The 144,179-nt window shown below is 41.0% G+C and overlaps 2 protein-coding genes across 3 annotated transcripts in view; both read right to left on the reverse strand.

Annotated features, from left to right (window-relative positions):
• Positions 1 to 49,908: 49,908 nt before the first annotated feature.
• On the reverse strand, positions 49,909 to 114,194 carry ntn2 (netrin 2). Of its 2 annotated transcripts, none has more exons than XM_015963367.3 (7): positions 114,088 to 114,194; positions 95,308 to 96,543; positions 71,609 to 71,797; positions 64,959 to 65,108; positions 63,018 to 63,071; positions 54,016 to 54,090; positions 49,909 to 53,930 (listed from the first exon to the last, which is right to left on the reverse strand). In XM_015963367.3, the coding sequence occupies exons 2-7, from the start codon at positions 96,356 to 96,358 to the stop codon at positions 53,545 to 53,547; spliced, it is 1,905 nt and encodes a 634-aa protein (XP_015818853.1). In that variant the 5' UTR covers positions 96,359 to 96,543; positions 114,088 to 114,194; the 3' UTR covers positions 49,909 to 53,544. The 2 variants fall into 2 exon arrangements, with proteins under 2 accessions (XP_015818853.1, XP_015818852.1); XM_015963366.3 differs by lacking the exon at positions 114,088 to 114,194 and adding an exon at positions 112,237 to 112,563.
• Positions 114,195 to 141,788: 27,594 nt separating this feature from the next.
• Positions 141,789 to 144,179, reverse strand: part of nog2 (noggin 2) — a 2,406-nt gene continuing 15 nt past the window's right edge. Inside the window, exon 1 of the mRNA XM_015963365.3 lies at positions 141,789 to 144,179. This exon is cut by the window's right edge and continues 15 nt beyond it. Within this exon, the coding sequence (XP_015818851.1) occupies positions 142,158 to 142,787 (630 nt within the window). The 5' untranslated portion in view covers positions 142,788 to 144,179 and the 3' untranslated portion in view covers positions 141,789 to 142,157.

The raw sequence follows: 144,179 nt of genomic DNA on the forward strand, positions 1-144,179 counted from the left end.
TAGTTTTTTTAAAACGTGATGTTCTGAGGACAAAAAAAAAACTGGAAGTTCAGTTCGCTCGCGGGAGTTTGTCAGTTTTTGTGAAAAGTTTTATTTAATACACACATATACATCGAAATTTTGTTAATGTTTTTATCATCAAATTAACTAGTGCTCAGTTGCACATATCTTGAACCGCAGAACGCTGTTTCTGTTAATTTCACAGTATTTTTGTGTTGTAATTTTGTCCTTACTGTACGCTGTTGCTCCAGATTCTTTTCTTTAAATGTTATGTTTTAGCTTTGTGTGGATAAGTCAAATTACACTTGAATCTCCTCACATAGCTTCATATATAGTGGAGGACTGCCTAAATTTTGCTGACTAACACAGATCTACCTTGTGATTACCAAAGTTTTTTTTCTCTACTGATTATGCTTCCTGGTGTAGATGTGTAAATGTAGAGTATCTGCGTTCCTATGAGCTGTCGGCCACACCGGGAAGCCTGTCTATGAATCTGCAGTCAGACTTCAATGATCCAACCCCACTCTCTGCACACAAGATTGATGGCATGCTGCTGTTGACCCCCAAGAGGTTCATACAAGTGAGACAGAAGTAAGAACACTGGTGAGTAATTCTCACAATCTGTATTTTTGATGGCACATTCTAAATAACATGACTATATATGTATGTATGTATATATGTATACAGATTTGTCTTTTAAAACTGTCGCTTTGGCACAGAGGTTGTTATTCATGATTGTTAACATTCAAAAAACTTATGAAAGCCCTATGTTTTCTGTATTAAGGTGCTTTTAACTTAAATATCTCTTCATTTCTTTATTACAGTGATGGCGGCTGAAGCCCCACGAAACATGATCCTACTTGCTGTCGAATGTAATTAAATTAAAACTTGACTCCCGTCCGGCCTCTTTTGATGAACTGATTAAGATTTTAAAAGAAAAACTGGAACTTGACTGTGATTTCAATTTGAAATACGAAGATCCAGACTTTGATGGAAGGCTCACTTGCCTTGTTGACATAGAGGAGTTACCACAAAAATCCTGTGTTCATATTTCCCTTACACAGGATTCCCGTTCTGTTGCATCAACTGATACCTTTTCAGATGTGTCATCCCCAGAGCGTCTAAGCAGATGGCCCCCAGGTCCTTTTCAGATTCCCAAATTTCCATTTGACATTGAGCTGACACTTAGAGATGGGAATACTGAATTTGAAAAGAATGAAAGACTTCAGTTGTCAAGAGACCAAAAACATTGTATTTTAGAGAATCTGGCATCTACCATATATACAGTAGGTTCAAGGCTTACCCTAGTGACAAAGAAATAGCAATGGTCTTGTGAGCAAACATGTTTAAAAGAAGCAGGATCTGACAGTGGTTGGAATGGATGGAAAAACAGCATCAAGTTCAAAAAGGAAAATTACAGGACTAAGAAGAGAAGAGCTGGATGTCAGGAGGTCTCCATAAATGCTGGGAAAAGAAGCCAAAGAAACCCAGAGAATGAACCTTCCCATTCAAACATCCAAGCGTGCAGAACTTCCTGCCTAACTTTCCTCAAGGAGAAGACCCCTCTAGTCTGGGCTGTATGAGGCAGGCTGTTGTTGAGGAAGTAAAGAAGACTGAGAGAAACATATGTGTTATTAGCCGGATGATGCAGACAACATTTGCCTTGAGACGACAGACGAGTCATGTCCTGCCCTCCTGTGAAAGAGCTGATGGACCTCTGGCCTGCTCTTCATATGCCAGCTGAGGTAATGTGGATCAGCTCTTTCATCTGGTTTTATCTTTGACCATGCTATTTCACATTGCGTGTAGCGTTGCTGTATTTCATTCATCATAAATTAATAATTGTTTTTATTGTACTGTTCTTTCATTAATGCAGGTGTATGCAGAGTTTCAACGAATCACAAACCAGAACCGTCCTAACACCTTTTATGCGCAGCTAGATCAACACACTCCTCATTTGATGGCCTTATTCATACAGAAAGCTTCCAAAACTGGAAAGACTGCAAATGCTTTGGCTGACATTGTCAAAGCCCATGATGCACAGGTGAATATACAATTTACAGGCAATGTCTTTATGCTATGAGTATTGGAGCCACTGAAGAAAAAAAATAGAATTCTGAGAAAATAAGTCATAAATCTGAGTTTAATCTCAGAGTTCTGACTGGTACCTAAAACAAAAAAAAAAAAAAAAGGAAATTGGGGAAGATTATGAGGGGGGATCAGAATTCTGACTTAAATCTTAAAATTCAGGCTTTTATTTTTTTGTTTGTTTTGATTTGGGTTTTTTTAACAAAAAATTCCTAAATAGTTTTTTGTTTGTTTTGTTTTAGGTTTATGAAAAAAGTCAGAATTCTGACTTAAATCCCAGAATTTTGAAAATATCTGAATCTTTTTCTCAATTCTTTTTTTCTTCTTCAGTGACTCTAATACTCTTAGGCAATAAGGCAGTATTAGGGCCACTGAAGGAAACAATTGAATACTGAGATAAATGTCAGAATTCTGACTTTATTAATTTTATTTATTTTCAGAATTTTTTCTTCTTCAGTGGCCCTAATACCCCTCCGTATTATGTAATGTTAAACAATTCAAGTTAACTTTTGAATTCAGCAGTTTATCATTGGATTTAGATGCAGATAATACTGTCTTGGAAAATTGGTCAGAGCAGTTTGGCATTGAGTTTGATTAGTAAACTTGACAGTATTTACACTCTTAATCTTCTTAGGAATTACATGATGTCCACACAAGGCGTACCACTGTTCTCCATGCCCTTCCTGTCTATCTACGTGAGGAATCCTCTGGATTTTTGAGGACATGTGTGGTAAGTCCCAGTATTGTAAATTTGAACAATTCATTCTATTTATTTATGCATAAGGACAACACAAGGACAACGCACATGAACATTTTGGAAAATGTGCCATTGTTTCAACTACAAACCTTTGACAAGATGTTTAAGCCTGCCACACACGAGAGCAATCAGCTGAGCAAACGGCCTCGAAGGACTGTTTGCTCAGCAGATTGCTCGCTGTGTGCGCCTGATTTTCACTGAGTTTTCTGCCTCACGAGACGTTGAGGTGAATATCTGACCAGTTAGATATTTTCCGCCTCACAGGGGTAAAAACTCGCTGTGTGCGCACTACTGAGCTGCTGGTTGAGCTGAAATATTCTAGTGGCCAACCAAAGCACGTTTTCCACTCACATGACCCCAAGATGTATTCAGATACAGCCCCTTACCCTGTCTGCGTGTCTGAAAAATAAACAAAACGGTACCTTGCGGATCGATGGGCCCACTGTTTCCATTACCCTTTCGGAAGGATTCTGGGTCTTCCAGGTGTGTCTTGGAGTAAATTGGCATAAACTCCTTGCCTGGTCCATCTTTCCAGCTACTGTACCCATATTTTCCTAACCTTGAAATGCCGGTGGCAGCGACGTTTCGTCAACAAAAAAAGGATAGGCATTTCCTCTGTTTCCAGCTCTTGTCTGTTTTGTTTCTTTTCTGACATGCAGACAGGGGGCTGCCATCTTGGGGTCATGTGAGCGGAGAACGTGCTTTGGTTGGCCACTAGAATATTTCAGCTCAACCAGCAGCTCGGTAATGCGCACACGGCAAGTTTTTACCCCTTTGAGGCGGAAAATATCTTAACTGGTCAGATATTCACCTCAGCGTCTCATGAGGCAGAAAACTCAGTGAAAATCAGGCGCACATGGCGAGGTATCTGCTGAGCAAGCGGTCATTCGAGGCTGTTTGCTCAGCAGATGGCACTCGTGTGTGGCAGGCTTGAAGGCACTGAGAAAAATCAACAATCACTGCAAAGAATTCAAGCAGCTTTCATTAGCATAACGCTGGCACACACTGGAGCCATCTCACTTTATTCATAAATGAGAGCACAAAGCAACATAATGAACAGGAGTAGGGCTGGGCGATACGGCCTAAAATCAATATCAACTTATATTGAAGATCTCACCTCGATAACGATAAGTAGGCGATAACTACAGGAATACGTAGCAACAATATTTGTCCACTAGATGGGGCTGTCTCATGTATTACATTGACTAAAATTTTACATGACTCAAGGTGCTACAGCTTCTTAAAGGGACATAAATGTGGCCAACTTACACATCTTTTCATTTTTTTATTATCAAATTTATTGACATGGGAAAAATTATCTGGATGAGAGACAAGAACTTGGATAACGATAAATCTTTGACATGTTGCCCAGCCCTAAACAGGAGTCTATCAGACTGCATTTATTGTTATTTACATGAAAATCTACTGAAATAAAAATGGCCACAGTCAGAGTTTCAGTTCAGATGTGATTAGTGTATGATCTCCCTTTCATTTTTGTAAGGATGATACCAATGAGCCGGACCTCGGATGCAGCAGTTGTCCTCCTGACAACCATCACCGATGATGCCGAGAGTCCAGTTACGTACGACCCAGTGAGAATCTGTTATCCTAGAGCAGTGGTTCCCAAACTTATTTAACCGCGCACCCCCTTCTATGTCCCGACCATGTCCTGGTAATGTTCGGCCTCATCTATGCCTACATTTAGATTATCCGAAGGGACTGACCAACACATTTGAGTCCATGCAGAAAATCTTACTTGGTCTTGATGAGTCTAAACTATCACCCAAGCTGCAGAGTCAAAAATGACCTGATGTTACATGTGTAACTCAAAATCTGAAAGAGTGATGGATTCAGATGGCTCACTCTGTTAGAGCATTGTCCACATCCACAATGTAATTTACTATTTGTCTGCTCTTTAATTGTTGATGTTAAAGTAACACACCACCATTTGGGCAAATATGTTCATTTTCCACTTCTCATTGAGTTAACCCTCCCACTGTCCTAATGGGTAGGACCCCACGAGGAAAGTTGACCATTGAGCAGGGTTGATGGTTCATCCCTTGGGTCCATATGGCAGAGGTGAGGAGTGAGCACCACCTCACCCCTGCCACGTGGACCTCAAGGGATAAACCATCAACCCTGCTCAATGGTCAACTTTCCTCGCGGGGTCACCCATAAAGACAGTGGGAGGAACAGTTGAGTTTTACCTTTTCTCTGTTCGTCCAGCCGTTCTGAGTCTGGCAATTCCATTTGTGTCTTTAGTTTAGCATGAATAATTGAATCGGATTAGCCCATTAGCATCTAATGCTAATAGGCTAATCTGATTCAATACTCAACTGGTTTTATGCCAAATGGCATAAAGTACTCACTGACTTACTTGATAGTGGTTAGTGTAATTCATATTTTGTTAATGTTGAATTGATGTGCATCCTGATGTTGCTTTAAACCAGGGATTCCCAAAGTGTGGTGCGCCAGGGTAACCGCGGGTCCTTAAAAAGTCTTAAAATGTCTTAAATTAGCTTTTCCAAATTTAAGGCCTTAAAAATCCTTAAAAATGACAAATAATCCTTAAATACAGTTTCCAAAGGTCTTAAACCTGTTTAGACCCAATAAACAAGATTATTTTATTTCTATGAAATTTTCATGAATTCCTAGTTAGTCTTCAGCATTTTTTGTGTGTGATATTGGCGTAAGTGGAACCGTACACATTCAGTTGCTTGTGAAAGGGGGCTATTTTTAGATGAGCACATTAGCTGGTTAAACTAGTGGGAGCTTGCGCCATGGGGAAGTGCAAGTTCGATGGTAACTGGGTGGCTAATGCCATGTTCGCAACGCGGTTAGCACCGGTTCCAGGCAATAGCTGGAAAATAAAGCTTAAATTTAATTATAAAAATAGCTTAAATTTGGTCTAAGTGGCCTTAAAAAAGGTCTTAAAAAGTCTTAAATTTGGCTCCCTTAAACCTGCAGATACCCTGTTGCGCGAGCTGCCGCTAGGGGGTGCGCGAGGTGAAAAGTGTAATGGCTGCGGAGCTCAGAGAAGTCTGTCATATGTCACCATTAGCGTAGAAACTCATTTGTGGGTGGGCCAAAGAAAAAGTAAGTGGGCACAATAAATGTAATTGAAAACAAGTATATGTTTGCGCGCGCGCGTGTCCTCCACATGTGCCCTAGCTTCATAATAACAATGCGCCGAGCTTCAGCACTCTGGCCTGCGCACGCCGATATGTTCCGTATTTGATCATTTTTAACGGTGTTGGAGGAATCTGAAGGTGGTGAGTCATTCTGGCAGATTGTAATTAACACCTGTCTCATGCAGGTGTTCTGACATTGTAAACCTCACACACAGAACATTGTGGATGTAACAAAATAACAAGAAATGATTCCCATTCAGGCTATTAACAGCGCGCTGAAGATCTGAAGTTCAGAGTGCGTCTGTCAGAGGTCAGACGCGTTCCGGCTGAACCACGGCTCACGGGTGAACAAGTGAGCACATCTGGGCTGGGCAGAAGTCATTTTACAACATTGGTTTAAATAGCGCGAGACGCGGTGACTTGAGCGGCTGTGCCGCACGCGCGCGCACACACACACACACGCACACAGATGCAATAAGCACGCACGCTGATTTAACTCCGGCGCGCCGTCAGACTGAAGGCAGAAATGAACGCTGCCTCCACCGTGATAAAAACTTTTAAGAGGTTATTTTTCATTCAAGGTCAAATTAAGATCTTAGCTTCTGGGATGAGTCGGGTCCGTTCCAGCCAGTGACTCCGAACCTGACCACAACGCCTGTTACTGCAGCATTTGTTATTCCAGTCCGCGTGGCAGCGGATCGCAGATTCAGCCACACCATAAAACAGCAATAAGTCGGTCTGAGGCAAAAGTGAACATCATGGCTATATCTTGTCCCCTATAGACATGTGATTAATACGCACAAGTAGGTGATCAGTTCAGGTTTACGCAGAGCAGAAGGAAGGAGAGCGCTCTGGCCGCACAGGTTAAACGTTCCTATTTTAAGAAAACCGTTAAATTGCATTCTTTATGTGCTACCTGGGCACTCTAAATATTTATTTAAAATGAAATCAAAGGAAATTGTAATGGTATTGAATGTTTATTAATTACTATTTAAAAAATGAAAGTGATGGGGAATTTTTTTAACCCTGTCTGTTTAGCTTGACATCTGATATATATATACATACATATATATATGTATGGATATATAGAGCCATGCCCCGATGTGGGGGGGGGGGGGGGGGGCGTCGACATGGTCGGGACATAGAAGGGGGTGCGCGGCTAAATAAGTTTGGGAACCACTGCTTTAAACCACCTACTCAAAGAAAGACTACACACTGCTGTTGTCCAGTTTTCAAAAGTGTTCGTTTGTAATTGTTTCTTTCAAATTTTGTTTTATTTTCTGTTTGAGTTGGCTTAATCGGTAACTTTAATTTGATTATAATTTGAAAATTTATTTAATATAAACTCCAAATATTTAAGTTTATTTATGTTCTGATATACTCAAATATCTGAGTTTATAAACTCAGAAAATATGAGGCAACTGATTGCCTTACATTTTTTGAGTTCTTCCTACTTATTCGGGTTTACAGTGTATGAACTGTAAAGATTTTGTTGTGTTAGAGTTCACCTAACAGTTCAAGTGTTCATTTATTTGCTTTGTGTGTTCACAGGGCATGCTCAGTTGAAGTTTCCCTCTCTGCGCGTTCAAGATGTAAGAAAAATAATACGAAAGAAATGCAACAATGAAAACTTCAAAAAGGCATCAACAACCAAGCAAGTGGATCCATAAAATGGACTGATTTTTTTAAAGGCATTTTTTAAAAAGTCTTTCAAAATGGACAGAATTAATGTGTTAAACATGTTCAGAACAGTTTGCGTTCTCATCTTTGATTAATCCTGGTAAACAGGTCTGTTTTTGTTCTGTTCTAATTCTCTCTGTTTAATACATTTAAACAAAATTACTTAGCTACTTTATTAACTTTTTTCTCTGCATAAAGACGAAGTATCAGTAAATAGTGGAAATTAAATGTATTGGTAGTAAGCAAATAGCAGATGTTAAATGTTACTTGCAGTATGTGTTTATAGAGAAAATAGAGATACTTAAATGTACTAAAAGAATATTACGTCAAGTTTACTGTAAAGTGTACTTTCAAAACTGTAAGTATACTCAATTATATAAGAAGTACACTACAAGTAAACATATATTATTACTTTAAGTATAATTTTAAGTATACATTCAAAGAGAAAAGTATACTCAATTATTTCAAAAGTACACTGCAAGTAAACGTATAATGTTAAAGTTTATTTTTAAGTATACTTTCAAGGGCAAAAGTACTCAATTTTATTAGAAGTAAACTTATACTGTTACTTTTAAGTATACTTTCAAGGAGAAAAGTATACTCAATTATATCTGAAGTACTCTATAAGTAAACTTATATTATTACTTAAAGTATATTTTAAGTATACATTCAAGAAGAAAAGTATACTCAATTGTATGAAAGTAAACTTATATTGTTACTTTAAGTATACTTTCAAGGACAAAAGTATACTTAATTATATCAGAAGTACACTCCAAGTACACTTGTGATGTTACTTTAAGTATACTTTCAAAGAGAAAAGTGTACTCAATTATATCAGAAGTACACTACAAATAAACTTAAATTATTACTTTGAAGTATACTTGTAGTATACTTCAAGTATACTTTTAGTGGCCCAATTTAGACCCAAGGAGTATAATTCTAAGTAAACTTTAAGAACAAGTATGCAAATAAACTTATGTACACTTAAGTATACTTGAAATTAGATACTTAAAGTATACTTCTTTTTCGTAAGGGTTTCAGAAACTAAAGTTTTTGCAATGTTATACTAATGTTACTGCAAAGTAATATTAACCTTAAGATAACATTTCAGAAACATTAATCTTCTGTTCCATTATTGTTTTGCTAACCTTAAGATAACGTTCCAGAATCATTATGCTGATGTTCAAGCGTTGTTTTGCTAACCTTAAGATAACGTTCCAAATACATTATACTTGTCATGTTCTGTGTCCCTTTGTTCCCCATCCCCTCCAATTCCCACTCCAGGTTCTCCTTTTGTGTTTCATATCGCCCTCATATGTCCTTTGTCTGCATCTCATTTATGTGTCTCCTGTGTTCCTTTAGTCTTCTCCAGTCACCCCTCTGCAGCCAGTCGTCCCTCTGCAGTGTTTATAGTTTCAGCTTTTCATTTTTATTAGTCTCTTTAATATGTTTTGTCCCACCGGTTTTTGTAGTTCTCCTTCCCTTTAGAATTTTAGTTATATGGTTGCTTTTGTGTTTTTAGGTTCACTCTTAGGTCATGTTAGTTTCTTCCCTGATTAGTCATTGCTTTCACCTGGTCCTCGCCCCACACTCCACACACCTGCAGCTCATCTGCCTCCCATTATGCCCCAGTGTATTTAAGCCCTGTCTTGTCTCTGTGTCTTGTCGGTCCATTGTTGTTTGTTGTAATTCTGTCAAGTTCTTCTCGTGCCTCTAGTGCTTGGATCTAGTCTTCTCGTGCCTCTTGTATTTTTGGATCTCCAGATCTCTATCTGGATTTTTGGACTGTTGGCTCCCAGCCTTTTGGATTACTTTTGTTTTTTGGTTACTCCTAAAATAAAGGATTTCACTTTACATCTTCCCCAGCCTCGTGTCATCCTGGGTTTCAGCATATTTGGGTCCTAAACATCCCCAGATCGTGACAATACTGATGTTCCAGCGTTGTTTTGCTAACCTTAAGATAATGTTCCAGATACATTATGCCGATGTTCCAGCAATGTTTTGCTAACCTTAAGATAACGTTCCAGATACATTATGCCGATGTTCCAGCAATGTTTTGCTAACCTTAAGATAACGTTCCAGATACATTATGCCGATGTTCCAGCAATGTTTTGCTAACCTTAAGATAATGTTCCAGAAACATTATGCTGATGTTCCAGCAATGTTTTGCTAACCTTAAGATAACGTTCCAGATACATTATGCTGATGTTCCAGCAATGTTTTGCTAACCCTAACCCTAACATTCCAGAAACATTATGCCAATGTTCCAGCAATGTTATGCTAACCTTAAGATAACATTCCAGAAACATTATGCTGATATTCCAGCAATGTTTTGCTAACCTTAACATAACGTTGCAGAAACATTTTTCTAGCCTTTAGATAACGTTCTGGTAATGTCAGGCTAACGTTTTAGCAATGTTTTGCTAATGTTGCAACAATGTTGTTCCAAACATTAACAAAATGTTCCGGTAACATTGTAGCAGTATTGCAGCCATGTTATGAAAATATTCCGGGAACGTTATGCTAATAATCAAATAACGTTTCAGTAACCGTTCCAGTAATGTTATGCTAATGTTCTGTTAACATCACGCTAACCGTAAAATAACGTTCAAACACCTTTAAGCAAACATTCCAGCAATGTTTTTGTATCGTTAACACACCATTCCAGTAACGTTAAAAAAACTGGACATTTCTACGTTTTTACAACATTCAAAGTAAACATTCCCATAACGTTCTGTTAACATCATGCTAACCGTAAAATAACATCCAAACAACTTTAAGCAAACATTCCAGCAATGTTTTTGTAACGTTAACACACCATTCCAGTAACATTAAAAAAACTGGACATTTCTACGTTTTTAAAACATTCAAAGTAAACATTCCCATAACGTTCTGTTAACGTCATGCTAACCGTAAAATAACATTCAAACAACTTTAAGCAAACATTCTAGCAATGTTTTTGTAACGTTAACACACCATTCCAGTAACGTTAAAAAAACTGGACATTTCTACGTTTTTACAACATTTAAAGTAAACGTTCCGTTAATGTCATGCTAACCGTAAAATAACATTCAAACAACTTTAAGCAAACATTCCAGCAATGTTTTTGTAACGTTAACACACCGTTCCAGTAACATTAAAAAAACTGGACATTTCTACGTTTTTACAACATTCAAAGTAAACATTCCCATAACGTTCTGTTAATGTCATGCTAACCGTAAAATAACATTCAAACAACTTTAAGCAAACATTCCAGCAATGTTTTTGTAACGTTAACACACCGTTCCAGTAACATTAAAAAAACTGGACATTTCTACGTTTTTACAACATTCAAAATAAACATTCCCATAACGTTCTGTTAACGTCATGCTAACCGTAAAATGACATTCAAACAACTTTAAGCAAACATTCCAGCAATGTTTTTGTAACGTTAACACACCGTTCCAGTAACATTAAAAAAACTGGACATTTCTACGTTTTTACAACATTCAAAATAAACATTCCCATAACGTTCTGTTAACGTCATGCTAACCGTAAAATGACATTCAAACAACTTTAAGCAAACATTCCAGCAATGTTTTTGTAACGTTAACACACCATTCCAGTAACGTTAAAAAAACTGGACATTTCTACGTTTTTAAAACATTCAAAGTAAACATTCCCATAACGTTCTGTTAACGTCATGCTAACCGTAAAATGACATTCAAACAACTTTAAGCAAACATTCCAGCAATGTTTTTGTAACGTTAACACACCGTTCCAGTAACATTAAAAAAACTGGACATTTCTACGTTTTTACAACATTCAAAATAAACATTCCCATAACGTTCTGTTAACGTCATGCTAACCGTAAAATAACATTCAAACAACTTTAAGCAAACATTCCAGCAATGTTTTTGTAACGTTAACACACCGTTCCAGTAACATTAAAAAAACTGGACATTTCTACGTTTTTACAACATTCAAAATAAACATTCCCATAACGTTCTGTTAACGTCATGCTAACCGTAAAATAACATTCAAACAACTTTAAGCAAACATTCCAGCAATGTTTTTGTAACGTTAACACACCATTCCAGTAACGTTAAAAAAACTGGACATTTCTACGTTTTTAAAACTTTCAAAGTAAACATTCCCATAATGTTCTGTTAACGTCATGCTAACCGTAAAATAACATTCAAACAACTTTAAGCAAACATTCCAGCAATGTTTTTGTAACGTTAACACACCGTTCCAGTAACGTTAAAAAAACTGGACATTTCTACGTTTTTACAACATTCAAAATAAACATTCCCATAACGTTCTTACAACAAATTTTTGTTAGCTGGGACGCTGCCACTATAATGTTTTAAAGCAAAATCCAGGGACAATAAGTGAGCTTTGCACATACTGTAAAACTTAATGGATGCACTTGTACCTGGATGGGCTGGTCATTTGTTAAGTCTTTCACATAGGTGCTGGTCCTAATATTAGAATATAATGACAAAGTTGATTTACTGTATTTCAGTAATTCCGTTCAAAAAGTGAAACTTGTATAGTCATTACACACGGACTGATATATTTCAAATGTTCATTCCTATTAATTTTGTTTATAACTGACAACTAATGAAAGTCACAAATTTAGTACATCAGAAAATTAGAATATCAATTAAGACCAAAGCAAAAAAAGTAATTTTAGAAAAGTTGGCCAGCTGAAAAGTACGTATGAACATGAAAATTATGAACATGTACAGCCCTCAATATTTAGTTGGCGCTCCTCTGGTCTGGATTACTGCAGCAATGCGGCGTGGCATGGAGTCCATCAGTCTGTGTCACTGCTCAGGTGTTACGTATGAGAGCCCATGTTGCTCTGATAGTGGCCTTCAGCTCTTCTGAATTGTTGGGTCTGGTGTATTGCATCTCCCTCTCCACATTACTCCATAGATTTTCTGTGGGGGGTTAAGGTCAGGCCACTTTGCTAGCCAATCAAGAACAGGGGTCCTTAAACCAGGTACAGGTGGTTTTGGCACTCTGTGCAGGTGCCAAGTCCTGCAGGAAAAGGAAATCTGCATCTCCATAAAGGTGGTCAGCAGTAGGAAGCATGAACTGCTCTAAAATGTTCTGGTAGGTAGAGGTGTTGACCTTTGATCTCAGAAAACACAATGGATCAACACCAGCAGATAACAATATGCAACTAGGATTGGGACAATATTACATGTAACTTGTACCAAGCTCTGTAACCTGTAACATGTTTTGTAACACGTAACTTCCAATTTGTCGCATGTAATTCTCGTTTTGTAACATGTAACGTTTGGTACGTAACATGAAACATTCATTTTACAACTTGCACATAACAATCAGTGTACAAGTTTCAAATCACAACTCTTAAGACACACATCACAGTCTACAGTTACAAAACTTAAGTCTACAGTTACAAAACTCAAGTCTAAAAGTACAAAACATTTTGTCCCAAATCTAGCTTACTTCCCAAAGAACCAATGACAAGCTTTGTTTGCCCATATTCCTGTCTGAGCTGGGGATTTGCGGGGGGATGGGGTCGGTCCATGGGATTTGAACCTCTTTTATTCTATGGATGAGCTGAAACGGGCAATGCGGTCTAGGAAGAATACCAGCCCGGGAAGGGATGGCCTGGGGTACCTGCTACTCCAACATGCAGGTGACCTCTTTCTGGAGGAGGTCTTGTTCCTGTTCAATTCAGTGTGGGAATCTAGTCGGTTGCCTGCAGAGTGGAAGCATTCGGTAATTGGGCCTTTTCTGAAACCTGGGAAACCTCCTGGGACGCCTGATTCGTATATGCCTATAGCCCTGAAGTCCGTTGTTTGCAAGGTGATGGAGTGTATGGTTGCCTCCCGCTTGGTCTACTTTCTGGAGCATTCAGGATTTTTTACCTGGTGTCAGAGTGGCTTTCGGCGGGGGCGTAATACTATGGACGCAATAGCGCCATTGGATTTGGATGTTTGGAGGGCTTTGGCCAATAAGGAGGTGGTTTTAGCTGTGTTTTAATACATTGAGAAGGCCTATGACATGTTGTGGAAGGGGGGGGGGGGGGGGGGGGGGGGCTCATGATGTCTCTGTTTAATGCTGGGGTATGTGGGCGGATGCTGCGGTGAGTCTATGGTTTTTAAGTGACAGGACCATCCAGGTTTGGGTGGGTTCTGCTCTCTCATTGTCTGTGGGGGTGGAAAATGGTTTCCCGCAAGGTAGTGTGATCAGTCCAGTCCTTTTGAACGTTTTGGTTAATGGGCTGTTTGATTCCTTGAGTGGGGATCTGGGGAGGTCTCTGTTTGCTGACGATGGGGCTTTCTGGAAACGTAGTCGGAATCTTTTATATGTTTTTCGTGGGGTGCAGAGGGGTTTGGATGGTGTGGCCTGGGCGAGGGGTTGGGGTTTTAAGCTGTCTTCCGCTAAATCCAAATTTATGGTTTTTGGCTATCGCATGAAGGTCTCTGGAAGGGGCTTGCTACTGGATGGGTTGGAACTGGAGCAGGGTTCTTCGTATAAGTATCTTGGACTGTGGTTTGATGAGAGTCTCACGTGGGGGGGTGCATGTTCGTAATTTAGTGTGGAGGTGTGAACGTGTGTTGACCGTTATGCGCTGCCTGGCTGGGGCATCTTGGGGGGCGGACAGGAACTCCTTGTTGCTGGTGTAAAGGGGCATGATTAGGTCGGTTTTGGATTTTGGTTATTTCGATTATGGATCGGCAGCACCCACTACCCTGAAGTGCCTGGATGTGTTGCAGGTGGCAGCCTTGCGGGTGTGTTGTGGGGAGTTCAGCTTGACCCCGGTGTCGGCCCTTCTTGTTGAGGTGGATGAGATGCCCTTGTGTTTCCATCGGCTGCAGCTGGGGTTACAGTATCTGCTGAGGGTCAAGGGTATGGGTGAGTCCTCCCTTGCCTTGTTGGGCTGTTTTTGGGAGTTCGAGGGTGGAGGTCGGCGGGCTCGTGGGGGCTTTCCATATCTGCTGAGGAGCCGGGCAGTAGAGCTAGGATTCCTTGAGTGGCCTGTGTGTTCCCACCTGGTCTGGACCGAGGTCCCTCCGTGGCTTTTGCCGGTTCCTGAGGTGGACTGCTCTTTTCTTGAGCGGGGTTGCGTCGATGAAGGGGCATTTGAGGTACATGTGGGGGAATCCTGGGGGAAGTATTTGCAGCTGGACTCTGATGGCTCCAAGGACCCGGAGAGTGGCAGGGTTCTCTGCAGAGTTGGTGGCGATTTGGTGGGCCCTACAGTGGATTGAAGCACGGTTGCCGTCCCACTGTGTCATGTGATTCTGCGGCCGCTCTTTTGGCAATGAAGGGGAAGTGTTCTCGGTCTAGGCCTGACCTGTTGGCGGTGATTTGGATGCAGCTACACAGGTTGTTGGTATTGGGGTGTTTGGTGAGCTTTGTGTGGGTACCTGCTCATGTAGGGGTGGTGGGCAATGAGGAGGCGGACACTGCTGCGAAGGATGCGCTGCGGCATCAGAACGTGGACGTGAGTGTGGGGTTGGGTCTACCGGAGTGCCGCTCTGAGATTGGTCAAGTGGCTCTAAACATGTGGCAGGCCTACTGGGATGCGGGGTCGACTGGGTGGACGTATTACAGGCTGCAGCGTCATGTAGGTGCCCGTGGGCCGGCCCTTGAGTGTGGGAGGAGGGATTCTGTGGTTTTGAAACGCCTGAGGTTGGGACATAGCTGCCTTAGGGGAGGTTTGTTTTTGGTGGGTCGACATTCGGATGGCTGTTGTGCTTGTGGGGAGTGGGAAATGGTTGCTCATGTTCTACTGCACTGTTGTCTCTGCGTGGTTGAGCGGCGGGCCCTGTTTGGTTTCCTGGGGACTGTAGGTGTGACTGTGTTTGGCCTGCGTTCTTTGTTGGGGTTGGAAGATCGACGCGTTGAGGAGCACTTTTGGCTTTTCTTCAAAAGGTTGGCGTGTATGGGAGGTTGTGAATCTTGGGCTATTGGCCATCGTTGCTGGGGCAGCAATACGCCTTGAAGGTGTCTAGCCTAGGGGTTGCATGACTTAATTATTTTTAAAGTCAACCGTCAAGTAATGAAAATCGAGTCAACTTCGACTAGTCATTGATGATGTCACACACCTGAAGCGCACTGAAAGGGGTATGTGTGTGTGTTTTGCTGGAGTTTTTGACAAATAAAATTGCGCCCACATTTTCTACGTTAAAACACATTTCGTTAAACGACGGTAGTTTCTGCATCTTGCTTCAGCCCTCCCCCCTCCCCCTGAGCAGCGGCTGCAAACCCACTGATGCGCCTGCAGCCTCTCAGAGTTCCTGCTGCTCTAAACATTAAAATAATTATTTCATTTTCTGTTCCTCACTTCTGATTACCTTCAATGGCCTGCTTGTTGCAACCACCCGGTACAAAAACGAACTTGTTTTTATTTGACCATTTTTCTGTCCCATCTCAGTTTATTATCTTCCTGTATCTCCTCTCAATCCTAAAGAAAAACTGCTACATGGCTACATGGCATCATATGTATTCACCTCGTGCGTTACGCTTGAACTTTGTCTACTGACCACAAAAACAGCAGAGTGTGCGCCGGCCGTACCGGTGAGGTGCATCACCGGAGGACAAAACAGGTGATGCCCTCCACTCCACGCATCAGGCACAAAGAAAAGACAGGAAAAAATACAAGGAAATGAGCCAACATGAACGATCACATGTTAAATTTATTTTTGAAGTGGCGACACCTAATTTGATAATGTTACTGTGGCCGTGCTCAGGACGCAGATGTCTGGAGCGTGTCAACGATCAGAGCTTTGCATGCACAAGCTGGTTAAGGTTAGGATGGGGGTGAGGGGAAGGTTAAATTGCAAGAGGGTAAAGGTCACAGTTCGGTCAAATGTCCGTTTTACGATGGGCGTATATATACCGACGCTCTGGCACAGTGCATCGCCTCCCAACTCACAGGGGCTCCTCACCTGCTGTATTTTCCGAGGACTGCATCTTGACGGTCATTATCATGTGACAGCGACTAGTCGATGAAAGGCGTAAAAAGTCACTACAGAGCAGTGAAGTCGACTAGTCGACTAGTTGATACAACCCCTAGTCTAGCCTGCCGTAGCTCCCATTTGAAGAAGAAGAAGAAGAAGAGGTGACGACAGGGTCTCCTGATAGTGGGGAAGCACCCAGACGGTCTGTGCCGATGTGGGGTGCAAGAAATGATAAAAGGTTTTGCTGGAATGTCCCGATTACTCAGTCGAGAGGAGCACCCTGTTTGGGTTTTTGGGTTCCGTGGGGGTGGGGGTTTTTAGTCTGCAAACCTTTTTGAGGTTGGAGGATGGACTGTGTGTGGGTGCGCTGCTGGCTTTTTTATGTAAGGCTGGTGTGTATGCAAGGGTGTGAATGTCGTTTAGAGTGAACTGCTGGTTGTTGTGGCAGCAAAATGCCGAATAGGCATCTAGTCTAGAAGAAGAAGAAGAAGAGGTGATGACAGGGGGGATCATAGGCTAGAGAGGATGCTGAGAGAGCTAGTACGGTGATGGGGATGTGCTGGATGCTGCTGTTGTGTTTCATGGACTCTTGATGGTGGTTTGTTGGACAAGGGCCCAGTGTCTCAAGGCGCTGAGACTTGAGACGTTTATGGGGGTTGGAGTGAGTGGAGTGGAGTATGGGGGTCTGAGTTGCGTTCTGGTGCTTTGGTTAAGGGGGTGGTATACAGCGTGTCAAACGGCATTTCTGAGTCTGATGTGTTTGACTCCCTGAGTGGGTCGGCGGTGGTGGCTGATCGGCTTGTGGTTCCACACCGCTGATGATTAGTTTTGATGCAGTGGAGCTACCTACCCGTGCCATGGTGGGCTTTCTCAGCTACTCGGTCAGGGCAGGAACCTCCCTTGAGGTGCTTCAAGTGTCAGGGCTTTGGGTGTTTATTTATTTAGTTTTACAAACGAGTAAGTTTTTGAGGTCACCTCTGTAGGGTTTGGCAAATTGAGTGCTTTAAGAGCTCAATATATATATTACCTCTACTTACGACCAATAAGCTGTGATACTCTATCTAAATATAGAATATCATCTCTGCTTGGTCTTTATTGTGTTTATCAGAAGGATAAAATAAATCTAGGATTTATTTATTTATTAAGGAACTGTACACACTTCGTTTTGATTCAGAAAAGAGTCAGGTTTATAAAAGTAAGAATTAATTTTACCAACAATTAAAACATGACAAGTTAACTAAGCATTTGCTGTGATGATAGAACTAAATTCAATTCAATAAAATTCAATTCAATTTTATTTATATAGCGCCAAATCACGACAAGAGTCATCTCAAGGCACTTCACATAGTAAACATTCCAATCCAGGTCAGTTCATTAAGCCAATCAGAAAAAAATGCTTCCTATATAAGCAACCCAGCAAATTGCATCAAGTCACTGACTAGTGTCAGTGACTTTACAGCGATCCTCATACTAAGCAAGCATTTAGCGACAGTGGAGAGGAAAACTCCCTTTTAACAGGAAGAAACCTCCAGAGAATCCTGGCTCAGTATAAGCAGCCATCCACCACGACTCACAGGCGATCGAGAAGACAGAACACACACACACACACACACACACACACACACACACACACACACACACACACACACACACACACACACACACACACACACACACACACACACACACACACACACACACACACACAATGTGATGTATGAACCTATGTGTCAATGCGATGTTAGTCAGAACTTCCTTACCTAGGAGAGCTGAGTTCTGGATGTAAAAGAATTTGGTTTGCGTTAAGCTATGAAGGTGGTTGTTATCAAAACACATCAGACGCAATCTGTCATGTCTACATACCCACTCGAAGACCCTTGCGATAGATCTGGAATGTCGAAGTCCTCGGACTTCCAGGCACCGAGGTCCGTAGAAGAACTTCGGCACTAGTAAACCGGTCTTAGAGTTGTCTCCAGGTCACAACAGACAGATGGAACCGCGCGTCTGGCGAACTCTTTAAGGAGTCTAAACAACATCAGCTTGTTCTGCAGGAACCGTTTCTGTATCAGCTTTGCAGGTGCAAAAAGGTTCTGACGACGTGTCAAAAGCTTTGATGGGTAAAGACGTGTCGCTTCAGAGGGCCGGTCTGAAACTTTCTCTAGAACTGAGAGATCACCCGAGATGATCCAGTTGTGATGTTCTCATGTTATGATTTGTGTAGCCAACCAAAGGTTGACAAGTTTGAGAAATGTTTCCAAGAAACTCAGAAACAAGCCTTCTTTGATACAGATGCTCTGACTGGGGTAAAAGACTATTTATGTGTCAGAGTTTAACTTAACCTTACTTGTTCTTGTGTGAGTGCAAGTGGTGATGACCTTATCATATTAACATGCTGAAACGTATTTCAATCACTGTAATGATAACCATAACATTCATTTCACACTTCAGTCATTGAGCACAGATTTAGGAAGCATTTCATTATATTATTATTATTATAAGTAGCAATAAACAAACATTTATTTATTGATTATCTAGCTTATAAGTTGCAGAGGAGTTCATATTTGATTTAGGAAATCATTCTTGATTTAGCAACTAATCCGAGCTGGAGTGTTCCTTATATGGAGGCATGAAGACCTGAAAGATTGGACCTTGAGGAGAGAATGTTATTGTTGACATGTCGTTATCTGTGTTCAGAGCTGCAGAGACTGTGAGCTCCAGCTGGTGGGATGAAGGCAGGCCAATTTAAAGGGGACACATGCAGTCTTGTGTCTCCTTTTTGACCAGATGTTGAGTGGTCAAACTGTACCTAAAAACTGACCATTGCTGGAAAAACAAGCCCTGCAGTAACTCATAATATAAAGCAGTATAAAACTGTTGAATTGGTGAAATAGTGTATAAAATAGCCATTTTTGTTCCGTGCTGACACCGAGTTTTCCTATCAACCAGCACAGTGACACATGAAGTTAGTTTTTTTTAAAATAAAACTTTCCAAAAAAAAAAAAAAAGCATAAGAACATCTTCCCCAAAAGTGGTTTTGACATGGTCAAGTCTTCAAGTCATTCTAGTGTTTATATTCACAGACATCCTGCCTTTCAACACCTTTGGTTTGGCTTTAAGATAAATTATTTTCCTTCACTTATCTGCTTCCAAATTCTTGTCTGCATTTGGGTCTTTTACTTCTCACAGGTTTACTTTTGCTACGTATGAAAATAAACAGAACAGATCCAACAGGCTTGCACGTGCACATGCTCACATGCACATTCATGAGCCCTGATGGTGGTGGACGGTTGTTTAAAACAAAACACAGAATGGGGGTAACTTGATCACCTGCTGTTATATTTTTCCTGATGATGACCTAAAATAAACTCTATGTGGATGAGAGGTCAGTGATTCTCCACTGTCCTGCTGTGAATGATCTTTTTATTGGATGGTTTTAAAAGGAAACAGGCTCTAATTCTCATATGAAATAATAACAAATGGGGCTTGCGTCTTGGGACTGTCACTGAGGTGGACGCCTGATGCCAGCTCCCAGCAGTTGTCACATGTCCACCTCAAAGCTCAGGGTACACTAATGCATTCACTTTTGGAGAAAAGGGACAGAGGTATCTAAGGAGGTAGAGCGGGTTGTCCAGTAATTGAAAGATTGTAGGTTTAACCCAGGCTCCCGCCAGAAAATGCTGCTGTTGTGTCCTTGGGCAAGACACTTAACCCATCCTGCCTGCTGGTGGTGGTCGGAGGAACCAGTGTGTTCAGCAGTCTCGCTTCCGTCAGAGTGCCCCAGGGCAGCTGTGGCTACCATGCAGCTCATCATCATCAGCGTTTGAATGTGTGTGTGAATGGGTGAATGAGTGTGTGAAGTGCCTTGGAGGTTGTAGAACCCTAAGAAGGCGCTTTACAAATACAGGCCATTTAATTTATTCCACAGCATTTGGGTTCATTTGATTAAATCTTTGCTTGTGTCTTTGTGGTTTTACCCAGAAGCCATAGAGAAACTTTCCTCAGCCGGTGGTTAAACCACTTCCACTAATGATGGTGAGTCTTCAGCACTCTTTCATTAGAGACATGCTAACATGCTCCCAATTACAATAATAAAGCTTTCCGCTTAGAACAACACTCACTTAAAAAGAAAAAGAAACATCCATAGAAATTATGTTAGAGATTCATCAAATAAGAGCAGTTTATTCACACACATTCTTTAGAGCTGAAAATCTAAATAAATAAAGCTGTTCAGGATTTCTGTGTGTGCATTTGAAAGGTCTTATTATACATGCGTAGCTTTAGAGCAGACTGTACTAAAACCAGGTGACATTACAAATAATAACTATCACAAGGAGGAGCCAGCTGAGGTTGTTCAGGCATGTCCTGTCAGTAGGAGGCCTCCAGGTCAACCCAGGACATGCAGAGGGATTGCATCTCCACACTGGCCAAGGAGCGCCTTGGGGTCCCACTGGTGGAGCTGGTGAAGATTGCAGGGAAAGGGATGATTTGTGGCTTCCTGTTAGAACTGCTAGCTAACCCGTTGACACAGACGAGCTGGCGAAAATGGACGGGTGGATGGATCACAAAGCCTTTCTCCATGATATATTTATATATTGACTGAGAAATTTCTGAACACTCTCAGACATATTTATATTTCTAGATTGTTTTCACCACTGAACCATTGGTAAAGTTAAATTTCTATTGTTTTTAAGCTTTTGCTGCTTTTTACCTTGTGCTTCCTGCCATGAAAATGCTAATTTCCCACTTGTGGGACTAACAAAGGATTATCTTATTATTTCATCTCATCTCATCTCATCTCATCTCATCTTCTAGCTAAAAGGTTAAACAGTTCACATTATTGGACAGATTTAGGAAATTTGGTCTAATTGAACTGTACTTTTCAAAATTAAATTGGCACATGTCCCCTTACGTCACCTTTTATAGCAGATTTATTGGACTTGTTTACTTTCTAAACATTGATGAATCTCCACACAATCTTTAAAAAAATATGAATTAATGAACCCTAACCCAAGCCCTTACAGAACCAATATTACAACCAATATCTATTAGATATGCGGTGGCCTCTCGTATGCATGTTCCTCTGCAATCATCTACTGATAAATTACACCTGTGAATACCCAGGTGCTTGTGTCCGTGGGTCAGGGTTAGGGCATTTCTGTATTTAAATAGGTTCATTTACATACATCAATTAACCAAATTTGGTCACTCTACGTTCTCGGCATGTGATGGAATTCCCTGGTTTATTCCAAGAAAAAGAAAAAAACACTTTATTGACAGCGAGATCGAACACTGGCTGCCGAAGCGCAAAAGAACCTAACAAGTTGAAGAGGTTATAAACACGGTCGGGACAGAGGAGATGTTCCCGTCAGAAATAAATAAAACATTTAATATGATAAATCATTGAGTAACGGGTTGTCATTTACATTTTAGTAGTTCTGTTTGGAGCTGTCGTTCAGTCTGGTTACCTTGACAACACGACATGTATGATTGGGGAACAAAAGAGGTTCTGGGGGTTCTCTAGTTGTAAAAAAAAATGAACTGGAATTGGATTTGTGTGATTTATCTGTCGCTCCACACGGATCTCCTTCAGAAAGATCAGTGCGCTCACTGAGAACATGTTCCCTCAAGAATGTAAACGGCCTGTAATTGATATAGCGCCTTCTAGAGTCCTGGACCCCCCAAGGTGCTTTACAACACAATCACACAAAATTGGGCAAATATGTAGCTCAGCTGCTTCCCTGGGTAGTTACTCTGGAAAATACTTCTATAATAAAATGTTTTTACTGCTGACAACATTCCATAAATTCATATAGAAGAAATAATTCTACACCGTTTAGGAACAACACCATAAAATCTACAGAGGAGTGCTACTGTATTTAGAAAGCAACTTGTGCTGAAAAAAAAATCAATCTGAAGGTCAGAGTAGGGTATTTTTCAGAGCACAGTATTCCCTAAAAACACTGGAGGCCAAGTGAAATTGAGCCTAATTCCTTGGAATGCTACTTCGTCTGCACACGTCGATAAAAATAAAGCTTATTGTGATTGTAGGGGTTCAGCCCCCAGTAATGAAAAGAAAATTGGCAGGACTCGAAATGGGAAAACCTCCCCTTCCACTCCACTGGATCTAGATCTGTTTGTGTGTGTGTGTGTGTGTGTGCATGTGTGTGCGTGCATTGTATTTTTACTTGAGCTGAACAGTCAAATTAAAAGTATCTGATTTTTCATCATCATTAAAGAATCGTTCATACATTATCACATGAACTCTCTGTTATGGAAAAATCTATGTTTATTAATTCCTGATCATGGACTCAATCAACTAGATGTAATGTATTGCTCTATGCCTCTCTGCATGCTCACATATACACACACACACACACGCACACATTCTTGTCCCACTCATACACACACACATTCTTGTATTCATTCACACACTGACTCCCTCTCTCACACAATGACCTCACTCCTCCTTTCTTATCTTCGTCTCTATAAATAAAGTCTGTGAACAGATGTTTGGGGCATTTGCTTCAGCATCTTGCCACAGTTATAGCTGTTTGACTTGTCTGCTCATTGTCTCCATCTCTCTTCACTATAGGAAATGGTTTATTGATGAACATATTGATAAAATCCATGACACTCTCCAAATATGAATATTAATACAGAGGTGAGTAAAAGATGGAAATTCTCTGCTGCCTGTCAGTTAAAATGAAAAATCTAAACAAATTATTAACTGTCTAGGAAAATGGTGAACTAAGTGCATTGTTGGCCATTAGTGATGTCATTTAAAAAATGCAAACCATGGGTATTCTGCAACGGTGCAATAAGATGACAGTGTGGCAGGGGTGTGTCCAGGAAGTGGCCTGGGGTAGCACATGCCACCCTCCCACCCCAGATGCCACACCACTGAGTTCCATAAAAACTTATATGACATTTTCCACAAGAGGCTTATGGTTATAAACCCCAAAGCAGACGGTGGGAGCATGTACCTTTAGCGTTGTTTCTAGCCCCAGGCCTACAGAACATTTCTGTGTCATTTTTATTTATTAATAATAATTTGCACAAAAATAAACAATCACTGATGAACAAGAGTCTGCTTCTAGACCTGCAGAAAGAGGAAAACAAACCAAAAAATAAATAAAAAAGGGGGGACACACAACAATACAACAGGAGAAAACTATCTCTGCGTCAACCTGATGAGAAAATATAAAATCAACATTGTTTTACTGAACAATCACACAATAATAAATCACAGTGCATTTAGTGCCAACCACAGCCTTAAGACATGTGTGGAACGTGCCCAAGTCCATACTTATGAGAGCACCATGTGAGCACCTGTGTGTGTACACGCGCTTGTTTATGTAAGATTTCTCTATAGGAGCGTCCTATAGAGAGTGTGAGGGGCCACAGATCTGCCCCCCAAAGATGTGCAGGAGATGGAAGGAGCTCCAAGCCCCAGATATCCAGGAGCTGCCCCAGAGCACAGGGGCCCCAGGGAGACTGTAACCAGAAAAGCCCCTGCCCCCCTCGAGAGGCGCAGAGGATTGCTCCGGGGGGTCACAACCAGAGTCCTGGTACATATCACTGGCAAGCTCACAGGCCCACCCGCAGCCTCCCACCCCCAAGCCGGCCGAGCCCGGAACCCAGCGACCCGGGACCCAGGGGCGACCAGCCCCGCCGGGGACCCAACAGAGCCCAGGGACTCAGATCCCACCAGGTAGCCACTGGGATTGGTCAGGCAGATGCCAAAAATCTTAAACCCCCTGACCCGGGGGCCGCGAACACTCAGGCAGACCAAAGCTTGGTTTATGCTTGACGCATTCACTTTCCGCTTGGTGATGCGGCTCGCGGATGGAACGCGCTTCACGATTCATGCGGCTTGTCTCTGCGGTGAGCCAATATTCTCCCAAACTGAACGGGGCAGCATGGAGCTCTACGGCATGCATCCAACACTACACCATCGTAGAAGTAGAAATTACTGTTTACAACATGGCATTTCAGCATTTTTAACAGCGTCCTCGTCTTTTCCGACAGTGCGAGCTATTTCCCTCCAAGAATTATTATCAACATGTTGATCACGGTGATCTCTGAGAGCTGAATCATACAAATGTCTGTATTTACGAACCTCTGCCAGAAGCAGAAGAGAGCATATTAAAGAAAGGTTTAAACTTTGCAGTCACACCAAAAGAAATACCATATGATGAATTTATTGTAGCAACAGAACTAGCATGTCAACAGATCACAGATGAGGGAAAGAAAGCAGAACTCAGAAATAACATAGTTGGGATATTAAAAAACTGCCAAATTCAACACAGCAATATTACAAAAGAAGAACAATCAGCCATGACAGCTTTATCCAAAAATGAACAGATAATTATTCTACCGGCAGATAAAGGAAGAACCACAGTAGTTATGGACAGAGAAAAATATAAACAACAGATGAAACAGATGCTAGAGGACAAAAATACATATGACATACTTAAAAATGATCCAACAGAAAACATTAAGAAAAACATGAAAAAATTACTGAAGCCACTGCACGAAAAAGGCAAAATAACAGAAAAAATGTACAAACACTGGATTCCTACAGCAAACATAACACCAAGAATATATGGAACACCAAAAATACATAAACAAAACACCCCACTTAGACCAATAGTTGACAGCATAGGTACACCAACATACAACATGGCAAAAGATATCAGCAGAATCATCAACCCTTTATTAGGAAATACAGACCAACACTGCAAAAATAGTATAGAATTGGCAAAAGAACTAAAGGAAATTACAATAGAAGACAACGACATACTCATCTCACATGACGTCACATCTCTGTTCACAAAAACACCAACCCAAAAAACCATAGACATAGTAGTTAACAGAATCAGACAAGACAAAACTTTACATAAAAGGACAAACCTCACAGCAGATGACATAGCACAACTGATAGGACTGGTAGCTAACTCCACTTACTTCACATACGATAACACAATATACAAACAACTGGAAGGCTTCGCCATGGGTAACCCGTTATCAGCCACCCTGTGCGAGTTTTTCATGGAAGAACTAGAACAAAAAGCCATAGCCACCGCCCCCCCAAACTGCAAAATAAAACTATGGAAACGCTACGTGGATGACATACTGGAAATCATACCAAAAGACCAAACAGAAACACTAACACAACACTTAAACAATATTGACGACACGGGCAACATAAAATTCACTTATGAGTTAGAAACAGAAGGCAGCATAGCATTTATGGATATGAAAATCACCAGGCAGACAGACGGGACCCTAAACATAAACACATACAGGAAACCAACACACACAGACCAATATCTATTATGGACATCAGAACACCCCACCATACACAAAATATCAGTAATCAGAACATTATATCACCGAGCAAACATAATAACAGAAGAGAGAGACCGTAAACAAGAGGACAAACACATACAACACGCTTTAAAGACCTGCGCATACCCGACATGGGCAATAAACAAAGGAAAACAACAAACAAAAACAGAAAGCAAAGAACAACCCAAAAAAAGAACCAGAAACCCAGAAAGACAAGAACCAAAACCAGTGATAACCCTACCATACATCAGAACGGAAAAAATAAGAGCAACAATGAAAAAACACAACATAAACACACCAACAAAGCCATACACAACAGTTAGAAACAGACTAGTACACCCAAAAGACAAAATATCAGCTGGACAAAAATGTGGAGTCATCTACGAAATCCCATGCAAAATATGCAATAAAACATACATAGGAGAAACCGGACGCCAACTCAATACACGGACAATAGAACACAGAAAGGAGTGCGAGAAAGAGGCAAATCGTAAACACACAAGAGCAGCAAAAGAAGAAGCAGAAAGTACAATAAAAAAGTCAGCCGTAACAGATCATTGCTTAAGAGAAAACCATATAATGGACTGGGACAGCACACGGATCATAACCACCGAACAACAAAAATACAAAAGATGGATCAAGGAAGCAATCGAGATAAGGAGACGTGGATGTGGGACCATGAACAGGGACGACGGAGTTTACACGCTGGACCACGCATGGGACTGCATCGTTGGAGAGGGGAGAGCGGGCAGTAGAGGGCGACAACGTCCTCTGCTGCCCGCAGATAAACGGAGAAGGAAGTGACGCGCCACCATCAGTGTCAGCCTGAAGAAGCCGGCAGCCGTCGGCGAAACTGTAGCTACAAACAGGTAAACAAAACTGTTTCTGTGTTTAAAAAAGAACGAAAGCATGGACACACAAGGCTCCTTACTTTGTTCTCAGAGACTAATTTAATGCCATTCAGGTCAGGTGACTGACTAAGCAATTTCCTTTTCTGATTTTCTGGTCCAAAGATGAGAACTTCAGTCTTGTCTTGATTTAAAAGCAAAAAGTTTTGAGTCATCCAATTGTTTATGTCTTCAAGACAAGCCTGTAATCTAACTAACCGATTAGGTTCATCAGGGTTAATGGATAGATATAACTGAGTATTGTCAAGATAATAGTGGAAATTTATCCGACGCTGTCTAATGATTTTACCAATTGGGAGCATATATAGTAAAAAGAATTGGTCCAAGCACTGAACCCTGTGGTACTCCACAAGTAACCCTGGAATATGAAGAAGATTTGTCATGTACATTTACAAAATTATATCTATCAGACAGGTATAGACAGGTAGGATTTAAATCAGCCTAGCACTGTTCCTTTGATCCCTACAACATGTTCAAGCCTTTCTAAAAGAACATTGTGATAAACTGTGTCAAAAGCAGCACTGAGATCTAACATGACTAGAGCAGACACAAGATTCTTATCTGAGGCCATGAGAATATCATTTGTAACTTTTTCTAATGCAGTTTCAGTGCTTTGGCACTCTCTAAAACCAGACTGAAATTCCTCAAACAGATCATTAGTGTTTAAATGCTCACATACTTGGATGGCCACTATTTTCTCCAGGACTTTGGATAAAAATGGAAGGTTAGATATTGGTCTATAATTCATTGGGTCATCTGGATCCAGAGAAGGCTCCTTAATTAAAGGTTTGATTACAGCAACCTTAAAATCCTGTGGTACGTATCCATTTACTAAGGATAGATTGATTATATCTAGAATGGGGGCAGTAACCAAAGGAAATGCATCTTTAAATAATTTGGTTGGGATTGGATCCAAAATGCAAGTGGAAGGTTTAGATGAAGCTAATATTTTTGATAACTCTGAAAGCTCAACTGGATCAAAACGGTTCAAACACAAATGAGGTTTTACAGTTACCTCAGATGCTGCCTCACTTACTGAGGAAGAAGAAATCACATTAGGGAGGATGCTAATAATTTTGTTTCTAATAGAATGAATTTTACTTGTGAAAAATCCCATAAAGTTGGAATGAGGCTGAAAGATCCCCTTGCCAAATGCTGTTGAGTGTGCTCACTCCCAAGGTCCAAGGCCCCATGAGCATTTTTTAACTCAGAAGTATCCCTGAAGGACTTAGTTGTTCGTCCTTTTATCAAAACTTATTTTGAGCCTGAAAGGGTTTAAAATTTTCTGCGCAAAATAACAACTAGTTCACAAAAGTGCCATATTTATTTTGTCTCCAGCAGCAGCTGAATCTCATTCTCTGTAAGGGTGACGCAAAGATGCGTGTATTAGTTAGTAATGCATTTTTTCTTTTTCTGTATATTGCAGCTACAGTGGTAAAACAGTTATAAAGATCTTCAGATTAAAAAAAAACAAGCTTTGCGTGAAGATTCTTGTTTTTGTTTTAGTTGTGAGCTGGCTAGCTACATGTACCCTCTAAATTACTACTTCACAAGTTGTGCCAATAAAGCAAAATATCTCAAAACCTTTACCTCAGATCTGTCATATTTTCATGTCTTCAGAGAGAGGAGAAGTAGCTGAAGAGTTTGATGTATTATACGTGTATAGTGTGTAAAAGCTATGTCAACAAAAGACTGAAAACCAATACCGATATATTCAGTTATTAATTTTAATTAATATCGGCTGTTATTAATGTTGGAACAATAATGTTCCAACATCCATGGTATAAAATCAACTTTCACCTCCGAGCCTGATCTCCCTCCACACCTGGACCGACCCGCTCTCCCACCGCTCACCTCCCTTGGATTTTGGATTACCACAGATGCTGCTCACCCCAGTCCTGTCTACCCTCCCAAGCTCTTGGATTTCCGCTCCACAGTAAGAACCACAGAAACTGAGTCCTCCTAGTTCTGTTCCACTCTGTCCAAAGCCTGACCAGTGTTTGTCTCAGCAGACCCAGCACCGGTGCATCTGGCGGTGCACCTTTAGTTTCCATCAAAATAAAACATTAATTTTCTTCTTACCTACGTCTCCTAGTGTGATTCTGCATGTCTTGGGTCAGGAAACTCCCCACAGCCATGACACTCTCAGTTCAAGCACGAATATCTAATGGACATTTACAGCATTCATTAGGAATGAATGCGTCTGATATACTACAAAAACATGTAAAAATTAAGAGCTAAGTCTACACCTTTAATTTTATATTTTCATCTGCATAAAATCACAAAAATGTAGTTTCCTTATATATGACAACACTGAGTAAGATATTTTGCCAAAATCAGATCAAGAGATAAATTGGAGAAGTTGGATGACTCAGCCACCCTTTGGCTGCAAAATCATTTGGCATAGAAACGGGATATGTTTATCGCTTTTCTCACCAAATTCTTCTCAGAAAAGTAAAACATCTGCAGAATGTTTGACCATTTCCCTTGAAGTGTGGAAAGAATAACGCCGAAAGACCAGTGCCGACTTTATTAAACAAGAAGAGGCGCCACAGGTCAGAATCAATTTAGATAACAGGATGAATGAGACATGAGTTTCACACACACAAGGTGATGATGCAGCAAGATCCAGCTTGATCCATCTACTCCAGCTCCAACATGGTGACACAGCTTTGCAAGAAGGTTGTAAATTCAAATCTTAACTGACTTTTCTGATTGGAGTTTGCATGTTCTCGTCATGCATGAGTGAATTTTCTCCAGGTACTTGGGTTTTCTGCCCCAGACAATAAAACATACATGTTTGTGACTCCATTGTGTGAATGCAAGTGTGTGTGGGTGAATGACTGTGTTGTAAAGCACTTTGGGGGGTTGTAGAACCCTAGAATGCTGATTTATACTTATACCCCATCGGCTCCATGAGGGAGAGATGCACATGAACTGACGAAAATGTTTTACCTTCGGATTTCTCCGTCACCTGCGGAGCGTTGCAAACATTGGCGTATACACTATGGACAAATAATTTCCATTGGCTCGAATCACATGGATTTGATAAGAAATGGGAGGTTCCCACCACCGCCAATTTTGATCGTCTTTGCTGAGGGTGAGGCTGTTACAGTTGGAACAAATGAACCCAAGCAGCTACTAGCTACCCAAGAAGCTAAGGAGGAGCTCAAGGGCAGCTGACCCGTGCGGCTGGTTGGCTTCAGTGCGAGGCTATAGTCATGCTGGTCGCATGTGAAGCAATAATATGAACTGTTAAAATACAAGCAGAGCCTCAGACCACTGCGATTAGAGCTGGGCACCCTGGCCACTCACATGAGGTCATGCTTCACCTCGGTCGGAGATCAGCGGAAGATTAGCTACATGCTAACTCAAACAGAGTTTTTTTTTGAGAAGTGCGGTAAAGCGGCTCCAACTCAAAGAGCAGCTGTGTTTCTGTAATCTCTCTCAGAGACCTTCACAGGCAAGCAGCACAACTACAGACTGCCATAGAAGCCAGGCGTCCTGGCCCCCTTGGGAGATGTGAGCGTGCCGACTTCATGAAGTGGCTGATCCCGGCCGGGAGACAGAAGGGTGCCCGCCTCGCTGGACTGCCTCCGAAGGATGAAGCAGCAGATTTGCGGATCTCTGATCGTAGGCATGTGGCTGTGAAAGGGAGAGGCACGTGATCGAAACTCGGCAAACCTCTCTGCAGTGGCGACTTCGCTAATCTTCGACAGCAGTGGACCAGCGAAGCCTTGAAGCCGCTGCTTGCTAGCCTCGGTCAGCTTACAAGTTTCGGTACCCAGTCAGCCCCACAAGCACATTATATTTGAACCCATCTTAACCAAGCAGTGTTATGTTAAATGCATGACATTTTACACCTTTCAACCGGCAAAATAGAGTACAGAAATGTACTTTTACTTACTGATAAAAATGAAGCAGAAACTGCTTGGATGATTAGTGCAGTCAATACCACAAATAATTCCATGTTTATCATTCAAACATAAACACACAGAGGACACAGCTAAAGTTCAGAGAGTGGAAATGGCTGGACATCTATTAATGTGAGGCAGAGGCTAAAGCCACTAGCTCTGACGTGGTTCACCATGTTTTGGACTTGTCTGGAGCATCTGCAAAGGTGGAAAGACGTCACGCTGAAGTTGCACACATGTGCAGTGGACATTATTTTACCCCAACAATCCAAACAGGTGTGTACATGGACGTGCAATCAAAATGATGGTTGGACAACACCACCTTTCTCAATCGGAAGGAAATGTCATTCCGATCGGGCTGTATCAGATCAGAATATTCCGATTTACATGTTTACATGAATAATTTTTGATCTGGCATTCATTCCAATTCTTTGTGCCCATGTAAACGTAGCTACTGTTGTAGAGAGGTCCCCATGTTTTTTGAAAGGGATTCAAACTAACCTTAAAGCAAAAAGTTATAGTTAAAGGTCCATTAATTGTCACGCTGGTGTTTGAAATTTGTTTTCCACAATTGACCCATCCCCTTGGGGAGCAGTGAGCTGCAGACACGGCTGCACTCGGGAACCATTTGATGATTTAACCACCCAAACAAACCCGTTAATGCTAAGTGTGAAGCGGGGAGGCACTGGGTCCCATTTTTAAAATTCTTGGTATGACCCCAATCGCAATATTTGAACCCACAACCTCCCAGTCTTAGGGAAGACACTCACACCACTAATTCACTGAGCTGATAAACCTCCAGTAGAATCTTGTCGAATTACTTTAACTGAATTACTCTGCCCATTAATTACTCAGATTAATACATTTCATGCCAATTAATAAATCAGTACATTTATTTAGCATAGCATTTGCACAGATGAGCTCTATATCACAGAAATACTAACATATATCTGTTCTGGTCTCATTGCGTGTCTGTAAAGGTGTTCATGAACCTTCGTGTTTCATCTCCCAGGTATAAAAGTAAATGAACATATGTTTAGCTTTCCATCTTTTTTGGCATGTGTGGGTGCCCACATGGCCCCTAATTATGACCAGATGTTGCCAGTTTAAAAACAAGAAATGTCTAAGGAAAAAAGGGAAAGCCTTCACTCCACACTAAAGAATGCATAGATTGGGGGCGTATTTAACAAAAAAATGTGGACTAGAAAATCAATACCTTTTAATTTCAGTGCAAAATGTTAAGGTCTCTGTTTCTAGTCTACTTAAAACCCTTATTTTATCAGCACATAAGACAAAAATGCACATATTTCACGTCTGTTTTAAATTACTCACCTACAAATACCCACTCAAGTCCATAAATTTCAGGGCTAACAGCAACAAGTCAACATCAATTCACTTCAGACCCTTTATTCATTCAAACTCCACAGCAGCTATTCTAACAACTGCTGAAAAGTCATAATCGCAGTAGTTACCAGTAGTGACTGGTAATAGCCATGTTGCAACTCAGCACCTTCTAATGGCTGGCAGTGTGTTGCAGCTCTTCTTTAGATGTGTAATGTGATATCGCTGATAACACCACAGGTCTTCAGGGACTTTTCAAAAGGTGTCCAGTAATAGATTTCTGATACTGGTCTTATTAACTATTTAATTTTTTTTACAGATAAATACAAATGGAGGGTTATGAAGATTTTAGGCAGAAAACTGTTTTTGAGCTGATTTAATTTTTTTATTTGTTTAGATGATTTTTTACATTAAGATGTATCTCACTGGGTTGTAACTTTGGTGACTGTTTCTTTGAACCACATTGAAACCCAAAGTCATCAAAAAATGTGGAGTCTATTGCAAACACTGATTAAATCTTTGATAACTTCATTAAGCGCTTTTAAATTTGGCTCTGCCAACCAAACAGTGTAGTTGTGCACTTGTACAATACACCCTCATTAAAACAAGATACATTTTTAGTAAAAAATAATAAAAATGTATTTTTATTTTAATGTTCTTTTATTATTTTCATTGTATTTATTTTTTACAATAAAGTCAAAGTAAGAAACAGCAGGTCTGGAAAGCATAATTAATATTTTGTATTGGAAGTGTGATCCTGAAAATATAGAACTGCCTTGACTCTATATGTGAACAACTGTGATCAGAACTTTAAAGGTCAATTTAACTTAAAACATTTTTTATTGATTATTAATCACAACCAGCTGAAAATATTAAATTTCTGTCATGATCCTGCCATGCCCTGACCTCCATGCACCATCATTCACCTCATCAGTCTTCATGCAGCACACCTGGTCCCCTCATCATACTCATGCCACACACCTGCCTCACCAGCTATATATTCCTCTGTCAACCTCCAGTCCTCTGCCAGATTATTGAAAGTTCATGCCAGTAAATTCTCCAGCACTCCAACCACTGCCTGTACCATAGATCCTGACCTTGTTTCTGTTCCTTGACCAACTCACGTGCCTGCTCCTTGCCTGGATTGTTTTCTCTGCCTCTGACTACCTGGATTATCGACCTCTGACCATTCTCTGGATTCTGCCTCCTGCCTGCTCATTGTAGCATTCACAGATCTTTCTGGTTTTGGCTCACGCTCCCTCCACGACCCTTGCCTGTTCACTCTGTCTCCAGCCTCGCCCTCCTTGGGTAACGCCACGTCTAATAAAGACCTTTAAAGTGCTTTACTATGTTTGGTGTCATCACGGATCCTCCAAGTTCTGGTCGTGACAATTTCTGATTATAATCGGTGATTCTGAGTTCTTCATACAGGCTGAACATTGAGGTGGCCTCCTGCATTAACTTTTGATAAAAAATAGATGGTGAAACTCTAGGATTTGAAAAGCCTGACAGATCTACATCACACTGTCCTTTAACACACATTAACTCCTCCATTTTGACTCGCAATGGGGGAAGACTGTTGCTGGTTGAGCATCCATGAAACAGCAGAGAACGTCTAGGCTAGTAGAAGCTAACTGTTGGCATTAGCAAGTCCACCACTTAGCATAACTCCTTCAGACTTGTGAGATTTATGGAGAAAACACATCAATGTTGCAGTGCAAATTGATTCAGTGGTTGTGTTGCTGTTAGTCAGTCAGAAGTAAGATGTCCAAATACCAAGGAATAAGACTCCAAATCCTGTCGTCTAATGCTCATCTCTGACGTGACTCACTTTTAGTTGCTGAAACGAGCACACCAGAGCTTTTAACCCCAGAGCATGACTTACAAGGCATTCATTACTATTAGAAACTACTGCAAATGTATTGACGGTATGAGCAAAGTTGATCTTTAGAGTTTAATAGTCAAACCTGCTGAATATCATAAATGCATTTTTGCAAATATATTAATACTTGTACTGGTCTGGGAATCTGAAGAACTAGCAGAGGTGCTACTAACACCTTGTTGGAGAATCTGTTTGTGAAATATGACGCTTTTTGCTTTTATACCTTCAATCAGTCACAGGTTGGTTTTACATATCTCCCCATTCCAAAGTTCTCTCAGATTTTTCTGACTTTCAAGTTCACTGAGACAAAACTGGGAAGGATTTGAGACACACTGAACACCTATGATGACTCGTTTGTAGCCTTGCAAATTTTTCAAATGTTCAAAATTCCACAGACAAAACAGAAGTCCCAAAGCCCAAATGACAAAACTAAGAACTCCTACAAACATTTTAACATTTTGATACCCAGTGAAATGCTAAAATTTGCAAGACAGCTTTAACACTCTCTAGTGTTTGTTTTATATCGATGTCATAAAAACTGTTTCCTCTCCCCCTCACTGTGCGCCTGTGTTTTCAAAACAGCTGACCGCAAAATAAAGTTAAAATTACAAACACAATATCATGCTCGCAAGGTCCGCATCCAATTTTAATCGCTCTTTGTCTCTGAGCTCTCACCATTCAGGAAATGTTTTCCCGATGTTGACTCATGTTTGAACACTTTCGGCGTACATTGTCTTTTAAACTTTTGTTTCATTTTTGTTTCCTCAGAGGCTCCACCATGATGATCATGCTACAATAAACGCCAACGACAGAGGGATGCAAAAGTTTGGGCACCCTTGTTAATCTTCATGATTTTCCTGTATAATCGTTAATTTAACTTCTTAAATATCACTGCGTGTGTCTTCTTATGATATATTTAACTGAAATGTTTTATTGTAACAATGGTTTATGCAAGGAAATCATGAAGATTAACAAGTCTGCTCAAATTTTGCATCCCACTGTATCTCTAGCTTCTAGTCTATCCTGAGGTGTAAACATTAATTGTCATAAAGCGTTAATGCTTCTCAGGAGATACAAGACTTAAAGCTACAATACAGAGTTTCCCCTCTTTCAGGATTTATGTATGACATTTTAGAAATCCATGAAAGTCATAGTCTTGTCATGTACTGTGATATAATGCAGGCAATACGTCTTTTTGTCCCCTTTTGCTAAGCCAGCCAACCATCTAGCGCCTTAACCAATAGCATTAGTCAACCGCTTATGTACAGATGTCAATCACAGAACTTGCATGTGCGTTTGAGGGTGTAACTAGGCTGATGGAGAGTTGGTGACCTTTCCCATGGACAAATAAGTCTTTAAAAAATACATATATGAATTAACATGACATGGGAATAATAATTGTTCAACAATGAGCTCTGTGTTTCAGGTCTGTTTGTTGGCCAGAGGTGCGTGTTCCTGAATGAGAGACCTTGCTTTTGGCACTTTGGCAAAAGTGGAAATCCCAGCTTAAGGTGCAATACATTTATCAGCCACCAGATGATGCTGTTGGATAAAAAAATACTCTGGATTGTCGCTTTAAAGGTAGACTAGGCAGTTGTGGCTTGTTTTTAGCACCCCCTAGTATTTGTTTAGTAGAACCAAAAGCAAAACTTACCTCCTCTCTGTACGTTTGTCTTTTTAACACCTTAATCTAACAGCTGAAATGTCTCCCCAGCCTTCATTAGTGTCTACAGGAATGATTTATCAATAACTTAAACAAATCAGCTGTGTGCATGATCTTAAACATGCAGGAAAAGTGCTGGAAACAGACTGCAACACCAGGTATGTCAGCAAAGTCTTTTTCTCAGTCCAACAGACCGGAACAGCACTCTGAAGTTGCAAATGCAGTATTCTGGTCACAGAGGGCGGTGAGGGTCTGAGTGACATTTCAATAATCCTGTAAATGTCCATTTAGCACATACTGGCTGAAGAAAAAGTCCCTTTATGGTAAATGGTAACTGGCCTGTATTTGATATAGCGCCTAGAGTCCTGGAACCCCCCAAGGCGCTTTACAACACAGTCATTCATACATTCACATTTAGTATGGAGAGACTCAAGTTGCAAATGCAGCATTCTGCACACAAGGAGCGAAGGGGGCTGAGGGACTACTCATCAGTGTTGGGCTTCTTACATAAAAAAGTAATTAGTTATAGTTACAAATTACTTTAAAAAAAGCTATTGAGTTAGTAACTCCGTTATCACCTTGCAAAAGTAATTAGTTACCAAGTAACTAGGACATTATTTTTATTATCTATAACACAATTCTGTTCTAAGATATCTATAACATCATAGATATTTTAACTGAATTATTCTTGCTATCTAGAATGGACATTTCAGACATCTGAAAAATTCAATCAGTAAAAATGTTCTCATTGATTTCTGTAATGTACAAAGAACAATAGAAATATAGACATCTGGGATACATCCAGCCTGAAGGCCACATAAGGTTTTTAGGGATTCTGAGATATTGCAAACTTTATTCCTACTAGTGCTGTTGTTGTTATGGATACCCTTATTTATACTTTCTATAGAAACAGCTGTTGATGCCTTCAAAGGAAGAATTTAATTATTGCTACATAAAATAGGAGTTACTGAGAGGTTTAATTGCTGATTAAATGTTAAAACGGCTAGGGTTGGCTTCCTCTAGCTCAGGGGAGGTCCTGGAGGGTGTTTTAACAGTCAGGTGTGCTGAAACAGGGTTAAAACTAAAACGTGCTAGATACTGGTCATCCTGTTTCCATTCATGTCGTCACCTTTCTGAAGCGCTGTTCATTTGTCTTTTCTCCTCTTTTACAGATTTGTCCCCACCAATATTTACAGATCCCATCATGTTATTGCAATAGTTGTCCCAGCCACCACCCCTGTCCCTGCTTTCATAGCGATGTGAGGTACATATGTGCGGCGCTGCACTGTCAGACTGGAGGCACACACGCGTGTGTTCATTTTTGCTGATGTTAGTCATCTTGGGGTAGGCTGGGGAGTAACTGTGTCACTCACTCAGGCTCCCCCAAGAAGGCATGTCTCAGAGCTGTTTCAGTCATGACTGACATCTCACTACTGTGGCTGTCAGAAAGCCTGACTCTTCATTCAACGTGTCACTTCACACTCCCAGTAATGGTCATGGCACTGTAACGATGTCCACAAGTAAGATGCCCAACAGTAGTTACCTAAGAAATGACACTTACGGTAGTAACACTGTTATAATCAAACACCATTACTCCCAACACTGCTATTCATTCACCTGATAAAGGGTCATTTTAGCACCTACTTAGTGTACCTATAAGGGTCATTGTCTCTGTAGAACCTTTAATGTTATAATAACATTGAAAATCACCTCCCCCATGAAGATTGTAAATCTCTTTCAGCTGGTTGTTATTATTTTTGTGTGAAACGGCTGCCTCCAGACCAGGGGGCCTTAATGAAACCTGTCATCTCTCTCCCCCTCATCTTTCAGTCTAGCAAAGGAAATATGGCTGGATTCTTATGTTAAGTGCTTCTTTATGATGCCATTTAAGTTCTTATGTGCTTTTGATTATGTGCAAAGCTGCTTCATCTTCCTCCAACACAGCCAGTCTCCGTCTCAGGGCTGTGTAAACACACACGACTGCATGTATGAGCTCTACTGTTGACTTTAAAAAGCACAGGTATAAGAGAAAGTTAGGCTGAAGATATTTGTAAATGAAGGCTGAAGGCAAAGGATGCAAACTATTCCTGTGCTACTAGACACCTGGGCCAGTCTAAATGACTGCTAGACTCTCACAGGAGAGTCCTCATCTTTATGCAGAAATACGACTCAGAAGAATGCGCAGGTACAAGCTGATTTTGAGGTCTTGTAATTTTTGATCCTCATTCAAGAAGCACACCTGGCTCCATCAGGATTGCTTCAGTGAGGGTTTCTCTGCTAAGACGACCCCCCCCCCCCCCCCCCGTCTCCGGATTCTGCAGCAGGTGCACATTCAGGAGGAGCCCACCTCCTTTTTATTCCTTCTCAGAGATGTTCCCACATATCAGAATAGCATATTTTTATCCACCTGCACCCATCCCTCTTTTCACGTGGTCATCTCTACTTGTTTTATTTATTTTTGCAAGAAACGGCAAAAGAAAATTTGCAGATTTCAAAGTCAGGTAAACTGTAAATAATATATGTTAGTTTAGATACTTGGAAAAAATAAAATTTAATCATTGATAAAAATCGAAATCACAAGGAGTCAGACTTTCTTGTAATCAGTCTCCCAGGATTTCGGTTCCGATTCCAAGCCCTCATTTCAATTCCGATTCTTTCAAGACGCAGGGTGAAAAATCATTACAGCTAACCTTAGTGTCTTACGTGATGAAATAGTCTGAACTTTTCCATTGTCTTTATTTCTATGAACTTTCTAAAGTGAACCCAGAATGCCTCCAAACATTTTCCATGAATGCATGGCAATGCAAACACTTCCGGCACATTTTTTGGTCTTGATTAGCTTCTTTTACCAGTCAGCTGACTCGGTATTTAAACTAGAAATCGGAATTAAAAAATTGAATGATTCAGGGAAAAAAAAGAAAATTAGTCCTGGTTCCAATCGATTCTTGATGCCTGACTCTAATCATGACTGAAAAAAATCCCAAAAGATGATAAATTGTTATTATTTCAAGTAATTAGCATGTTGGATACAATGTTCACAAAATATCAGTCTGTCAAACTTCCTCCATGGAAAGCTGCCATTTGATGTGAGAGCTGTGGTGAAGCCAGTATAGTTGAAAGTCCTGGCCTTTGATGCTCGTACAAAATTTCCCCCAATCCTATTACTAAGTTTTTCTTCTCCAAATAATTTACAATATGCGGCACCACTTAGAAGCCCGTCAACATTTTGCCAAGAAAATAAGCCTGAAAGGAGAAATAAAGGGAAAGGAAACGGACCACGCCAGGATGGTTTTTACCTCTGTCTGGGTACCCCTTAAATGTTACGTGTGATTTGGAGCTGCTTAGTGCATGTTGGCATGGGGTTGATGAATCTAAATGTAACAGCATTAGTGTAGTTTATCTGCACCCACCGAGAAAAGGAGGTAAAGTGGGGTTTCCTTTGCTTTTAGAACTCCATTACAAACCTTGGATCCTGCACAGACTTTAAAGCCACGGAAATGTTTTGCACACTTGTTTGCGTTTATGAAAAATTACCTCACATTTGAGGATTTATTGTAAGTTTCCTGCTTTAGCCACAGCTTTGGTCACTATGTACCCTTTTCTCATTCAAAAACACTTCATGTTCACCTGTTTTTGTTTCTGAAACCACAATGTAAATTCACAAATTGAGGCTTTATGCCATGAAAACCAGATTCAATCCTGGGCTCTACCTTCTCACTAGCGAGGTGTTTTATTGGCCTGAGAGCTCAGCTGCCGAGTGGCATCTTTCATCGGAGCATGCCCACTGTGCACGCCGGTGTGAGTTTATTTGGTTTGATGGGTGGTGTGCTGCCCATATTTTCACAGGTGTTGTTGCACTAAGATTCTGATTCCTGCTTTCCCTGGCAAACACAAGAGCCTGGTTGTCCAGAACTTCCTCTGGTGAAGGAATGGAGGAAGGGTGCCCCTTGTCTCCTATAGGAAGTGGTCTCTTTCAAAACATTTTTTCTTAAAATTGTGTTTACCCAGCTTTCCTGATTGATGATTTAAAGCTTGGAATGTATTTATCTGTGGAGGATTTGCATTAATGAGAAGGTTTGATAGAGTGGACTAATGCTGAAAGAGCAGCTAGTGTACAGGACAGCAGCAAAGTTAGACACCTGGGGTCCCATTTATCAAACATTGTGTAGAATCCTTACTAAAACCGTGCTTAAGCTCAGCAAAAAAAAAAAAGTATTTACACCAGGTAGGTTTGTGATCTATCAAACATGGAGTACGCACAGATGCATGCAATCTCTGCTTCATAAATCAGAAACTATCTAGACAGGTTCTCAGCTGCATTTTAGTCATGTCCCGCCCTCACCACGCCCACTTACTGCCATAAATAGTCAAACGAACAATGTGCATGCGCCGTGAGGGGTTCTGGTACTTTTTGGGTCGCAGCCGGTCGCTGCGCCGCTTCAACCCTCATGAGGAACGAGCAAAATATCAAACACTCCAGAAGCCCGTGCGAGCTCACGATTGCTGATCGATAGCTGGTCACGTGGTGTTAATCGCCTCTCGCAATCCCCTGTACACTACACGGCGCTCAGCGCAAAACTCGCCCTGATCTTGTGGATTCTTGCACGAGTGGAAAATTGGCTCAAAAAAGTGAAAGTCGCACAGTGTCTGCCCGGCTTAGGATTTCATAATTGTATCTTCTCAGCAGCAGCACTGCAGGTGCTCTCCATGTCCAAAATGTGCGTAAGCCAGGTCCTTAGTCAACTTAAAGTTCCGCACATTTTTCCGCTAAGTTTTCTTTCATAAATCCCAAAGTTTGCGTGGAAAGTTGCTTACGCAGTTTTCCGACCCATTTTGTGCGTAAGCAAGCTTTCTAAATGAGGCCCCTGCTGTTTAAGGGAAACTTTACAGTTCTGGCTTAGTTTTAGCACCCCCTGGTGTCCGTTTGAATTAATTGTTGTAAAAATGAAATTGAAACTCTCCTCCTTGCTGTGCACTCATGTTTTTAACATTGACTGCTAAAAGGTCTCCTCAGCCTTCATTAGTGTTCACAGGAGTGGTTAATGACTAAATCAAACATATCAGCTGTGTTCATGATCTAAAACATGCAGGAACCATGTCTCCGAGGTCTCGCTATTCAGAAAACTCCTGACTTTTATATAAACTTGTATGCAATTTTTTAAATTAAATATAATATCTTTGGTCATTTACTACACACAATAGTTTACATTGTATTAAGACCTAATTAATCTAAAACAAGCAAGAATCCTGAGGCTCCTGGCAGTTTGTGTTTAGTTCTAATTGCAAAAATTAGCATGCTAACACCCAAAGATGAAAGTGTGATGAAACATAATGACCTGCAATTAAAACACCATGCATTATTGTCATCTTCCAGTGTAAACCATTTTAGCAACAGTTCTGCACATTTTAGAGAATTTAACAATGTTTCTGCGTCAGACTGCACGAGTAGATTTTGGTTCTGCATGTGTTTTGTGTTTTGACAGCATTCAGGAGCCAAGGTATGTGATTTCAGCCATGTCCACGTCAAACTTAAAGAGCAGACTAAAAACATGCAGAATAGAATACTTCAGCGTCCACTGGGAAGAGCTTGAGGTTTATGAGAAGGGTGGGGCCAGGCAGTTCGGCTCAGATCACTGCCCTTATGACCCGTATAGGAGAGCTACGAGTTTATATGTGGGTGGATTTAGTTCTGTGTCTGAACGGTCAGACACACCAGTACAGTAGACTAATTTGTCTGTCTAATTAGTTTTCTGTCCAAGCAGTGATTGACTGAGTGCAACTTGGGTCAAGGGTTAAAGTTCAAAAAGTTTGAACTTTTGTTCATTCTAGAATGTTTCAAAGCACCACAGAGACACACAACAACAAAGGTGTGTATGAAGAGCTGCACTCCTGGAGTTGTGTGAGCACTTATTTATCTGTGTAGGTTAGCTGTTGGAAAGCCCAGGTCTGAAATGTCTGCTAGCTGAGCTGAACCATGCTAGCTATCCTGATGTCAACTTGTTATTCAGACAAGGTTTTGTGCAATGAGAAATGTAATTAAAAAAACAAGCAGCTATTTCAAAGTGTTAGAATAATAAATTAGCAGTTTCATGATCGATAAAGTGGGCTGCACAGAGGCGCGGTGGCTGGCACTGTTGCCCTGCAGCAATTAGGTCCCGGGTTGCATCCCAGCCTGGGGTCTCTCTGCATGGAGCTTGCATGTTCTCCCTGTGCATGCTGTGTGCGTGTGTGTGTGTGTGTGTGTGTGTGTGTGTGTGCTTGGTTATTTGTCCCGTGTTGCCCTGCGATGGACTGGCAGTCTGTCCAGGCTGTACCCCATCTGTTTGCCCAGAGATTGCTGGAGTTAGGCACCAGCCCTCTGCGACCCTGTGTAGATAAGTGGGTGTAGATGATGAATGGGATGGATGATTGGTAAAGTCACATAAATGATGTTCAGACATGGTCATCGCCTGCCTTGAGAGGCAAACAATGCAACAAGGTGATGCATGAATGCTCAGTGAGAATGTTAAGTTTGAAAACAAATCTTTACTGTCCATTTATGTCTTGTCTGAAATAGATCTTAATTTAGTATAAAGTGATAGTTCTGTAGCTGTCTAAATTTAGTTTTACATCCTGAACAGATGTTTAAATTGAGCCATTGTGTGTATTTACATTGACGTTTGTTCCTAAGATAATCAAAATTAGCTTAAGAACAAACTTCATTGTAAAGATACACAGCTGACTTCTCAGTGTTGCTGGAGCTACACTGAGAAGTAGCTTTTTTATCACCCCTTTAAGGATTCTGAGTTCCATCTGAATTACTAGAGTGTCTATCAGCGATCACCATCTGGCTAGAAGATAACTTCCTTCAGTTAAACTCTGAAAAGACTGAATGTCTGATCATTGTCCCTAAGAGCAATGATTTGATTAGTAAAAAACTTGGTCATTTATCCTCTGCTGTCAAGACAGACTGAAGGACTTTGGGTGTTGTTTTGACCAATCAATGTCTCTTGAAGGCCACTCAAAAACATTGGTCTGAAACTGTTTTTATCATTTAGGAAATATTTCCAAACTGTGAAGGTTGGTGTCAAAACATGAACTTGAAACAGTTATCCATGCCTTTATCCCCTCCCACCTAGATTACTGTAATACACTTTTCACATGTTTTATCAAAAAGCCCTTGACCGCCTTCAGTTGGTCCAGAACTCTGCAGCGAGGCTCCTAACTGGAGCAAACACAAGAGCACACATCACTCGTATTCTGATGTCTCTGCTCTGGTTACCCGTTAACTTTAGAGTTCATTTTAGAATCCTGACTAGAACTTTCAATGCTCCTCCCTATATTACTGAACATTTAAAGCCTTATGCTCCAACCCGAGCTCTCAGGTCTACACATCAGAACCTTCTAGAAGTTCCAAAGACCATATTTAAAAGTCGAGGTGATCGCTCCTTCCAGGCTGTTGCACCCGGACTTTGGAATGATAAAAAACAGCTAAAGACCCTTTTATTTAAAGCTGCTTTTACATAAATCTTTTGTTTTCTTATTTTTAACTCAAATTTGTAATCATCTTTTATTTGTTTTATGATATTCTTGATTTTTTCAGTTTGAGATCATGTTTTATTTAGTTTTGATCTATGTGAAGCACTTTGCGATTCTATGTCTGTGATGAGTGCTATATAAATCAAATTTACTTACTACACCATTCATCAGAATTTCCTAAAAGCACATAAAGGCTTTTAGGATTAAAAAAATCCAGGCAAAGATTATGGGATCAAAAGATAACTTCCTTTTTTAGTTTGCTGACCTTAATTCAGCCTTCTCAGAACCATCCAGACCACAGGTCAATCCCCTAAAGGTACAGTTTAATACCATAATGGCCTCTCTAACTTTTTCTATTTCATTCACTTTTTCCTCATAAGGAACACGATAACTTTCCTTTCAGAGCTCTTTTTTCCCATGCAAGGTTTTTGCTCTGTGATGAGTATCTGTCCATCCTCACAGATAGACAGGCATCCCTCACCTTTCACATAACGTCACATGGTAGCAATCAGAGTGTGCTTCGGCAGACAAATTAGGGCAGTTAATATAGACCGGAGATCAGCGCAGAGGCGGGGATCTCTGTACTAAACGCCAACAGATGGGACCTGAAGTAAATTGGACCAACATCATGCAGTGTGTTACAGTGTAGCCCGGGGTGTCAAACCCAAAGAGTGCTGGAGCCCAAAGGAAAGGAACATTCCTTGTAAATCCAAGGTTTTATGGGTGAGAAATACATGATGGAGTACTGGAGGGAGAAAGTTGACAAATTTTGACAAACACTGACTTGTTCCATCATTGCTCAAGAGAACTCAGTAGTACTGTGGACTTGAGCTCATAAAGATGAAAACATTTTTTAAATGCCTTTTTTCTAGTTTTTCTTGATTGAATGTTTTGTTAAAAAATCTGCACACCAAAGGTACTTACAACGCCATGAAATGAGTTTTTAAACACTGAAAGACATTTTGCTTTTCATCCGAGGAGCTTTGTCAAACAAAGATCCTCCGATGAGAAGCAAAATGTCTGAAAAACCAGTTGCCTTCATTAAAACCTTTTTGGATCCACAAGAGGGAAAACACTTTTTAACAGCTTTATAGTTGAGAATAGATAATCTATGGAATAAGTGCAACTTATTCCAATATTATTGTTTGTTAGTCAGTATTAGTTCTAAATCTGGACTTTTTTTAGTGATACATCTTGCAAAAGAGATGCATTTGCCAGTAAGATCTGGCAGATGGATCATTTCTTTTGTCTTTTTGTTATTTTTTCAACTTAAATGTCTTAAAGTGAACGAAAGGAAACTTTTCTCAGAGCCAAGTATCTTTCTGACATTATTATCCAGGTTGGCTCTTGAACAAAAAAGCATGCCTCCTGCCTGGTCCTAAAATCTTCCAGCAATCTCTTGGCCAAATAAAACTAAGACATATTACATTTTAAGCACACATTTAAAATTAACAATAGTCAGTCAGACCTGCATTTACAGCCATCTAACAATAAGTTTGATACGGGTAATATTACAAATCAAACAAGCAAAATTTACCATAATAATTCCTGTCTGTTTGCACACACACACACACACACACACACACACACACACACACACACACACACACACACACACACACACACACACACACACACACACACACACACACACACACACACACACACACACACACACACACACACACACACACACATCTTATGTTACAGGCTTTGAAGAGGCAGACTCATCCCCATTTTCAACAGAACCCAATCAAACACAAAGCTGAGGGGTGGATTAGGAGCAGGCTTGTGCTGCACAATGCTCATATCAGGGACCACACTGGTTTTAAATTACCCCTCACTCTTCTCTCAGTTTTAATCACTCAAAAGCCCAATAAAGTTTGCCTTCCAACAGAAAAGATGACTCTAAATCATAGCTTGTGCAACAGCAAAGCTGTGCACACTTTTGTCACGTTCTGTAGCTAAATTATTCTACGATGGTCATTTAAAGGGACTTTATGGAGTTTTGAATTTTTATGCTCGCGATTGCCCCCTCAGGCCAAAAGCGTAACGGTAGCTTCAATAGTAGGCTCGTGCACGAGGCGCACATGCTGTACGTGCACACTCCTTAACGAAAATAACAGCTGAGACAGTCCCGTGTGTGTGTGTGTGTGTGTGTGGCCCAGAGGACAGGAGAACACGCAGCTAATTAGTTAAATAATTTGGTTCTGTACCTTTCTCTTCAGCACAGCCGACAAAGGTTTAAGATGGGTCAGTCCTCCTGCATGCTCAGATCATTCCCTTCCCTTGCTTGAAAAATTGTTCCGAAATGAAAGTTGAACCCACATCTTTTTTATCTGAGAATTCAATGCCGTTCGACGAGTCTCAAATAAAAATTTGGGCATCTTACTGTAAAAAATATACCATTAATGTAAAAAATAAATACTAAATAAATTATGTTCACAACCAGAATCAAACCCGGCTCTTCTACACAAGAGTCCAACGTCTTACTAGGTGAGCTACAGAGCTAGTGAAGTCTTTTGTATCTGTAACATTTATATCCTTGATGATAGCTGAAACAACGTTCAAAGAACGGTTTGGAGCGAAAATGGCTATTTTGTTGCTAATTTGCAGGAAATATCTAGAAGAAAGTAGCTAAGGGTCCTCAGAAATGTAGCTAGCTTTGTCACTAGGCGTTAGGAACAGCGACAAAGTCGCTGAGTTGGCACTACCTCACTCTCTGCTGCTAAAGCTAAAGTATGCAAGTTTCTTTCTATTCAAAAAGATGGTGTGCTTTTTTATAAGTAAATGAGAAATGAAATCATCAGTAAATGGAGAGATGGCAGATTTGTAGATGAGTGGAGGTGTGGTCATTGTCACGCTTGTTGTCAGTTTCTGGGGAAGCAGTGGCTCTTCGGAAAGACAGCTGGTTTCACTCACACACAAAAAAAGACAAACTGCAAAGAGAGATCAGATCTGCACCACTGAATATTTATGATCTAGCGCTGCACAGATTTCTTGCCATGTTTCTTTGTGGTTTTCAGTGGGGGGGTTTAGTGACCCACACACACTCTCAAAGATCTATTAGTGTTAATGAAACACACTCAAGAAGATGACACAAGGGAAAAGACAGAATGTGAGTAGAAAAGTTGTGACTGTGGTGAAAAGCTTATGAAGGAAAATGGAAGATTTTTTTTAAAACAGGTCTTAAAGAAGGTGGAAAACCTTGTTGTAGATCTTTGAACCAGAGTGGTAATGAGGCTCTATTTAAAGCCTATGAAGCCACTTTGGCAGTGTATGAAAGAACCAATGGTAAAGCCCCCAGGCCTGCTGCTTGGTGTGTGTGTGTGTTATGGATGCTTGTTGGTGTGTAAAGAGGGGGAGGAATGAGCACTATTTGGCTCAGTCTGTCATGGTGTTCATGTCTTTAGCACCAGTCCACTCACAAGCAACTTGAAAGAGGTGGTTGCATTAACACGCAAGGAAACTTCGAATCTTACACTAGTATAGAAAAGAGTTCCTGTATAAACACAGGTCAGCTTTCTTTACATAACAACTTTACTGATACGATCGCATTTATCAATGAGGAGCAGGAAAAGAAAACATATGAACTGATTAGTACATTTTCTGGCTCTTTGATTTTTTTTTTACCCCTATTTAAGTAAACAGTTATCATAATAGAAATGTGAAAGTTGTGTGTTGCTTTTTGATTAAGATTTATTTTTGGTTTGTATTTGCTTCTGTAAGGACAATAACAACAAGCATAAACAAAGGCATTTTTCAGCTTACTGAGGCCTTTTCTTTCTATTATGCTCCCCTTTGTTGCTGGTGGGCCAAAGAGGTTTCATTAACCCGATTTGTCTGAACTGGGATAAAGAAATATCTATGTGTCACGCGTTTGACTTAACTTTACTTTGTCCTTGTGTGGGTGTGGATGGTGATGGCTTGTCATATCAACATTACTGATCAATGTAATCATAACATTCATTTCAAACTTCAGTCATTCAAGCACAGATTAATTAAAGCATTTCATTATATTATAATTATTATAAGTAACAATACACAAATGTTTATTTAATGATTATTTAACTTATAAGTTTTAAATGTTCATATTTAATTTAAGAAATCATTCTTTGATTTAGCAACTAATCCGAGCTGTGAGTATTCCTTACTCAGAGGCATGAAGAATCCTGTAGGACGATATGGGAAGCCTTGAAGCCTTGAGCAGGGAACATCATTGTTGACAATACGTTATCATGTGTTCAGAGCTGCAGAGAGGCTCTGAGCTCCAGCTGATGGGATGAAGGCAAGCCGATTTAAGGAAACACATGCAGTCTCGTGTCTCCATTTCGACCAGATGTTGAAGGGTCAAACTGTACCTAAAAACTGACCATTGCTGGACATTACTATATATGCACACACACACACATATATATATATATACACACACGTGTGTGTGTGTGTGTGTGCACTTTTCTAAGAAATGCATAAAATATGACATACATTTCTTAACCTTCTTTACCTCAACTATATCTCCTTATATTCACTTGGAAAACCTACTTAGTAGATGCAATTTAAAAATTTTACAAAAACAGCATTTTGTTCTTTACAAATTGACACTGTGGGTTTGTGGCGCAGCATTAAATTGGTTTAGGTGATGTCTTTCAAACAGGATGTGTGTAAAAATGGGTTCATTCTCATCCAAATTTGAACATCTGTCAAGGAGGGGTTAGGCAAGGGTCGATATTGGGACCATTGTTGTTCTCTGTGTGCATTCTACCATTGGGTGACATCTTGGGCAAGAATGGTGAATGAATTTATATGCCAATGATTGCCAGTTGTATTTAACTTTGAACAAGTCTGATGGTCAAGCTAGAATTTGGACAAAATGTTTTGTACTTGTAGACTAGAGTTTTGTAACTGTAGACTGATATGTGTGTTTTGAGAGTTGTTATTTGAAACTTGTACATTGATTTCTTTCTGCAAGTTATAAAATAAAAATTTTCATGTTAAGTACTGTTACGTCTCCGACAGGAGATGTTGAAATGCGAAGGAGGGGGTAACATAAGAAATACGACAGTGGAGTTAAAATGGTTTAATTGTTGTAAAAGGTTCTAGAAACAAGAGCAAACAGATGGTGAGTATTATAAAGATAATGCAAAACAAACAAAAAAAAAACCTCAAAAAAGTTAACATTACACCAATTACCAACTATAAAAACACCTGGTTAAAACTTATATTAAAAGTTTTACCAACACAGAAGGTGTTTTAAACCGGAGTCAATAAAATTGCATCAAACCAAGTTAACCTTTTTAACCAACAACATCAAAAGATCCCTCTGGATCGTCCAAGAGCTTCACCCTTTAAAAGCTCATAACTCAGAGTTAAAACCTTAAAGTTAACTCATCTCAAACAAATGGGTCGAAACCAAACTGAGGCCTGGAGGACAGCAGAACCCCTGCACTGCTGCCTCCCAGACTGCTGAAGGCACAGCCTTTTTATCCCAGGTGTAGGGTCATCAGCAGGATTCAGCTCAGCTGTGCTCCTCAGCAGCCTGGAAGAGAGGAGGAGGAGGGGCGGTGTCAGGCTTGATCACCAGGGCTGGGTGATCCTGGCTCATCCATCCTACTGGCCAGGCTGGCAGCCGTAACATGTACCAAATGTTACTAAACAAGAATTACATGCTACTAAATGAAAGTTACAGTTACAAAACATGTTACAGGTTACAAAGCCTGGTACAAGTTACATGTAATATTGTCCCAATCCTAGTTCCATACCTTATGTACGGTCTGTTTATGCATGGATATTCAGCACTTTGGTGACATGAATTTGTCTGAAAAGATCTTTATAAGTAAAAGTCGAGTTGAATTTCTCAAAAATGTTTTTAGCTTCAGTGAACATTGACAACTATACATATCCAGATCACTGAAGATGCAGGTCTGGGAATTACTCAAACTGTAACTGAAACTGTCTAAATCATAAGCACTTGAAGTGATTCCTACAATGATGATAAAATGTTGCTTTCCTGTAATTTACCTTGAGGGGAATGGATGGAGCCTGCAGACTGTGGGCACAAAAGGAAAGAGGAAACTGTAGGTAAGGGAGAAGAAAACATGAGAAGGAGTTTCCTGCTTGATCTGATTTGGGATATGGATTTCCTCCAGGATCAGGTACACATTAAAATGTGTGTGTGTACCTCATTGTTTATCTACACAAGTTTAGTTCTTACAAAGATTATAAGAGAGGGAAGTCACGCTGCTCAACACGTTCCCCCAGAACCCCTCTTCTAGCTCCTGGAAACTTAATACATTCACATAGTTTCCAACAGGAAACACATACACACGCACATGCGCGCACACATATACAGCTTTAAAGAGACAGATGATCAACACAAGCATATTTCATTAGCTAATAATTTATTTTTTACCATTTAAATGAAAAAGTCAGTGGTTCATTGCCTCGGAGAAAAATGTACAAGGAAGACTTTGATATAATAAAAGTGGAAAGCAGAACTGGACTGATAGGAGAACCCTTTTTGCCCCCGAAGGAAAAAGTAGGTGGATTTTTTTTTTTTTTGTGAAACCACCATCATCCCAAGGACATTAATATAGCACAACATGGTCAATTTCCATCCGAACCTCTATGGGAAGGGTCCAATCAGTCACATTCAGCGCAACTGAAAGTAATTTACAGTTTGTTGTCTGGAAACGACATAAAACAAAAATAATGGGTGGGGGGTGGGGGGTGGGGGGTGGTGGGGGGGGGGGGGGGGGGGGTCATTCTGTGCAATATTTGAACCACGTCCTCTGGTCATAATCACAAAAGCATATGTTCCTGGTTTCTACATCCATATATAATCTGGTTTGTACATCCATACATGAGTCATCCAAGGCAACGCTTTACAAAAGACAACATACATGCCAGAGGCAATTCAGTACATATTTACAAGACAGTTCATCATGACTTAATACACAATCAGAATGTGGTAGTAAAAAACAAAAACACACGTGCATATTTCACCAGACTCCACTAGACAAACCATACGTCAAAGCTTTCAAACTACAGTTCTCACACCTCTGAAAGTTCAGTTTATGTGCATATCACTTGTTTGCTCAAGGAGGTTAATTAAACACACAGAAACATGCACCTGTGAATGCTATAAATGCTGTGAGGGGGGGGGGGGGGGGTTAAAAATGAAGTAAAACCTCAATTCTGCTGCCAAGCTCCCAGGCATGTTAATGTAAAACAACAGTACAACGCTCCCTGTGAGACTCACTAAATAGCTTCAGTGAGAGCAAACTGAATTCTAACGTTCCAGCATTCAGGGTGGGCACTTCAAATGAGGGAGACCTTGGAGCCAATGGAGCAAATGTGAAACTCAAAGTAAATTGTTTAAGAAGACTGTAGTGTGCTGCAGTGGCCGATCCATCATGAGGAGTCAAATATCAGGGTGAGAAGGCTGTTACTTGCTACTGTGACAAAATTAACTTTAATTCAACATTTTTGTCTTATTTCAATATCCTTGGAAAGTTTCTGTCAAGATTTTAAATATATTTTTTGGAAACATCCAAGTTCACCATTTTTGTTTGTGATTTGTTGAATCATAAAAATGCACACTGTTGTGAAAAATCTCACCAGTTTAACAGAACCATCATGCCATTCGTGTTCTTATTTTAAAAAAAAACAACAATGATTAACCATATTTTCCGGACTATAAGCTGTTACTTTTTCCCACGCTTTGAACCATGCGGCTTATAATGAGGTGCGGCTTTAGTCAACCAGAAAGGATGGATGCTGGAAAGTCTAATGAAGGAATGGTTAAAGGAGTGCTACGGAAGGCGCCCAGGAGGATTTTTTTCACAGGAAAACGGCGCTGCTTGTTTTCCCAGCTTCACCCCGGGATGATGACAGCAACACGGACAGCGACACTGACATCACCACAGAAAAGGTTTGTGACGAAGCTCTTCTGAGGCTGATCAACTCCGACACTGAAGAAGAAGATGATTTCAGTGGTTTCAGTACGCAGGAGGACGATGAATAAACTAATTAATAACTTTTCTGTTTTGTTTGATACTGATCAGTTCAGTTACGTTCAGTTAAACTACGTTTTCAATTCAGTAGATATCTGGTAGATATCTGCGGCTTTTAGCCTGGTGCGGCTTATATTGAGGTGCGCTCTATAGTCCGGAAATTATGGTAATCTAGGGATGCACGATATATCGGCATCAATATGTGTATTGGCCAATGTCAGTAATTTTTAACATATCGTATCGGTCCGATAAATAAAACTGGGCCAATTTTAACAAACCAATATTTTTTCCAGCTTGTTTCCTTTTGTTTATCTTTGTCAGAGGGGGTGAAGTGTGTTTGTTTAGTCATGTGATAATGATTGTAATTATCTCAGAGGAGTAAATGTGTGTGGTGTCTGTACACAATAATGTAAATTCAGCTTTAATAATTTTCTTTCCATACAAAATCTGCTGATTTTAGAAGCATTAATGTCAGTAAATCAGTATCGGCAAATATCGGTTATTGTCCATTACAGTGATTTTAACATCAGATATCGGTATCGGCCCAAAATGTTTATATTGGTGCATCACTTATTTAATCAGAGCATGGGGACAGTATTTGGTGTCTTTACTTATATTCTCAAAAGAGCTACAGCGCATCACCAAAGCAGCACCGAGGGGTCTGGCAGAGGCCCTCCCGTGCTGTCACATAACTCTAACATGAAATCCACAACATGCACTACAAGTTAAACAGATCATTTGAGGAGTCTGGTGGCTGACACACAGATGAAAGCAAAGTGTAAACCCTTTCAGAAAACTGGCAAGCCAAACAAATTATCAAAATAAAAATGGGACATCTTTATCTATTCCTGTACACATCTTAATGTCCTTTAATGATTGTAGTAACAGACTGGAGAACAGCCAGGCGAGTCTCTTGGTGGTTTGAATTTTTTTCATAGTCTCCTAATTGAATAAAATCTGATTATACTTACTTGGCAAAAACAATGGCAGGTTTATGCTTTAGGGTGAAAAAGTGGTGGATGATTTGGGAAACTTTCCTTGGGACCTCAAATCTTCACATTGGTTTATTCCCTTCTCTGCTAACTGTAAGGTTTTGATGGACCAGCAAAAAACCACAAACATGCAAACAAAACAAAACGCATGAGAGGTGGAACACGATCCCCTCATGTCATAATACAATCAGCAAGGGCCAAAACGTTCCCAGTCTCATTCATTTTGTCAAAGTATACTGGAGAACAACACAGCCGTGAGTTTTACCTCTCCCCTCCTCTCTATTTACTGCATAAATGGAACTCTCCCTTCTTATTTTGGCAAGAAAACTCCTGTCAGTCTACAGATACATGTTAAATACAAAGAATGATGTTGGTCACGCAGCAACATCTGGAAGACGGTAACCAGCGGAAGACATTATCCATTAGGCAAAAAGGTCTCTGGGAATGCTGTATTGTTTTTAAACTCCAGCCATTTGTCCATGCCACTTAATCTTTTGTCCAGAAAGTCGTGACATGCAATGAGTCATGACTTCATTAAAGGAAGCGGTGGTGAAGAGGCACAGCCCCACATGTCTACAATTTGACTCACATACACAAAAAAGGGTATATTATGCTTTCAGTTATACAGATCCCAAATGCAGATTTGGTTGAAAAATGAATGCACATGATCACAAGTAGCCGTATGAAACATAAAAAGTATCACGAGCAATGGGATCCCATGTTTATAGATAAAAGATCCCACATGGGGACTGTCTTGTGGCAGCAACAGTGATAAGGGGAGGTTTATCCATGCAAAGGGAGCCCTTGAATCTTGTTGGGATGAGTTGAAGATGCCACTAGGAAGATTTGGAGCAAGTAGGCCCATCTCATGTGTCAGTTAGATGTCTGCTAGTCCTGATCAAAGCTGAGTAGATTTCAATTATAAAACACAAGGCGGTGAGCAGCTTGTCTTGTTGAAATCAGTCAATTCATAGGTGACAATCAAGGTGAAATAAAATCTTTCTTTCAGAACATTGAAGGTTGAAAGTCTTAACAGTTGGAGGTCGAAGAGGTTGTAGAAAGTGGACGAGTCATGAATTCAGGGAATGGAGGCTGCTCTTGTCTATTATTCAAACCCTTTTTTATGGTCCCTTTTTAAGGCAAACCAATCAGACAAAATAAGTGGCATAACAAAGATGAACCTTGAACAGTCAAAAGGAAAATCATCATACATATACACAAAATGTGGTCCTTAAAACAGGTAGGGTACATGCAGTTTTTTTATACTGTGCAGTGTTCCCACATTAGAGGTGGAGAAATGATTCAGATAAGGAAAACTGTCAGAGTTTATGGAAGTGTTTGGTAAAAGGAGAGGTAGTGACGAGTGCTGCTTTCCAATCACGCTTTGCCACATTTCCCATTCTTCTCCTTGCGTTGGAACCTCCTCAGACGTAACTTCCAAGGGTCCCTCCATTGGATCACCAGGCTGTTCTTGTCAGCCACCAAGCCAACGCGCTCCGTCCCAGAATTGGAAGCCCCGCCTCCAGGCCCGACTCCTCCTCCCCCAACTGAACCTGTTCCTCCTTCAATGCCACCCATTACCAAGAATCTTTTGCTCATCTGGATTTTGGGGCATTTGCAGGCCAGGTCTTTCATATGCACCCACAGGATGTTGTCACCTCTCTTCAGGGGTTCCCCTCGGCTTTTGTACACTGACACCACACTAACTGAGAACTTGGCCCAGTCCCCAACTGTCTCCATGTCCAGCACGTTCACTTGGACCGCTGAGAACACAATAAAAAAATGTACTCAAACCAAACCCTCCAATAAAACACATGCATCAACTAAGGTTTAAAAGTTGTTTCTTACCATAATCCTTTTTGCAAAACCTCTTCATGTTGATCTTCAAGTTGCCCTTCACTGGTTTACAATAGGACTCACAGTCTGCAAAAACAAGGAGCATTTCATTCTATAATACATACTGAGACTTAATACTTTAAAGGGTATATGTCATGCAAAATCCACTTATTAGAGCTTTAAGTCTCCTTTCCACCAGGCGTGAATGCGGTGTGTAACATAATATTTTTTAAACGCAAGTTCCCTTCCTATAGAGCTCCGGGAGTTGACGCCACTTCTCCTGGTATGCAACAGTTCAAATCGAAATGGCGCCATCTTGGCAGGCAGAAGCCAGCAGTTGGGCTATTTGTTATTGTCAGAAAACTCAATCAAACGGGAAATATGGTAGATTCCTGTTGTGCCCCAGGATGCCAGAACAGACACGGATGACATAAGGGATGAGCCGTCTACAGGATTCCCCAAAATCCATAACGCCGCAAACGTTGGATCATTGCAGTAAAACGCGCTAGAGACCGTGCTAAAATTAAGCTGTGGGATCCCGAGAGTAAAGGTTTTCGCTTATGCGTTTTTAAAAAGTGTCCCAGGAGCATGGAAAGGGTCGGAGATGTTTAATCTATTTCATTTCTGACTATATAAAATGATTTCTTCTGTTTAAAATTGTGAAGTAAACTCCAATGGAGTAAAATCCAAGCCGATCCCATTCATTTTGTTTACCTTTGTTGCCTGCCAACCTGGCGTCTACTCTCTGAGAGTCACGTGACATCCGGAGCTCTATTGGGAGTGTTTCAGACACGAAACAGTAGCGAGAGCATTCCACACTGCTGGTCTCGTGAGGTCACAATCTCACAGAAAAATTGCAACACCATGAATGATTTCAGAAGTCCACACAATAACAAGCAAGGAGAAAGACAGCTGCATGTGTCCAAAAGGTATGTGGTTTATTTTCTGTTCTGATGACATCAACTACATGGGTTGCAGAAGAAATGACGTATGTTTATCTGCACATGACTTTTATTCTGAAAGCTTCCAGATGCTTTACATTGCTTTTGTATGTGACTTTCTGTGTAGCCCAATCTAAATCACAGAGTTTGATGTATTTTGTGTGTAGCGTGCAAAAAATCTACCCAAAACATAATGATAGCATCCCTACGCTTCTGTTTTGTGTTTTCATGCACCACTCCTCCCAATCCATGTGTCAAATCCGGATCTCTCCTGCCCTGGACTGTAAACACTAACACCCAGTCTCTCCGAGTAGCTAGAGGGGAGTTCAATCTCCACAGTTGAGAAGAAGCGATTAATTTCACATCTAGTCTGCACTTATTATAATGCAGAAAGTGAAAAAGCATTTTTGGGCTGCGAAAGGTACAGGAATCTGTTCCGTCATCCCAAAGATGAATTTTATTGCTAGAAATGGTTGGATTTTATCTTCAAGAGCTCTCAAACACAGAGCAACAAGGAGTTTATCTTTAACTATGATTTCACACACTGCTTGTTGAATAATTAAAGTTTGGTGGGTGAGTTTTAGGAACAAAGTAGGGCAATAATGAACTTATCATTAAAATTGTGTTATCGTATGTTTGGTTTGGTTTAGTTTTCTTTTATTTGAACAAAGATTTGAAAAAAAATATATAAAATCAAATAAAACATGACAAACATATACAACAAATTACTCAGAACCACATATAAAATAGAACAAAACACACAGCAATTGTTCAAAAGGAGTAGGTAGAGGCAAAGATTATTTAGGTCCTCCTCCTCTTTTAGAAAATGTATACACATAATCACTGGCCTAAGATAATATGCAAAGACACTCCTATTCAAAAAGACAGTCATTACAGATTTACCTCCTTATAAACACAGCACAGCACTTTAGATCATATCCCGATACTTATTTAAAAAATAAAGTTTGTATGTATTTTTTTAAATAATATATATTTGCACAGTTCCTAAGCTTCTTATCTAACCCATTCCGCAAGTTTACTCCACTTCTAGAAAAGCTCATTTGTCTAACTGATGTTCTTAATTTCATTATCTTAAAATTCAGCTCACCCCTTAGGCTACAACCCCCCCAGCCATCACACATAGGTTGGCCCCATATGGAACCTACATGGGCAAGCCCACCAGGTTTAGTCCACATGGTCCCACCAGGGTCTGTCCGCAGTTTCCACAATGGCCCCACAGGAGTTTGCCCACAAACATTCTAAACCTTCTGTAAATCCATATAGGGCCCATTAAAATCTATGTGTGCAAAGATCTCTCTGGGCAAACCCTTCTTTTACATGTAAATCTTGTGAGGCGAGTGAGAATGAATTCCCTGACGGAGTTGATGACTTCAAGGAAAACTGACTGGGTAATGTTACTTCATGTGTGCTAAAATACAGCTTCTGACAAATAACTGAGACAGACCAGAGGCGTAAAAGTGTTCAATTTGACATGTTTTCTGTGGTTTTGAGGAAAGACAGAGCTTGGTGGAAGCAGGTCATGGTTGGATGGATGTGACTGAGCCTTGGATGCCAACTAGATGACTGAGACCACACATCAGGTGTGCTGACCTCTTCTGACCATTCTTTGTTTGTTGACCAGTGACAAGGCTCTGTGTTCATGACCACCACAGTTAAGACTGAGGTTATGTCAGATTTCAAGTCACTACATTGACTCTGATGTTGGTTAGCCATGATTTGTGGAGTGTTCACCAGCATCTCACCCCACCAAAACCTTGTTCTGTATATTCCATTACCTTTTCGCCTCCATCTTACTGTTTCAATAATTTCAGCTTTTGTACATAAGAAAGACAAGCAAACTTAATAAATTGACTGTATCCACTATTTTCCAGTAACCTAGGTGTTAGCGGATGAGTTCATTCAGATAGAAAGACCAAGGAATAGTCCATGCAGCTTGTGCATGTCATTATTTCTGATAATTTGTTTCCTTAAAATCCTAAAATTTTTATTTTCCCAACTCAACATTGTCATATGATTTTAGAAAATATTCTGGCATCAACAGACAACCAAAGACATGGAAAATATGGGAGATGAGAAAAATGGAAAGCTATTTAAATCTAGAAAGAGTTAAAGGCAAAGATCTAAATTATGTGTGAAAATGAATAAACTACTGATAACTTGACTAGATACCTCTACCATAACGTTTTGTAGAAGAGACCAAATGTGTGGAAAGATGGACCAAACATTTGTAAAAACTAAAAATAAAAAAGGTTTGTGGAAAAATGAACAATTTTTACTCATATTAAAGTGAGCACATTCTTCTCAAGTGAAGCAAAAGACCCAAGAAAGTAGAGCAAACCAACAAGGTTCTACAAATAAAAAAAATGGCACACCTGGTTTACAAAAGGAATTAACTGACTAAAGCGGTATGAAAATGTGTAAACCAAACCAGGTGTGAAGCACAGCAGAAGAAAAACATCCAACATGACTTTTTATCTGCCTTGTTGTAAAGTGTCCTTGGGTGTCTTGAAAGTTGTGGGTTAGGGTTATGTGAAGTAATCAGCAGACTTTGGACCAATAACTCTAACAAGATGTAAACTGAATGTAACTGTCTTGCTCAGACAAATGTGTTTTAAGTGGGAGAAACCATGCTTTGGGGGATGTATAGTTTTGAGGATGTTGCACTGAGTATTTTTGAGGGAATGGCTGAGTAGGAGGAAGAAACAGAGGACCCAAGAAGCCTGTAAAATTGTCATGGAGACTTGGCTGTGTATCAGAATGTAGCAGGTTTTATTAGCCAGAGAGAGGACAAGAAAGGAAAGAGGCAACTGTAGAGTTACAGAAAGTGAAAGTGCAGACATAAACATGCATAAACTGAGAGCTAAAACACACTGTAGATTTGTTTTTTGTTATTTTTTTCTTATACTGCACCTGTAGGGACGCTGTAGCCTAGAGTCAGTCATTTGCTATGGAAAAGGTTGCCAATTTGATAGAATCTTCCTTGCCTCACATGTTGGGGTGGCGAGGCAGAACCGCATACTACTTCTAAATTTTTTGGTTCCGTTATCAAAAAGACGAGAAAAAATATACAATGATTTGACAGGTGTTTCATTGGTGGCTGTATTAAAGAATTTGTTATGTTTTCCCATGAATAACAGTTTACTGATGGTTTTTCACATGGAAAAGCTTATGGCTAAACACCCAATGACCCAGAAACTAACCCTATTAGAAGCCACAACTATTGGCTCCAAGGACCCCCCCACCCTTTCACTGCGCAATGACAAGGACAAATAGCGTCTACCACCCCTTCCACAAAAAGACTTTGGGGGCCTTAAGTTCCTGATGTTGAAGCTTCTTGTTTGGTAGAATAAGGAACGTAAAGGATGGGAAGAAATGCTCTAGTGTGTTTGGTAGGACCTGAGATGAATTGACAATCAGTAAGTTGAACAAGGGGGAACCTCCGCCTACCAAAAGTTAAGTCAATGTGGAAGTGACAAAAATTGCAGCTCCCCCCTCATCCACTAGAGGCTGTCTCCAAGTTCCATTGACTCCTATGTTAAAAAAAACCGTGTCAGCAGAAACAAACATGTTTACAGTCTAGTTCAAAAAACATTTTAGGTTTATAAGGTCAAGTTTACATTCATGACAACCCTGAGGGGGTGCATTTTTTTGTTAGTTGTTTGTTTAGATGCAATTAATGCTTTTATATTATAAATAATTAGGGGCACGCCGATTTGACTGACAGTGATGACTGACAGTGATGAGCTGTTAGCACTAGCTAAACCCCTGCTTGCTACTGGGAAGACCTCAGCCTCAGCGTCACGTTAAGAGCGTTTAGCCATTACGAATCTCTGAACTTTACTATCATTAGCATCCATAGATGTATTTGTGTTCAGATGTTAATTGTGATTTTATCAAACAAAAATAGTTAGCTATGGTACTGATCGCATTAGTAGACCATCAAAGAAGTCTTCGATTCCTTTTTTTTTCCTTAAGTAAAATTACATTTCTGTACTGTAAGTCACTGGTGCTGCTCCTGTGTTGAGCGCATTTATTAGGAAAGTAGCTCGGAAAGTAGCTAGTTAACCACAGTTTAATTCTAGACTGTTTAACTGGGAGGGTAAAAATTGAATGGGGTAATTTACCACAATGCTACCAAGGTCTGCAGTGTGAGCTGGTTGCCTGTGGAGCTCTCTGGGGGAGACCACAAAAACACTGCTGCTCAGTGAGATAATTAAACTCAGGTTAGCTCTGTTAGCTCATAGCTAGATTGGCTCAGAATTTGATAGCTGTCAATCATCTGCCCCACTCTCAGCTCCACCTCTTTCCCAATTTTTTAAATTTCTAGGAATGACGACATGATGATTTGACACTGCCAAGATAGTGGTGGTGCGAACAACCCATGGACTTCAACTCAACTATTTAAATACAGGTGCTGGCCAGTAAATTAGAATATCATCAAAAGGTTGAAAATATTTCAGTAATTCCATTCAAAACGTGAAACTTGTACATTATATTCATGCAATGCACACAGACCAATGTATTTCCGATGTTTATTACGTTTAATTTTGATATTTATAGGTGACAACCAATGAAAACATCAAATCTGGTATCTCAGAAAATTAGAATATTCTAAAGGCCAATGAAAAAATGTTTGTTTCTCTAATGTTGGCCAACTGAAAAGAATGAACATGAAAAGAATGTGCATGTATAGCACTCAATACTTAGTCGGGGCTCCTTTTGCCTCAATAACTGCAGTAATGCGGCGTGGCATGGACTCGATCAGTCTGTGGCACTGCTCAGGTGTTATGAGAGCCCAGGTTGCTCTGATAGTCGTCTTCAGCTCCTCTGCATTGTTGGGTCTAGCGTATTGCATCCTCCGCTTCACAATACCCCATAGATTTTCTATGGGGTTAAGGTCAGGCGAGTTTGCTGGCCAATCAAGGACAGGGATACCATGGTCCTTGAACCAGGTGCTGGTGGTTTTGGCACTGTGTGCAGGTGCCAGGTCCTGTTGAAAGGTGAAGTCTGCATCCCCATAAAGTTGGTCAGCAGCAGGAAGCATGAAGTGCTCTAAAACTTCCTGGTAGACGGCTGCATTGACCCTGGACCTCAGGAAACAGAGTGGGCCAACACCGGCAGATGACATGGCACCCCACACCATCACTGACGGTGGAAACTTTACACTGGACCTCATGCAACGTGGATTCTGTGCTTCTCCGCTCTTCCTCCAGACTCTGGGTCCTTGATTTCCAAAGGAAATGCAGAACTTGCTTTCATCAGAAAACATAACTTTGGACCACTCAGCATCAGTCCAGTCCTTTTTGTCCTTGGCCCAGGCGAGACGCTTCTTGCGCTGTTTCTTGTTCAAGAGTGGCTTGACACACGGAATGCGACACCTGAATCCCATGTCTTTCATGAGTCTCCTCGTGGTGGTTCTTGAAGCGCTGACTCCAGCTGCAGTCCACTCTTTGTGGATCTCCCCCACATTTTTGAATGGGTTTGTCGTCACAATTCTCTGCAGGGTGCGGTTATCCCTAGAGCTTGTACACTTTTTTCTACCACATTTTTTCCGTCCCTTCGCCTGTCTGTTAATGTGCTTGGACACAGAGCTCTGCGAACAGCCAGCTTCTTTAGCAATCACCTTTTGTGTCTTGCCCTCCTTGTGCAAGGTGTCAATGATTGTCTTTTGGACAGCTGTTAAGTCAGAAGTCTTCCCCATGATTGTGGTGCCTTCAAAACAAGACTGAGGGACCTTTTAAAGGCCTTTGCAGGTGTTTTGAGTAAATCAGCTGATTAGAGTGGCAGCAGGTGTCTTCTATATTCAGCCTTTTCAGAATATTCTAATTTTTTGAGATACCAAATTTGGAGTTTTCATTAGTTGTCACTTATGAATATCAAATTTAAATGTAATGAACATTGGAAATACATTGGTCTGTGTGCATTGCATGAATATAATGTACAAGTTTCACGTTTTGAATGGTATTACTGAAATATTTTCAACCTTTTGATGATATTCTAATTTACTGGCCAGCACCTGTACATATGGGTGACATCAGAGGATCCTTCCTCAGTTTTTAAAATCAATGTTGATGCTGAAATCAGACTCATAATATTTTGTTTTATTGATTACTCAAAGCTCTTTTACACAAATTATATTCACCCCTTGACCCTAATCCACCAATCAGGGACCACTTTCTGTCCAATTACTATGTCCCATGTTTCTATCTATCTATCTATCTATCTATCTATCTATCTATCTATCTATCTATCTATCTATCTATCTATCTATCTATCTATCTATCTATCTATCTATCTATCTATCCATCCATCCATCCATCCATCCATCCATCCATCCATCCATCCATCCATCCATCCATCCATCCATCCATCCATCCATCCATCCATCCATCCATCCATCCATCCATCCATCTATCTATCTATCTATCTATCTATCTATCTATCTATCTATCTATCTATCTATCTATCTATCTATCTATCTATCTATCTATCTATCTATCTATCCATCCATCCATCCATCCATCCATCCATCCATCCATCCATCCATCCATCCATCCATCCATCCATCCATCCATCCATCCATCTATCTATCTATCTATCTATCTATCTATCTATCTATCTATCTATCTATCTATCTATCTATCTATCTATCTATCTATCTATCTATCTATCTATCTATCTATCTATCTATCTATCTATCTATCTATCTATCATCTATCTATCTATCATCTATCTATCATCTATCTATCATCTATCTATCATCTATCTATCTATCTATCTATCATCTATCTATCATCTATCTATCTATCTATCTATCTATCTATCTATCTATCTATCTATCTATCTATCTATCTATCTATCATCATCTATCTATCTATCTATCTATCTATCTATCTATCTATCTATCTATCTATCTATCTATCTATCTATCTATCTATCTATTTATCTATCTATCTATCTATCTATCTATCTATCTATCTATCTATCTATCTATCTATCTATCTATCCATCCATCCATCCATCCATCCATCCATCCATCTATCTATCTATCTATCTATCTATCTATCTATCTATCTATCTATCTATCTATCTATCTATCTATCTATCTATCTATCTATCTATCTATCTATCTATCTATCTATCTATCTATCTATCTATCTATATATATATATATATACCAAATTATCCTGTTATATATATATATATATATATATATATGTGTGTGTGTGTGTGTGTGTGTGTGTGTGTGTATAAAAACAGTGATCATGTATCCAGGCTTGAACTATTTGAGCCAAAGAACACAGTCATTAAAAATGCCTTGAACTCTGCAAGACAAACTCTCAAAACTGTGCAGTATGCAATGTCTGAAATCCAAGAGGTCACAAGTCAAAAGTTGAAAGTAAAAAGGAGAATTTATAGTGTGGTTTCATGAAAATATGTTTAATTTTTAGATGCAAAGGGATATAAAACCAGTAACTACTATGTCTTTAAAAAAACTGGTGTCAAGTATTGGTGACAAAGTGTATGAGGGGGTAGGTACAGTCAGCAGTGTGAGTGATGATATATGCTATAAACCAATGATGAATCAACATTTCCAAATCACCACCCCCATTCAAATGAAACAGTTGTTGAATGAAAAATAAGGACGGGGTAATTGACCGAAGCCTAAATTGGGAGTGTTTCGGGGAGTGACAAAACATATTTCCCCCACATAAATTGCCAACAGTCTTTTCACACCTTACAACTCCAACTTCCAACATATCGCCTGTCCATGAAGGAACTAATCGCCTCAGCAGCTCCTTGGCCACAGAGAATGGATGAAAGAGTAGATGTTGGTGAAACTTTCCCAAAGATTTTTAAGACAATAAGAAAAATTCTTCCATCCCAGAGGACTCATTCTCTGTGCATAACTTCACATAAGAAGTCCCACCCTGTATTAATATTTATTCCACTCCTTAAAATCTGCGTGTAAAAAAAAAGAGAAATGTGTTTTTGCTCTTCTTGTGAAGTGGCAGTGCTTATGTGTGAGGTGCAGAAAGGGACTCTACCAACCTGCTGGCTCCTCTGTGCTGCTCACCACAGCTGTGGGGTTGACCACAGGGATTTCTGAAACACACGCAAGTTAGACAAATTTGATTCACTGGTTACATTAAAGTCCATTCATTTTAAATGAGCCTGAAGTGATTTGGCTGTGTGCCTGAGAGAGCATTTGTGGTTATAGAAATATCATACCTCCAAAGACATCAAAAGAAAGTCCAAATAATGGAAATGAGAAGGTTTAGACTAAATCTTTAGAGCCCCAAAAGTATAAACCTTTGTATTTGAAAAAATAAAAATGGTCATCAGAAAGAGCTTTTCATTGTGATAAAGGTCTGTCACATATGTAAATGAAAGCACACGGGGCTTTCTCAGATGATTTCTGACAGATTGACAGGGACACTCATTAGTGGAGAAAGGGAAAATTATTCATGCCAAAGGCTAACACGGTGTGGTTTCATTGACTCAAGGATAACAGGGAAGGATCCTAAGTCCGCATATATGGAAAATATAAAGGGTGTCTCAGATTGGTTGAATGCGGCAGTCCAGGCTGGAGAAGTAAATGTGTTGAAAAGCAGACATAAATGTAAGAAAGTCTTTTTGGTGCACTGAAAAGTGGTTGTGCAAGATTAGTTCTGTGGTTCCCTAACAGACGCTGGGTTAACACTGCTTTGCAGCCTACATGCTAGCATGTACTGACAGATGGCAAGAAGGCAATTTTGCTTGGATCAATCTGAGACAGATGCAGATTTCCCATGCCGTGCCCGCTGGCTACACAAAAAAGTGCCTTGTGGAATTCCTCCAGGATTTCTGCTTTAATTGTATGCAACTTTCCCAATACAAATGCTAATGCTAACAAAGAGCCATCAGCTTTTACCATAAACAGAATTTCTGGAACACCAGCTTAGCACCCAACCAAAGGATTTGCTTTGATTGGATTTGGAGGTCGGAGGTAAGAACTGAGTAGGGGTGGGTGGTTCGGAGGGTTGGGGGCTTTCTTGGAAAGCTGTTTCAAGGCAAACATTGTGAAAACATCTCTCTGTCTCTCTTTCTAAAATGTAGACACCCTGCCAACAAAAACAAATAAGGGCAGAGAGTCTTTGCGAAGGCAGGTGCAGCTGCTCAAAGCCAATCCGAGTCCATGTGCCCTCATAGCCACATTTTGAGAAGACAGACAGATGATAGAAGGGTTATTTGGATCTGGGCTATCATATTAATTGGCTGCTTAATGGGCTTGTCTTCTGTCTTGGTAAAGAAAAGCCTCAGGAGACTATTGGAAAGTCATATACTTTTCATTCAAAGCATTAGCATTTAATTCAGAAGCGTGGGCTGACTAAAGGTCCATATTAGCTATTCTTCTCAGATAGATCAGTACCTCTCAGATGCATGTGTGATTGGCCATCCGTGACCACAGTTGTCCTATCCTTCTTACCCATCTGCCATCTGCTCTAGTGTTATATGTGAGAAAACCAACATGGCACCATGTGGCACAGTATGGCCATGTTATCTATGGTACTGCGCTGCATGGTACCATTTGGTTTTGTAGAGGTTATCTTGTGTGTGTGTGAATTGTGACAAACATTATGGTGGAGAGTTGCCCTGCCCTATCTTACTAATGCCTCCATTTGATGGGCCATTGGCAAAAATCACAACCAAGTTGAGTGTCTTATTAACATTTCTGTTCTTTCACACGCTACAATGTTTGAACGTTGGTTGACTTAACATTTGAATTCTGTTTTCCTCTTCAGTTTCAGTTTGCATGAAACTCAGAGACAAAAAATCACCCCTTGCCAAGACTGGGTATGAGTTTTTCTTCTAACTGAATGAATTAGTCTGCAGAGGTGCAAGCTTTCAAATATGTTCAAAAGTGTTTGACACATTTTATTTCTTATATCCTTTATTTTGGTTTCACAATGTAAAAGCAGTTTTAGTGGTAAATGCATGGCAGTCACTCACTGATGCAGGGGGCCACAGGTGAGCGGCTCTGCTGGTAGCCCTTGGCACAGCGGTTGCAGGTAATGCCAGTGACACCGTCCTTGCAGGGACATTGGCCTGTGGTCTGGTTGCACGTCTTGCCTGCTGCGCCCACAGGATGGCAGTCACAGGCTGGGGTAGGTGAAGAAGACAGGTGTGATGGGGGAAGGGGGGGTGTTAAAATAAGACAGAGAGGTGACAAAAAGTTAGACCAATTGTTAGAACTTGCTGCCACTGACCATCATAAAAAGGTTGAACATTATGAGGTGGATGGGTGATGACTTGTCTTGCATCTTGTATCTGTCCTTCATTCCCTCTAAAGCAGCATTAGCACAGAATTATTGGGTCAGATTCTCAAACAGTTTTTGGTGTTCTTGTGTTTCAGACCTCCTGAGTCAAAACATAGAAACAGTATGTTCGTTAGTTTTTATGAAAAAGCCTAACTCTGTGAAGTCTGAGATTATGGGGGTGACAGATGAAACAACACTAAGATAGCTAGAAGGGAGTTATGGGGAACCCAAACCTAATTATGTGCCCTTGTCTCCTTTTTCTAACTATTTCCTTTCCACCTAAACACCATATGGCTATCTGGTGACACACTATTTCAACACTTCCCAAAAGTTTAGTCAGTACCCTGCAAATGCCAAAAGCAACAAGCAATCCATTGGTCACCTCACTTTGGCAAGACATTTATGACTTCTGCTGGTTCTAGATGATTTATTCAAGCCCACTTTGATCAAAATAAGTCTTTTTGGCATCAAAAATGGTTAAAAAGAAGATCATGGGCTGAGGCCCTTTGATAGAAATTTACAAGAAAGCAAAGAGGATGACAAAAAGAGGGGGAGAGGAAAAGTGACAGACGAAGGAGAAACAGGCCCAAACACAGACTCATGTGCTCATAAACAACAGTGAATACAACAAAACTCACCGACTTTGCCAAAAAAACATAAATGTGCTCTTTAGGCAATAAACACAGACTTACTGTTTCACTGCAACCCATTCAGACAGTGTCAAATAAAACCAAATTTAGGATTTTTACTGCCTCTTGTTTGTTCCTATGGAGTGTGACTCACTTTGAAGATATCTGCACATATCGGCAGACAAAATCTCAAAAAACTCTGCACAGTCTGCCTTTCCTCTCCAACTACTCACAAAACAAAAGCACCAATGTAAAGTGTCATTGTTGAAGTTTATCAAGAAAAGACACGAACAGCCAAAGCTACATTTTTTGGGAAAAACCCTGTAACCTGACAGTCACAGATATGACTCGCCAGAGAAAGGCAGCTGCAAACATGCCACATTTTCCTTCTAATACTTGACAAAACTGGAAGTTTTTTAGCTCCAACGACAAAACAGAAGACCATACCACCTGTTGGCAAGGGGAGTGTGGAAACGTTTGACCTCAAGGGTAATCATGTGTGTCTGGCGGTGAGGCACGGAGAGATTATCTGCAGCTCAGATCTCCAGAAACACTTTGCCTTTTCCGGAGAGGCTAATCAGTTCACGAGTGTCAAGGTGGTTGTGTTCTGTTTGAAGGTAGACATAAATCTGACGCTTCAGCATGTGTGCAAAATCCCAATCTTCTGACTCATGCAGGCCCAGATGGAAAACCTGAGCTCTGATGACAATAAAAATTTGTTCCTCACCTGAAGGTATTACGCATATGTGTGTCGTAAAGACAGCATCTGAAAGTAGAGGGCTTGTTTTGTGGTAGGTATCAACCACACATCCACCCTCATCCATCAGGCAGATATCAAGCTGATGCCAATGATTCAACAAGCCACAATTCCCATGAAGCATTGGGGATTTTCTGACATTTCTTCACTCATACTTGATGATTGCTGTGAAATCATTTAAAAAGTAAGTGAGAGGATTAAAATAATTAGGAAGAAATTTTTACTTTCCAAATACTCTGTCTTCTAGAGTATGAGTCCACAGCACATGTGGGATGTACTCTTGTCATTTGATCTGTTGGATACCCTGATGCTGACAGTCTATTGCGCCTGCCGAGGCATGTGGGCCATTGTTTCTACACCGATCACCGAACAGCATGGGGGTATCAACCAGGTCAGTGTAAACAAGATCTGAGTTATGTTAGACATTCTCACTTCCATTCTAAATAGACTCTGGCTGTTGAAGGCACCAGAGTTTACGGTCAATGTCCACACTGTTCAGTAAACACCCGAGAACCAGATATGCTTGGGTTGTTGTGAGGGGCAAGGTGGGGGAGGGATTGCCATTGGTGTCACACTCCAGCCCCAGCTCTAGTCCTCCGACTGTTTTATGTGTAGGGGCTCAGGCCAGTTAAGAGGCAGTAAAAACGTCCTCAGATGTTGATGACTTTTCAGGCCTGTGTGACTGCAAATGTGGAGCACTTGCTTAAGGTTTTGAAACCTTTCGACTGGACCTTATGGGAACTACCTGAGAACTATCGGTGTATGTTTGTGGTGAGGATGACTTTTTGGCTGCTATAACTGTGAGTCATCATTTTTTTAAAGAAAAAAATATAATTTTTTGAAGTGTCAGAAGGTCTTAAAGTGACAATTATTAGTTTTTACCATTAATCTCAGGAAATATCCATCAAAATGCTGTTGAAACTGAATTAAATGATACCCAGTTGGTGAAAAATATTGTGGCTTTGTAACATACAGCCATAAAATTTGATGTCGTCTGATATGTGCTTGTTATTTTACTGGCGGTAGAATGATCTGACAAAGTAATTGTTTGAAAATTGCGGATTCTTGACCCTAATGGCCATCCGTTGGTAAGGACAACCCAAACACAACATTAGCACTTGCTAGCAATGATTTACATATGCACTGCCGCCTACTGCCAAGGAAAATACACACTGTCACTTTAAATATATGTTATATTATAGGAGATTTTAAAATAGAAGCTGTTTAAAAGAAACAGCATGTGTTCCCAGGTTAAGAATAAGAATGTTCAAATCTTGAAAATAACAATACAACCGATCACAAACAATATTGCTTGGGTTGGGCAGTGGTAGTGATTTGGTATCCAGAAATAAAGACAACGTTTGCATGGGATTTTCAATTTTAAAGACTGCTGAGAATTTAATTCCTGTGATGTGATAAATAACATTTTATCAGTTTTTAACTATTCTGCAAACTCTTCTTCTGCTGCCATTCATTATCTTCTCAGTAGAGAAAATAGAAAACACACCATAGGCGAATGTAAGATACTGTATTAGCAAATATCTGCAAACAATGATGAGGTTTGGCCATTTTAATATTTGCTTATGTTGGTTAGTTTTGGTGGCTATCTTGAATAGGTTTGGAGTTAATCTTGGATCAGAACACCCTAGAAGGACCTTAAATTGTATTTTATTCATAACTTGTTTGAATGTTTTTTTTTTTGAAGAGCATCCACCTTTGGTACCTGTTCTTAATTCATTATCAGCACTTCCTGTTTTTGAGACAGAGGGTCTTGTGGAGATGATGCTGCCTGGATGATCTAACACTAGAACAGGAAATTCTCAGATTTATCACTACCTGATTCATCTGCCTTCCACTATGAGGACAAGGTGTGTGTCTTTACTTTTGACATGCTCCTCAGAGTGTTTTTAGACACATTTCTACTTTGAGATTTATTAGAAACAGGCACAGACCATTCATCCTCTAAGAGACTGGACCCCCCCCCCCTTCTCTCTCTCTCTCTCTCGCTCTCTCTCTCTCTCTTTCTCTCTCTCTCTCTCTCTCTCTCACAATAAAACCTAAAAAACCTAAAAGAGTGTGAAGATTAGGATACAATTTAATGAAAATGAAAGAAAAACAATAGAAGGTGTTAAACGTTCAAGGGTAAGTCATGGAGAAAAAAAAGCAGAAGTCCAGGGGGTAGTTGGGTTATGAAAAATCTGTGAAGATTTTGTGTGACGAGCTGACACACATGAGAGTGCCTTGAAGGTCGTGGAGCCCAGTCTGAACAGCAGAAACTTTTGGGATGTTCTCTTACATTTGACAGGGATAGAGCATTAGTCAAGCGAGAGTGTTAAAGTGTGTTGGACCATCTCTGAACAGATTGTAGCATCAAGCAAATATCCATCCATCCATCCATTGTCTGAACCCGCTTTGTCCACATAGGGTCATGAGGGGTGCTGGTGCCTATCTCCAGCGGTCAATGGGCAATCAGGCGGGGTACACCCTGGACATCGCAGGGCAACACAGAGACACACAGGACAAACAAACACACACACACACACACACACACACACACACACACACCTAAGGACAATTTAGACAGACCAATTAACCTAACAGTCATGTTTTTGGACTGTGGGAGGAAGCGGGAGGACCTGGAGAGAACCCACACATGCACAGGGAGAACATGCAAACTCCATGCAGAAAGATCCCAGGCCGGGAAGCGAACCCAGGACCTTCTTGCTGCAAGGCAACAGCTCTAACCACTGCGCCACTGCTCAGCCCTCAAGCAAACATGTCAGTATTAATTTTCCAGATATTAATAAAATGTGAGGACATGAATTTTATCTTATTCATGCATACAGTGCTATGAAAACGTATTGGTCCCCCTATAGATTTCCTTTGTTTTTGCTTTTTGTCCCACATACATGTTTCAGACCTTAGTCAAATTATTATAGGGTGAGAAACTGATGGTCAGATATTTTCCAATAGGATATTTTGGCTGAGGGCATGCATGGTTACAGAACGCCATCCTGGTCTCGAAGCAGCAAAGCAGCCCCAGACCATTAATCTGCCACCACCATGCTTGGCTTTACAGCAGATGTAACAGGACACGTAACTTCCAGAAGGTTACCCATTTTTCTTGTCAGTCCACAGAATATATTTTCAAGAGTTGTGATGATTGTCAAAATGTTTTTTGGTAAATCCAAGACAGGCAGACCTCTTCTCAAACCCCCAGAGAGTTGAGACAGTGTTTTCCGCCCCACTGTCGCTACATGCTTGATTATAATGGGGATTGCAGTAAAGACGCTGACACAAGTCAGTCAGTTGATGCAATCTGCTGGGTTTTGTTACATAAAAAAACTTTTAATTGGCATAATGAACTGAACTGAATGCACTGATAAGAAGGTTCAGTTGGAATGTTAATTTTGTGAAGTGTCTTGAGATGACTCTTGTTGTGGACTGGCGCTTTAGAAATAAACTCAGTTCAACTGAACAAACCGTAGTGTTAGGTTTGGTCAGCAGAGGTCATTGGCCTTCTTTTCTTGTTATTAAAACGTGATCTCAGATCTTAACCTTAACTGAAAAAGACCTGTAGAGTTTCAAGGTAATTTCTTTATTCTACAGATCTAAATCAGGTCTGAGTTTGCACTGAAAACAGAACTCAGCTTTCTTAACAATAAGGTTAGTCACAATTAATGATTTAACAAAGAGTCAGTTACATCTTCATTTTTAATAGCTCCATTCTCTTAATAAAGGACATTTTCATTTAAATAGTTTTTCTTTCAAAAACTGAGTTTTTTTTACTCGTGCTATTTTGTTTGTTAATAAAATTAGTTTTCCGATCTGACAATTGTGTGGTAATTAAAGCAAAAACAGAAGTCATCTATATGAGAGCAAACGATAGATGGTTCTTAAAGCTACGCCAAAGAGGCAATGGCCCCTGTTGAAATCTGATTGGCCCCCTGAAGTGCCCCTCTTCTTTCACTCATCTGCCTCTCGTGCAATGATCAGATTACAGGTGGATGTAATCCCTAGTCCTAACACGAGTGGCGCTAATGAGCAAAATAGGAATTTACAGCATGAAATCTTGAGTAATGATGTTGGACTGATACTTGGCTCCTTGTGGCCCCTTGGTGGCCCCATACTCAGAAAAATCCTAGCTACGCCACTGCAACAAATGCTTTTCACTGTACAATTCACTCTATGTCAATGCTTAGTAAACTTGCTGCTGACTTACTTTCTGCTAAGCGTTTGTCCAAACTAGATGTTGTTAATGTGGTGTGATACGCCACATCCAACCTCCAGGTGTTCACCTACTGCTTGTCGGGGTCAAAGACGCCAGAAACAGATTCTCACAGGAAAATTTTAGTAAAATACCTTAATGGCAGCTCGCACTATTGTGTATGATTGTGTGTGTGTGTGTGTGTGTGTGTGTGTGTGTGTGTTTCTTAACCTTTATTGGATTGATCAGGGTGAAAAACACCCCTAATGCTGCTCCTTATTTAAATGTCTCAGCAACAAATACAGGAGAGTGGTAGTTTTGCAGAGCCTCCAGTATAATATCTGACTGAATAAACATTCACTGCAAATGTGAAATAATAAAATACATTTTTTCCACGAGAGACGCCCTGGTGAAAAGATACTATTATGTGGTGTGTGGGGGGAAAAACATTTGATGGGATGGCCAGAAAAGCTTCAGGCATAGTATCAACTTAACTCGATGCTACAGAGGGCCAAATCAGACATGCTGTTAGTATATATTTTTTTATTGAAAGTTGCCATGACTGCACATGTTTTCTGTTATACTTGAGCGTCTTGTTCCTTTTACACTTTTTCAGAACTGACATGATTATAGCAGGATTAAACATCTCATTTGGCTTTTGTTTTCCAAGACGGCACACAAAATAAAAACTGAAAGCAGGTCATATTTGTAGCATTTTGAGGGAAATCTGATACAAACACACGATTTACCTTTGCAGGCTCGCCTGTGAGAGATCGGTCTGGCCATGTCTCTGTAAAAGCCCTCCTTGCAGTAATGACAGTGGCGTCCGGCCGTATTGTGACGGCAGTTCATGCAGACCCCTCCACTCTTCCTTCCTGACAGCTTGTACAGCTCCATGTTGAATCGACATCGACGGGCGTGCAGGTTGCAGTTGCATGCTGCAGACAAAACAAAGAAGCTTATTTAGTTGTTGAATTTTTGTTTCATGTGAAACATTTTTCCACTGCAGTAAAACACGCATTTCCCGCGACATATATCACAAGAGAGCAGGGGGAGACTTTTCCAGTAAAACTGTATAATGGTGAGCGGTTTATAATCGACACCGCGGCTGTGTGGTTGGCTGCCTCTCCACAGATCATCAATCAAAACTTCTATTTGCAGAACTCATTTTCTCTATTTCATTATTAATGAATCCAGCTTCTCTCATCCCATTAGATATTAATCTCCAGTAAGAGAGACATTCATTTCATGAATCACTGATGAGAAGACCTCTAAGATCTATTAAAAGTTAGACAAATTTAGATAAAGGAGTGGGCTCCAGCTAAACTAAATTAGGTGAGCTGAATATTTAAGACATGTGACTTATGGAGCTTCATGTTCTCCCCCACAGTTACACCAAAAACCCAAACGGTTTCTTGATGTCACCTTTGGCTTGAAAGTCAGTTCCTCTGCGTTCACCAGGTCCAATATTACTGTTTGGATTGTAACACCAGACCTTTCATTTTTGTGAGAAAGTGTTTGATTCTCTGAAGGTTATGTTAGAGACCAACCTGGACCCGTTTGGCATCGGCTTCAAAGATGATGAGTTATCCACAGAGGAATGACAAAAGGGAAAACAACAGCCAGGTCTACTTCTGAGCAGGGTCACCTGGTGATGTCTACCAAAGCTGCTGCTGATTAGTCAGAGAATGTTGGAGGAAGTAGATTTCAGTAACAGAATGTTCAAAAGGAACTATTCAAAATTGAATGAGGCAGACACAACAAAGGGCTAAGTAAAGACAGACCGCCAAAGAACCTGGAGGCTTGTTTTTTAAAGATCTCGTTGTGAATGTGTGTGAATGGATGAATGACTGATTGTGTTGTGAAGCGCCTTGAGGGGTTGAGGTACCCGGTCGGTAACAAGATGGCGCCTGTGCTTGTCTTAGTTGCGGTCACCAGCCACTTTTTCAAACTTTTCTCCACTAACCTCCTCTTTTCCACCTTGCTCCTGTCTGACCCTCTTCGGTAGTGTCCCTGTTACCATCTCCTACCTCCCTGTTTGTTTACATGAGCAACGCGCTGGCCCGGAGCCAAACGATGATTCCGAGCAGGACGCCTCCAGCCCTGTTTATCCAGTCCCGGGAAAACGTAGCAGGAAAAGAGCTAAATGAGCAGGAATCCAGGTGAGAATAAGACTTCTCTTAAAGTGTGGTTTATCTACTAAACGTCGGCGTGATCTTCTATCTTCTTGTCCTTTGTTTGGCGACCTGAGCGCCACTTCTGCTTTCCCGCCAGGCCGCGATGTGGCTCGTTTCTCCGTCCAAGTTTTTAAAGGTATGTTTATCCTCATACTTCAGTGGTTTCTGCTCCTGTTCCCTCTATGAGTGGTTTTTATAAACACCGTGGATCTAACCCTATTAATCTACATCCACTAACTCCAGCTGTTTCCGTAGTTTCTGATTCGTCCATCGCACGCAGCATGGCTCTATTACATACCTGCTCTGTTAACAATAAGTCCTTCCTGCTTAATGATTTAATTCTCTCTAAAAACCGGGATTTTCTGTTTCTGACTGAAGTTTAGCAGCAAACATCTGATTTTTCTGGTCTGATTGAACTCTGCCCGAGTGGTTCTTCTTTTCTTAGCCAGCCCTGGGGTTCTGGTCGTGGTGGAGGCCTAGCTGTTGTTTTCAGAGACCATCTTCCAGGTAGCTCTACAACCTCTGGTCACTTTGCTTCCTTTGAACTGCAGCTGATTAAAGTCGGGCGTAAGGACCCGTTCTACTGTGCTGTGGTCTATCGTCCACCTGGTCCAAACAGATCTTTCCTTCAAGAGTTTAATGACTTTCTATCCTCCACTGTGAAGCTGTCCAGACTGGTGATTGTTGGTGACTTTAACATCCACGTTGATGATCCCTCAGACCACTTTGCCATGAATTTCTCCAGCCTCATGGGCTCCTTCAGCTTTACCCAGCACATTTCTGGCCCCACACACACCAGGGGGCACACTCTAGACCTTGTTTTTACCCTGAGACTAAATGCTGACAGTGTTTGTCCTGAGGACGTTTATATTTCTGATCACCATTGCATTTTCTTTAACTTGTTAGTTTCTGCATCCCCACCTCTTGCTTGCCGTATGGTTAGTTCTCGTTTTCTTGAGAGCACAGCTAGCAAATTTTCTGCTGCTTTTGATCCACCCTGTTCTTCTGATAACGACCCAGACTCCTTAACTTCTCAGTTTAACGAGCACTGCCTCTCCATTCTGGACAATATCTGTCCTGTCAGAACCAGATCAGTTCCTGCAGTGAACCCTACTCACTGGTTTAATGACAGCCTGAAGCGCCAATGCAGAAAAAGTGAGCGCTTGTGGAAGAAAACGTATCTCCATGACCATCTGCTGCACCTAAATGATCTTCTGACATCCTTTAACTCTGCAGTCAGAGACGCTCGAGTTGCCTATTTCTCCAACCTGGTGTCCCAGAGCAAAGGGAACCCCAAGGTGCTGTTTAACACCATCAGCAGCATTGTCTCTCCTGCCTCTCCTACAGCCTCCACCCACTCTGTTGCAGACTGTGAGAACTTTCTGTCTTTTTTTGTGGACAAAATCAATAACGCTAGATCTAGCATCTCTCCTTCATCCTTATTGCTGCCTCTCCCGACTCCAACCCGGCCCGTGTTCCTAGATAGCTTTGCTCCGGTTTAACTTATGAAGCCCTCTGCATGCCCCTCGACATTTTACCCTCATCTTTGTTTAAAAGTGCTTTTCAGTCCATCGGTCCCAGCGTGCTCTCTATAATTAATGCTTCTCTGGTTTCTGGTCAGGTCCCTGCTTACTTTAAGAATGCTGTAATCCACCTGCTTCTTAAAAAAACGAGTCTTGACCCCTTCTCTCCACAGCAGCTTCAGACCCATCTCTAAACTTCCGTTCATCTCCAAGATCTTGGGAAAGGTTGTGGCTAAACAACTCACAGCTGCTCTTGATGAACACAAAGTCTATGATAGCTTTCAGTCAGGTTTTTGTAGAGCTCATTCTACTGAAACAGCTCTTCTTAGGGTCTCTAATGAACTTCTGACTCACAGTGATGCAGGGGACTGTTCTGTTCTGGTCCTGCTGGACCTGACAGCAGCCTTTGACACTGTTGACCATCAACTGCTACTGGAGAGGCTGAGAGACTGGGTAGGCCTATCAGGAACTGCTCTGGAGTGGTTCTCCTCTTATCTTTCCGAGCGCTCCTTCTTTGTGGCCATCTCCAAGTTTAGGTCCTCCACCCATGGTGTCCCACAAGGTTCTGTGCTGGGGCCTCTGCTCTTCCTCCTCTATCTGCTTCCTCTTCACCACATCCTGAGCTCCTTTAAAGAAATCTCCTACCATCTTTATGCAGATGACATCCAACTGTACATCTCCTTTAAGATGTCTAAGCTGCAGCTGTTACACATCTGCTTAGACTCTATCAAAACCTGGATGGCTGGGAACTTTCTTCAGCTGAATGAAGATAAGACTGAGATCCTCATCTGTGTCCCAGACAAGCTGGTTCCCAAAGTCAGAGACTCTCTTGGTCAGCTTGCTTCTCACACCAAACCCTCTGTCAGGAATCTTGGTGTGACCTTTGACCCAGCTCTCACCCTGGATTCTCATGTCAGTTCTCTTGTTCATTCTTCCTTCTTCCATCTCAGGAACATTGCTAAGCTGAGTCCCATTCCGTCTCGCTCTGAACTTGAGACTGTTCTCCACACCTTCATCTCCTCACACTTAGACTACTGTAACTCTCTTTTCACGTGTCTGAGCAGAACCTCCCTGAACCGTCTACAGGTGGTTCAGAATGCCTGTGCTCGGCTTCTGACCAAGTCCTCCAAACACACCCACATCACCCCGTTTCTCCTCCAGATTCATTGGCTTCCAGTCAACTTCCTGTTGCCTTTCTGTTTCTATCCTTAGTAAAGCCTATTTAAAGTCAGGCACGTCCTCGGGCAGCCAGGTGCTGTTGCAGAATTTAATTCAAATGCATTTTCACATCCACTAATAACATCTGCATATTAATTACCCTAAATTAACTTTATTTGGGTGACTGACTTTGACATTGAGCAGTGCACAAAGTTAATTTCAGAGCTCAAAAATTTTCTGCATCAACTAATGTTATTAGTGACATGTTATCATAAAAAAAGGTGAAAAATATCGATGTCGACCATGAAAATCAGCCCATAAAAATTGGCTGTACACATCATCTGTTAGCTGACCAGGTTTCATACATATCGATATCTGTATCTGCAATAGAAAAACAATATCAGTCCACCTCTAGTCCAGATTAAAATGGTTAAATTTGCATCATGGTCACACAGTCTTGAAGTAAATTGTGGGAACATTTGTTTTTGTCTTGTTTTTTTATTCATCCATCCATTTTCTGTACCCGTTTGACAGGGTGAGTGTCACTGTATCCCAATTGACCATGGGCCCTTGCTACCTGGCCAAGGGGATGTGCCTTTGGCTGACTGGTTAGCGCTGGGGATCGAATCCCACCCGGGCCCTTGTTTCTCCACCTTGCCACACCCACTTATCCACGCAGGGTTGCAGGGGGCTGGTGCCTATCTCCAGCTGCCTTTAGGCAAGCAGGCGGGGTACACCCTGGACAGGTTGTCAGTCCATCACAGGCAACACAGAGACACACAGGACAATCAAGCACACACACTCACACACATACTCACACCTAAGGACACTTTGAGACCAATTAACCTTACAGTCATGTTTTTGGACTGTGTGTGTGTGTGTGTGTGTGTGTGTGTGTGTGTGTGTGTGTGTGTGTGTGTGTGTGTGTGTGTGTGTGTGGGTGTGTGTGTGTGTGTGTGTGTGTGTGTGTGTGTGTGTGTTGGGGTGGGGGGTGGGGGGTGGGGGCTGGAGCAGCTCTGACCATGCAGGGCACTGATGAATAACCCACCACCAACATGTTGGTGTGTTTTGAAACAAAATGCTCTCTCTTTAATCTTTTATGGATGGTGAAGTTCTTGTGGTTTGAGATTATTTCCCACAAGATTCAGTCAGAATCGTAGCATATAGGTGTTGAAATATCATGTATGTGAAGGGTAGCATGCAGGTTTTTCTCTGAAAATCATTTCAAATTAAAAGAATGTTTTTATGTCAGTGGTCATACTTGTTGCGGCTGATTGGTGTAGTCTGTTTCCTGCGGGCAAGTTTGTGAGTACTTCCTACTTCTTTGAAATAAATGGTACTAACAACTATAATTCACAGAAGAGAAATCTGTAAAATGTAGTTTTGTTTTTTAAAGTGTACAATAAAAATATTCACAAGCATTTCCAAGTTCTGTCCTGTTCACATTTATGTAAGCATCTTCTTAAACGTCCACTCTGAACTGCAGGTGCGTAAGAGATTTGGTGCATAAAAACTTTTCCTTGGATTGATTTCATGTCCAACGTGTTCAAATGTAGCCTCACCCTGCAGGGGTCAGGTGGTGGGGCCAGCACTGAGTGGCTGAACTTAAAAGAGCAACAAGAAAAAAAGTGACAAAGTCCCCCTTCATGTTATAATCCAAGTAGTGAACAATATACACCACCATTCACACTTAAAAAAAGGCCTGGCACCTGGTCGGAAAAGAGGCCCACTTCACCCTATTGTAGACTCTGGAAAGAACAAAAAAAGCAGTGGTTGGGGGTAAGGGCCACATTCCCAGACTGTTTCGCCTATTCCGTCTGGTCATTACACCATCCAATTTGTACGGAATTTGCCATTAATGAAGCACTGTTTTATGTATAAATTCATATCAAGGCAGGCCTGTTTGTGCCTAGACATGGCTGGATTCCTTTGCTCCGAAGATCAAAAATAACCTTTGAACCAAGAGAATAGCACAAAGTGGACGTGTGGGCGCTTTGAAGACAGTATCGCCTTGTTGGAAACTAAATGAACCCTAAAATTCAAGCTCAAAGCCTTGGATCTTCGATGTGTTCCCAACCAGAGCGATCCACTTCAAGTAGACTAGCATGATGTTTTCTGAAAGTAATTAGACTAAAATTGAACACACGGTCTCTTATGAATTTCCAAAGTCAGGTTGGGGGACTGTGGTTACGATCAAGCGTCTCAAACACACACACAGCTGTGAGCAGTTGTGTCCATTAACACCTTGTAGGGGCAACATGAAAGCCACAGATCACATTTTCTCCCCAGCTGAAGAACTAGCCGCCTCCTCGTGGTATTTTCTGGGTTTACCGCTCTGCAACAAAATCCACCAGCAAAATCGGAACCAAGAACGGAAATGTCAAGTGTTAAGGATGCAAGGGGACCTTTAAATAGTTTAACACATGTCCCTGTGATGGCTTTGACACCAGTCAGATTCTTAATGACAGGTGAGGTATGAAAGAATTAGAAGCTTGCAAGACAATCAAATGAATATTTCAGGAAATCCTAGAATAAAAAGTGGAGAGACGTTTATTAAAGACTGTTTTGAAAAAGGTGTCTGGCTGATTAGCTCCAGCTAACAGCTCCAGGTACCCAAAGATCCTGGAATGTTTATGGGTTTGTTTTGAAGTGTTTGTGCACGCACACACACACACACACACACACACACACACACACACACACACACACACACACACACACACACACACACACACGCACACACACACGCACACACACACGCACACACACACACACACACACACACACACACACACACACACACACACACACACACAAACACACACACACACACACACACACACCTTTCTTTCATTTGAGACATTAAAGAAGCCCCTTTGTCGTTAAAGTGTGAAGAAATTCTCTGATCCATAAGGAAGTACTGTTGCGTCGTGGTCCAACTCAAGGATGCACAGAGCTGGTTTCTGAAGCTGTCGTGGAAATCTGACAACTGACACCAGCTACAGTCTTGGCAAGCAGAACGATTCTGAGACAAAAGCAAATGAGCAAATGAAAAGACAGGAACTGCTTGGAAAAATTTCAGAACAATCACACAACCTTGTCATCAGATCAACGTTGCCAAATGAAAATTTTTGTTGAAAACCATATTTTTTCAGTAATCTGTATTTGTGTATAGGAAGTGCTTCTAGAAAGGCATAGAGAAGATAGAACACATTTTTCTATTACAGCTTTCAAAACAGGTGTCCTGGCATGTAAATGGCTGCTCAGTCAAGTGTGGTATGACAAATTGGCTCTTAAAAACAGTTCTCGACAAGTAAAACCCAAGTGTGTTTGTGGAGTTGAATGCCTCTCTTTGCCCCCTCCGTATGTCAGGAATAAATCTGACCTTGGTTTTCATCCAGCTAGAACAAAGCCAAACTGGTGAGCACAGCCAATTGATCTTGGATGCCTGTGCAGAAATCCAGATCCCATGTCTAAAATTGGTCCTTGAAAATTGGAGGAGCTCATACCACCACCTTTCCCCTCATAGCTCCGACTGTGGTCCAGACATGCTGCTGCCCCCCTGTGGGCTCGCTCTGTGCCTGGCCAAATAGCCTCCACTACAGCCACGGTGTGTGTGTGTGTGTGTGTGTGTGTGTGTGTGTGTGTGTGTGTGTGTGTGTGTGTGTGTGTGTGGGCTGGGTTCCACCTGGCTGCTCTAGCCACCTGCTCAGGGCACCAAGGGGAACACCTGGTTAATTAGCTCCTCATTATAGCCAAGGCAGAGTAGAGTGTAGGCAAACACACACACACACACACACACACACACACACACACACACACACACACACACACACACACACACACACACACACACACACACACACACACACACACACACATACACACACACACCCCAATGGGGATTTTATCAAGAACAACCTCCCACACAATAACAAGTGGCTAAAGGCTCTTAAAGGCTCTCACAGATGTAAACGCTGCTGGTTCTGTTAGCGCTAATGAGCCTTAGACGAGAACTCAAACAGGAAAGTGCTATTCTGTAACCCTGATGAGTGTGTATCGACTGTGGCACGCAGGAAAATATTCTTCTTTGTCCCTCATCTTTTAGCTTCGACACCACATCTTAGCCCCACCCCTATGGTTCTTTGCGGTTAGCATCACGCAGTGGGCTTAAAACCAGGCTCTTGGGAGTTCTTTTGACCTAAAAGAACCCGTAATTCCTCTCCCAGCCCTCCCATAAGCCTCCTCCTCTTACTTTCATAACCCCCACTGCCAGTCTCAAATACAACACTTCTCCTTTTGCTTTTGTCATTACTCCATCCTTTTTCTCATCCATACCTTTCTCCATTTCCCCCCTTTTCTTTTTGCACGACAAAGATTTAAACAAGATTACGCTGGAGGGATGCCAGGTTGGGAGGCCTGATGTCATCGGAGAATCGAGTCCCTCTCAGTGGTCCACTTCACTTCCTTGCGTCTAAACATTGTTATTTCTGTCTTGCCATTACATTCACTTTCTGTCTGCCTCACTGGCTCCTGTTTCTTTTACTTCTACAGACAAAATCTTGCAGTCAGACATAAAAGCAGAGAATCTCGTGCTATCAAATACTCAGAGACTCAGCATAAGCTGAGGTTAAAAGGTTTTACTTTGACTTGGCGCACACATCCATGAGGTCCACCCACGAGGAGCATCGGTGATGGATAGAACATGCGTAGATTTACTAATTTAGCCACAGATGACAGTCTTGAAAACATTAAATACTTTTTTTGTAAAAAGCAATGAAGCTTATTTTTAATGTCTACAGAAAAAGCAAAAAGTGTTGGTTTTTAGAGGTTGTAAGGGCAAGCTGAAAACATTTCAGTCAAGTGTCTAATTTTTACCAAATGACTAAATTCTGCTTTTTTCTTTTTTCAAATGGTTATCAAGACTGCAACAAATCACAAGAGAATATGTTCCATATTAATTTTCTACATGCCAAAAGTTTGCTTTGGTCAGTATAATGGCCTGGCTCTGCCTTTCACACCTACATCACAATCGGGTTTATTTGCCAAATGTGTGAATCACAAAAGGAATCAGGTAGTTGCTGTTAGTAGCTCTCAAGAACAAGCATGTACAGATATTATATATTATAAACAAACATGGCAGACATGTAAACAATGCAGATAAACATTGCAGACACAAAAAAGGCACAAATGTGTCAAAGGTCAGCTGTTCTGGGTGGCTTTGGACAAGAAGCTGATTTTGAGGTGGTCATTTCTGGTCCACAGACGTCTGAATATTCAGCCTAATGGAAGACGGTCAAAAAGACTTTTCAGGGTTTGAGTGATCAGCTGCAGCCTTTCCTGCTTGATTTCTAATTCTTGCCATGCACAGGACCTGGATGGGGGCACCTATGAATTTCTCTGCTTTCTTTGTGCACTGCTGCAGTCTTGTCCCGCCTGGTGGATGCGCCAAACTGCGATGGAGAAGCACAGCCAGTGGCAGCTGGTGAAAGCAAGTTATAGGTGGGACTATGTGTGAAAAGATTTTTATTCTTAGTCCATCATAAGTAATCAAACGAACAGTTGGAAAACAACTACATTTCCCAAACAATAATTTATTTCCTTTCTCTAAATAAGCAGTTTTACAGATAAAGCCAATTATCGAACTTACAGATAAAGTGCACTATATTAAATAATATTCAAATAAAAACACCATGTGCACCTTTAAAAGCAACTGCAGTCCAAAAATCCCATTTTTGCCCTCATCCACATTTTACTTTGACATTAGTTTGTTTTCCCAGCTTGAGTTTTCAGTCTCCAGCAGTCTTTGTGTCTTAACTCATCATCTTCTCAAAGTTTTATAAAACTTTCCTGATTAGGTTCACAAAAATTAGTCGACAGGACCAAATAGAAGGTGTATGGATTTTAAATTCATACACCAGAATATTTATGAGATCTCAACATTTTCAAGCTCTTTCTGATCTTGACATTTTGTTTTATCCATCCATCCATTTTCATATATACAAATTAATAATTTGACAATGCTTCTTTAATTGATGGACAGACTGTTTCCAGCACAATGACAGTGAAGAAAGTAAGAGACATGAACGTTTACAGTTTACAAGCAGAATCTGTTTTATCCTAATAGCCTCTGAATCTGGCTGCCACCAGTAATACCGGCAGGCAGCCAAGAACTACATATTGTCTCATGCAATAATGAAGTACAGGGGCTCTGCAGCAGCAGCACAGAAACAAAAAAAAAAAACAAAAAAAAAACTATCTGTTACCAAAACAAAGAAATCAACAACAGAAGAAATAACAGATCTGTGCAAGAATAACAACAAATAAAGTAAAGGAATGTACGACATATGAGGTATGGAAAGTTATTCTTTGACATAAGTCAGCTGAGCATAGACAGCAAGGACGTGAGCGCCGGAGGTGACAGGCACCTCAGGAGGTGATTGATACCACCTGTGAGAGCCTGAGAGAGAAGGGTGGGCACACTCTTCACCAGCTTGCTTTGGCACCTTCTCTCTCTCTCTCTCTCTCTCTCTCTCTCTCTCTCTCTCTCTCTCTCTCTCTCTCTCTCTCTCTCTCTCTCTCTCTCTCTCTCTCGCTCTCTCTCTCTCTCTCTCACTCACTCACTCACTCACTCACTCACTCACTCACTCACTCACTCACTCACACACACACACACACACACACACACACACACACACACACACACACACACAAACACACACACAGCGTTGTAACCTCCCTGATGTTGTTATATGACACTTTGCTGTCCCTAACATGTTGCTTCATGGCGTTCCGTTCCTGTGTGAGAGCCTTTATGGGTGGCTTCTCTGAATCAGATGAGCTCCAGTCCCTTGTGGGTTTGGACAAGAACCAAAACTGAAACACTGACAGAAGGCTTAAAGACAAGAAGAAAAGCTGCAGTACAAACCAATCACGCTGAACAAACCCTGATGTTTGGCGACTCCTGTCTTAAACCCTCTAAAGACAAACACAAACACACAAACCTCGTTCACCTTTGTTTGCTGGCTTGGTTTTGTTCCGAACCCCCCCTGGAGGAGCAATTGTGATTGTATTTTCTGTGTGTATTTATGTGAAAGCAGAAGAGAAATCTCTTTCGAAGTTTACTTTTCTTTGCACAGCATGTGAAGATGATGCACGCATGGATATTTACTACAATGTGCTGTAGCATTCATGTGGGCCAAATCCAATTCCCAATTGTTCATGTTTCAGCTTTCAGTTTATTTTCCTATGTCAAATTTTCATGAAGTTGGTCATTAATTAAAACATTAAAAAAATAATGATGGCAAATAATTGTGACCCCAAAGGTCACTGTTGCTTATAGACCTACAAGAACGTGATGAAAACGCAAACTGCATCAAATGGTGATTATATGCTTTCACGACATTTTCAAAAAGGTTGTTGCAATAAATGTAATGGGAAATATGCTATTATGTCCAGTTTTATAGTTTTCTAGAGATCATGCAAACCAAGTGTTCTGTGACTCAAACTGGGCTCCTGATCTTAACTTCTAGAAGCACTGGCTTAGAATGTTGATGCTCAAAATGGGATTTACTCCAAATGAATAAGAGAATAAGGTTCCTACAGTTTTAATGTAACTGTCCTCTGTAAGAACCTAATGCCAGAGAGCCTCTAATATTTTGCCATTCCAGAACAAAACTTTTCTAATTGGAGCATCTCGTCTGAGTGTGAGTGTGCATATCTGAATAATCCAGGTTACCACTGGGTAACATTCCTTAAAGACCAAGTTCATTCATTTTTTTCAACACATTTGCAGTGACCTCTACTATAAATGAGTGCATTATGAGTCAATCTCCATGGGAAACAAACAGAGGTGTGGACTCGAGTAACATGAATTGGACTTGAGTCAGACTTGCGTCATTATTTTAATGACTTCTGACTTGACTTGATAAAATCTATAAAGACTTACGACTTGACTCAGACTTGAACGCCAGTGACTTGCGACTTGAATCGACTTGCATCAGTTGACTTGATGATGACTTGAACATATTTGATATTTTAGCACAAAAGTGGCACGACGTGGACAAAAATCATGAATCATTCTTGGTTCTGGGTTTGGTCTTGTTCTGCTAAATGCAGCAGTACTTTGTTTATGATCAGATTCAGCTGCACTTCCTGCTTGTTTGAGCAAATAAATGAAGCTTTAAGAATCTTTATTTCTGGATCTTATTTATTATCATTGTCAATAAACTGAAGTTGGACAGATGACTTGATTATGACTTGAAAACTCAAAGTTAAGAACTTGGACTTGACTTGGACTTCCACATCATTGACTTTGGACTCAACTTGGACTTGATTGTCTTTGACTTGGACTTGACTCGAGACTTGACTGAAAAGACTTGCAACTTACTTGTGACTTGCAAAGCAGTGACTTGGTCACACCTCTGGAAATAAAATTGTCCTGCTCCAGCAGGATTTGGAGTCTCGTCTCTGATTGGCTAACAGCAAAGTGACACTTCAACTGCCTCAGTTCACTCTGCAATGCTGATATTTGATCTCCACTAACAACACAAGTCTGAAGAAGTTCTGCCATGTTGTGGAGTTGCTAATGCTAATGGTTAGCTTCTACTAGCCAAGTCGTGCTCTGCTCTCTCCTGGACACTAAACCACCAACAGCCTTCCCCGTCGCGGACCAAGATGGGTGAGTCCATGAATGCAAATTTTCAGTTTGACGTAGATCCTTGTGGCTTTTTCTGATGGGTAGAAGACTGTATTCATGCTCAGCCTGCATGCTAACTCAGAGTGACTGATTGTATTTTAAAAATAACAAAGAATGGCGAACTTGCTCTTTAATTGAAGACCAGACACCTGTGATTCAAAGAGAATGAAAACACATATTTGTTTTCTCTACATGTTAATGTGTAGAAACTGAAAACTAAAGTCATGTTCTTGTTACCCAAACCATCAAATCGTGTGAATGGTACCACGGTTAGTGTGGTGTATGGGCGAATGAGGTCATTTTCTAAAGCTGCCAGGTCTGCAACATACCTTTGACAAATCTGCCATTTAGCTGCGACGTGGGCCTGACCCCTGCTTAACCTTGAGAAGCCTTGGGGGAGGACTATTTTGAAATTCTAATCAGCATCGAATAACCATCTGTGCCTTGTCATTGAAGAAAATAAAGAGAGAGATATATAGAAGGACGTAGGGGAGAGTTTGAACGTCTGTGGTCTTCAGAGTTTCCAGCTCTGTCATGCAGATCAGAGAGCTTCATTTTTCCTGAGCAAGTGTTCCTGGCCGGCCTTTTCTTCTACTGGCTCACAATGCTTTCCCATAGAAACCCATCTGTCAATATCCCCTTATTTCCATCTAATAGTTGTCTCCTAAAGCTAAGGCCGTGCCCACGAAACCCGTTCAAATGCTTGAGCGTGCTGGCAATGTAAAAATATTTGTTGGCGGTCATACTCCTGTCACAAAAAACTGATTTTAATACAACTGCTGTTTCATTAGCAAGGCAGACATGATCTAATAGCATCTATTATGTAACAGGCAAAAGTCCTGCAGGGATATTCTACATTCGTATGCATTCCTTACAGGTGACACAATCTGATTTCTAATGCACTGAATTTGGTTGACTGATTTAATTTCTGAAGAAACATGCATTCTCTTGCAAAACCAGAGCGCTGCATCTCTCACTGCCTCATAGACTCAAGATGTCAAACATATGTTCACCACCGCACCCAAACGATGCAGCGTAGTAATCACCTCCACCAACTCACCTGCATTTCAAACACATCGGTCAACATTCAAACACTTGTCGCATGACCTTTCTAATTTAAAGTTATGAATGCATAGCAGCGTCTGATGCAACACTGGAAGCAGACCTGGCTTCGCTGGTCCATTAGCGATGGATGGTGTCTGGCCTCAGGCTTGTGGAGTCCCAGTGCAGTTTTCTGGACTTCCTGTGGTTTGAGTACAAATGAGAGAGGGGAAGGGCTGCAGAATAGAACAGCTTGGTGCCGCAGCCAAGTAGGGCCAAGATATCTGCAGACACAGCCAATAGCAGAACGCCTCTACAGCTCCATAAATTTTCATCTACTCAGGATGTCACACCGTCGTTGACTCCCCAAGAGGTCTCTTCATCTTATGGAGTGGCTTTGGCAGACTCAATTATAGTGTGATATAGTGTCTCACGTTTTAAAATCAACATAAAGTATTTACATTACAGCTTCAGCCATGCCAACGGAAAAGCCAATACTCCATCACAGCCAGGAACCAAATAGCTCTTATCCATCTGTTTCCTCATTCTGTCCTGTGGCTCAAACCCAGTGTAGATAAATCACAGCTTTTTCCATGATGTCTCCCTCGATACAGACATGCACGCTCCTTCGTACAAGGCTGTCGTCTCTCACTGCTTCAGCAGGGATTTGTAAACCAACGTCTCGGGGCAGGATTCATTGAAAGAGAGGCGGCAGATGGGCGTGTGTGTGCACGGCTTGTGTCTGGAGGCAGAACGTGAGCTTGCCAAGAGAGCAAGACATCTTTGGGATGTCAAACATTTAGGAAAACACAACACAAAAAACTGTTGGAAATGGCATTCTTATCATAGGTGAAAACTAACAAAGGAAGACTCTTGAAGAAAATGTTTGCTTGATCATGTCTGTGTTGAAACAATTTGTTAAGACATTAAATGTTATGTAAGTCTGATTAGTCACATTGACAATGAGGTATAATAAAGGTTGGGCATTATTGAAATGACCGTAACAGCTAAATGTGTGGTTAGAGTTCTAAGAAATGTGCTAGATAAAACTCTAAAATCCCTAAAGGCATACATACATGTGTCACTCTTTAGTTTTCAGTGCACCCCAGGGCAGCTGTGGCTACATCATTTCTCATCACCACCAGTGTGTTGTTATGAATAAAAAGGGTAAATTTTCACCATCGAATTGACGCAGTATAACCTTTCATACATGCCAGAGCTGCAAAGTCAAGGTTACACCGGCTGGACGATCCAGACGCACAAATCAACCTTTTGCTCACTTATTGTTCTTCAAAGCAGACATAAATAAACTGTCAAGGTCTCCCGCAAAAGCCCTTATCTCTCTGCGTAAAAGCCAGACTGTTGGATTCCTCACTCTGAATAAAAGTGAATCTACACAAATCCTCTAATACTTTACAACTTATAAGTTAATTAATCATAAGGTTGAATGAACAAGATGTTTAAATGAAATCAATGAAATTAAATCAATGATGTTGAAAAGAAGATTGCTCTTACAATGATCCATTGCAGATCTTATGATCAGTATGTGTTTGATTTAACAAGTTAATCATTATCTACATTCGGACACATCTTCATAAGATACAAATTAAGGTTAATATTCACCTCACATAAGTGGTTCAAGACATTCTCATTCACAGTGATAAAAACATCTTTGTATCTGAGGAGGGCGTGGCTTTCTGATGGATGTTGGTAAATACCCAGAAACTTGTCAAATTCTGATTGCCCAAACTTGGCCAGAAACCATAACAAAGTAGTTTGATAAAACAAGAATTACTTCCCGAGTAATTCAGTTTCTAGCGGAGTATCTAACTGGCCGATTCGAAACAAGCATCCTTGAGACATCTCTTTTGACATGCAGTCAAAACCTGTTTGGACGCTGCAAGCTGACACAGCCAGACGGCTCCCTAAGAGCCACATCCACTTTGGGCGCAAACAAGCATTCCAGCTACTGTTGTGACCTGGAGACATCTCAAGACTGGACGGGCCGTATAATCTACGCAATCCTGGTGCCGTGAGGTCCACCCGACATCTGACAGTCCGGATCTGCTGGGGGTCTCCGCCAGGGTTTGTAGGCACAACAGATTGCGTCTGATGCTGTTTAATTAATAATCAACTCTCTAGTTTATAGCCGACAACAAATTCTTTTACACACACATTTCACAATTTCTTTCCGATACAAAGATTCTGAGACACATCTAAATTACATCACACCACCTCACATTCCATCACTGGATATCCACTCCATCACATCTCATTATTCATATCTTGTCGTGTATAATCATTAGTTTAGAAAAGCATAAAATTCCTTTTTAACTATATACCTGACTCTGTCTGAATTAATATGAAGTGTGTTTATGGTCCCTGAACAAGTAAAAGTAACAATAATCTTCTGATTAAACTTCAAAGATCAATCAGGTTGATATTTCATATTTATATGGAATTATCACACCTTATTGGTCATAATTAATTTGCAGTCATCACGCTTTAAAGTGTGACCGCTACAGTGTGAATGCGTGTGTGTGAATGAATGAATGAATAATTGTGTTGTGAAGCTCCTTGGGGGGTTGTAGAACCCTAAGAAGGCACTTTACAAATACAGGACTTTTTTGAGTTTTAAACTCACATCATCTTATATTATTATCTTATATTATTAATCAGAAATATGGATTTTGGTCAAATATGAAAAACGCATAGATGCTCTCATGCAATATTTTCAGATGTGGTAGATTTTATCATACGTGCTGTGTTTTTGTGCTTTACTCGTGCCTACTCCCAGTCCAACCCGCAGCTGATCTGTAAAACTGACGAGCTGTAAACATTTTTCTGTTGGGTAATCTTTCATTAGAAGGAATCTAAAAGTAAATAAGTTGCAGATGTGCATTCAGTGGTTACTAAAGGGAATGTTTCATTTGAATATAATTAGTGATTCATGAGATATTTAGCTAACACACACACACGCACACACACACATGCACTCACACACACACACACACACACACACACACACACACACACACACACACACACACACACACACACACACACACACACACACACACACACACACACACACATGTGCACGCATACACATGCATGCACACACATACATACATACATGCAGTGTTGGGAATGTTACTTTTAAAAAGTAATTAGTTATAGTTACTTATTACTTTGTCAAAAAGTAACTCAGTTACTAATTGAGTTATGAGATTATAAAAGTAACTAATTACCAAGAAAAATAAGTACTTAGTTACTTTTTTCATTAAAGAATGCAAAAAAATGGGTTAATTGAACTTACTTAATTTGCTATAAATTACTACAACAGTGAAATATAAATGACTAATGACTGGAACATAATAAAATGTATGTCCAAATGTTTTTTATAAACCTGCAAAATTTAAATAAATAAGCACTTAACAGGAGGAACTACTAACAGGAACATTACACTTATCTAGACTATTAAAAGGTCACTGTGTGATATTTAACAAGACCCCAATCAGCTAAAATTTTAAATTGCAAATAGTAACACCTGTAAAGGTTCCCGAGCCTTTAAATGGTTTCTCAGTCTAGTTAAATCACAGAAATGAATGTAATTTTGCACAGCATTTTAATTTTTCCAGCTTCACATAATTATGTGTTTTTAGCAGCATTTCTGTTGCTGGTAATCTAGTAATGGTTAAATAAATAAATAAAGTCCTTTAAAATGACACTAGAAGAGGCACAAGCCTGATGGAGGACTTACATTTACTAACTTGGGTCAGACCCAACCACAGAAGAGCTGAAGCTGGGTGGTAAACACACACAGGTAGTTCTAATAACACCTGAGCTCCATGCCGTCTGAGACTGATGCATCAGTGTTACAGCGGGACTAAAGACATGATCAGAAACAGGTTACAGCTGGATGATCTAGGAAGGTAGAAGATTGTTGCGTCTGAGCGGTGAACAGGTGAGCGGACCTTCGGGAGGTCCCGCTCTCGCGCTAAGAAGGGCACGGCTGCAGATCCACACCTGCAGCCGTAGACTATTCATCACGTCTTCCTCGTTCTTCACGGGCCGTGATGCACTTGGATGAAAACATCTGCCTCTTTAGCTCCTGATCAGCTGATGACAGCTTCAACACACCGCACCGCTTAACGCACGCTTTCTCTTATCAGTAACAGAAATGGCGTTATGATAAAAGAAGACGGTAATTAATTAGTTTGCTTGTTACTGAAAGAATTTTTTTTATTTAGTAACGCGGTTACTTTAAATGGCGCTATTCCCATCACTGCTCTGTGGGGTCTACAGCAATGCAATGACTGAGACAGTGAGAACACTGAGGGTCTCCGCCCACCCGGCCAATCATCAACGCGTTACAGACACCTCTCTTCCTGGCTGCAGCTGAAGTGTGGCGGTCAGAAAGCCTCACACTGCTGTTCAATGTTCGACAAGTACATAGTAACGCACAACCTTCCGTCCCCAGTAACGGTAACGGCATTACAACAGTGGGAAAAGTAATTAATTAGATTATTCCGTTACCCAAAAAAAAAAAGAACGCTGTTAGTAACGCCGTTATTTTAAACGGCGTTATTCCCATCACTGCATACATGCACACACACACACTCACACACACATGCACACCCACACACGCACACACACGCATACAAACAAACAAACACACACACAGGCACTCACACGCACATGCACACACATGCATACACATGCACAGTCACAGCCACACACACTCACTTGATACAGAAGGGCAAAACAAATTCACTTCAAGTTACATAAAAATAACTTTTAACCAAAGACTCCTATTTGAGATATGTTGGATGTGGTTCGGTGTTAAACGACACCTGGAACATAACACTGGGGACAAATGGGACTGACTTTTTGGCATGTCTGGTTGAATGAGCAGGTATAGCGTGCAACGGGTAAAAAGTAATAACCATACTGCATCAGCAAAGGGAGTAGGTCATTGACATTGGCCAGAACAATCTGTGAGTTTTGTCCAGAACTTCTGGATAGAAGTGACATGTAAATCCCACAGAGGAGAGTTTTATGGAAAGCAGGTATAACACTTCAGAAACAGCTACGGGAGATTTAAAAAAGGGTGTGTGCAGCAGCACGAAGGAGAAAACACAGAGGGATTGACAGGATATTGTTATGGAAGCAGTTGGGGTGTGAGCATGCGGGCGTGTGTGTATGTATGTATAAGTGTGTGTTTGTGAGTTTGCATGCATCTGTGAGCTAAATAAACGAGAGCTTCAGGGACATGAAGAACCAAAGTGAGGAGAGATGTGTTGGCTCTGTCACTCTCAGTCCCCTTCATACAAATCTGGCTCTGCTCAGTGCTAAATATGCTCTCGGGCCAGATCGCTGGGCAATTACAACATGTTAGGAAAATATACAGTGTTTTTTCAGCGTTTGACTTCTGTTTTTTCTCTCTTTCTCTGGCTGTAATTTTATTCCACTGAGGAAAGGTTAAAATGAGGACAGTGGTAACTAATATGATTTTATTTTATTATTCCTAATGGTACGTAAAATTGACCTAAGTTCAACTTGTGTTTATTTATACAAGCAGAGAAATGCTGTAAACTGACCAAAGATACATCAACATATCTGAGGGAAACTATGTAGCACTGAAATGATCCCAACCCTTCATTACATTTAAAACCAAACATGATGCAAAAACCTGTTATCATAAAATAGTTCAACTACAAGAAAGATAATCAGGTTAAAAAGAAGTGACCACAGAAATTTTTATTGTGTTTTTAGTCCAAATTTAAAGAAAGTCTGACTTTAATAAATCACATGGAAGTAAAGGCAAACACTGCTAAATGACATTCTTGGATGACTTAGCCATAGCTAGGTGCCAAAGAGTCATGTTGTCATCTACTGTTTGGACTGGTTTGTGCAAATGAGATTTTATTGTCCAGAAACAATGTTTTGGTTTGAGCAGCATAATGGCTCTTCTGGTTCTTGAATGCTGAAAGGTGAAGGATAGTTGCCAAAGAGGCTATTTATGACTTCAAGTTTCAGAGGTTTTAATAAGATTTATAACAGAATTCATCCACGGCACCAATACTTTTCTCTCCTGACAAAACACAAACCCACCTGGTTTGTTCTAGGTTTACTTGGCCCACAGTACAAAAATTCATTGTATGCCACCACTATAGTTATAGACTATAAGCAACATGTGTAAAACAGAAGTAAAAGGTATTTATCATGAGTAAAAAATGTGTCACCAAGAAACAAGACGGTATGAATCAAGAGCAAAAAGTTACTGATCAAGATTCTCCAAGTAAGAAACAATCAAGATGCAACGTCTTCCTGCGGTGTCCGTGAGGGCGCACGGGGTTGGTTATATATAAACAAGTGTTTATATACACATCTATGGTTCCTCCTACGTCCGTTACAGCAGTGGGTGGAGTTTGAGCGGGTGAGTTTCACCGACATCCGGGGAGGTTTGCTAAGATGAATGGCTCTCTGCAGGGACTCGGCTCTAATCATTCACTTTGAAAACCCGTTCAAAAGATTTGATTCGTTCGTGAACGTCACATCACTAAGGGAGAGAGAGAATGAGTAGAAAAGAGGGAAATCAGAGTGAAAGGCAGAATAAAGCCTGATTTATGCTTCTCCGTCTGCGTCAGTGCGGAGACACGCAACGCCAATATCCGTCCTTGCGTAGGGCACGCAAGTATGTACGGAGTCGAGCCCACTTTTTTAAACATCCGTCGAACGAGACGGATTACGCAAGCTTGTGATTGGTCAGGATGCCGCTGTTGTTTACAGCGCCACCATTGCAAAGAGAGCCGAGGATAACTAGCGGCAGACACGGAGAAGCTTGAAGAATACCTCGCGAAAAAACTCAAAATATGAACGTTTAATTCTCCCGTGACTGGAGGAGTGAAAAGATGCGCAGCAAGCGTTTTATTTGTGGACGGAAATGACAGGAAACGTGGGTTTAGAGGTGGCGAGCGCATGAAGCGGTGGGAGAATGAGAGACAAATACGACCGTGTTAAAAGTCTCTTATATACACAAAAAACACAATATAAACTCACGATCTTGGACCGATACATGACATGATACCACAGAACAGCGCTACGCCCTCTGTGGTCCTGCTGGGCAATTGCTTTGCAATACTCTCCAGGAGACGGAGAAGTAAAAGAGCACAACGCTTCCGTCAATCCGTGTGTGTCTGTCCCTTGCGGAGCTGACGGAGAAGCATAAACCAGGCTTAAGTAGAAAGAGCAGAATAAGGAAAGGGTGATGATGAAGGTCACGCAAGAGCCAGCCTGAACAGGTGGGTTTTCAGTTGCTTTTTAACTCATTCACTGCCATTGACGACTAAAGTCATCATTTTTAATCCAACCGTTCAATGCCAATTTGCATTTTTTTTTACTGTGTGGGCATCGGAATGAGCCCCCGCACCGCAAGAACAAATATCTCAGCTCTAAAGCCAATCTTCATCCTTGTACGTCACACGTCACATGATCAGGAAGCAGAAAATCCATGTGTTAGGAGATCGTTTCGGGCCGCTGCTATAAAAAAAGTGAGGCGCGAACCGGAAAAGCTTCTGCCGATCACAGTTCAACAACGGATTATGAAAGAACGGATAACGCTTGAAACGTGCAGATTCTTCCTGATGTAAGAGGTGAGTCTCCGCTTTGTTTTGATTGTTTTGGCGTCGACATCATCCTAGCGTGCAACGTTCTGTGACTCTTAAAAAAACTGTAAAAACCGTGAGAAACGCTGGCAGCGAATGAGTTAAAGGAGATCACTGAGTCCACTGATCCCAGGCTCACGAGGAGCGTCTGGGAGATTTGATTACCCAGTCAAGTTTCATTTTATAATTTGTTGACTCATCTTCCTTGTCATTGTTTTTCATTTGTATTTTTTTCAAATCAGAAGTGGTTGGACTCCCATCTGGAACAAAAATTTCATTCCAATAACCTTTCCTGACTAATTCCGACACAATTTTAAAGTTTCCATATCTTGCTATTTTAAACCTTTAATAGCAAAGGTAAGCACACTATATGATAAAATATGACAGCTGGTACTATTGAGATGTCATTTATCTTAAATACAAGTTATTTTTGTCAGCCTGAATTTACACCCAGAAATAAAGCACTTCATTCCAGTAAAGCTCCGCCCATGCCTGCTCTGACATGACCGTGCCTACAAGAGCGTCTTACAGTTACTATATTGGATATGGTTGTCCAATGGATAAGTTTTCTGTCTGCCTTCTTAGTTTTGCCATGTGCTGACGAGGTGTCGACACTAATTTATGTATCCAGCTGAAGCAATTTATATTTCAGTTTTAATGACTATTTTCTGGAAAAAAAAAATTGTCTCTTAAGATCTTTAAATTTGGTCATTTCTAAACAGAATTTTTGTTTACTTACTCTGCTCACCTCACATGGACACTGATTAAATAAACAAAAGCTCCTTTTACAAGACTAACTATGCCGGCAAATTGGCGTAATATTACTGCAACAGTGTGTCTTATAAACGCGCCTTGCTGGCATGGCGTTGCGCAAAGTTTGTGACATTCGCTCCGCCTCGCTTGGTAGTAACATTGCGGTAACGGTCTGACTTATAAACAGCTATTGTGCAAAAGATGCGGGGAGTTAATGGCGAGCTCCGGCCGGTAAATATATTCAAAATGAAAGTAAACATGGACCTTAAGTTTTGCTTTTTGAGCTAAATCAACAGAGATGGCAAACTGGAGCGCCACAGCACTCCATGAGCGTCTCTGTTAGAGCTGAAGCTCAGATCACCAGAGACTGCACAGGGACTGATGGGGACAGACACCTTTAGGAGTTAAAAAAAAACGTAACGATCACGGCTTCAATCACAAAAAAAAGCAAGTTATATCCAAGATAAATGGAAGTCCGCGCATCACAGGGACCCATACCCCCTCTATGCCGCCATCATCCTTATCTTTAATAAAAAGGGCATAACTGCACCACATTACCCCCATGGTCTGACCACTCATAAATGACCTAAGGGTCCCCGATGCTGCCACGGCGTTGCGGCAAATTCACGGCATTATTTTGTAAAAACGGCTAAAGAAAGTAAAAAAAAAAAAAAAACTAATTAGTCCTTAATTCTTAAACAGTTTACCAATAAAGGGTTTCAAACACAATATATGCAAGTGTGGCTAAGAAAAAGAAGAAAAACTGTTACAGTTGAGACTAGAATGAAAACCTGCACACAAGCCCAGCACTCCAACCACCAGACTATCAAGTCAGTTATGTGATACCAGTCGCCTAAGCCACATATCCTGAGCTGGCCAGAGGAGACAGGTTTCAGACCAGAGGCTAGCTTCCGGGGAGAGGAGCAGGGCCTGACAGCAAAATCAGCTCCCATTGATGCTTTACAGAAAAGTGAAACTAAATTTGCAGCTGAAACAGGAAAACGCATGAATGCAGCCAAAAATGTTTTTTTCAAGAGGAAATAACAACATCACATGTAAAAAGCTCAAAAAGGTTGATTTTCCATGAAATGGCCCCTTTAAGACAACAAAATTATTTTAGTTCAGATTGCTCAGTGATTGCGTTAAAGTCCTTTATGAGAATCCAGATGAGAAGAATTTGAATCAAATGGGATTTGCATCAATTCAAGCACAATTTCAAACGCTTACTGCCTGAGGGTATTTTTCAAAAACCTTTGAAAGAGGCATCATTTGAAAAGTTGGAATCAGCACAGCTGTACTTGTTTTTCAGTGAGTGTTTGAATAAATGTGCTCAGTACCTCCCCCTCTTCGTTTTCTGGCTGCAGCACTGAAAACTCAGATTTATCTACATGTTTATAATGAAAGAATGGCAGAGAGGGAAACACTTACGCAGACACTCGTTGGCCTCTCGAGCATTGGCCCTCTGCCACGGCCGGTCGTAGTGAAAGGGCTTGCAGCGGTCACATTCAGGCCCTTCTGTGTTGTGTTTGCAGTCACACACCAGTTTGCCATCCTTGTCTTTCAGACAGCGGGAAGCGTGGCCATTGCATTTACACCTCCCACCCACCTGGAAGTCTCCAACTGCATAGAAATATGTTGGCAGTGTTGATGTCACTGCCATTGGGTCATCGTCCCTCCCCCCATTGTTGCTTCCGGAGCCCAGTGGAAGCTCCCGCGGTAGCTGAGGCCGGCTAAAAACCACTCGTATATCAGTGACAGTGACCCAGTCCTGAAGGACAGGGCTGTTGTCAAAGTCTTTTCCAGAGGGTCTTCCATCCAGAGTGCTGAAAGCAATGAGACCTCCAGAAAGTGGGTACAGGTCAGTGTGTCCGTCACTGCAAAGGGCCTCCTGCTCATTCTGCTTGGTAATGGTTGCTTTGTTTGGCCTGTTGTACATACGTCTGCACTGTGACGAGTAAAACTGGTAGGGCATCCATGTTTTGCCATAGTCCATGCTCTTATATATGGCCAGGGACTCTGGACGTGGTGAGCAGAACTGCAGGCTAACGTAAGTGATCTCAAACTTTTTGTCCAATGACAGGGTAAGGGTCACATTGTGTGGAGAGGTGTTCAGATTCTCCGACTGCCAGCAGGTGAGGTTGTGGGCCGAGTTGAGGTCGGTGAGGTAGGATGCAGAGTGAGAACGGCGGGGGTCCGATGCATCACAGATTTGGCACGTGCGTACAGAGGGCCGCTCATCACTTCGCTCAACAACACTACAAGAGCGGGATGGAGGCCGGCCGCAGACACTCGACACAGTCACATCCTTACCAAAAGCAGCGTTGATAAACTCAGGGATGCAGCGGCGGGCTGCTCCTGTATCGTCATAGCATGGGTCAAGAGGGGTTTGTTGTCCTGCAAAAGGATTGGTGGAACTATGGGTGGAGGCTGAGCTTATCAAAAAGAACAGGCCCAGTGGGCACCACCAAGTTTCACTCATTCTGCTTCCACAGGCCTTTGCTCTAAAATGAGTCAGCACGTTTGAAGAGATGAGACTTTCTATGCACCCAGAAGACTTTGTGCAGAAGCCAGGTCTCTCTGGAGAGATGCGTCCAAATTCTGTTATTAGCGTGAGTCCGTGGACAGAAAGTGTCTGAGCTCACTGACCTCTGACTCCAGTCTTTCCTGTAGGACAGAGAAAAAACAGAAAGATCATCGTCACAAAATGTTTTTTTACCATATTAGGCTAGTAGAAACATTTGCCCTTATAAAGAAAATTAAATCTGTCGTGAAGTGAATGTTTTCATCGATCAAACGCCTGTCACACGATAAGACAGTTAGATGAGAGGCCCAGCTGAAAGGAAGTGACCATAAAGAGACTTGGTGGCTGCAAATGACTGCATCTTGAATTTTAATGCCATCCCCCATTTAAAGCTCGTATTCAGGTCAAAACTGCCTGCACCTTCTGGTCATGCTTGAAAAGCATGGCAGAAGTCACCTCATAATCCCTGGTGATGCTTCAAAGCTGTGAACCGTGTGGGACTCTGGTTAAATCTCCCTTAAAAGAGCTGGAAAAAGGAAGCTGTCCTCTACAGCTGTGATTTTAAAATATTTTAAAGCATCAACAATTTGTTGTTCAATAGAAGTGACCTTAAAGTAAACAGCATGATGTTCACTCATTGAACCAGGAAATTCACCAAAAGTGATAGCTATTGTGGACTATTCTCAGCATTAGAGGGTTTAGAGCCAAGGCCCTTCATTCAAGCCTTTCTTTGGGTCCAGATAGGTACCTGGACCGTTATTTGTAAGCTCACAGCTGGACGAGGGGCCATTCAGTCACAGCAACAGACAGACTGAGGGGGTGCAGGGATTAAAGCCCTGAAAGAAATAGAAATAAAGAGATGCATAACGCTTAAAGATTTTGTTTTCTTAATCCACTTTTTTTTCCAATGGGAGTCAAATCTATAAAACCCTTGTCTGACTGGCCCTGGAGTTCTGAAGTCAAATTTAAAAAAGATCACGCCCACCTTCTTCTTTACATTTCATCTTAAATGACAGCATCCCTCCTCATCTTAGAACAAAAAGGCTGCTTCAGCCAAGATCTAGACAGCTTTAAAGCAGGCAAAAAAACCCTGTAGTTTTGTTCTTTTATTGTGTGAGAGGTCCAAAGCCAGCACCCATCAAAGAAGCAAGTGTCCTGGTAAATTGGACTACTCTTCTGTGCTCAAGCACTTAATCCCAACCATTTGGCCCATTCTCAAAGCATAGACTGGGTTTTGAAGGAAAATGGAGTGGGAGAAGAAAGGGACAAAGCTGCTGCCTATGTGGAAAAATAGTCAGAAACTTTAAAATGATTTTAAACATTTCTTTGTTTCTTTATTTTTGTTGGTTTCCTTTGAGCTACATTTGGAGATGTTAAAATAAACTTTGCTCAAGCATTTTTAAATAAGCTAATGGGAACTCCCCATTCTATTGTCTCCAATAGTTCTTTAATAATACTGTATCACTTTCATTCTATTATAAACACAACGGTCAGAACTGATCAGAATTGATGTCTGAATGCCGAAGACAAGCCTAGCAGTTTTACTCTCACTGGTGGAACGTTATAGCTTCTGCTATTGACGTCACGCAACTCATGGGACCGCCCCGTTTGCCATGATGGACGGCAACAAGATCGTTTACACACGTTGAAACTCCGGTGAAGCTCTACGTTTCCCTTTGTTTAGTACTCATGTCGCACACTGTTTACATGCTTTTACCGTCCAGTATGGCGGACCCCACGTGATTAGGTGATGTCGGTGCAAAGGGCCAATGACGCCACTCCTGATACCAAAACAACGTTAGGAATATGTTTGGAGACGGAAGTGTAAGACAAGGGGGGAGAGAAATGGAAGAGGTGGGGGAGGGGTTCACAAAAATAAGCAATTTGTGATGAGCAAGAATCTGCTTCTAGACCTGCAGAGAGAGAGAGAGAGAGAGAGAGAGAGAGAGAGAGAGAGAGAGAGAGAGAGAGAGAGAGAGAGAGAGAGAGAGAGAGAGAGAGAGAGAGAGAAGGGGACACAAAAATGCAACAAGACCAAAATATCCCTGCTCCAACAACATGAGGATATATAAAAGTAACAATTTTTGTTTAGAAACACACAGTAATAATTCATAGTGTATTTAGTGCCAACCACAGCCACCACACAGGTGATGTGTTAAAAAGGCCCAAGTCCATCATTGTGAGAGCACCATGTTAGCACCTGTTTGTGTACACATGCGTGTGTATGTAAGGTTTCTCTCTAGGAGTGTCCAATAAAGAGTGTGAGAGGTAACAGACCTGCCTCCAAAGACCTGTAGAAGATGGAAGAGTTCCAAGTGCTAGACATCCATGAGTTTCCCCGAAGCGCAGGAACCCCAAGGAGACAGCTGCCGGAGAAACCCCAACCTCCCCCCCTTGAGGCACAGAGGATTACCCCGGCGGTCACAACCAGCCCCCAGAGCCCTGGGAGATAACAACGGCAAGCCCCCAGACCCACCCATAGCCACCCACCTCCGAGCTGGCCGAGGTATGAACGCAGCTGCCCAGGACCCAAGCGTGACCAACCCCGCCTGGGACCCGACAGAGTACAGGGATCCAGACCCCACCAGGCAGCCACCGGGAGCGACCTGACAGATGCCAAAAACTTCTCACTCCCAACACAGGAGCTGCTGATATGCAGGTAGACTGAGGCACCACCCACCGGCATAAAAAGCAGCAGGGGGAGGGTAGCTGAAGAGGTTGTAGCACTAAAAGATGTCCCAGGAGAGGGGAGGAGTCCAAGAACCTACGTGATATATACATTCACACACAAGCACAGTTGCATGCTCCCTCCCTCATGCTCACATATACACATACGACCTAAAGACTTACAAGAATGTACGTCATACAACCACTCACGCTCCTCATACACACCCTATTCACTCTTGTCCTGGTACTGCTGCACAGAAGGCACAGCCATTCTCGGGAAACCAGAGCTAGCCTTGTTCTGCTGGGGTAATGATGAGCAGGTACCCGCCCAACGCAGAGCAAAGCGACACACCACCTCAGACCCCAACCAGACGGCCAGCTCCCACTCCTAGCCTCCAGCCCCGGACAGCTAACCGAGAACAGAAATGTGATAATGTGGATTAATTTGGTTCAAAGGGTTACTAGAATGTTTTTCTTGCTTTTAGCACCCTCTAGAATTTGTTATTAATTCTTTGTCGTTAACAAAAAATTACACATGCTGTGAGTTTGTCTTTTTAAAACCTTAATCTAACAGCAGAAATGTCTCCTAAGCTATTATTCATTTCTAGAAAAGCGGTTCATCACTAAATCCAACAAATCAACTGTGCTCATGATCTAAAACATGCAAGAAACATGCTGGAAGCAGACTGCAGCTCCACCATGTCAGCTCCACAGCTCTCTCCACCAGCAGGGAGAAGTCCACCAACTCTCAAGTTGCAAATGTGGTATTCTGGCCACAGAGAATAGTGGGGTCTGAGTGGCATTTCATTATCTATGTAAAGGGTCATTTTAGCACATATTAGCTCAAGAAAATTATTTAAAAATATGAAATTTGCATATCCCTTTAACATTAGTAAACATAAAGGAAGCTTATTTACGCTAACCTTATAGCATCCGTCGTATGATGAAAACCAAAAGTGAAGCCAGAGATAACCCATACACGTGTGCACCTATGTTCCTTATTTTGGGCTAGAGTGAACACACCCGACTACTAATAAATTTATAATTTACAAAATAATTTAGTTTTTAAGCATCAGTTTACCAGTGATAGTTAAATATATATAGAGAAAAAATAATATTTCATTTTGCAACAGCAAAGTAAAAACTATTAGAATCAACAAAGGTCATCACCTGATTTAAAAACAATTATAATAAGTACCAGTAGTTGACATGAAGGGGCGGGGCTTGAAACTCACTTGAACTTCGATCTTATGTTTTTGTGTCTTCTTATGACATATTTTGAGGGTTCAAATTATTCATTTGCTTGTCCTGTAATTTTTGGTTTCAGAAGGAGCCTTAAGAAACTTCTAAGACATCCAATCAAAACCTTCAGCTCACAATTACTCATGTCCTTCAGGCGAGAAATATAGCTTTAACAATCGTTTTTCTATTTTATTTTCATTTCTGAAAACTGTCTCATGTAAATTACATAAATGACAACTTGCATTGGCTCTAATGAACAAAACGTGAAAAGATGAAATATTTTATCTTTTATTGTGATCAGAATGCAAAACAGTGAAAGTGCTCCACAAGAGTATCTTTAAATACAATTTCATCATTTGACTGAGGCATGGTTGCATGATGTTTTTTAATCTTTTCTAAGCCAAGATAAACCTGACAGCTTTTAAAGGTATTTAATTTATTTTAACCCATTGTAAACTAGTTTTGCAAATGTTTACAAATCTAGTCTGGCCTAAAGTTGCAACAGAAAATTTGCAAATCAAGCTAACTTATAAACACAAACATGGTCACAGAACACTCACTTCTCCTGTCAGCTATTATCTCTGGGCCACGACTCCCTGATACCAGAGCCCACATTGCAAGAGGAAACTAGACAGCGCTTAACACCAGTCATCGTTTTCTAGGTTCAAACGTCTTTTGTTGCCCATGACTTCAAAGGGTATTTTTCTTTTTGGAACTCTGGTAGTTTGTTCTGAAGTTGAAGTGGTAGCAGCCGGCAGTTTCTCAGTTCCTCTGATTTTATTGAGCCATGAACCTCTCACACCAGTGGTGTTCTGCTGCTAAATATGTACAGGCGTACTGAGTGGAGGACCCAGGGAAGTGTAGAAGTGTAGTGGCTCATTGAGTCAAACAACCAGATAGTCCAATCGTTGATTTTGGACTGAGCCATTTTATTGGCTGAGGTTTTTAGACAATTTGCAAGAGAACCACTTCATTTTGTTTTATTCCCAAAATATGTGTATAGCTATAATTTGTTAGAACTTGTCATGTTGGAGGGATGTTAGAACCCAAAATGCAGAACCCAGGATGACACGAGGCAGGAGTGGATATGAAGAAAAAATCCTTTTATTGTAGGATAAACAGAATTAAATCCAAAAAAAAGGCAAGAAGCCAAAATCCAAAAATCCAGAACACGAAAACCAAAGCCCACTTAGATCACAAACTGGGGCCGGGACAGGAAGCTCACACAGAGCACCAAAACAACACTGAACAAACAACAATGGACCGACAAGACACTGAGACAGGACAGGGCTTAAATAAACTGGGGCATGATAGGAGGCAGATGAGCTGCAGGTGTGTGGGGAGAGGACCAGGTGAAAGCAATACGTAATCAGGGAGGGAACTCACATGACCTAAGAAAAAACCTAAAAACAAGAAAAGAAACCACATAACTAATATTCTAAAGGGAAGGAGAACTACAAAGACTGGTGGGACAAAACATATAAAAGAGACTAATAAAATGAAAAGCTGAAACTATAAACACTGCAGAGCGATGACAGGCTGCAGAGGGGTGACTGGAGAAGACTAAAGGGACGCAGGACCTGAGACATATATTTGGAAGGCTGAAGACCAGGGGACAAATGAGGAACACAAAGAGACCCATAAATGAGACACAGACAAAGGACATATGAGGGCACTATGAAACACAAAAGGAGAACCTGGAGTGGGAACTGGAGGGGCTGGGGAACAAAGGGACACAGAACATGACAGAACTAGGGTAAAAATTAACCAATACCAGGAACTGATACCAAAGCATTTGCTTGAAAGTGGCTTCACTGTAACTTATCATTTCTGCTCATCTAAAATTTTAGCTTTGTGATGCTTTCTATTAATATATTTTACTTTTTATCTACCTCACAGTCTTTTACTGTTTAAAGCACAGAAGAAAATAAAACCTGTATTCCAATTCATAGCATTTTTTTTGTGTGTGGTAGAAGTAATTGTATCGGTAATCGGCATCGGCGAGTACTCGGATCCAAGTATCGGTATTCTATCGGTTTGGAAAAAGTGGTACCGTTGCATCCCTAAGTAGAACGTTGTTAAGAGGCATGAACAAAAATCTTTTAAAGAGGGACTGCACAGCTTAAAAAAATGTAACTCCACCCCTAGTCAAGATTCGAAAAATGCCATCAAAGTGGGCATTGCCAGGAGGCACAGAGTAGCATGGCCACGTGTGGGGAATTCCCATCCTGGGAGGGAGGGGGAGTGGGAAGAGACTGTACCGATGATGTGAAATTGTTCCAGCCCCAGTCAATCACAAGTTTAAAATGCAGCAGCCGCTGTTCTGCCACAGGGGGCAGCACTAGGACGTTTTTAGACCTGGAGTGTTGGATTTTATCAAGTTTGCACAAACATGTCAAAAAATGCACAGAAACAGAAAGATTGCATTTGTAAAGACCCAATTATACAGATGATTTGCAAAAATAAGTAATTTTGGGGTTTAGTTACTCTTTAAGCTAGCTTGTTTTGCAGACTTACCATTGTAGCTGCTTACTGCCCTCTGGTGGTGGATCAACAGGTGGTATGGGCTGATTTTATTTTTTCAAAGGTCTCGTTCACTGAAAAACTGTGTAAATCAACACTTTTAGTCACTCTCAGTTTTCACATGCATGCTACATGTAAACATTTTCTTTAGCACGTCAATAGTTGTCTTTCAGTTTGTCAACCACACCAAATTGAAAGTGCTAGGATTAATCAAAGCCACAAACAACGTGATGTATTTGTAGCTACAGAAATCCATCAGTGGAGCAATCCACATCATTGATGATGAAGCAAACACATAACTTTTCGAAACAAATGACATAAGAACCTCTAACTGCTCACGTCTAAAAGAAAAGCCCAAGTCTAACCATTCAATGTTGATGCCAAAGCCATTTCAAAAGAGTCCTGTTCATGAACCAACATCATCTTTGTGGTTTTTCTTCATTTTTATCTCTGCTGCTAAGCCTGCCCAACATCTCTCTGTAGACGCAGGATGCTGATTGGCTTGGTCTACAATAGTTTGGGCCAATGGTGGACCTGCTGAGGTTACAATAGCAAAATATTGTGTTATTGCTACGGTTTGTCTAGATTTCTAGGCTAGAAAAAATATAAGATTTTTTTTCTACTAATCTTTAATACAGCTATCTAGACCTGATGCACAGAATCTTCATTGCTGGGTAAACTTTTACGTGTTTGGTTAACTTCTGTTTACGAGAGTTTTTTAAAAATAACTTTAAGGTATATAGCTATTTATTTCACTTCACCCACAGAGGTATCTTGTCTTCTTCCTGTCCCACTATTTCCCATGAACATGGATGTCAATTGTAAATAATTAAAGAGAAAACTTATCAGACGTAAAAAGTTATTGACCTATAATAATTGTTTGCCAGAATAAAGATTGAATATAGACACAAAGACAAGAGTTTATCAGAAAAATCACAGTGTCTAAAGACTGGCTGTGGTAAAGCCTGACACCGATTTATCTAAGAAAATTCTTTCAGCTGAGATCTCAGACGTGCAAAGGAAGAACTAGAATAGAAATGGAGGAAAGGGAAGAAAGAAAACAAGATGATTATTCAAACTTATGATGGGCATGTAGTAGATTTTAAAATGATTAGGACGAAAATGACATTAGAGAAGGGCAGATGTGTTATATGGTGTAAAAAGTGACATTATGGGGAAATAAATCAGTGTGGACAACAAATAGCAGAACGCATATGTGGACGAGAGAAAAGTAGAGAATAATCTGGGATAACGTGAAGCAGAGTGACATAAAGAGACATAAAAAAATGAAAGAGGGGGACAAGAGGAGGGGAGATTGAGGCTGTTGGAACTTCAAATGACTAAATATGGTCCCGTTCATGAGCGACTCGGCCTAACGGGGACTCTTCCAGGCGTATCTGGCACTAGAGCATTTAGGTTAAACAGAGCAAGAGCAGTGACTGTTAAATTCACACAGTCTGACCTCGAAAGCCCATGCAAGCCTTGCAGCAAGTGTTAACAGGTTTTCTGAGATGCTCCAAAAACTCACCAAAAAGGCTGGTTTGGCTGCAGGCTTTCTCCACAAGGCAGTAAAATCTGTCAAAGGTGTGCCAGGTCCACAAAATCTTTATGTAAGAATCTGTAAATTCTGCCAAGCTGTCAGCAGAAAAATGTAACCAGCTGATCCCAGAAAAAACAACCTACGACAAAACGCATTGTGGTTCTGCATTTAACAAGCAAGTTCATTTTAACGATAGGAAGATGATCAGGATATTTCACAGACTTTATTATAGAAGCGGTTACACAAGTCTGGTCCAATTTTGTGTCTATAAGGTGCAAACTATCCAATTTATAGTTTACACTTCACAACCAAAGCCAACAGCTTTAATTATTTAGCTCATTTCCAACACAAAGGCAACTTAATGTGATTTACATTAAGTCATTTTGAGCAACAAACCTTGGTGATGCTAAGTAAGCTAGGGACCACCGATCCAGAACACGTGCTGTTTCAATACAAATGTTTTAAAAAATCAATGGGAATACTTCAGCCACACATTTAAAAAAATCACATAAAATCCTCATTTTGGAGAGTGTTGCTTTAAATCTTTTATAAACCATTGTAGGTTTTGCACAACTAACCCTAACCCTGAACCCAAACCAAGGTAAAGATGCAACCCAGCTCACAAATCTACACAAACATTAAAGTTACAAAGCAAAAGGCTCTTAAAGTAGCTGAAGTGTTTCTACATGAGTGAAAGGTCTGAGCGGCATGACAAACTAGAACCTTATGGAACAATAGTAATGTGGCTACTGAGCTACCACTGAATCATGTGTTCAGTCAAATAGAGGAAACACCAAACAACAGGGGGGGTCTGCTGGTTTAAGTGGAGACATTCCAGGGAACGTTGTTTCAGCTTCTCCCTGTCACTGGGAGATCATCCCATGTTGAGATGTCTCCCTTTCAAGCGTGGGCGCCTCTGTCAGAGTTCACAGATTAGGAAAACAGGAGTTGCTGAGAGACTTTATTTGGCTTGGGTGTAGAGGAGGGCATCAGGGGAGGTGAGGATGGGACAAAAACAGCTGAGCCACTTCGGATCCATACTGGGATCCATACTGCGAACCTTTTACACTCCTTTGGGGATTTGGGGAAGTGGACACGGTTCAGAGATTGGAACCCTCTGGGATGGATGATACCAGAACAGGAAATCTCAACTACCTGCCCAGACTTTTGCATGAAATGCCCTGATAGGTTGAGAGAACTAAGATTTGTCGGGCTGACTGTGGAATCGTTTCCCTTTTAGTATCTTTATGCAAAGAAAAGGAATTCCCATCTACTGCCTTCCACATCGGACATTGGCAGTTAGAGCTATTTTCATCAAATACTAGAAATAAACAATGTCTCACGCTGTCATTCTGCACGTGGAGTGTGCTGAATGATGCTCAGCTACTATTTATAACATATAAGCACCTGGAAAGCCAAAGGTTGGTTGTGGTGGCCATCTTGAATGAGCCCAAAATGAATCAGAGGTAGACATCCAGCAGTTACTTTGAGCTAATTTTTATGAAATCAATTAATTTTGCTTATTTCTAATTTATTTCTTTTTGCACCAAATACATGCAGCAATTTCCTAAAGTTGTGGTTTCACACACAAATGACAATAAAACTTTTCTGATTCTGATGCAGTCCGGTTTCCATACAGCTTCTACATAGACCAAAAATCACTGACTGTACGCCGACCATTCACACCGGCTGTGGAGTTTCCATGCAGAGTTCTGCATGGAGTCTGTTTTGCTGGTAGGGTTGTCACGGTAACTGGTATAGCGGTAAACCCCGGTAAAAAAGTTGACAATAAAAATAACCGTCCAGTTTTTAAAAAACTATATTATCTCGGTGGGTTTGCCGTGGCCGCGGTTTCGGCGCGGTGACCCTTACCAGCCACCGTCGCTTCAGCTGAAGTTCCCGCGGCGTGCACACACACTTTTTAGTTTGCAACGGCACCAAAACTTTGAAGCTGAAATAATGGCCGAAGGAGGAGACGGCAGCACCCAGGACATCCATCAGCCCTCAAAGAAGACTAAATCGGAAGTATGGGCATATTTTGGATTTCTGAAAAACGCTGAGGGACAGTTAATAGAAGAAGGCTATCCCGTTTGCAGAACGTGCAGGAAACAAGTGTCTGCAAAAGGCAGCAACACTTCGAATCTAATGGCACATCTGCGTGACCATCACCCACGTCTCTACAGCCAGTGCAAGGTAAGTTAACATTAGCATTTTAGCTGAAATGCATGACGTGAGGACTTTTGGTTGAGGGAGAATGCAACGAGTCACTATATACTGCAGCCGCAGCGTCCTCTGCCAGCATTTAAACCGTGTCACGGACACCCTGTTGCTGGATGAAGCATCTTATTTGTTGATGATGAAGAGAAATATACAATTAGTTCCTTGTCATTGATTTGTTTACTTATTCAATGCCATTTATACTTGAACATTTGGATTTGATTACATAGTGTAGTAGTTATTTTAGTAATTTGTTTAAAGTGGCTATTTATTTTAAATACATATTTTTTAAGGTTGACTTGTACAGCGCTCAAGTCAAGTGTGGACTGGAGTTTTAGATTTTCATTTTGATAATGAAGAAAACAAGTATATGAGAAAACAAGTGGTGTTTCTTTGATTTGTTTACATATTGTTTATGTTTTGAATGTTTGGATTTGTATAATTTAAACCTGCACTGACTACTGTAACATGTTCCAGAAAAAGAAGCTATTTGTTCCTTTACTTGTGAAAAGTTGCACTTTTGCTAAGGCTTTGTGTTATTTTAGGTTTAATAAACACTGTTAAACCTTTTCAAAACTATTTCAGTTTGTGTAGAACAGGACTATCAATGCTTTCTGAACATATGCGACACCGTTTAAAAAATACCGCGATAATACCGAAAACCGTGATAATTTTGGTCACAATAACCGTGAGGTTAAATTTTCATACCGTGACAACCCTATTTGCTGGACCATCTGCATGCAGGCTGCCAAGAAGTTACAGAAATTGCATGAGCCATGAGTGGTCATGTTTCCCATTCTGTGTGAAATGGGATTAAGAATATGTGTTAAGGAGAACTTCCAACTACCAACATACTACATTTTGGGACAGCAGTAGCTCAGGAGGTAGAGCGGGTTGTCCAGTAATTGAAAGGCTGCAGGTTCAATCCTGGCACCAACCACAGAATGCTGCTGTTGTGTCCTTGGGCAAGACACTTAACCTGCCTTGCCTGCTGGTGGTGGTCGGAGGGACCAGTGGCACCTGTGTTCGGCAGGCCTCCTCTCTGTCAGTAGCTGTGGTGACATCGTAGCTCATCCCCTCCAGTGCGTGAATGTGTGTGTGAAGTGGTGAGTGTCTGATTGTGTTGTGAAGCACCTTGGTAGAACCCTAAGGAGCTTTACAAATAAAGGTGATTTACCATTTTACTTCTATACCTGTAAATCTGACTGAGCTGTAGCCATTGATCAGCTGTAATTGTTAATAGAACCCAAGTTCACCCCTGAAGTCTCAAACCTTCATCTGATTAAAATCTCATTCACAAGAAAAAAGTCATTTTCAAAACAATGATCCTTCTGTTGATGACTGAACCACCAGCTTGAGTCTTGTTCTGTTTTAGATGGGAAACGGTCCTGCCCACATGAATTACCATGACTGACAGGAGTCAGGTAACGGGGGTCAAAGATCCGTTTCTGCCAGGGTGTGTGTGTGTGTGTGTGTGTGTGTGTGTGTGTGTGTGTGTGTGTGTGTGTGTAGGATTTAGAGGTGAAGAATACTCTGAGCTTCTTGCTGGCATTCATTAAGCATGGGGGGGGGGGGGGGGGGGGTCTGGAGCAGGGAGGCTTGAGGGCAGGAGGGGGTCAACTCTCACAGCTGAGGGCATCATTAGCAGGGGGATCACTGACAAATTTTAAAGCCTCCTTAGAGGTTCTGTGTGTGTGTGTGTGTGTGTGTGTGTGTGTGTGTGTGTGTGTGTGTGTGTGTGTGTGTGTGTGTGACCCAAAACGCATCAGGAGTGGATAAATATTCTTTTATATTTCCATCGAACAGAAACAAGAAGAAAGGCTGAACGCCCAGCAGAGGAATGCAGGAGCATCAGCGGCCAAGCCCGCATGACTGACCCTGAGTTTTAAAACACTTCTTTGAATCAGCAGAACCCGATCCAGAACCGAACCACTCAAGCAGACGAAGAAAAGTGGAACAGGAGGGTGAGAGGGTCCTATGAGGGTGGAAGGAAGTTGCGTTAAACTGACTCCATTATCACATTTTATGCACATTTGGGATTCACTACAAAAGTAACATTTATTTATTTTTGGTAGAACGTGGAAAGAACGTGCTGAAAGGAGATGTTTTCTGTTGGAGGGGATGTAGTAAAACTTGTGCTGTTGGTGAGAAAGACATGACCTGGCTGACTCACCATCCTCGGAACTGAACAGGAACAAAATCACTCGTGCAAAAGTTTTAAAATATTCAGATAATTTCTTATAAATAGACCTTTTCACAACCAACTGACAAATGATCTGCTCTTTTCATATTTATTTGGATTTTTGGATGAAAGCTGCAGCTGGAAGTATTGCTACTTGAGCCAAAACCCTTCAAAAGTTAACATTAATACCAAAAGGATAATGGGATTACTTCTGGATTTACATTAAAGAAGTAGGACGTATTCTGAAACTGAACCTTTCTCACATTTTTACCCATTTTACACAAAAACCACCTAGAAAATAATCAGATGAAACTTTAAAACCACCGCTATGGTTATCGTCAAAAACAAAAATCAAGCCTTTTTTGTTTATAACATTTTTAGGGGTGAAAGAGGTGTAATCTTCTTGATTTAAAACACAGATTAAAAGAGTTAAAGTGTCAGCATAACTGCTGTGCTGCAGCAGCACGTTTGCTCAACAACCATGAAGTTCCCACCAAGCTCCTCTTCAGAACAACTTCTAGGATGAAACATTTCAGCTCAAGACCTTCGTGACAAGGAGGCTAAAGTCATACTTTGTCTCAGATGTTTAACTGACAGGAAGATGAATTTGGGAGTGAGGAGACCCGGAGTCTGGAGATTTATAGCTGTCCATGTCGAACTGTGATCTGTTTTCAAATACAATAACTATTTCTCCTCCATGTGCTGTCAAGATGCACGTGAGAAAGAGGTGATGGTCAGAGGCAGACGATGACTCGCAGTCATAAATTCAAAAACCATCACTGGAGCTGCTGAGAAGTTAAACTCCTCCAGCCGACCCGTCTTCAGGATGAGAACAAACCGAGGGTTTGACAGGCAGACAAGGTGTTCCTGAGTCAAAATGCAGACGTAAACCGTTTAAAGAGATGGTGAGATTCAGGAAAAGAGACGAACGCTCCGTTGCGTCTTTAAGAAGGTTGTCCGCAGTAGACTGAGTAATTGTTCTCCCAAAGACAACGACAAAAAAAAAAAAAAAAAAAAACGAAAACAGACTTTTTCTTTTTGGTTGCTCAAGAGCAACCTCTACCCCGCAGCCAAAAGCAAGGACCTGCTTTGAACTCGCAGGGGGGAAACCACCATTCATTTTATTAAGTGCTTGCAAAGTTCTACACATTAAACATGAGCACACACATGCTGCTGATGAACAAACTGATGATTTCTTTAAAATGCAGGAGGGAAACACAAAAGCTTCCTCTCACCTCATCCTCTGATGCGTCACAGCTAGTCAGTGTCACAGAAAAACAAACAAGACCGTTTTGTCTTAGCTCAAAAGACTTCAGTTCCTTTGCTCTCACGCTGTAGAGATGTTCAAATAGTGGCTGTCGGACAGAAACCTTGTATCTCCTTTGTTTTCTTTCATTTATTTCCAAGTAACGGACCACCCTTCACACCTATTGGTATGAGTTTATGAATAACCATGTGACTTGTGACCACACAAAGTTCATTTATTGTAAAACTAAAACTTTTTTTTTATTTCCTGAAATGTTCTGTTGTTGCAGATCCAAGATTTCTTCCCGACAGCTATGCAATAAAGAACAATAGAGTCATGAAACACTGTTGGTTGAGTGCCCTCCCAAAAATGTACCGGTGGCCCCCATTTTTCATTATTTTCTAGCAACACCCCTGCTTTAATGTGCTAGCAATGAGCCATTCCTGCACACTTCACGAGAGAAGTTTTTTACCTTCACTCTGGTTTATTGCTAAGTTTGTGTTCATGCTGGAGGTCGGTAGAGCTTCAGTGAAAGAGAAGATGAGTCACATTAAACTGATTCTGTAAGTGTATGGATGTAAGTGGGCACTGAGACATGTGGACTGCATCTACACATGCGCGCACACACACACAAACACAGCGAGAGATCAAGCTGCATCTGGATAAAATGTGTGGCCGTCAAACAGAGGCCTGGCAGGGTGCAGGAAACGGCTGCATGGAGCATGTGAGTGTCTGCTCCCGGGCTCTCTTCCCCACACCTAGAGGCATCTTCGGTGGCCACACGGATGAATAATCGGTACTTTAAGCAAAAGGGTAAGCACAAACACGCCGTTTGTCACTTGAAGAGAAAACACACGGCCACTTAACTCTGGAGAATGACAGCAATTTCTAACATTTAAAGTGGAGGCAAATATGTGAGATGTCTTTCACGTCCCACTTTCAGTTCTAATGCTAATGCTAGGTTAGGGCTGGAAGTGATCCCAGCTAGAAAAATGTTTTCTGTCATTCTAGTAAACCCAGACTATTTGCTCTATAATTAGAGTGTGATGGTAGTCCTGACAGCTGGAGGGTGAAAAGTGAACAGATCTGAGAAATCACCCTCAGCAGACAACTTTTTCTATGAATTTATTAAAAAATACCTGAAGTTGAGGCCTGGATGATGTTACATTTAGAAAAAAAAAGATATAGCATTACTTCTCTCTCTTGAACTGCTGAAGCAACAGAATTTAAAACATATATTGGAAGTGCTGACTTTACTTTCAGCTGTTTGAGCCAAAAGCCTGAAAAATTGTGTTTCAGTGGCAGAAGGAAAAAACACTTTTCTTGTGTTACTGGAGCTTTCTCCATTTTCTTTCTCTGACACACACACACACACACACACACACACACACACACACACACACACACACACACACACACACACACACACACACACACACACACACACACACACACACACTTGCAAGAGTGAATAATAAAATAGCTGCCACATCCTTCTGCTCCCCGGTGCTCTTCCTGGTGGAAACAGGTCCTGATGCAATAAAAAAATAGATTTGTTTGTAAAAACAGAGCCGCACTCAGGATGAATAGATTTAAATCATCTGGTTGATTTAAACTTCAAATCTCAAGCTTTTAGAGGACCGAGAGAGAGAAAGCACCTTTTTCTTGCACCATTTCTGTTCATTTGGGGTGAGAGTGAGAAGTAGGTCAAATGACAGACACTTTTCAAGAGGGGGGGGGGGGGGGGGGGGCACACTTCAAAACACTTGGGACAAGCACTCAAAGGGGAATTCTGCTCTCACTTTGAGGCTGTCTGGATGGATTTAAGCAGCATTTGTTTTGTGTAACACCTTCCTGGTAAATGGGGGCCCTGGGGTGAGAAGACTCCTCTCATATTTTGCTTTAATATGAATATGTGGTGCTCAGTTAGGAATAAAAACATATTTAAAGATGGTCAGGTTTCTGTTAAATCTCCGACTACACTCTAAAACCAAGAGCCAGGTGTGAACCAACAAGAAGACACCTGTCTCAAATCCAGTGCATCCTGATGATAAACCCGCAGCACCAACCTCTTATATCCGTGCATCTATTCAATGTATGAACACAGCTGAGCCTGTCACACGTGCGCAGTCACTTCCCATGTGTGTAAAACTGAGAAGTTTCTGCACACAAATAAACACAACGGAAATCTACTTAACAGACATGGAGTTGGAACTCACCACAAGTCGTTTGTGTTGCTGAATTAAAAAGAAGAAAAAACACTTCAGGGAGATCCAAACTAAACTATTTAGTCTCTTCCTGTCAGATGGTGCTCTCTCCAAACGCAAAGCAGCCTGTTTTCTCTCTCCTGCGCCTTTGATGATATTGAAGAATCACAAAAGGATGACGCAGATGAGAGGATAGGAGAGCCGGACCCATCCACGCCGGACGCTCAAACCAAATGAAGGCTGCCCAGCACATCCATGAGTAAAACGAGCTACGGGCTGGCGACTCCCCATTAAAATCAATCCCAGATTTTCCCAAACCAAGTGTGCAAAGAGGGTGAGAGCGCGCGCCCGGGAGGAGGAGAAAGCGAGGGGAGGGGATGGAGAGATGTCTGGATATTTCTCAAGCTCCGAATGTTTGCTTGAGTTTCATCTCACCTGTGCTTTGGTGGACTAAGAAGCAAGCATCCTGCCTGAATGTAAAATAAAAGACCATCTTAACACATTGGCTAATGCTCACAACAAAAAGCCCTCCACCGCGCCTTTACGCAGTTATATTACACACAGCGCTGCGTTCACAGGCAGCCATATGGAGGTCGTAATGAGCGCACAAAGCTGAACCTGTTGAAGCGCGGAGGTCTTAGCGGGGCCCCGGGGCCCAGAGAAACAAGAGGCAGATGCCGAGTGTTGGAAGGTTTTAATCCAGTCAGGTTGGAATTAGTAGCGAACAGTAGTGCATGGCGCGTCATTGTCAAAATAACTAGTTTTATGTTTGAGGTGCTGCGGAGGATGGCTTGCTGTGTTTGTGTATGAGAGAGGCTCCTTTTGGATCCGTGGTGGCCTTGAATGCAAACGGAGCCACATCCAAAGCGCGTGATGCGTTAATGCGCTCTTATCAAAGGAGCGTGCGTAAATGCGCACCGATGACACTCTCGGGATTGACTAAAACGATTACTTAAAAAATGTGCGTTTGCATCAATCGTTTTATCATGAATTAAAGCAATAAATTTAGTCTTTGGAATCGTTTAAGTCGATTAATCGTCCGTAAAACGCATTTAAACCAGCAGTCAGCTCACCCTGCTGAGTGTTATTACAGGTGCGTCCTGCGTACCAGCCTCTCTCTATTCCATCAGGACCAGAACTAGTCTTTGCAGATCCACATTCTTCCGCCAGACCCGGCCGGACCTTTTTTTCTGAGAGGAGGGAGAACCCGAATTGCTCCGACTCAATCTGGCTCTGGGACGGAACCCAGCATTTTGATGAATTTATTACGCAAACTTATCACAAAACACTCGATTTTGGTTGGATTTGTGAGCAGACAGTTCAAACGGGCGCGTGACACTTCAGAGCGCACCTGCGGCCAAATATTGACGACAACGAGACAACGGAAAATGCTGGATGTGATGTAAAATAATGTGAAATTAAAATATGAAATGAGCGAGGTCTCAAAATAAATATCCATCCAATTTAGTTCACCTTAGTTATCATATTATAATATTTTATATGAAGTTGTTTGCTTTATACGATTTTTATAAACAAATAAAGTTGTTTTACAGATAAATAAATATATTTGTGACATGTGGAATTTCAAAATGCAAGAGTTATATTCCTGTGTTTGATTTACTGTCAAAGCGGCAAAACGGAATTAAATAAACACTGAAAAGGCAAACGGCCATAAAAAAGATTTAAAACTCGTTTTTATTTAATGAAAAGGCATCCACGTCCGATTGTAATATTATACGAACAAATTAAATAAAATGCGCAATTAATTTTAAAAGTCAAATAAACTCTTCTATAATCAGTGAATATTCTCCCAGACACGTGTGGGCAAAAGAAACCAGGACAGACCAGAGAGGATACACTTACTTTTTGTCAGATGAAGTCCAAGCGAGGAGCTGCCCCGGTCTTTGGCTCTGATTGGGTCTGATCTGGTCAAAGCCAGGGGCTTTCCACGTAGGGATCCCTGTGGCGCTCACCCGGAGAAAATGTCAGCCTCCAGCTTTATTCTCACTTTATTTTGGCACCCCTGTGATTGGACTCGGGGACTAGAGATGCTGGAGAAGGAAAGTCCCTAAATAATTACCAGTGGTTGTATGGCGCCCTCTTGCGGCTAAATGTATGTGACACTAAGTTTAAACTGGTCTGGCTTTCACTCAACCTTGGAGAAAAAATGGTGTTCATCAGAAGACGTTCATCCTCATAACGTTCATGTTAATCAAAATACATTTATTCATAACTGCAGGTAAACGTTTGTGGCAAGAAACACATTTCTCTGAGATTAACAGTGGCACCCCAGGCAAATTTTCATTGAGGGGTCCAGAGAAAATTCTGGGGTGGAACATCAAAGTGGTCCTTGTTGTGTCTCTGGGAGAATTTAGCTTGTGGCGTGTGCTTTGCATGATCCTTTATTCTTCCATCCATCCATCCATCCATCCATCCATTATCCAATGTCGGGTCGCAGGGGCAGCAGTCTAAGTTGAGAGGTCCAGACCTCCCTCTCCCCAGCCACTTGGGCCAGATCTTTCAGGGGAAAAATAAGGAGTTCCATGGCCAGGTGAGAAACAAAGTCCCTCCAATGTGTCCTGGGTCTCCTCCCATTTGGACGTGTCTGGAAAACCTCACCAGGGAGGTGTCCAGGAGGCATCCTAATCAGATGCCTGACCCACCTCAACTGGCTCCTCTCGATGTGGAGGAGCAGCGGATGACCGAATTTCTCACCCTATCTCTAAGGGAGAGCCCAGCCACCCTGCGGAGAAAACTCATTTCAGCCGCTTGTATCTGCGATCTCATTCTTACAGTCACTACCCAAAGCTCATGACCGTAGGTGATGGTAGGAATGTAGACTCAGCTCTCTCTTCACCACGACAGACCGGTACAACGCCCGCATCGCTGCATCCTTTATTTTATTTTCGTTAAAAACTAGATGCATCCAAAACGCTTACCTCTAATTTGAGAGACAGACATTTCGGAAGAAGACAGTTCAGTTTTTTGAAATATTATTTCAAAATATTAGAACAGTTTAATTTGTCCGTTGCTGTCTTCACATAAACATTCACATCTATAGAGATTTAAACATTTGTTTCAAAGTCCGTCAGCAGCAGCAACATGTAAACAATTAGAAAAATTCTGATTAAATAGTTAATTGTGTATTTTTATTGGGTTTTACATTTATTTTTTGTTTAAATAAAATGAACATTATGTGAACATTAATATGATTTCTTACATAAAACACTGGTCTGAATTTCTGTCCATCTGGATCATGACCAGGAAAATGGATTCAAACAGCCGATAAAAGCTTTTTCCACAAGGTGGCCCAACTCATCCTTAGAGACACGGGAGGAGCTTAAATCAGAAGCCCTGTTATTACTCAATAAAATCAGCTGAGGTGGTTCAAGTATCTGACAGTGATACCTCTCTATTGCCTTCCTCTTGAGGTTTTCTGGGTATGTCCCACTGGGAGGAGACTCACAATTTACTGTAGAGATCATATGTCCTCTCTGGCCCAGGGACTCCATATTCCTTCAGTGGAACATGGGAAGAGAGGCTGTCTGGGCTTCCCTCCTGGACCTGGCAACCCTGCATCCTGACCTTGAAGATGGATGGATGGATGGATGGATGGATGGTGGGCTTTTGGATAAACAGACGAACCTTGAACAAATGAAGCTGTAAATCATGCAGCAGACAGAGAGACAGCTACACTAAAATGCCACAGTTTGATCTGTTAGGGAGTTATTTGTCGGTGTTCATTCTTTTTTTCTTCTTCTCTGTACTCAGCATGGACGTAATTTTGGGGGGGGGACAGGGGGGACATGTCCCCCCCACTTTTTCCAAAGTCAAGTTTTGACCCCTGCACTTTTTACCATCCAAAAACAATATTACACTATATTAAATTGACACTGGTTGAGCTCTAGCACCAAGTGGAAAACAACCATTTGAGTTGAAGCCTGTTCCCATTAGAGCATATTGTAAAGATCCCCCCCCCCCCCCCCCCACACACACACACACACACACTCCCTGTGTCCCCCCCACTTCTAAAGCGAAAATGACGTCCATGGTACTCAGTGATGTGAAAATCACATGTGAGATTTAGGGTCAGCTAAACACAGATGCAATCATCATGCTGTACAGGTCTCGTTTCTCACAAAGCTTTCAATCACTTTATGACCAAGACTTCTATCATTTCCCTCAGGTCTGATCAAATACTTTGGAAGGATTTGTTACAAGATAAAATATGGAGAAGTAAGAAGCAGCTCAAAAACATTTGAAAAGGATCAAAATAACAAAACACTTTGGTCCAACTGAATTCACCACTAAAAACACTTACACAGAAGATGAACGGGGTTTGGAGAAACAAAGGGCACAAGAAATCTTAAAGGTGCAATATGTAAGAAAGATGTAAGAATGACATCATGTGGTCAGTTGTGGTTACTGCAGCCCATTTTCTTTTAAAGCAAAGTGCACTTCTTCACTGCCATTCTGTGAGTTTCACGACTGTTGCCAGTTACGAATTAGCACCAGAGTAACAAGCAAAAACTCATTAAAAGAAGTAAAACTGTGTGATTGACCCATTATTCATTTCACACACACGTTTCACTGTAATATAGAGTTGTTGGTCATTGAAAAAGCAGCTTGACATACTTTTTGAGTCAACTATTTGCTTCCAATTAACCATTAGCATTGCTAGCTCCTTGCTAATCTCTAGTCTGCTTCAACTGATATTAAAGTAAAAAAAAATACTGTGACTTCTTAGGGTTACAAGGAAATAACTTCTGGGTCGCTCCTGTTTACTGGCTTCGGTTCTTTAAAACTCTCTGAAGCGTTTAGCCTGCCGGTGTCAAATTACAAAGGCTGGCGCTGCAGCATTAACTGTTAGTGTTTAATTTTTTTTAAAGGAGTAAAACTTCTTGACATTTAGTCATCGTCTTGCTCACAACTCCTCCTTGTCTTCAGACCCGAGTACCCAGAGAAAACATGATTATACTAGCTGTGTAAACAACCTGTCTGTGTGCTGCACTCTGAGCAAAGAGAGCTATCAGTAGCTCTTCTTCCAGTGTTATTGACCCATCCATCAACATGACAGCAGACAACTGGAGGTGGTCTCCTCTCAGCTCTCAGCCATGACTCAAGCACAGAGTTTGTAAATGAGTATACCCCAAGGCTGCAGCAAGGAATCAGCAGTAACCCAAGCTGCTGTCTTGAAGACTCAGAGGATGTGTGTGTGTTGATTTGATGTGGGACTGTATTTGGGTTAGCTGGAGCAGAGACCATACCAATACAATGGTGGGAAATGTGCTTTCCCACGCCGTGTGTGTACAGTGCATGTGTGATTAGCTCACTGAGGGCAAAGTAACCACCTGAAAGTAAGCATGCATGCTTTTGCATACGTATACGCATGTCTGTGCATTAAGAAGGGGCTTCAGGTGCCTCTCTGGTGGTATTTAGACCCTTCATTTGTGTGGAATCCAGCGTCATTATCACAAAGTGTTGCCAGCTGGAAGCGTTTGGGAGTTCCCATTTGAACTCGATGTGTGTTCTGAAGATGCAGAGAAACTGAGCGAGTCAAAACTCTCTAATGAAAGCTCACATTCTGGTTCTAATGCCACCCGATATTCATGAGCAGCAGAATCTGGCACTGTCTTGCTGATTAGCTAATAAATTATGTGACCGCAACAATGCCACCCAAGGCCATGGGGAGCCGTGTTTTGAATTAGTTCTAATCCACCAGCCTGGAAGAGTTTGATTCAAAATCCCTGACATGAATTATTTTTCAACTGAAGGAAATCTTTAAATATTAGTGTTTCCTTCAGGTCTGTTTGTGCTAACCAGCATCAAACGACAGCTTGATTTGATTAGTGGGCAATCAATTTGCACCAGGATTCATTGAAAGCTGATTCAAATGAAAGTAATCCTCGTTTACAGCTAACCTCTATGTCAAAATTGGCAACACTTGAGATGTGTTACATTTTTATAGTGGCAGCACAATTTTCTGAACTATTTAGGTTTGTCAGTCTGTGTATCAGTGAGTTTTAACCTGTCCTCAACTTTTATTGATGCATAATATGGTTCCAATCACTTTTCTGCACCAATAGGCTCTTGTCATTCTTCAATAGTTGTGGTTTTCATTCTCAAGCTTGTTAGCTTTGGGTGGTAACTTTAGTTTGGGAAGCTGCAGGTCCTGATGGCATCAGCCCCAGACTGCTCAAAGACTCTGCTGACCAGCCTGGTCATTCCAGGATTATTCCGCTATTATTATTCCATTCACTAAGGTGATCAAAAGTTCCTTTTTCCAGACATGTATGCTTTCACGGTCTGCCCCTGGAATCTGCGGAGCATTTATAGATCGATGAAAATGTTCGCGTTTCATCCTATTTAGCAGATGAATATGGTAGAATCAAAACTAACTGGTCCGATGTATGGAATACCACAGCGTTTAACCGTTCTTATCACGTCTTCCCCAGGCTCTGCAGCTGTTTACAATATGTCAAAGCGCAGGTGCACCGTGCAGCTTAGGGATGAGCTGGTTGCAGCAAATGTGCGGTGGAGGCACGCTGCTCAAAGCTCTCAGTGTAAAACATAGAGCCAAAGATCCCGTTGGCCACACAGACACAAAAACACTATGAAAACTGAGAAAAGTGAGAGATCGATCAAATTGAAAGATAAACTATAGAGTATGTATATGTTTAGTGTATTTGTAAAGTAAATGTTTTTAATTTGTATTACTAAAATGAAACAAATATTTCAAGAATATATTTTTAGATTTTGTGTATCTTTTCATTCAGTAGGACTTAGATAAAGTTATTAAATATTACAGAGTTATTCTCTAATAGCCTACAAACATTTCTATGATTTATTAAAGAGATTTCAGTCATTTTGATACTTGACCTGTGAAAGCTGATTTCAAGTTTGTTATTTTTTCTAGCCATATTTACAACGAAAATTCAAATATATTAAAATCAATATGGAACTATTTGGATTTTAGTAGCTTTCATGTTATGTGATTTAATAAAATTTTAATTTGACATTTATGTTCTCTCTCTTTGTTGTGAAAAAGTTAGATATGCTTTAGTACGTAAAATTAATGCTTTGCATCCGTCCACACGTGTAGCTGTTGGTCAGCTAATAGCCGTGTCATTTCAGCACATGTTGCTTCAACTGTTAACGATCTACTTTTAAATCTTTATTCTGAATTGCTTATTCCGTTTTAGGCCACAGTCGTGTTATTGAAATGAAAACAAAAAGAAAGGATGCTTATGGAGATGTACAAAATTGGCAAGATATTATTGTTGATCAATATCCTCCAGCTCCGTTCTAATGACAATATCCCATCTGTGTGTGTGTTGCTGTCCAACTGTCAGCAGAACAGGTCAGTTGAAATGGCAGAGAAACGAAAAACGGCAGACATCAGGTCGTCTTTTAATGCTCCAGAACGTCAAGTAAGTAGAAACTTGCATTTTGATAAAGACATCTATAAGAAAGAAATGAAATGCCTATTAAATTGTTTCTAAATGGTTTCATTAGGCAAATCCAGTCACTTGAGCACAGGCAGCCAGAGCCTGTCAGACACAGGCACAGAGTCTCATGTCAGTCTCTTATAAGGACATACAGTGTTGTATGTAGAGAGCATTTTTTTTCTTGTGTCCCCCCCCCAAAAAAAAATTACTCTCTGAAGTTTTATTGTTTATTGTCCCCCCCAAAATTGAAATGGGATTTCCGCCCTTGCATATTCATATACATATACGCATACATATACATACTGTATACATATACATAGACATACATTTTATAGCAATGTTAACAATGTTTTGAGTTTCTGAAACCTGTAAAGTTATTTTTTTGTTAATTACTGTTTGAAGTAAATGATTATAGAGCTTTCATGGATGTTTTTTTTTTTATTTTCTCAGTGGAGTTTCCTGTTTTAGTTGTTTCCCTGCGTGAACACACCTTAATTAGTAGGTGATTTACAAGTTTCTGCTCAAGTGGTGAATCAAGTGTGTTGGAGCAGGGAAACAACTAAAACATGCGGGATAGTGGCCCTCGGGATAGGGAGTTGTCTACCCCTGCTCTGAGTGAGATCTGGTCCAGATAACACAATGATCTGACCACTAGATGACAGTGTTAGTCTAATTTGGTATTTTTCTCCACCTGCTACCAGTACATTGATAATTATGGCTAACTGGTGCATGGCCCCTCAGCTTCATTCAGAGTATATGCATCTGCACAGCGATTCTCAAGATTAAATTTAACAATAAAAGCTCAAATTTAGCTGAATATCAATTAAACAGATGTTTTGAGCATCTTTTTGTTGTTAATTTTTGGATGGGGGTTCATTCTCAAGCTTGAATGTGGCCTCTGGTCAGTATGGCGTTGATGTTTTCTGTTTGGTTCAGGTCTCAGGTGTCGTTAGAGAAAAAGTATTCTTTGTCTAGCTCAGTGGTCAGCTTACCAGTCATTTCCTTTCACATAGAGGTATTCACTCTTAGTGTGGTTTGTACAAGCTGCTCAGAGAGGTGCAGGTCAGTAATTAAAAGGCAATTCAAAACCAGCCTTTTAACTGCTAAAACATTATTTTTTCTCACCACTTGGATTGTATTTATGAAGTATAGTTGCTTCATTTTCTAAAGATTTACAACAATCTTTTAAATGTTTAATTCAAGTAGCAATGAGTTCTGAATTTCCTATACAATGGATTAGATGTTTTAAGTTTCATTTCACAATACACAAGGATGTAGTATACGTTTATTTACGTGATGTATTGAGGCATATTATGAGTAGTTAACTTGGCAGTTATCCAACATCTTCATTGTCGGATTGTAAAAGAGACTAAATGCTCTGTGAGTTCATTAACTTCACAATTGTTTCTTTGGGGTCAACCCTTAAAAAGCACCCATGTTTTTCTTTTTGCAATCAGAACCACACAAGATCACCAACCTGCCACTCTTGGGTTCCAACCACTGCAAGTGTATCGTTTCCCTTATTGGTGGCTCATTTTAATAGGATTCATTAAAAGTGTTTTTCGAGACATCATCTTTATGCAAAGCGCCTCAATTCAGTCCATCTCCAATGCCAGAGAGGGAAAAGGGGGCACCCCTTCCTCCTCTAGAGGCAAGAAGCCATTGACACCAATAAATCCCCCTCTTTCACTTCTTCCCCAATGTGTTGGGGTTATGTCAGGAATGTCCTGGGTCCTATTGTCTCCTGGCGCTCTGTTTTTGGTAACCCATCACCAGGCATTCTCCACTGCCTCCTCTCTACCTCTTACACACTACACATGATCTCACACACACACGCATGTTGTCCAGTCCCTATAGACCGAGTGTCCCCTGGCCCCCTCACTCTGAATAGACCACCTTGGCACAATACATCAGACAAGCAGGCGTCAGGATGTCAGGTTCAACAGCCCAAGTGGTACATCACAGCCTGGGGGGGTGGAGGGGTGGTGGTGGATCCAACCAATTATTTTCACCTGTTTGTTTTGTAGGATTAGCATATGTATGTATTTTGGGTTCTTTTAAAGCTTAATATACCGCACAGCACTTTGACCAATAAGATGTGAATTTCTATATAAATATGGAAATTCAGTCTGATTGGTCTTTGAATGTTTAACCAGAAGATTTAGAATTTTTTGTTTATTCAGGGATTGTAAGACACTTCGTAGTAATTCAAGAAAAGAGTCAAGTTTATAAAAAGTAAGACATTTATTTTCTAAACATGACAACTTTATGTGATGAATGAATCTAAGTGGATGGAATGTGAGGTGTGATGATGTGTGAATGTGATGTTATCAGAACCTCTCGTATCTGAAGAAACTGAGTCCTGAGTGGGAGTGAATTTAGTCTGCTTTAAACTATAAGTTGATGGTTTATAAAACCACATCAGACGCAATCTGTCGAGTCTACGTACCAGCTCGAAGACCCCCGTGGTAGATCCGGAATGTCAGGAGGTCCGTAGACCCCAAAGGTACCGAAGTCCATAGAAGCAACCGCAGTGCCACTAAACCAGTCTTGGCATGTCCCCAGGTCACAACAGGTAGTTATTTGTGTCTTTGGACTCTTAAGGAGTCAAAGTGGGTTCAGCTTTATTCTGAAGGAACCGTTTGCGGTCAGCTGTAGCGTGCAACAGGTTTTTGACAGCTTGTCAAAAGATTCTCTGGGCGAAAGAGGTTTTGCTCCGGATGGCCGGTCCGAAAGCTTTCTCAAGAACTGACTCACGGTGAAGTGAGCTCTGTTTTACAGTTTTTCTCAATTGCAAAACACTAAAATCCATCGACTGAAGAAAGTTCTCAGTTGCTTGAACTCATTAAGCTAACTGTTGAGTCTGTTGTCAAAACCTTAAACAATTTCACACGGTTTAGCAAAACGCTAAACACATTCTCATTCTTAAACCACATTCTGCACTCTAATGTACACGTCATTCATAACGGTAAGCACAAGTGGCACACATTTACCCATAACAAGAGCACAAATGTCATTGATTGAACACAATCAGTCAAAATAGATTTCACTTGTTTCAAATGATGTGACAACCAATATAAGCAAGTTCAGAGAGCAAACAGGTTGTTGAAGGTGGGAATGAGAAAGTGTAACAGTGGATAGAAGAATTCATGTGAGAGGACAAGGACCGGTGCGTATGCGAGGTGGCGGATGAGGAGGAGGGCAAGAAAGAGAAAGAGGAGGATGAAGATGAAGAGGAAGAGCAAGACAAAGAGTGGAAATATCCAATGAAATCTGAGCAACAATCATAGACCATGTTGTTGTCCATGGGCTGACAATGAGGGAAGCAGGACTTTGAGTGCAACCCAATTTGAGCCTCAGGAGGGAAAATATTGCATGTTATGTTGATGAAGTGCTGTGGCCTGACCCAGCCCACAGACAAGAAGAAGCCCATTGATAACATGTTTAGTCCTTTCATGTTTTTCATTTCATGTTTTTTTCACTGTCATTGAACACTGTAGTACAATGGACTGCAGGCTGTATATTCAGTTCAATTCAATTCACTTCAAAAATACTTTGATCCCAGAGGGAAATTGATTGCAGTAGTAGCTCAGAATAATAATAATAATCAAGTCATCAAAGAGTTATTGTATATGTATATATATGTATGGTAAAATAAACAAATTGTATGACCCTGACCATTGTGCTTTCTATTTTTTGGTGTATTGTTTACTGAATGCTTGATGGTGTATGTAATGTTGAGTAATTTGTTTATGATTTGATAATAGTGTTTGATTTTGAACACAGCTAAAACTGTTTTGAGGCGAAAGTTTGATTTTGAAAGAGGAATGAGAGGTTTTGTAAATCGTGCTGGAAGCTGACGTTTTGTGTTTAATGTTTTGAGAAAAGGAAGCAAGGTTTCAGGAATTGTGCTTTAGCAATTGAGAAAAACTGTAATAATCATCATATTTTGATTTACTAACAAATCCAACTTTGACATGTAAAAAGGGTTTTACCAACAAACCTCAGAAAACATGCCTTGCGTCAGATACAGGAGTTCTGATTTGTGGAACAGAAAGCAATGTGCCATGATATTAGTTTAACCATGTCATTGTCACGTGTCTGAGTGTGTGAGCTGTCAGGAGATAGTGATTCACTTGTTGAATCTAACTTTACTGATCATAACATAATAATATTAATTTCAACCTCAGTAATTTAAGCAAAAATTAATCAAAACATTATTATTTTTCAACCATTATTGTTCGTTCAACCCTATGATAATATACTCATCTTGTTCATTATATGAATTGATTATTTAAGTTCATCCCACTTGTTCTGTGAAGCAAAGCAATCTTAGATAAGAGGGAGCTCACGAAGGACGTTGGGCAAGCACAGTATCTTTCTTGCAGATTGAAGCCCCAGTTAAGTCATATGTCTCCATGTGACCCAAGAGGTCGACCTGTCGATGGAAAAACAGACCATTTCCGGAGGCTACAGTTTCCAGTCTTTTTCTTTTTGGACAAATTAAATAAAATGATGGCCTACGTGTTTTTGATAGTGTAGCGGAATATAGTTGGTATATTCTTACACTTTTATTAAGGTCCAGAGATATCACTGATCCAAACCTGAGCTGGATCATTAATCTTTGGATCGGGCCCTTAGAATAAAAAAGAGGTTGTTTTTACTACAGGGAATTTTATTCAAACACCTTGTATTGAATTAGAGACAAGAAGAGAGCGAGAGAGATGGGACGTTTAAGAATATTTATTTTATAATTATTTGAAACAATCACCAGGACTAACTCTCTAATGATGCTGAAGTGTTGGTGTGTGTGTGTCAGTTCAGAATCTCCATCTGGTGGAGGCGAGTCTGAGTGCAAGATGTTGTTTTGTCTAACTGACCGACGATGGACTTCAGGAGGAAGACATGAGACGCTATCTATGCCGATCTACGTACCGTGCGGAGACTCCCGTGTTAGATCCGGATGCCAGGTTCTCGGACCCTCCTTGGTGCTGGAACTGGTGAAACAGCGCCGGCAGCATGACAAACCAGTCTGTGGATCATCTCCCGGTACAACGGCAGGTTTTCAGCGTCACGTAGAGACCCCCCTTTTTGGGTCAGAGAGTTCAGCTTTTATTCTGAAGGAACCGTCGTCTTGTTGATAAAACGACAGAATTTTCCAGCTTGACAGTTCTCAGCTTAAAAGTAGAAAATACAGCTGGCCAGTCTGTACTTCACTTAGCGAGGATGGACATCAGATGGATTTGAGATCTGGTTGAGTACTTGGTTAGAACTGCGTTGGAACTGCGTTGGAACTAGCGTCTGAGCGTGCGTTGAACTCCGTTGTAACTGAATTAAAATGGCGTTGTTCTGTTTTATTAAGCTTAGATGTTTATGACTCTTAGCGAATCGGAGTGGACAGATTAACTAAACACCACAGAACTCTGCCACGCATCAGAAAGGAAGTTTTGATTGGATGAGTGAACAATGTGTCATGTGTTTACCTTATGTGGATCAGGATGTCTAGATCAGTTAGCCCAAAGTCCTGTTATTCATTAAACACATAAATCATAACATTGTGATTTCACAGATTGGTCACCTGATTATTATTGACCAACAGTTGTTTTGATTAGGTTTATTAGAAATAAAGTTCTTTGATTAACTAATGAAAAGCGTTCTTCGTCCTTCTTCTGTCTTCTTTGCTGGAATGTAAACATCAGAAGCAAGCGCACGACCTTGGCAATTTATGCACACTGTCACTGTGTCAAAGGGCAGCTGTTAAGGGCAGAAATGGCATATTCATAACGCTACAATAGTTTTTCTGTCACTTCAGTGGGACCCATTCATAAGGCTTTTTCAAAGTCATTATTTAACACCTTGGTCTAACAAGTGTTATCATCAGGTCAATCTAAATATAGTTCTGAATTATTTTTATTAAGAGACTTTTAACTATGTATTACCATGAAAGCAAATTTAAAGTTGATGGTGTATTTCTATATCGTCTTGCATTCAGACATGTCTCATTTACACAGTTTTAATTAAACCAACCAATAATCAGGGAAAAGAGAAAAAAAAGATCCGGTCCTAATATCAAGAGTGGGTCCAAGAAAGAAACATTTTAAATGAGCATAGAGCTCCAAAGTGACACCTGGCCCCACATCCATTGACACCGCAGCAGACCATGATGATTTACAAAGACAGTACTTTGTTTGGCCAAAGCCAATCAAAGAGAAATAAAGAATAAAATGAGTTTTTTGTTGTGGACGAAATCAACAATAATTTCTCAATGGCATTAAATTGATGTCTAGCTGCAAGAGAGCCAACATGCCGGCATAATGCCCAGGTTCTTGACAATTACGCACCAACATAGCTATATCACCCCTGTCCTGGAACATCTTCACTGGCTCCCTAATTTAAGCTATTGACTTTTGTCTTTAAAGCACTCAACAACCTGGCACCTCCCAATCTCTCTGACCTGCTCACTCTCTATGTACCCACGTGCACGTTGAGGTCGGCTGCCCCCCTGCTGCTTTGCACTCTCTGGATGCGTTACAAATCACGGGGTGAACGAGCATTCGCACATGCTGCCCCAAAGCTGTGGAACTCTCTATTATAGTTCGACAGGCTCCATCACTGGCGGTTTGAAAATCTTGTTTAAAGACCTACTTTTACAACTTGACTTTTAAACAGTGACTTGTTTTAATATTTTATAGTATTATTGTTTTAATGTGTTCTTAGTATCCTTTGTGTTTTCTTTGCTTTTATTGATCAGTATTTTTATCCTGTTTTTTGTTGCTTTGATTAGTTGTGATTTGGTCCAGCCTTTGCAGCACTTTGGGCAGCTCCCATGCTGCATTTTATTGTGCTATATAAATAAACTTTGGTATGGTATGGTATGGTATGGTATGGCATGGTATGGTATGTTTTTCAGTCCAGCAATCAGGTCTGTTCTTTTCCTTTGTAATATTTTCTAAATTTTATCTAAATATGTGTTGAATAAAAATAACACAAAGCACATAACACTACAATTGAGCACTTAAAAATAATGTTTAATTCAAACTATTAACCTAACAGGATCAGGTTCTATTATTGCTGTAAGCTGTGTCTGGGACACATCAGTTATGTAGGGCTGGAAAGGAATTCACACATGGTTTCAATGCAAAATGTTTGGTAATTTTCAAAATAAAAGTTTATTGCAGCAATGTGATTTCATATCTATGTAGATTACATCTATACGTGTGACCGCATGTCTTATTTATTCCCTGCATTGTTCAAGAAGTCCAACTATGTGTTTTTCATGGCTTTAATCCAGGCAGTGGAGAAGAACAACATCATATATGACATCAAATAGCAAGATCAAACGTAATTTCCTTCTTTTTGGGTAATTGGCAGCTGGCATCAACAAACTGTAACCTTTGATCAGTTTCAAAGGGTTATGTGATCTTGCGAGTCAAGCGAGGAGCACGACAGAGAAGCTGCACCGCGGCTGAGATTCTCCCAGGGTGTACTGGCATGTAACAAAGCTAGTAAGTAAACCATCAAACAACACTGGTCAAGATACTCTAAAGTTGCAAGTGTGGTGATCTGGCCACGGTGTGCGGCATGGTCTGACTGGCATTTCATTAACCCTGTAAAGGGTCAATTTAGCACACACTGGCTCAAGAAAATTATTTACAATATGAAAAAGTTGCATAGTAGGCCTTTAATTCTGGTTTTCAGATTGAGCTGGTCTTTCCTGTTGCTCAGCTTTGGACATAGATTATGTGGCGTCCTTCATTGTTTTTATTCAAAGTAAGTGCAGCAGCAGTGTATCTATTAGTTTTGTTGAAGTTTGAAATGTGTATTTTTCCTTTTTCTTTACAATTTCAAGTAGGTGTAGTTAACATTTATTTTACTGTTGAAAGTTAAAAATTGAAAATTTGAGAGTTAAAATTATTGCATCAGAAGAAATTATAAATATATAAATATACATAAATATATAAATATATAAATATATAAATATATATATATATATATTTAACTGACTAAAATAAGATAAAATTTTAACCAAATTGGATAACTAATTGTGACTAGAATTAAAAATAATTTTAGTCAAAAGATTAAGACAAAAACTGAATAAAAATGTCTTGTAAAAATTAGCACTGGTCTCTACTAGGAATGAATGCCATTGAAGTAATTAAAAATAGCTCTGGTGCATCTATTTGAGGATGAAGAAGCCAACAGGAGGAGAAGGTATCAGAACAAAACATGAGTTTGAGTCTTATTTCCTGATTTATGGACATCTCCCCTCTGATTGGCTAAGAGCAACACGATTCAACCACTGGCTCTTTTTGCTTTGTAACATAGATGTTTTATCTCCACAAATAACACAAACCTGAAGGAGTTCTGCAATGTGGTGGAGTTGCTAATGCTAAAAGTTAGCTTAAACTAGTCGAAACATTCTCTGCTGTTTCCTGGGCGGTAAATCAACAACGGCCTTCCCTGTCACGAGTCAAGTTGAGCAAATCCATGAACGATAAAGGTGGAATATGGAACCCGAACACACCAAAGCGACATCTAGTGGTGGAGGTTGTAGTTGCAGCAACAGAACAAGGTTCCCAGCTGCAGCTGATATTTGATTTTTTTTTATTAGAGTCCATCTGTTGTAGACTTCACTTAAACTCACTCTGATTTTAGATCTTTTATGTTTCCTCCTCTTCTGGGCTCAGAAACAGCCGCTTGACTTGTCTTTCAACTTTTTCATGTTAGTATATTTTTGTAACAAAAAATATAGCTTTTAAAGAAATACTGTACCTTCATCCTGCACACCTCTAAATGCCTTGTGGAAGTATTATTTCTTTAAATATAGCTTTTTAATCATTTTCAAAAATTTTAAGTAAAAATATGTTTTTTCTGTGAACCTGCTCCTTAAAGCTTCTTTTCGGAGTATTTATCTTTTCCGATGGCACCATCTAGTGGCTGACAAGCATATCACACAAAAGTCTGTTGCTTTGTTTTTTCAAGAAGGGGACTTCACGTTTCTGTTTATAAATGTGCTTCTGTAGCTGACAAACAGCTAAAACACACTGTTTTATGAGTATTGTTCTCATGTCATGTTGTGTTCTCATATATTTATATTTTAGAGACTTACTTGTCTGTGAAAAAGTCATCAGCTCTGCATCAGCCGAGGTATTCCTTAAATTTGAAGCAAATAAGCAGTAGTCTAACGCCATTGGTTAGTTCTGGTCGGCGCTCATTTTCCTTTTGCATGGAGTTCTGCGGGGCAAGGGGCGTGCATAGCAAAATAAATAAATAAATAAATGACGAATCACTTACATTATGTCACAGTTCATGATAAGACAATCACTTTTATGGATTTCTGACAAATCATACATAATTTCTGAATGGGGAAAACTCCGGAAAGCAGCTTTAATGAACAAGGACAAGTTTGTGAATGGGATAAACACAGTTTAATGGTAACCCAGTATAAACATTACAAACGGGGCCTTCAAAACCATTTGTATTATTGAATATATTCTCCACCTACCACCCAAAGTTTAAAACATTACATCTGGACTCTATTGTTATCCCCATCTGTTTATTTCAGGTGCACCATTTTAACATCACACTCTCTTTCTTTCACACAAAACACTGATTTTCAGGAATATTTGTGTCACAGCAGAACACACACTACCATTCAAGACATTTTGCATTCATTTCTTGCAAGCACTTAAGGAATTAATTCACTCTCATAGCAAACATACGGTCCCATGGCTTATAGCTTCATGTCCACCCAATCCAGGAGGCAGCATCACATTCTGATGCTGCTCCCTCATCATGTCACCTGGCTGCATTAGAGCTCACATCGCTGCCAAGCCCTCAAATTCCAGAAGTGTGATTTGTTGTTTGGCAGGGGGTGATGCATGTTTTCTGCATGTGTGGGTGAATGTTTGGAAGTTCGAAGGAGTAGGTGGGTTGTACACATGTTGCAAAGTGAGGCGCCACTGCGGCCTAAAAAACTATTAGGCTCTGTAAATACACACTGTGGCGAAAGTAAACATTCTCAGCATGCCATCTCTGTGCACAGAGGGGTACTGGGAGACAGCAACTGGGCAGACTGTGAGGGGGAGGTGTGTGTGTGTGTGTGTGTGTGTGTGTGTGTGTTTTGTGTGTATGTGAGATTGCAGAGGTGTGGATGTTAGGAACATAGCATCAGTGAAGTGAGTTGAGATGGATATAGAAATTATAAATTTGTTTAAGGTAAAAATATTTTTAAAAAGAAGTTAAAGCTGCATGTTAAATATAGCTGATGTCACCATCATGACCAGCTGACCAACCACAGTGTGTGTATTTGTTTTAAGAAGGAAACTAATTGGAAAGCATTGAATTAAAAACAAATTTAACCAAGGAAATAAATGTAACCTATTTTCTATATTAAATAATGTTGTGTTGTCTTATGTCACATTTGGTTAAATCAAATACTTTGTACGGTGTTGTCACATTGTATAATATTGTGCATATACTGTTTAACATTGTGCCATTTTGTGTCAACAAACAAAAAGTCTGTAAATGATCAAAGATCATTTTCTGTCTGAAACGGGGGAAAGCAAATACTTCTCAGGTTTTATCTATTTAATCAGGTGCAATATTTAATCTTTACTTTAAAATCTGCCAAACCTAAAAGGTATTCATTCAGTATCCAAATGATATTAGTTTAAATTGTTACTATCCGGTTATTCCATGTATTGATTTAAAGTGATATATAATATATTGTATGGTATTGTAATGCACTGCATGAAATAGTGTCATTAGAGCAGATATCCTTATTTATTATTTTCATATAGCATATTATTGTATTATATCCTATTTTTACTACACATTTATAAATGTGTTAACTGTCAAACAATAAAATTTTATATCAAATAAAATAAAATAAACCTTTTCAGATCAATGTCAATGTTCATTTTAAAGGGTACGTACAATGTTATTCAGACCTCACCTTTTGTGCTGCCATATTGGTCTGTACTGCTTCTATAAACAGTCCAAATATGAGAAGAAAATTTATTTATTTTATGTCAGGGTTGGTTTTAGAAATAATCTGCCTAAAATGAGCCATTTTAAAATGTCCCAGTTTGTGACAAATCGGTAAATTAGAATTGAACCACCCGGCGCCAACATGCATCACACACTGTGCATAGGGCACCAAGTGGCAAGGAGGGCACCACCCAATGTGCCATCACAGTGAATCTGCTAGCCGCCACCCCTCGACGACAAAATTCACGTCATGGCCAGCACAAGGCGCATGCATAACACTTGTGTTTTAGTTGAACCAATGTATAAAGTTTGGTGGTTTAGTGTCACTCTGTTTCGCCGTGTCCTAATGGTGGTCCTGGTTCGAGTCCCTGTGTTGGTAATTACTTACTTTATTCTTTCTTTAACTACATTTTATATCAGTAGAATGTTTTATTGGTAAACTGTTTAGAATATCAGGACTTATTAAATTATTGACGATTTTTTTTTTGCCAACTAAAGCAGCTTTGATATACCGTAAATCCTCTAATACAGGCCCGGGCCTGTATTTGACTCAAGCTCATCAAGCTCCAAGCCTTTATTTGAAGGAGGACCAGAATTAGAGGCAGGCCTCTATTTCTATTTGAGCAAAATGAACTAATGGTTCGCTGGAGTTTTTGACAATTAAAATTGTGCTCACATTTTCAAAGTTAAACACATTTCTTTTAACAACGGTAGTTTCTGCTTCAGCCCTCTCCCCCCTCCCCCTGCACAGCGGCCGCAAACTCACTGATGCGCCTGCAGCCTCTCGGAGTTCCTGCTGCTCTAAACATTAAAATAATTATTTCATTTTCTTTTCCTCACTTCTGATTACCTTCAGTGGTGTCTGTTTGTTGCAACCACCAGGTACAAAAACTAACTTGTTTTTATTTGACTGTTTTTCTGTCCTGCCTGTTTATTATCTTCCTGCATCTCCTCTCAATCCTAAAGAGAAACTGCTACCTGGCTTCATATGTATTCACCTTATGAGTTACCTTTGAACTGCAGTTGTAAAAGATCTACCGACCGCAAAAACAGCGGAGTGCTCGCTGCTTGGCGGCCGCATCAGTGATCGGTGCGTCACCGAAGGACAAGGTGATGCGCCCCGCTCTGCAGCGAAACGCATCGGGCGCAAATAAAAGACAGAAAACATTAAAGGAAATGAGCCGACATGAACGATCGTGTGTTAAATTAGTTTTTGAGGTGGCGACACCTGATTTGATAATGTTACTGTGGCCGTGCTCAGGACGCAGATCTACCGACCGCAAAAACAGCGGAGTGCTCGCTGCTTGCCGGCCGCATCAGTGATTGGTGCGTCACCGGAGGACAAGGTGATGCGCCCCGCTCCGCAGCGAAACGCATCAGGCGCAAATAAAAGACAGAAAACATTAAAGGAAATGAGCCGACATGAACGATCGCGTGTCAGTACCGACGCTCTGGCACAGAGCGTTGCCCCCCCGGGCGCAGGAGCTTGTCACCTGCTGACAGCAGGCTGCTGTCTTTTCCGAGGGCTGCATCTTGCCGGTCATTATCACGTGACAGCGACTAGTCGATGACAGGCATAAAAAGTCACTATAGTGAAGTCGACTAGTTCATACAACCCCTATTGCTCCCCAGTGTTCTGCAGTATAATCAGCACGTTCTCTTTGAACTTGATATCAAAATTTCGCCGCCTCTTTGTCTCCGCACCTGCCAAATTGCGGTCTGTCACTGGCAAATCAAAAGTGAGACGGATGACACAACCGCCCCCCCTGTGGTAATTGCTTGTTACCACATTCCACCTGGCCACAATAAAATACCGGCCGTTATTCACCTCCGTCGACTCCGACACCGGCCAAAATATGATACCAATATTAGAGGATTTACAGTATATTTTTTTACTTTTTGTTTTATTGATTACTTTCTGCATTCTGTATTTTCTGCCTCTAAATATCTTTGAATCTGGTCATTTCCAAGCAGTAGTTAGTTGCACTGCTCTATACAGGACACAGAAGTTCCAATGTTCTACTCTGCTCACCTCACATAGACTCACATGGGCTAAATAAACAAAGAAAGTATGTATAAAAAAGATAAATAGTTAAGCAATAAAGGGTTAAAACATAAAACTGCTGAGACCGGGATTTGAACTGATATCAGGACATGGCAAAACAGAGTGAAAGGCAGGTGCTCTACCCACCAAACCTAACAAAAGAGAATGATTACCGTACCTAGATGAAGGTTCTCAGTCATCCAGGTCATTGAAATCCAAAGGGTTCAATTTTATTGATCTATTTGATTTATTTACTTATATTTCTAGAGGATGAAACCCCTTGAGATGCATCATCTCATTTTCAAGGGGGTCCTCCTTTGAAACACTGAAACAATAAGAGATAGCAAGACTATCAGTGGCATACGCCAAAACGAACTAATACAAACAGACCAAATAAATTAAATGAGAAAAAAATCTAATAAAAAAACACCTCGCTTTGACAACATGATTATGTGACATCAAATGCCAAACTCAAAAACAATTCAATAAGATGCAATATGTGAAAAGAATTACATTTTTGAATCGTCGAAAATAAGTAATCATTCGTATCTCCAGAGGGAGTCTGTTCCAATCTACTGGGGCTTTGACACAAAAGCAGTTCTTCCTAATTCTTTTTTGAATAAAGATAATAAAATGAGAGTTGATCATTCGATCTGATACTGTATTGACATTCTAAAGGAACTAACTAGATCTTTAAATATCCCAGGAAATCTAAACAGATACATTTGAAAATAAACAAAAATCATTGAAACCCACATTTGGCTTTAAGAGAAAGCCAATACAAACTTTGATACATGAAACAATGATGTGTGTCAAACAGACAACGTAAAACAAAACGGCAAATGCTGTTATAGACAACATCAAGATGTTGAAGACAGGAAGCAGTGGCATTTTGATAAACAATATCAGCATAATCTATAATTGGAAACAAGAGTTGAGTAGCAATATGACTTCTTACCCTAAAATCAAAACAATTAGTTGATTGATATAGGATCTTTAGTTTAAAGTTGACTTTACCTGTAATTGTTTGAATATGACTTTTAAAGGAAAGATCTGAGTCGAGCCAAACACCTAAGTATTTAAATTTGTCAACACATTCCAGAAAAGTTCAATTTAGGGATCCAAGAGGAGCTGAGGAATGAATGAAAGCAAATGGACTTCTTTAGTTTCTTAATGAGGTTTCGCTTCTTATCCGAGGAGCTTTGTCATTTCGAACTGGAACATAGGAGAGGCTAAGCAGTTTCAGTCTAGGTCACACCTTCCTGCATCAAATCAACACAACGACTCCATCTCAATAGAGGCCAAAGTTCATCAGGGGAGGGAGAGGCGGGGTACCCAGTGTAGTTTTGGCTCGTTGAATGACAACAGACAGCTACACCTTACAAGCTTGACTCTCCCATATTCCAATTAGAATTGACAAACCTACTTGGATGATAGTGAAACATCTTCAAGAAACCAAAGAAGTCCAGTTGCTTTCATTTGAACCCTTTGTATTACCTAAGACACAGGTCTTGTGTGAATCTACCAATAGTCGTGAAAATAAAGAAAACACATGGAATGAGACAAGTGTGTCCAAACTTTTGGCCTGTACTGTACATTGTCAGTTTGCATATATTGGTGAATAGTAAGCATGTTTTTGCTCGTGGACCCAGTACCTGTTCCGTTGGGTTGCAAGTTGTGTGATGCATAAGAATGGCGATTTGGCATCCCCTAGTGATGAAATGTGGTTTAAGTGCATCTGAAAACTGACTTGCAAAAATGCACCCCCACTCCAAAAAAATTCACTAACAGCCACTGGTACACAGTGGTGTTGCCGGTAGCATATTAGGTGGTTCCGTTGCAATGGACTGCAGCCAAGTCTTGGCCACACCTCTAGCTGGCTTGGCCACTCATCAGCCAATACAAAATGCTACAGCTCAGAGCTGCGCGTCTCTTTCACAATAAAAGTCCTCCTCTTTTACTTCTAGTGAACAAAGTGGACAGGAATCCTACAGCATGCTTCTGTTCCTCTGACGGAGCAGTGCGTGTGTGTGTGTGTGTGTGCGTGCGTGCGTGCGTGCGTGCGTGCGCGTGTGTGTGTGTGTGTGTGTGTGTGTGTGTGTGCTAAATACCACATATTGTATGGAAGTGAATTACTCTGAACCAATTTTTATAGATAAGAGGAATAACAGCAAAATTGTGATATTGAGAAGAGAGACATAGGTGTGGTCATTGTTGTCACTGGACTTTTATTTGAGTTTGAGGCACGTGCTGAGAGTAGTAAAATGGGTTACCATGGAAACAGATCTCAGCCCTGAGAGCATCACACCACCCACGGTTCTATGTTTACTTTGGACACACGATATCTGTTACATCTAACAAGAGTTAAACGGAATAGGATAAACACCAGGCATGACTACAGAGATGTGACTCTCACACTATGTGACTCATTAAAGCGGCAGCGGCACAAGAACTATTTAAGTCAACCAGGATCTTGCAACATGTTTTCAATTGTTGTACTTTACGGGAGCTCTGACAGTGCATAAGCCCTAAAATAGATTCAAGCTGGGAGTTGGTGTGCAACAAGTATTCAGTTAGCCAGCTCTTCTTTGGGTGTGTCTTAATATGCATACGTCTGAACCTGTGTCCTCAGGCCCTTGTGAAATGTCCGAGTACTGTTGCATTTCCAAGTATGTATGATGACAAGTTCGCTCAAAGTTCCCGGATGTGCTCTTGCTCTGCCCATTGTATTGAGTACATCAGTACATCCTTCTGCAGACGTGGGAAAGCAAAGTATCCCACAATGCATTGCGTCGCAAACCATTATGCTCCAAACGGCAGGGGAGAACGCACACAACTGTAGTGTTTTGTATTATAATTACAAATAAAGAAATATAATGTTGTCAGTTATTGTAAATAATTGTGTGCAACCTGTAAACTTTGCTGTGTGTATTTTTATCGAGGGGTGGGGGGTGGTGGTGGTGGGGATTAAACAGCTTTGTTTTCATAAAAAATTACTTCTCTCTTCATTTAACAGCAGCAAATGCTGATATTTTATCCATTTTATCAAAAGTGAACCAATAATTTCAGAAGAACCAAGAACATACTTGTCAAGCACACAAGAACGTACTAGCGTCCTTGGGTATTGAGAAACTGCCTTTGAGTAATTTGTAGCTCGTCAACGCTACTTTACAGGAAACAGAATTAACATGATTTTATAATAAAGCAAATCTTTAAATTAACATTTCCCAGCTGCGATCCTGTCTCTTTGTGGCACAGCTTCCTGTCAGCTGAAATGTGGTAAGCCATATTTAACTGACAGCAGCCAGAATTGGTTTACAATCACCTATAATTTAACTGCACTCACCTGTTGTTAGTTGGCAAAAGTGGTCACTGTGTTAAGGTAATTGCATCTAGTAAATTATTATTCAGGGTGAAAGGCTGTAGGCGGGGTGGTCAGCTCTTACAGAGATGTCCAATTAATAGAAACCAGCAACTGAGCTTGAAGCTACTGAGATGCATTAGGGCCACCAAGAAAAAAAACAATAAGGAAGTAGTGTCAGGATTAAAGTCAAAATGCCAAATAATAAAAAATCTACATTTTCAAAGTAATGGTGACATTTTGACAAAAGTAGTGAAAATATGTACTTTAGACAGAAACAGTATTTCCAGATTTAAGTTATTATTTCTAAATTAAAAGGAACTAACCCAACACTGAAACAAAGACCTACAACTCTCATACTGCATTGCTTGAAAGTAGTTTTAATAATACACGCTTATTTGCATTTCGGATCATTACACAACCTGGAAACAACTTCTCAGAATTCCTTTACCCAACAGCTGAGTAATGCTGGAGAAAACGTTTTTAAAGCTATTTCATAAGCTTTACATTTTTTAGATAAGTGGAAAAGTTTGGGACTCTTATTGTGAATGATTGAAATGAGTTCTCTGAGTCCCCTGTGGACACTGCTGCAAGAAGCCAACAATTATAACAGTTTTAAAGTAAAAGCTCGGTTAGCTTTTAAACGACTCAGTAAAAAACACCTGAATCTTTGATTAAAATAAGAAGAACCAAATAAATACAATGTTCACTAAGATATGCTTTAAATACCTCACTACTGACTTTTTTCTTGACATATGAATTTCAATCCTGCAACATCTCTGCAAATAATATTGTGACCTTTTCTCTAAACAGTATGTGGACTGTTTTTGTATTTGTTCAGGACCTGTAGTCAGATCCTCGTTGTGTATCATTGCGCCTGTTCCTTCTGCCTCTGTTAAAGGTGTAGTTCACTGAAAACCATTTTTAAGAGTATAATCAGTCACTGAGTTTTTCATGCAAGCTGAACATGAAAATAGTCTCCTACACCTATTTGCTGCATTAGCTCCTGATAGACAATAGATGGTGAAACTCTAGGATTAGAAAAGCCTGACAGATCTATGTCACACTGTCACTTAACATTCATGGACTCACCCATCTTCACTCACGACAGGGAAAACTGCTGGTTTGGCATTTAAGAAACAGCAGCAAACATTCTGACTAGTTTAAGTTAACATTAGCAACATCACCACATGGCAGAAGCTCCTCCAGGCTTGTGTTATTTGTGGAGATTAAACATCCATGTTGCAAGTAAGAGTTAGAGTTGCATCGCTGTTATCCAATGTGAGGCAAGAGGTCCAAATTTCAGGAAACAAGACTCTAAACCTGCCGTCTGAAGCTCAGCTGTGATGTGGGTAAGTGCACCCCCGCCACCCCCACCCCCAAGTATGACTTACAATACATTCAGTCCTACTAGACACCACTGCTAATGCATTGGTTAGACAAGTGATCCACACCTTTAACCCTTCTGTGTGTTCACCTTACTTCAGTGTTCCTGATCAAAGTGGACCGCTTTGTTTTAACTGCTCTTAAAAAAGCACAAAAACTATATTTTACAGCAAATTCTTTATTCTTTTGCTGTGAACAGTCTCAAAGTAGTGTTTAACGTGTATTCATAGAATTAGAAATAATAACTGCTGTGAAAATACACATAGGAAATTAGAATGTATAAATGAACAAAGACCAAACTCAACATGAAGTGTGTGCGTGCGTGCGTGCATGCATGTGCATGAATTCATGATCATGAGTGACGTCTGACACTGTGGTCAGACTGAGCACAGAGAGCTCAACCCACCCAAATGTTCCTGATGGCAGCCGGTTTGTCAGCAGAAGAGTCATGTATCTCTGTTATCAAGTCGAATAATTCTTGAAAGGACATGGAACTGGTGTACGGACTAATTGCAGTTGCCCAGATTATAGATTATACGGATTACGCATCCCACAGACGTTATGTCTGAGCGATATACTCCTGCTAAAATCAACAGACCTAGGCATAGAGGTCTACCAGGTCAGTTTATCTCCAGGTGTCCCTAAACACACATTTCCCCTCCAGGTCTGCACTCTTAATTCCCTCAGTGGACTCTAAAAGATGAACGTGATGTTGCATGCCACGTTGGGCCTGGCGTCGTCTTTATGATGTTTTCCATGCTCTCTCTACTCCCTCTGTCCTGGGGGATGAAGACCAGAACTAGTGTCCACTTTTGGACTGGAATGTCTCGTCAGGTGCCTCTCCCTCTCCTATCTGTTTACTGGTCAGTCTCCTCAAAGTCTGGATCAAACTCTGTGTTGTTTTCCACTTCCGAGACATCCTCCTCTAGCTCTGGTTCAATTTTAGTACCCTCTAAATGTCCAAAGACCTGGACCAGAACCTCTTCCACTGTTCTGTCATGTGCCCCAGGGCAGCTGTGGCTACACTGTAGCTTATCACCATCAGTGTGTGAATGTGTGTGTGAATGGATGAATGATACACTGTACTGTAAAGCGCTTTGGAATCCTCCGACTCTGAAAAGCGCTGTGCGGGTCATTTATCATTTATTTATCACAACTGCTTGGTCAGTCATCTTCTGCTCAGAGTTAAAGGAGCGCAAACACCTGTCTAGTCTGTGTGATGATGTAATGCATTGTTTCATCAGGAAGTTTGTTTGCGTGGGAGAATCGGTGGTGTGTGTGTGTGTGTGTGGGGGGGGGGGGGGGGCTCCTCTCTGTGCTTAATCTAATACCCTGTCATCATCAATAACCTCACCAGTGCTGACTGTTTGGCTTTTACAACCATGAGGGCTGGCCTTACAGCTACAGACCCTTGTCTCCATCTCTGTCTCTCAAGCTAGAGGTGTGTGTGTGTGTGTGTGTGTGTGTGTGTGTGTGTGTGTGTGTGTGTGTGTGTGTGTGTGTGTGTGTGTGTGTGTGTGCACTTGACTTCTCTCTTCAGCACACATACCCATGTGTTTCTTTATTGTTTACGAGAAGGCCTCTGCAGACCTTTAACCACCATCGCGCTACGCCCCAGTCACTCTCAGTTTGACTCCAATTCCTCATGATAATTGGCAATCATCAGGAGACAGAGGCTGAACATCTTCACCATTAAGCATCTCTCCCCTCCCCCATTCCCCAATCCTAATTGTGTCCAGGCCTCCCTTATTAACCCTCCTCACCAGCAAATATGTGTTTTATCTTTCTCTCACTAGAGGGTGTTGATGCTCCTGAAGCAGTACAACTGTATTTATTACTGCAGGTACATTTACATGCTGATGAAACAGCAGACAGGCTGTTACAGCAACGGATGGAGTAAAGACCCCCAGAGTCTTTGTATTTTTACAGCAGTTGTTTGACCATGATTCTGATGCAAGTTAGATTTTGTTTTTCCTGCTTACCATCACACTTTTGTTTAAAGGTTGACATCAAGGTTGTGAGGACATTTTACAACACATTCATAAGCGTGGATTTGTTTTGGCTGGGAAGTTACTCCCAAGACAAGCATGTTTCCACGGAATGACAAAAAACACGTAATCTACAGCAACATCAGATGCCTTTCTATTTCAAATGTTTGGTTAATTCCGTTATTTTGAATGGCTGGTTGACTTTGTGCAAACACAATGCTCACATTTCTTTTTCTTCTCTTCTCTTTTCTTTCATTTGATTTTAGCAATTTCATTCAAATAATTTATGATGAGGATCAGTAGAATTTGTTCAGAGTTAAAGTTAATACCCTAAATGTGGTGATACCCATGGATTTAACTTTTACAAGGACCCTACCTGGAATCAGCTGGACCACCTGGGGTTCCAGCCGTAAGAAGCCAGGCTGGCTAAAGGTCTGTTTCTGAAAGGAGCGCACCTAACTGGCTGGAGCCAGGGCGGCGTATTGCCTTTCACACGCTTCTAAAATACTCTTCGGGCAGAGCCTGAAAGGGTTACTGTTTCCCAAAGTGCCTCATTCTGCGCAGTCGAGAGGGGGCGGCTGAGTGGCGCCGTCGAGTCAGAGACGCAGTTTCTAAAAACCCCGAGACATCATCAAGAAAGAAGCTGACAGTAAGGAAAGCAGCCAGCCCCCCCGCTGGCATGCTGCCGTGCTTCTCTGCTTACTCCCCCCACCCCCCAGTGGTTGTGTCACAATAATCGGGCGGCAAGTGTCAAATCCAGCTCTGCCCGCAAAACACACAAATCACTGGAAGATGCGCTCACTGGAAACACTTCACACAGCAGCCCAGCTCTCAGACATTCTGTCAGAGCTCTGCTGAAGTCGTTGATTGTGTTTAAGAATAAGATAAACACCATAAAACAGGCCTGTATACAGAAAACGGCTTTGATTGAGCGCGGGACTGCATGTCGCGTAATAGGCCATTTCTGTTTAATATACGCTCAGCTCTCCAATTAATAGTCTGCTAACGCGAAAAGCAGCTGACCATTGTTTTATTGGCTTTGTTATTCTCTTTCTTTCGGTTTTTTTCTTCTCTCCCTTTCTCACGGGCGGTCAGACTCGAAGAGGCGCCGGTCTGCTTCATTCCACCTCTGTACAAATAGCTGAGTGGAACTTGTGTGGAGCTTCCAGACCCCAGACACGTCTCTCCCCTCCTCCTCCTCCTCCTTCTCATTTCATCATCTGACACTGCTTGAAATGTCTGAATCACATTTTACGCACAACACCTCAGATCCACGAACGTGTGTGTAAAGTGTTGGAGCCATGTGCGTGCAGACGAGTGCGTCAAGCGGAGGCGCTTCTGGTGTGTGCGGCGCGTTGCGCACGCAGCAGCGTAGTAAATCAGCTCTTTCTACAAAATCACTGTGACGGTCAGGCGGTTCACACACACACACACACACACACACACACACACACACACACACACACACACACACACACACACACACACACACACACACACACACACACACACAAACACACACACACACAGAGAGAGAGAGAGAGAGAGAGAGAGAGAGAGAGAGAGAGAGAGAGAGAGAGAGAGAGAGAGAGAGAGATGCGGTGAGGTTGAGTACGCTTTCTGTTGACGGTCTGCACGCTGCCTGCTAACCCTAAACTGTGCGTTTCCACATCTTGCAAATCCAAAACAGATCTGTTTCTGGATAAACTGACATTCAACTATTACATAAATGTTCTTGAGCCACCTGAACGAGTCCAACTTCTAAGTAGCTTTTGCAGAATCTTTAAACCAGAACGTTGGAGAGGATTTTTAAACGCACACGCCCCCTTCACTTGGATGCAGACACTGTGAGCAACACTGAAAAGACAGACTTTATTGCTGAAACGTGGGACCGTAGGTATAACATGTACACTGATATGTCTTGCTTTTAAAATTTATTTCTTTATTTTTTTTAATCATTTTTAGAAATATTCAAGTAGACATCTTCCATATTTTCTGGTATATTCTGCTATTTTCCTTCCTTATGCTCTATACTCACAAATCGTTAAAATAATAAATAAAACGTACAGCTTTGTTTATTCCTACAATACTATAATATTCCAAAAAGAAAAAGCTGAGTTTACGCCTATACATACATACATATATATATATATATATATATATATATATATATATATATATATATATATATATATATATATATATATATATATAGCTTTTCTCAACTTCTTTTTTAAGTTTATTACTGAAATTAATATAATACAAAACCTCTAGGCAGCATTGCAGTGACATAACAGACAGCATCAATGGAAAATAGAGAAAAAAGTTCACCTCTTGGAGAAGTGTAGCATATTATGAATTCCATCTTTAATGTCTCATAAAAATAAATTTATATATAAAAGCACTTCCTCATGAAGTACTTCGGTTTCCCAAAAAACAAACAAACAAAAACAAAGAAAACACGCACACACACACACAACTTTTCAGGGCTGAGAATAAAATATGGTCCGAGTCCGTTTAGAAAAAATAGCTGCATTATTTTTCCTTAAATATGTACAAGGTTGGTATTTCACTTTAAATGCTATTTTTAAAAAAATAGATTTGCTATGGTGCCCACCTCTGTAGAGAGTCAACAGTGCAATAGAGACCATGTTTCCAGTCCTCCCTCCTCCTCCTCGTCACCCCCTCACCCCCACTTCCTCCTTTAGGGGGAATCAGCACGAGCACTTGCACTCTGAGATAACTGGGTATTGCACCTGTATCCACGTACAGTATTTCTGTCTTAGAAACCCTTGGCAATACCACCTCAGGAAAATCTTGTTGACTGACTTGACGGGCTTGCAGGACATCCCCTCAGGGAAGGAGCAAGAGCGCTCCGAGAAACAGTTCCCCTCCTTGATGTAACGTGGCCAGAACCTCACGCCCAGATCCTTCCAGGTGTACACCACTGGGCAGTACGTAAAGGTCCACAGCAACTGCAGGAATTTCCTCCGGGCTTTCTTGCCCACTTTGACCCGTTTCCCATAGGGGGTCTCTGTGAGGTCCAGTTTTTTAATCTCGGTAGGCATGGGCCCTGGCTTCCCCAGGGGCTCTGGCGTGGAGATGTTCACCACTGGTAAGCTGATGGACATGAAGTTGGGATCAAAGTTGCTGCCGAGCTTTTTCCTTAGAGTCCTCTCGGCCAAGTCCTGCTCCCGAGGGTCGTACTCCGGGTCGGGGTCCTCCTTCAGGTCAGGGACGGGGAGGTGATCACTAGGCAACGGACGGAGGCGCAGGAAATGCTGGGAGACTCCGAAGTGGACGCAAACCAGCGCGTAAATGAGCAGCGTTTGCGAGAGGCCCATTATTATCCCTCCGGCTTATGCGCAGTTCTGGAGCATAAATCAGTCAGTTCTCAGAGTTAGTGCGCTGCCTGTGAGGCAAGGCTTCATAAAGAGGCGATACTTTTAATAGACCTCTGTTGGGTTTGGAAGGCAGCGTGGGCTGATATGTGCAGCTCTGCTTTGGAGCAGACGCACAGACAACCCCCACGGAAAAGCGCAAAAAATGGGGAAAACTGCAGTCTATTCAGGCGCTCTGCTGCCTCACCCCGCTCCTTGGATTCACTTTGGGTTTCTTTCGGTTGTCATGGTTACCGCGGAGACTCGAAGTGTCTGCACTGGATGACAGCGGCCAAGGCGAGAGCAGCATGGAATGAAGTGTTTTCAGAGGAGACGAAACAATCCAGCGCTCTTCACCAAGTTTTATTTTTCACGCGTCCGGTGCCGGCAGTGACTTTATTTTTACGCACGCGGCTTTCTCTTCACGTCGCCGGACGCAGTCGGCTTTGACAAAGTCCCAGGACGTACAGTCCATGAACCGAGAGAGGACTGTATAGAAATGGCTTCTTGTATTATCCCAGCAGCGTATATGTGCGCTTGGAAACGTCCAGAGATGCGCAAAACCAGCTTATGAAATTGGAGCCATTTATCTTTCCAGAGGAGGATCCAAAACGTGGATCAGTTTTCCTTGAAATGAAAGTCTGAGGTTGTTCCACAGAGATCCTGGCTGAGCATCAGATGAGAGAAATGAGAACGCGTCAGAAAATGCAGCAGCTCCTGTGCGTTTCAAGGCTGCAAAAGACAACAATAGTTCAGATTTCTCCTCAGAAACGCTTCACACCGCGAGGTCGCTGCATGATGACACAGTCCATCACAGTCTGGAAAGTCAGATCCTGGGGGCTCCTGTCCGCTCCTCTGCCTTCTACTGAGTCGCTCCCACTGCAGGAGTCTGAGAGACTTGGCGCTGGAGCATTTCTTTGCTTAGGCACACTGTGTGTGTGAGTGTGTGTCTGCAGCGAGAGGAGCGCAGTCCCAAGTTAAATATCCCCCCTCCGACTGCACCAAGTGTCAGAGGGGCCTGCCCACCCGAGCCACTTTCTCTATGATTGACAGCCACGGGGTCCCCCCTTCCCTCTCCTCTCCTCCCCGCCCCTCCCCTCCTCATCCCCTCACAACGTGGAAAATATCAGCCACAATGACGGATCAACTGGGTCCTAAAGCACCGGTTCAGCCTATCCCAAGACATGCACTAGAATAAATCAGATGACCTTATAAAGACCACCGAACTTCTGTTTCTATTTCATCATCACAGCTGTGACGCACCAACAGGTTGGTTGCGCGCTCGCGCGAAGGAGTTTCCTTGGCTTGAACTTTCTCATGAAGTTGATGGGAATCGTTTGAGTTGCTGGTTTGCGT

This window comes from Nothobranchius furzeri, chromosome 16 (assembly GCF_043380555.1).
Source record: "Nothobranchius furzeri strain GRZ-AD chromosome 16, NfurGRZ-RIMD1, whole genome shotgun sequence".
Lineage (NCBI taxonomy): Eukaryota > Metazoa > Chordata > Actinopteri > Cyprinodontiformes > Nothobranchiidae > Nothobranchius > Nothobranchius furzeri.

Excerpts from the sequence above, each read along its gene's own strand:
- ntn2 (XM_015963367.3), bottom strand. The coding sequence starts at position 96,358 with ATGAGTGAAACTTGGTGGTGCCCACTGGGCCTGTTCTTTTTGATAAGC. Across the intron at positions 63,072-64,958 it reads ACCTGTGGCCCCCTGCATCA|AAATCCCTGTGGTCAACCCC; the intron begins GTGAGTGACTGC and ends CGTGTGTTTCAG. Across the intron at positions 53,931-54,015 it reads GTTTTGCAAAAAGGATTATG|CGGTCCAAGTGAACGTGCTG; the intron begins GTAAGAAACAAC and ends TTGTGTTCTCAG.